This window comes from Gymnodraco acuticeps, unplaced genomic scaffold (assembly GCF_902827175.1).
Source record: "Gymnodraco acuticeps unplaced genomic scaffold, fGymAcu1.1, whole genome shotgun sequence".
NCBI lineage: Eukaryota > Metazoa > Chordata > Actinopteri > Perciformes > Bathydraconidae > Gymnodraco > Gymnodraco acuticeps.
The window spans coordinates 2,518,545-2,662,723 of NW_022991632.1; the positions used below are offsets into that span (position 1 = coordinate 2,518,545).

The following is a 144,179-nucleotide window of genomic DNA, read 5'->3' on the forward strand; positions in this document are numbered from 1 at the left end:
TACACTTCGGTGTCGTAGCGGAAGGCTACCGTACACTTCGGTGTCAGTTACAAAACAAAGAGTAAAGAAAAAAAAAAGATACATATATATATATATATATATATATATATATATATATATATATATATATATATATATATATATATAACCTGCGAAGTCAGGCGTGGCGGAAGGCCACCGTACACTTCGGTGTCAGTTACAAAACAAAGGAAAAAGAAATAAATAAAAAAAAAATATATATATATATATAGCCTGCGAAGTCAGGCGTGGCGGAAGGCCACCGTACACTTCGGTGTCGTAGCGGAAGGCTACCGTACACTTCGGTGTCAGTTACAAAACAAAGGAAAAAGAATAAAGAGAAATATATATATATATATATATAGCCTGCGAAGTCAGGCGTGGCGGAAGGCCACCGTACACTTCGGTGTCGTAGCGGAAGGCTACCGTACACTTCGGTGTCGTGGACGTTGGGCCACCGTTACAAAACGAAACCGCTCGCTCCTCGGCGTAGTCAAGCCCTGCTGGCCAGGCATGCGACCCGCAGGTCGTTTTCAGATAAGACCGGCACTGATTTCGGCAGTCAGAGTCTCAGCATGACCAGTAAGCTCCGGCAGTGATTCCGGCACAGTGTCGCTCATATACGTGTTAATCTATTATCTCTCCTCCCCAGATCACCAGTCACCCCACAAGGTAAGCAACTCAGTTCATCTCAGTATTCATACTTCACTGGTTTTGGGGATTTCATCGGAGCGGTGCTTTCCCTCCTGAATGATTATCCTGCAAACCGGGGGCCTAATCGCCAAACACCATTACATTCTCCTGTTGTACTATCATGGCAATCATTTCATTCATATGACGTGTAAACAATAAATATGTAATTCTTACATCACGTCTCTCCGGGTTGAAATGAAAGCTTTAGCGCAAGTTCAATAAGGAAGACCTAACTCGAGTCACTCACACGTCACTCTATGGCTCCCTTCCCCCCTCATTAAATACGAGGGCGTCATGCCTCAGCAGCCAATCGCTGCACATGCTAAATGCCTTAAATACCTGCTCTTCCTCCCTGTCAGTTGTCATTGCAGATGATCACACGCAACCCGCCTCCACCCCTCTCGCCTCCCGTCTCCTTCAGGACAAAGCTAAACCTTCCTCCTTCAGACTGGTCTCACCTACTCATCACCACCACCAGTGTCTAGACCCCGGGGATTTCATCGGAGCGGTGCTTTCCCTCCTGAATGATTATCCTGCAAACCGGGGGCCTAATCGCCAAACACCATTACATTCTCCTGTTGTACTATCATGGCAATCATTTCATTCATATGACGTGTAAACAATAAATATGTAATTCTTACATCACGTCTCTCCGGGTTGAACTGTCGTTTCTTCAGTAAACTTGTTTGACTGCACAACTGATGAGGTTCACAATTCTCTAATTTGTTCTCACTCGTTGTCTCGTGTTGTGAATCATTTAGTCAATCAATCCATCAATGTTTATTTATATAGCCCAATATCACAAATGTTACATTTGCCTCAGTGGACTTCACAGTTTGTACAGAATATCAGTATGACAATATGACACCCTCTGTCCTTGCACCCTCACATCGTACAAGGAAAAACTTCCAGAGAAAACCCACAGTTTAAAGGGAAACATGGGAGAAACCTCAGGGAGAGCAACAGAGGAGGGATCCCTCTCCCAGGACGGACAGACGTGCAATAGATGCCATGTGTACATTGAAAAGATAATACATTTACAACATAGGTATTCCAAATGTTTAGAAATGCATGTGTCTATAATAAGAAGATGAATCCACGCGGATGTCAACAATTCTGTGGGAGCCATCAGGGAAGTAGTATGATGAGAGTCAGGCAGGACCACAGAGACCGGTTCAGCCACGACTCAGGATGCAGGACTCAGGATCCAGGACCACAGCAACAGGCACAGCCACGACTCAGGATGCAGGACTCAGGACCGCAGCAACAGGATCAGCCACGACTCCGGATCCCGGCGTAGATAGACACCAAAAAGAAATTTGGGGGAAGCTGGGTTATTCGGAACATGAGAGTACACAGGTACAGGCAGAGAGAAGGAAGAAGTAAGGTCCCCCCCGACAGTCTAAGCCTATAGCAACAAAACTAGGGGCTGAATCTAATCAGTCCTAACTATAAGCTTTATCAAAAAGGAAGGTCTTAAGCGCACTCTTAAAAACGGATAGGTTGTCTGCCGCCCGAACACAAACTGGAAGCTGAGCTTGATAAGAAAAGGCTCTGGCTCCCATTGTACTTTTAGAGACTCTAGGAACAACCAACAACCCTGCATTCTTGGAACGCAATGCCATAGTACAGTGTTTCTCAAACTTGTTCAAACCAAGGATCACTTAACCAATACAAAAACACTCGCGGACCACCTAACTCCACAAATATCCAAAATCACATCGTTTTTCTAGAACAGATGACAAATCGCCTGAAAATGGTCAAAACAAGTGGCAACATGTGTGATGAAGGTGTTGCGCTGGGCTATATCATGAAATCGAAACTTAAGCTCGCTCCATTGCGGAGATATTCCCGCGAGAGTGGTATGTATGTAGTATGACAGATTCAGTGAATCGTGATGAAATATGCAAGAGGCATCTTTGAATTCAGCTATGCAATAATAAGAAAGCTCTCCTAGCAATTTAATTATTCTGAAGATGAAAATGCAGTCATTCATAATATATGTTTTCCACCTCCGAAAGTAATTAATATTCAAGTCAGTTCATACTGAAGTTCTATATTAAAATGATCTGTGTCATGACAGTCATTGTGTTTTGCATTAAATCAGATAAATATTAGAGGTTTTTTTTTACAACACATGACACAATTAGCCAAATAGTTAATTACGTTCATTTAATATTAACATTTTCAGCTATCATAACAAAGCAAACCTGACACAATATAAAATATTTCTTTTAAAACACTAGCACATACACTATTTATATCCAACGGGAACATACTGTATAGTCAACCGTAGCACATAGTTTACAAAACACAATAGGTTTTCTTTTCTGCTAAACTGCTGCTAAACATGTATGAACAAAAACAAGAGATCCATCGTTTTGATATTGGTTAAGCTTGTATGTAAAGACATTTTAAGCACAGTATGTTAATTGACTGCATTATTCTGTATTACTTCATGTTTTACTTTACACAGAAGGATGTTGTGCAAATTGTGAGAAGAGTTGTAACTGCAAATGTGAAAATAAATGATCAAATCTAATCCAAACAGAGGCCAATAGGCAGAAGAAATGTGTAATATTGTGTGTAAACACGAGGTGGCAGTATAAGCTTTTCTTTGAGAAGTGAAGTGTCATTGCTTTAGTAGAAGTTAAGGGACTTGTGGCGAAGGCCTGTGATGAAAAACGGAAAGGACTTTGAAACAATTTACAAATGCCGATCTATGAAATTATACAGTATAACTCAAGTACAAATTCCTCAAATGATACCAAGTACAACTCTATGTTTTTGATAACACTCCACCGTTTCTGGTAAAGGCATAGTTTGTAGTTGCTGATAATAGGCTACATTTTTAATGAAAGCAGCTTATCTTCAAGATCATGATTTTAAAGAGTAATTACTGATAATTAGTTGATCTAAAAATGCAACATGACTCATCTGTTGTTAGAGGTAATTGCGTAAGCATGTGTGCCAAAATAGTGTTGTTGTGTATTTCGGTGCCTGTCTAGTAGGCCTACACTGAAACAAAGGGGAAAGTGGGGTTGTTCAATTTGCAAATATGCAGTTAATATATGAGACATAATTTATTCATGTTTCTCGTCGAAACATGAATCAATCATGTAGAACCATTTTAATCTTGAGGGCTGTACGTTCTATAAATCTCAATCATGTTAAGAAATAAGAAAAAAGTTATGTTTATCTCTGTAACTCCGCCCACTGAGCTATACGTCAGCAGCTTGCTCTGCAGCCGATTACTCAGCTTCTAATTATTTACAAATATTTTATTCACAAATTAATATGGTCGGACTCAAACCCGTACTTTATAGGTTTCGTAATTGAACCTGAACAATATGGAACTTTAATGGACAAGATGTAAATCAGAAAAAAATTGCAAAATATATTTATTTTTAAAAATGTGAAGCTTTTTCTTTTTTAAACAAAGGAGGGGGGAGGGGTTCTACCATATTTTCTTCCCGCATCGGAGGAGTAAGCTGGTTCTGTCCCGAGAACATCTCTACAAGGTCCAAGTTATTTAAAGTTATTTAATGTCATCAAATGTTCGTCATAGTTACAAGTTATCACAAGACGCATTGTTTGCAAAAAAGCAGAGTTCACATTTGCCGTTACAACGAGCAACGTAAATACAGCTGTCAATTTGTAAACATTGTCATTCACTGGTGTTAGCTAGGATCAGGGCCGCCCCTCCCTACATGCCAATCACGCAGGCTGCATGGGGCCCCGCCCAGAGGGCCTCAGCTGCTGTGCGCAGTTCTCCGCACCCCCCCGCAAGAGTGAGAGTGAGAGGTGACAAGGGGAGCACGTCTGTAACCCGACACCGTTGCAATGAATCAACATCTGACCAATCACGGCTTTGATACTGCCACTAGTGCAGATGAAGAGATGTCGGTGAAAAGACAGTTTCAGTCCAGCGCAAACTAGAGCATCACTCGAAGGTGGGTTATTGTATGAGTCAAATGTACAACTTGCAAATGTTGTATAAGTCAAATAGCCAATTGCCATATTAAAACATCAGCTGCAATTCACGACATGAAGAAGGCAGTCTCTGCATAGCATATAGGCTAATGGAGATGCAGTTATTTCCAGCATTATTTATTTACCATTCATTCAAGTATGTTATGCCTTTGATCTGCTGATGTACAGGAGGAAGAGAGATACACTGTCTGTCTAGTTGGCTTACATAACAGTTAAAGTTTACAGCCTAAAAAACATGGAGCATTTTTTCCCCTTTTATTCATTTTTATGTCAATTTGCACATTTCATGGTTATGCTCAGCCTCTCCCCTTAACTCCTAACAATCATCATCATATCAACCACAACACAGAGAAATACTGATAGAAATGTGTGTAGTTGTTGATACATTGCTGACAGAGGGAACTACATTTGAATACAGATTTAAGAAATATCAGTTTTTTATCATAAGCATGTTTTGTCTTGACTATTACAACAATATTACAATACAATAATATAGTATTTATATTATTGAATTGATTATGATTATTAGTAGAAGTAGTTTATTTGCATTAATTATATTGTAATCTTTTTGAGGCTAGTATTTGGCAGGAAATGCAGACGTATTCACCTGTAAACGCATACTGAACGACATACATGCACATTTACCATTTACCTCACTGTATAAAAAAGTAACTGTGTTGATAATAATAATAAACAGGAATTATATTTGCAAAGTAGCCTACTTTGTTTCCAAAAACATTTGTTTTACTCCTGTCGGTAGGGGGGGGGGCTCATCTCACATTGTCGCTTGGGGCCCCAAGTTGGCTAGGATAAAGCCATGAAAATCATAAGGTAAGTTTATATTGATTGACTTGTGTTTAGCGTGTTTTTATACTGTGAGTATTTGTAGAGCGTAAGTCTGGCAGTTGCTTGATTTACAATATTTAAAACTATGAACCTTGCCCAAAGTTATGCACATTAAACCCAAGCGGCAAACTCTGGGGAAGAGCCGGGACGCCAATACGGAAGTGCCACACACTGCAGTTAATCTAGTGGCCAGTAGGAGCAGGCTGCAGAAGGGAGCAATTTCCATAGACCCCCGTGTTAAAATGCCCAACTTTACAGCAGAAATAAACATGTTTACATCGTGGTTCAAAAAACCATATTCTCTGTATAGTTAGATTCCCCCTTCATGACTACTGTGTGGGGGGTGCATTTTTTCTCAACTCATCTGTTTAATTAATATTAAGCCTTAAAACTTTTGCATAAATTAGGGCGTGGTCACTTTGATGGACATGCACATGCCTCACTGTTAGCTAACAGCAACTTGTCCACTCTGCTCTGCTGCTAGGCTACAACCATAGAGGCTACAACGTTAGTTAGTTGTAGTTACTGTACTTGACCCCTTAGCCGTGTTCGTGGTGATTGTGCCTTTTAGGGAATATTGTTACAAATACCAGACAATTAAAATGTCGTGCTGTACGCTTGAATGTACTAACAGAACTTCCAAGAAGTCTAAAATTATAATGTTATACATGTTAACCCCGTTCGCAGGTGTTTGTGTGCTTGGTAGCTTAGCCTGCTACTTATTAGCCAGCTAAGGACGTAACCCTTTATACATACATATACATTTTAGTTTATGATTCAGCCTTGGGTAAGACTTTTATAGTCTATGGATATGACGCCCATAATGCTAAACGGGAGCAAATGTTAATAGGGGACCCAATTATCCCAGTGGCTAGCTCCAGCCGGCGTCCCGGAGCTAGCCCACTGCGGCTCCGTTAGGTCCGGGCGGTGGAGTCCGTCTTTTCTCAACGTGTGAATGACAAGCATTAAGAATAACAAAATATAGCTAATTCTCTTGCAGATTGTCTAATTTGATTATGAATGTAACGTTTATATAGGGGAACTACACTGTTAGCAGTAACTTGGTATGCATGTATTTCATGTTAGCTTAGCTTCTTAGCCTGAGCTAGCTCTGTTTACTTCCAGTTCGGAGGCAGCAGAACCCGCCTCGGCTCCGCCTCTTTGCCCTTATTTGGAGCAGGCGGGATTAGACTCTGACGTCACAGTCGAGCCGTTAGTGGCCGACTCCGCCTACTAAGGGCTTCACGGCAACTCTGCAGAATCCTATGGGTGACGTCACGGACACTACGTCCATTTATATATACAGTCTATGATTAAACCGAGCTCAGTGGGGAGGGGGGAGCCATAGCCGATGGATGAGCTTGCGGCATGTTTGCATGTCTATACGTCTTGTTTTAAATTATTGTTTCATGTCTGCTGTCAGGCGATGTATAACTTTACTGCGTCGGTCCGGCTCTGCATGTCTACTCTTGTGCCGACTTTTAAGGGCGCTGATGCAGGTTGTAGGCCTACTACCTTATGTTAAGCGACCATTGAAGAAACACACTCCTCAATGTCAGTTTCGGTAGTTTAATGACAAGGATGACGACACCCTGAAACGGAGCAATGCAGCAAGATAAGCTGATAAAGTACTACATCCATGCATGTCATGACCAGTGCTGGAATTGGGCCGGTACTCACCGGTACGCAGTACCGGCACTTCTGGTTCTGACCCATGGAGTACCGGCACTTCTTGCTCAGTACCGGCATGCTGGCGGTACTCCGGTACTCATGCACCGTGCCAGTACTCAACACTCTCCCGCCGTTCTTATTATACATCCATACAGTGCTTGAATTGGAATGAAAAAGGTGCCAGTACTCTAAAATCAGCAACTTTTTCAAGTCAATTTTATATATACAGCCCACAAACAAGAATTTGGCAACTATAATGCTGGTGGGTTTGTCTCTTTACTACTGTATATTTTAGAAAGGTTCACTGTACTTAACATTTTTTATGATAGGCAGCGGATATGGCTAAAGCTCAGTAAGGTCAATATTAACTGAAAATATAGCAATCAAAGTCTAGATCTTCTGCTGAAGACACATGAAGCAGAGACCTTTCAGGTGAGAGCCCCTCTGGTGGTGTTCAACATTAATGACAAGGAAACAAAGCTCTGGTCAGAAGCATTTTTTATAAAAAGCTTTAACAAAATTAAGTATTTCTGTACATTTTGAATGCAATCTAACTTTCCAACTCAGAAAACGAAAAACGAAAAAGTGCCAAAAGTCTTCTCACATGGCTGAGCTGCTTTGCAATATACTTCACCACTGAAGAATACAAATATGTATAAAGTAAACTATGATGCAATCTAACTTTCCAACTCAGAAAAATGATAAAGAGCATGAACAAAGAACATGTAAAAACAAATGCAAAATTTGCACAATCTAAAATGAGAAACTGTAACTGCAAGTAACAAAGTCTGAGCCATGGTAAAGAGTTACATTGAACACCAAGCTGATCAGATAACTCCCTGGTTGGTCTGAAGTCCTTCTATCTCCAGGATCTGTACAAATCGGCACATTATGCCAAAAGTCTTCTCACTGGGTGAGCTGCTTTGCAATATACTTCACATTGTTAGAAAAGGCTCCAGAAGGCCTTGGGGACATCAGTATCAGGGGCTGGAGCTGGACAGGCTCTTTCATCAGCACTTCTCCTTCCCTTTGCCAGCCAGGACCTCACATACTGTTCCGGATTGAACTGTCCTAGTGATGGTCCATTGCATTTAATGAAAACCAGGCTGGACAGTCGGCTGACAGAGAGAGCATTCCTTTTTGCAGTAAGGATATCGTTCATGCAGCTGAATGCCCGCTCACACTCACTAGTGGAGACAGCGATGGTTCGGACTGCTTTCAGTAGAGGCTCCATGGCAGCAGGTGTACGGGATGCCCTGGTTTCCTTGTATTCGCGAAAGCCCTGAACAGTCTCTCTTCTGTCCACTTTCAGCACTTCGCACAAACGTAGCACCTCTACGTCCCCATACTGTACGTCTAACTCCTCTTCAGGCCAACTTCCAGGATGGATAACTTTCATGTCCTGGATTAGCTGATTGTCCCGGGCCTCCCGGCCATGTAATGGGATTTCTCTTGTGCTGACATGAGAGGAGGTTGTGGAAGTCATTCTGTGTCTCAGATTCTCTACCATACTGCGGAAAAACTGACCTGCATGAATCTGTACAAGCCTGCCATTCTCACGCAGGGCAACACCCTTGAAGGACTTCTCAGCTAGAGCTGTATGAACTGTAGTCATGTGTGGGCCAGGCATGGTGACCATGGATTCAAAAACTCGTATTTCTCGAGTTAAGAGCCTATCTGCTGTAGGCAGTGTCATCTCTCTTTTTTGGAGTTGCCGAGAGAGGTCGCTGAGCTCTGTGAGCGCATCGTACATCAGTCCCAGATTTCTGACAAACGTTGCAGATGTGAGCACATCATCCAGGCCCTTGTACTTTGCTCTGTCTCTGGAATCCCTGCTCGTGTCGTTTGCAGCATTTGTGAAGTGATCATGAAGCACTCGGTAGTTTTCCCAGACTGCTCTGACGCTCCTTTCACTTGAAGCCACCCAGCGGATGGACAAAACACGCCCTATCACCAGGAGACGCTGTCCGACTGCTTGCGCACACTGCGCTAACTGCCTCTGATTTTTGGGGGAGGCATGGAACAAGGAATAGAGTTTGTCAAAAAAGATCTGGAAATGATTGAGCCCTGAGACCTCCTTGACCACATCCCCAACTGCCAGCTCTAGACGATGATTGGAGCAGTGCCACACAAACAGGCTTGGGAATTTACTACACAACTGGGTAGCAACGCCTGTTCTCTTCCCTAGCATGACTGAAGCCCCATCACATGCAAAAGAAACGAAACACTGACCTAAAAAGTCCTCGTTAAAATCTCTTCCAAGACACTCCATTAACGCCTTTGTGATGTCATCAGCCGTTGTTCCATCCAACTCGATCAGCTCCCAAAAAAACGTTTCGGGCTCAGCATCAGCTAATGCTGAGCGTAGACACACAACAAGCACCGTTTTACCACTAATAGTGGTAGATTCATCGACCAAAACACAGAGTTTTCTTTGGTTTTCTGTAATGTCTTTTGCCATTTTTTTCTTCAGCTCATGAGCTATGTGATCGATGATTTCGCCACAGGTTTTATTGGAGTGCAAAACCCTGCCCACGTTCAGCCCATTCAGTTTCTGTACATTCAAATCAATTGGCATGTCTGTGAATGGCCGGCTATGTTTGCCAATTGTATATGCCGTTCGAAAAACTCTGGTAGTGGTGTCTAATTCAGATGTATGCATAGACTGCACTTGATGTTGAATAGTTTCATGTGAAAAAGATGTAAGGATGTCAGCAGCTTTTACATGGGCTTGTGATTCTTTATGTTCTTTGATTTTTTTTCTCAGGCTAGCTTGTTGTTTGCCCTTGTCAACACCGAAATGAGACACTGCACACTCACCCCATTCAGTTGACAGTTTCAGTCCTTGTCCAGTGTGTATTCCCAAAGATTTGACATCTCTGCATATCCGACATCCTAGCTTCTTATCTTTAAGAAGGAGCCATGCATTGGTCTTGCAAAAATATTGCACCTGGTCCGTTGTCCAGCAGTCAGGTGCATCGCTTTGCCCGGTGTTGGTGGTGGCAGGTGCGCCAGCAGCAGCTAACGTTAGAGGCTCTGGAGGAGGCGGCGGAGCTAGTGCTAATGCTAATGCACTAGAACTTGGAGCAGGAGGATCAACCAAAGAAAGCTCCCCATCAGACACAATTTCCAACACAGGCACAGCATTCTCTGTATTTGAAGTTTCTTCCGGCGACAACCGCTGTCTTTTTGCACTTTTATTAATCCACGCTAACATTTTAGAAATGCTAATTTGTGACGTGACTTGCTTTCCTTCTCTCGGGGGCGTGCCTGCTCTGTTCTATCACTCTACATAGCCACCCACTGGGTGGGAGTTGCACTGCATAAACACAACACACGTGCATCTAGGTATGTAAATTGTAAAGCATTAAAACATGGTTTTACTAACAGTTTTCAGTATGTTGTTACTTCGGCATTATTATTATTATTATTATTATTATTATTATTATTTTGAAACGTGTATTACTATTAAATCACGGTCAAATAGGTTAATTTTGACATAGTCGTTTCCACCACAGTATTTACATGGAGAAGATAAGCCCCGCCCCCTCTCCAGCACGTTCTGTTTGAATGACAGGAGTAAACAGCTGACAGCCGCTGTGAAACTCCAGCGGTTAGAGCGATGAGAATGTCCGTTCGGCACCTCATGACGCATCTACTGAGTACCGGGCGGCTGTATATATATATATGGATGTATAATAAGAACGGCGGGAGAGTGTTGAGTACTGGCACGGTGCATGAGTACCGGAGTACCGCCAGCATGCCGGTACTGAGCAAGAAGTGCCGGTACTCCATGGGTCAGAACCAGAAGTGCCGGTACTGCGTACCGGTGAGTACCGGCCCAATTCCAGCACTGATTCAGACTGAATAGACCGTTATATGACAAAGCAAAATCTGGATTTTTTTTGCCAATGTATTCAAAAGAAAAAACTGTTCTAGTCTACTAAGTATTTAGACCCTTGAGTTGAATGACGTCAAAAGCTTTGCACACCATGATGTGGAGATTTCACTGCAGATCCTCTTAATCTTTGTCAGATTGGGTAAGGGCCGTTAAATCACTCCTTCATTGTCTTGGCTGTGTGTTTTGGATTATTTCCTTTGGCACAGTCCGTGGTGGTGAGTGCTCTAGACCAGGGTTTTAATAGAGATATTTCTGTACTTTGCTCTATTCAGCTTTGTCTCCCCCTTACATGTCACTGATGCCCTTTGCTATATCACCCCCTTTAAACAGTGGCGAACCGTCAGGGTCTTCAAGGTATTCAGAAAATACCCTGGAACACTCAGATAAAACAAACAAAAAATCGATTTAATTATATAAATAAAATGTAATAAAATGTATATAAAATGAATAAATGAGAATCGTATCTGTGTTGTTGATCTATAATATTACAGTGTTACGTTGATTTGTTTGTCCTTCTCGGACCATGCACTACGCATTTCAGTGGTTTTGTGTTAGAAAAGAAAGCAACCAATCAGATATTGTCCTTCAACCAAGGTATTCTACATCCTTGATAGAATGCCCTGGCCGTTGCACTGAATGAGAGCATACGTTTGGACTGACAGTTTGATCAACCAATCATATATTGATTTGTAGCCAATGGGCGAGTTCTTCCAGAGTTTCCCTCGGTTCCAGGGTAATCTAGAAGGCCCGCTAGTTAACTGGCTCGAGACAGAGGATCTAGATGCGACGAAGCAATTCATGCCGTTTTATTGTTTGTAACGTTGAAATGACAAGTGCAACAGGTGAAGATGAAGTTGTTGCGGAATTGTTGTGAGTAGGGGGGGGTTGTCTACAGAAGGTCCAGTTGTGATAGACACGGTTCGCCACTGCCTTTAAATGATACTGACACCACCATTCTTCACAATTAGGAAAGTATGGTATCGCAGGTGATGACTGACGAGTGGTGTCTGGTTTCCTCCAGATGGATGCTTAGAATGGAAGCCACTTTAATCTTGGCTCTATCAGACCAGAGAATCTTGTTTCTCACAGTCAGAGATCATTTTCTCATAGCCCTCCCCATAACTGTGCTTCTACCACATGACTGTCCTTCAACTTCATGGCTTGGTTTTTAAAAAAGACAGCCATTACACATAGACCGGTGGGTACTACTGGCATGTGCCTTTCATGTCCATATAATTGAATCGAAGTCTTGAGTCCTGAAGAAGTCTTTCATGTTTAAAGGTTGGGAAATAAGGTATTTTAATTTGGTGGACTCCTGGGAAGAGCCATACTTTAGGTGTACAGTGAGGATTTTTGTGGAGGATGTCATAACTTATTGAATGCATTGCAAACATACAGGCCTGTAGTATTGAGAACTTCCTGTCTTTATGTTTGGAGTAGTTTAATTTGTTATCGAATTTCATGAGCTTGTAGCCGTTGAGGGAGTACTCCCCTGTGGTGAGGTACTTCTGCTTGCTACTTCTCAATATAGTGTACATTTTTTGAAGAGCTACTGGCCTAATTGTCTGCATAGTTCCTGTCCCAAGGTCTTGCTGGAGGCATAGGTAATGGACGTTCCTTTAAATTCTGTCCTTGTTTTTAAAGCTCCTGACATGATGCCTTAAAAACAACCTACAGTATGCAAATCTGTCATATAGACACAATATGTATCTCCTACATTCACGGCCTACCCTTTCGCTTTTATCACTCTGTTCTAGCTTCTGTAGTTTCTTAGATCATTCACTTTGATAACAACCCCCAGGGAATGAATTGTCCCTGTCACAAAGACTCAAAATTATAAAGTCCTCGACGTTCTAATAACCAGCTTTTCATGCTAATCAGTGTGGTTTCAAAGATATTTAATGATTTATTTTATGAATCAGTCTTGCACATAAAGAAATGGCTGAAATCCAACAATTTCTATAATGTCACAGAAATAAAAGTACCAAGAACCTTTGGAAAGTTAATAACTCTTTACTCTAACTTCAACTTGTTCTGTAGAAATGTTGAACTCCTTTTTATACTTGGAACTACCTGGTCCCTACTTGAATCTTGCATGAAGAAACGTATGATTATTTTATGGGGCCTTTAATAGATATCATCTATGTACAGTGCATGTGTTCTTGGGTCCTACAGCCTTAAGTGAAGATTGATGAACTCACTATTGGCTCTTGATCATATGTTAACCAATTGTTCTAAAGTAATCTAAATAACCGTATCAGAAAACAGAAATTGTTGTAAAATCTTAATAAGATACAGTAGTGATAAGTAGGTTGCAGTAGTAGATCAATGGGAACTGGAATACTTGCAGAGTTATAATGGTAGCTGCAGTATGAGTACCCAGTGGATTACTTGTTAATAATACATTTAATGTAAGCCTATACTGTAAAGCAGTATCCCTTAACGTTGAGTTATCGAAGGGCTTTAAAGAAAAGGCACAGAACAAAGAAAATCTTGTGCAACATTAGGTGATAATATGAGAAATGCAGACGTTAGAAACATTATGTTTCTAGCTCAATGCTAACTTTAAAATGCCATCTTGCATGTCATAACTAAAATGTTAAGCAGGTATAACGTTGACCACATTCACCATCTCAGTTAAGTGTTAGCATGCTAACATAATTCAACACAGTTTCCATAGTCCTCAGATGTAGCCTACATTACTACAATTGAAAAAAAAGTCCTAAAATGATGTTAAACCATAAAACCAATCAAATATATTGCTATCCATCTAGCTTTGCTGAAAGTTAGGGTAAAACATTGCCAAAAATCGCAAAACATTGTAAAAAAACAACGTTAAAGTACAAAATACAGTAAGACAAATTCATTTCTGTCAGAGTTGTACCTTGAGCTATTCTGGAAGTGCACAAACATATGCAACAAATGGCCGCACACAGCAGGTATTGACATTACTGTTTTCAAAATGTTGTAGCAGAATAAGAGGTTTTAAGTTAGAGTGAATTTTCATATTTTTAACTATAAGGTCAAATCAAATCTATTGATGCCATCTATGTCTCGATATCTTGTCGGGAAGTGCCCTATAAGATGTTTCAAAGCTGGGATTTCTCTGATCATCAGAGATCATCCATCTAGCTGTTTCAGATATGCCTTAAAACGTCTTAATGTTAGGCTTTATTCTGATAAACTATAAATTCAGAAAAGTCCATTTACACCAAGCATGTCTCGATAGCTGATCACGAACTGCCTTAAAAGACGATTCAAATTTAGGCCAAAAATTATAAATAAATTGCCTTCAAAGTTGTCCCTCTAGCTGGAAGTGTAGAGAAGATGCTAGAAAGTTGGGAATTGTTTTGTCATTGCTGAGTTGCACACATCCACATGACTGTTTTCAAAATGAAGTCCTGAGGGTGAAATTGTACACAATTGTCAAAAAGCCAACAGTGTCACCCTCATTTTGGGGCAACTATAAAACTGTAATTGAGATGATCTGAAATGACAAAACCCTGTAGTCCAAAACAAAGGATTACGTCAACGCCATCACAGAACTCCAATGATGAGAGTGCAGCAAAATATATATTTCATAATATTACCCTCTAAAATACACACGATTCTACAGAACCCAGTTCGCAAACTGAGTAAAGAGCGGGACGAACAATGTGTCTGTCACCTCTTCTCAGCATGCTGCTTAAATTACATGATGGTGTTGAAGGTTCTGCCACAGTACATCATTACAGAGAGATGATAAATCTCTTCGAACCCATCTATTTTCTTCACATCTGTCCTTACATACATTTATCTTCCTTTCCCGTCCCTCTTCCGTGTCTGCACTGTAAAATGTGCAAGTGTTTTTGACACAACGCTATGATGAAGACTTAATGTTCTTCAAGGCCAGGAGTGGCACAGTAATTGATTTTGAGACACTCTTTTGTCGTTGCTAATGTGCTTGACCTTTGTTGAAACACTGCATAAAATGTGGCTCTTGGATATTCTTCATAACACAGCACTTACAGGTCAGTTAGACATCATTACAGAAACATCAGCACAAAAAAAATAGCTGTACCCTTTTTGGATTATAAAAACACAAATCGGGGAAAATGCATTTTACAGTTTATGGCAAAACACAAGTCGGTGTGATGAGTCTGTAAATCAACAAGGATGAGTGATTCAGTCTTTCAGAGCGGGCGCCCTCTGAACCTGTTACCTCCCACACCATTGAGAATTCAGAAAGGAAGACAGTGAGACATGAAACAGGATGACAGCTGTTGCTTAGTCACCTTTGGCCCGCAGTTTTTGCATTTCTGTGATGATAAGTTGCACGTCAGACATGCAAAAATAATGAATCATCTGTATCTGTCTCCAATTTAACTCATGTATTCATTTGTTAGTTCCTGTTCTTTGACCTGATAAATGTATACAACTATGTATGAAAGACCAGACTTTAAAAGGTCCCATCATACTCTTTTTCAACAATATATTATAGGTCTCAGATATATAAACAAACATGTCTCTGAAGTGTTTGGTTGGAAACACCAAACAGACCCATAAACCCCTCTGTTTCAAAAGTGCTGATTCTGTGTCGCTTTAAATGCAAATGAACTGTAACTCCTGCTCTAGGAGAAGATGCAGGTGAGACGTGGGGGGGGGGGGGGTTACCTTTGTTGGTTATTGGCTAATGGTTGCACAGCCCAAAAAACGTTGTGACATCACAAAGTGTCCAAAATCAAATCAGCTGATTTTCAGACAGTTATTTCTGTTAGGGTGAGTGAAGTAGGCAGGACCCAAATGTGGAATAAACAGGAAAAAATACCTTTATTTCAAGGTCTTAAGGAACAAAACAGAACACTACCTCGTGAACACAGTCAACGACAAATAATGAACCAACAAAGTCAGACAGGAAAACCAGAACTTAAATACACACAAGACTAATCACACAAACAAGACACAGGTGAGGAGGGAGGAAAAAACACAGGGGCACCAGGTGAACACAATCGGGTAATCAGGTAGGAGGGAAAACAGACAGAAAGCAACAGGCAAGACAGGGGGTGAACACTCTTCAAAATAAAACATGAAACCAAAGACAGAAAAAGACAAGACAAAACACAACACAGACAGATCGTGACAATTTCAATAGATGGATCATGACAAAAAGAGAGATAATCTTTTGTCCTGAAACGTTCAGTATCTCTGGGGACACATATGTATGTATAAAAGGATTTTGCATATGTCTTTTGTATTGACATTCTTCAAGGTTACTGAAATCATCTACATTCACAACTTTTATTCTTCCAACACCAACACAGAGAGGTGACTTTGGGCGCCTTCTGCACAATAAAGTAACCATGGCAGAGGAAAAATCTAAATGGGGGGAATGATACAGGACAACAGATGGCCCTTATTCACCTTTGCTCTGGCCTTTGGCTCTTTGGAGGGATGAGATGTGTTTGCACACATCAGAGCCAAGGGCATCTGCCTGAACAAAAAAAGGACAGCTGAAGGACAGTGCTCAAAGAACTGCATGATTTAAAATAACTTGACTATTAATCAGTGTAGCACATCCCTTTCACTACATGTGTTTCAACACCAGGAAATTATTTTAATAAAACAAATAGAGTACGGAGATTTGACAATAACTTTTCATTTATTTTCAAAGGAAATTCAAATAGCTCACAAAGAAGCTAATTGCTTGTGTTGCTTTCGCATCTTGTTGGAATAACTGTAAATAAATCTCCTGAGGCTCCTGGGTTGTATTTTGAGAAAACAATAGATTCCATGTTGGTTTTATTGTACACATTTCTCTTCCAGCAGCAGCACCTGAATCCCTATATCGTCTAAAAATAGAACAGAAGCTGGGGCGAGTTAATCCCTGCTCTATCTCCAAGATATACAATAAATCAGACAGAACATTGTATTCACAATGTTTGCCTGGAGCACACAAGAAGAATGTGTATCTTATATCTATCAGGGGGTTACTGAGGAGCTGGATACCTTTTGTAGGAGACTTTTAAGTAGAGCTTATGTTTCAAAACAAAATTCTGATCTCTCTAAAGTTGTAATCCTTAAAATGTTCACAAAATCAACCCAATTATTTTATAGTTTTTCATTGCTAGAGGCACCACTCCTGCACATATTTAAATGAACTACCTACGCACAGAGGATTCAAAGAGATCTTCGCAGGGTTTTAATCGTCTCATCAAGAAGAGTATTACCCAAATGTAATCCTTTAAAATCATATGTACAGGGTTGATAGATCTTTAAACACTGGTGAGTCAATATTTTTTCTAGCAGCTGCAATAATACTGAGGCTACATTGGCTACAGTTTAAAAGACAAAAAGATGATAATGTTGTATACAATTATTGGTTTAATAATGATCCATTTGCTCTTATCTTACATTCTAATGTATTTGATACTTCCCTGTATGTAAAAATCTTCCTTAGCAATAGATTGAAATATTTTCCTGAAATCAAGATATGATATTCTGTCTCTGATTGACGTTTAATGAAAATTCCTCTTCAACTGGAACAGGCTTCATTATTTTTGTTATATATTTTACTGACACCAGCGTTTTTAATGGATGTAATGGTGACACTTTGTCCCTTAGTGTTAAGATGACCAGATGAGGAACAGGAGGTGTGGTTACTCATCCTCCCAGCCTCATCTAAATGGCCATCCAGATCTCCACTTCTGTGTATGTCCTCAGCAGACAGCTTGCCTGACAGGAGGCTGCAGAAGAGAGGGTCAGTAATCAAATCGTACAGCCACAGAAACCAGCCTGTGTGTGTGTTTGCAAATATGGCACAAACAATTTGAGCAATCTCAGCAATTTAACATTTATATTAATACAAAAATACTTGCTGCAAGTATGAATCTGGACCTTTCATTATTATTCAGAGCTCGTAAAACATTTGCTTCAAACTTTCTGATTGCAAAGGAAAATGGATAAGTGCACAAGGACTTCTGTCGAGCTCTCGCCATGAATTTGGTTTGAAATACTCCGAATGCATGCAGCATCTCAAATCTCTAATCCTATACCGCAGTGCACTGTTGCTATGTGTGTGCCTTCTGTTGCACCATTGCAAGAGACCAGTCTGAATTATGTGTGTGGAATGTAGTGTCTCCCAGTCCTGATTTTAAAACAACATGTGGTTATTAGCATGAGGACAATTCTGCTTCATAAATATATATATGTTCACACCCCTTAAACACAATATTTGATTGATCTTCTCACAACTCATAGATATGCAAGCTGTTGCCAGAAGCACGCATGGTCTGGAACCTGATGGTGGATCCTGCAGGACTCAATCATTCTCACAGCTGGACAGACTTGACCAGGGAGGCGTCTGGTGCGATCCACAGAAACCTTAAAAAGATTCAAGCTCTTTCCTTATTTCAAAGTATTTGGGAGAATTCACAGCTCACTGATGAAACCACTATAGACAGAAATGTAGTTTCTGCGATTTGGGAGCATGACTTCACCCTCATTATGTCCCTTGTATTTTAGATTGCTTGTTGGATTTATGGGATTTCTACACCTTACACCAATTCAATACAGGCTTATCTGCATCCGCTTGTATACAGAAGTGAATCAACAGCATCAGTGGATTCCCTTTAAGCCGCATTAATGCATATTGTTGTATGAATTGAATCAAACACACATGTGTAATGTGAAAGCAGTTGCTTGTGTTGTACCCTCAGCTTCTTCAGAACGTTTGGAATCATCAAACGTTATTAATGAAGTTGAATTTGTTTCTTTGGGAAGGAATCTCGGAAAGGGAGACATTTGACATTCAAATCCAATTCAATTAAAAGTGGCAAAGCACATATCTCTCAGAAAATAAGATTTAGAGGAATGTTCACTTGTCAAAACAATACGTTGCTTTAATGATTTTATTAAAGTTGCTTGTCCGTTTGTTTACAAGGTGGGGTACATTACTAAATTATAACACAACATACATATTAATATAAGCAAGTTCCATATGTACAGATGCAATTATCTTAACCATGTTTGAAATCAACATAATACATTTAATACATGTCTCTTAATAACGTCATGATCCAGGGAAAATCCACACAAAGACTTACTTCCCCACATTTAGAGATGTTATACATTTGAAACAAAGCCTGCATCTCAGAGGAGATATTACTAACCTAGCAATAGTGTATCTAGCAATAGATAGACGTCAGGGAAGGGATAGCTTTTTAGAATAGCTAAACAAAGGGTGCTACAGTATCATACAGCATATACAGCCAAGATTTAAAGGAACTATTACTGAAAGCTTTTTGCCACAATCATCAGCATGCATGTTCAGGCTGCAGGAACCCTTCAGCCCGCATCCCCTCTGCCTTTTCTACTTAATTGTATTCAACAGTAAACAACTCATCAAAAGCACAATAACACTACTGGCATGGTCATTTCCATTTCAATCAGTAGCCTACACTAGCGTCTTTTTTGATTGTTCTCCACTTGCATAATACAAGACAAACATTGCAAAAGCGACACGGCCGAGAGGGAGACAGGGTTGTGAGAATAAAAGGATTTTGCATTGCAGAGAATCAGTCACTTTCAAGTCAGTGTATTGGCTATAGGCGGTGTTGATATAAGCGGCACAATAATGAGCAGTGGCAGACAGAGGAACATTAAAGATGCTGCTGGAGAATACTGTATGACGCCCAATGTCTCCGTCTCCTGTTGCTTTCAAACACATGGAGGCCTATTGAATTCTTCTGTGTGTGTGTGTGAGTGTTTTTGTATGTGTGTGTGTGGGTGGCTGTGTTTATGCGCCAGTGTGTCTTCGTCCGTGTGACAGTGTAGGCAGGAGATGTGACATTCTGGATCCAGTTTCTAGTTGTTAGTCATTATCCACCAGGAAGCTGAGGAAACATACAAAAAGAGAGTTAAGGTCACGACACACTGTATGACTCAATGCGTGACTCCAAGGACACATGTCAGGGTTTATTCAGTAGTCATTCATCTGAATAACATTTAGTCAAGCACTACGTTTTATTATTTATCATCCAAACTTTTTTTATAGATAATATATGTGAAAAAGATTTATGTCATGTGGCAATGGCGGCAATTTAACCAATTAATTGCGGCGAAATGTAGTTCAGCGTCACAGGGAAGATACAAAGCTAATTATTTGACTTTTTTAAAATGTAATTAATTTGTCATTCTTTTAATTCAACATAGTTACAAGACACAACATACCTGAGGCAAAGACATCATTTTTAAAAGAAAGAAGAAATATATAATAAAAAAAGACATTAAATTAAATAAATTAAAAACTAAACAAAAACAAACTATTGGCAGTAGCAGCATTATCCTAAAAAGTGTACATAGTCCTTTCAACCAGATTCCTCAAAGGATTCCCACTGTTCTTATTTCTTAGCATGTTTGACACATTACATTATTATACATATAAAACATATCCTTTTTTAGTCAAACAGTGGCACTCTCAAAAGCTTTGCACAGATTCTTTGCGGTAGTGAAACAATGTTTGACAGAACAACCGAGTTCTTCAGACACTGGGCTTTAGTGCAAAGCTTCTCCTGGAAGATAAACATGAAGGAATGAGTGTCGAGTGACAGATAATAATAGCCGCTGCTGCAGAATGTTGTGTTTTATTTATTTTTCTATCATTGGTTCCAGAGTCGACTCCTTCCTGTGCTTCTGACATGCACCTCCTAAACCCTCTTTCTCCCAATCAGTGCATCGTGGCATCACTTGTTCCTCAGCAGCCAAACTGGCCAGTAACTCACTAATGATGTCTGTCTTTAAAATAACACAGCTCAAAATAAACACACACATTTTCCTTTAACAAGCAGCTATGAGTACAATCTCTCCCAGAGTTGTCCATAAACGTATGAAACATATAAACTTTCATAACGTAAAAGTATATATATTATATCATTTATATTTACATTTTCAGATTATCTTTTTACTACCTGTAAAAGTGACCTATATGTAGCATATTTTGTGTTTTCGCCACAAATGTTAAGTCGTCATGTTTGTCAGCATGCATAGTCACAGATGTGGAGGTAAACAACCCCATTTGGTAACTTAGCAACGAGGGCGACTCGAGCAGCCCACACAGCCATCTGCAATGGCGATATAATAATGAACCTTATTGCTTTCCGAAGCACATCAAGAAGCATGCGATCGATTAATCAGTAGTAATTAAGAAGTCATGGTGGAGTGTGAGTGATTCGTGTCGTGTGTTGAAGTGTTGATGATGAAAAATTAAGATATGCACGTCAGATGGGAGTCACAATGCCAAACATAGTGCAGCACCATAGATCTTATTTTCAACAAGCATCCAAAATAAGGCAAAAAGATATGTGATAATCTATGTTTTGCTCTGTAAACACCTTTACCCTACACATCTTACCCGTGCCATGTCAGCAAACATCAGAACCTTTCAACGGGCAGTGAAAACAGAGTACTGTTTGGCGAGAATATCGCAAAAACATCCGCTGTTCTCCCAGTAAATGCTTGATTTAAAAACATTTTCTACCTTTAGGCTAAATAACCAAATTCTCAAAGTGATTTATTGTCGTCAGGCCCAGAAATTCTGGCCGCTCCCCCGACATTCACAGATGGGAGGTTTTAGTACATCTTAACGTATCATAACACGTCCAAACCTAATGTACTAATGCACGAAACAGCAGAATGTACCACCAAGAGCAGTGACCATAACCAAAAGAGAAATAAAATCAATTTGAAAAAGGCTATTATAGGTCAATCCGTGTCCACTTAATAACAGTTTTGAGTTTAAACAGCTTTAGAAACATGTTGGCAAACACAACAGTATTACATGTTCGAATGTAACCATTTCCTGTTAGTACATCCCTTTTAAGTACTTTCAATGATTGTACATTACCAGTACAAACAGTACGACATTACATTTTGACGTCAACATGTAATTAGGTTACACTAGATGATTGGTTACAGATAGAGCAGATAAAAACTTGTTGCAGCTTTGGCTAAAGACCAACCATTTTCAAAGCCATGCATTGTGAAGTGAATGTGAGCACTGAGCAGATCCCCTGACTTTTTCAGAAAGACGTGGAATTGCTGTTGACACTGTGGAGCAGCAAGGCTCTGTTTGAGACCCGGCACAGTATGATCAGAACCGACTCTCAGACTGCAGAGAAATGACAGATCACAGAGGCCGCTGAGCAGAAACTCTGCCATCTCTCAACACCCGAGGAGTTTGGGTAATAACTGGGTGTCATAACTGGGCCAAAACTGTACGGGTCATATATGAACACAACAATGGCAAACTCATGAAGTCAGGATATTTGTCCTCATTGCTTAAAACAAATATCAGGATATTTTTCTAAGCAGATATTTACACATGTAGAAGCTAAGGAACGTCTTTCATTAAAACAAAAATGAACAAAACAATCAAGTGAAATGATATGTAACATTTAGGGCATAATATAACTAGATCTCACCAAAATCAGAATATATAAATCATTTGGGTTGATTTAACACTAATCAGAGGTTACAAGACTTGCTTTCTAAAATATTGTGAATGATGACGTTTAGTGTTGGATATTGACACACATGGAAGCAGATATACACACCTGGGAGCAACATGGTGGAAACTGCTTCAGCCTCCTCCAACATGTCAATGACGCAGCGCTGGAAATCTTTACTGCTGTTGGACTGCAGGTAGCTATAGAGTTAGACAATCAAGAAGCAAAATAGGGTTGAAAAGATTCACCTTTAGCAAAATGAAGTGTTATAATAGAGAGTTTGTGAGTATAGAGCACAATTAGACTTTTGATCAGATTTAAAAAGCCACATTTCTTAGACCTTCTTTTATTTTATTTTACGTTGACATTGGATCGAAAAAAAAAGTGGCATTGAAACGATTTCTATGTGTATTTATCAGAATCAGAATCAAGTTGATTGCCAGGTTTGTTTACACATAAGCAATTTGCTTTAGTGTCTAAAGAAATCTAAGAAAATAATGGTAGGTCAAAAATATATAAAGATAATAATAATAAGTATTTTTAAGAAACTTTTTCCACCAAATGTTAATGTTTTATGTGTGTTTCAACGAGACTGCGTGTGTGTGTGTGTGTGTGTGTGTGTGTGTGTGTGTGTGTGTGTGTGTGTGTGTGTGTGTGTGTGTGTGTGTGTGTGTGGTGTGTGGGTGTGTGTGTGTGTGTGTGTGGTGTGTGTGTGTGTGTGTGTGTGCAACAGAGATGGGCCATCTGCTCAACTTCACTGGTGGCGAACATTTCCATACTAAAAGGTAAGAGAGCCAAACAGTCTGTCAATATCGCACACACACACACACACACACACACACACACACACACCACACACACACACACACACACACACACACACACACACACACACACACACCACACACACCACACAACACACACACACAAACACACACACACACACACACACACACACACACACACACACACACACACACACACACACACACTGACCTCATCCAGGAGATACGGTCCTGCCAGAACTCATACATTATGTAACACAGCTTTCCCGGGAGCTTCTGAACGGACACGCTGACGGCAGGATGGAGAAGAAAGTAGAGCGGGGCAAGTGGAAAACACAAAGAGAAAAAGAGTTTACACTCAGCAAAACATAAAGTGTTTAAACCTTCAGGAGGTATCAGTAAGTCAGAACAAGGCAAGGGGCAAAGCTTTTTGCAACACAGCAGATGGCATTAAAGAGAAAATGTACTCTATTTCCGTAATTAGGTTAGTGACGGTGGGAAAATATTAAGTGGTTATTAAAACAATTTCATTAATTTTTTATCAAGCTGCTCACAGTCTGGGGTCTGCCAAAAGCTGCTATTATAGTAGAGGAGCATAAATGATACAATGCTAATGGAAACGTTTCAGTAACAGCAGCTTTCAATCCATTTTCCTCAGTTTACTCACAGTTGTCAAGTCCAACTGATTCAACCTTTCCTCAATTTTCTAAAGGCTACCTCGGCAGCAGAGCCTGGCACAATTTGTAAAATATATATTGCCTTGTCTGAGAACAACCACTCACTGCAGGTTGTCAGAGTGGGCTGCGGTGGCCTCCATGTAGCTATTCAGAACTTTCCGGAAGTTGTCAAGCTCTTCATCTGGCACCGACATTTGCCTCTGAACAAGCAGGATGTTCTGTTGGAAACGAGACAGGATAGAGAGATGGGAAAATCATGAGATGACGCATCGGCTGTCAAAAAGAACATGTTTCTATGTGTGTGTGTGTGTGTGTGTGTGTGTGTGTGTGTGTGTGTGTGTGTGTGTGTGTGTGTGTGTGTGTGTGTGTGTGTGTGTGTGTGTGTGTGTGTGTGTGTGTGTGTGTGTGTGTGTGTGACATTAGGCTCACATTACCCCCTGAGGTAAAGGTGTGTTGATATAATGTCAAGATGGATAATTTTGAATCATTTGATAAGAAACTGATTACACTTTCCTAAGGGTAAATACTGTATCTCTCTCAAATTAACAGCAGATGAGATATAAATAACTAAACATTACATCACTTGGTATTGCTCTCATTTAAAAGCACTTTGGTAGTACATTCAGTTTTGTTAGCCAATGTATCTGTGTGAGTAAAACGTAACCACTAACATAAAGTAGGTACATTCAAAGACTTCTCAACGCTATGAAAAACGTAACGGTTGCCTAACAGATGGCTGAGGATACTTGCACTATATTAAACGCGTTGCCATGACCCCTGATCAGTGTTGTCAGATCAGTTTTTGAACAGTAAGTCAGTAAGTCGTTTTTTTCACACTGTTTCTTGACGTTTACCAGCAAACCTAACTTATCATCTAAAATGAATGTACCATGAAAATGTGTCATAAAACACCTGCTTTCCATATCAATCCACAGACCTCCTGACAGAGGAAAAGTGCTTTGAAATAGTTTTTCTTCCTTTATTGATTCATGTGCCCAACTAACGAGCCACATCTCCCCGACTGGCAGTGATTCAGCATCCTCGCATCAACCTGCTGCCCTCTCTTCTTCTTTTCTCAACAATTCCATACAAGAGTGAGTCACCCCTGCAACCAGTAGGAAGTAGAACGCGTCTTGTGGCTTATCCTTTATTGGCACCGTTTCCACAGACTTGGATCTGCCCTAAAAAGGTTAGTTATCTTCATTACAAGGAGGCACTTTTTTGGTTGTATGTGCCTTGTAGGTTAAGTTTTGATAAATCAATCTCTAAAGATCTCTTGAGATTTGCAACTTTCTACCAAAACATGTTGTTTGTAAAAAGTGGATGTTAGGGTCAATCGCTTCGTGGCAGAAACTTTGTTGGCATATATTTCCCAACTTTATCAAACAAAAATCGGCTGGAGCTTTTTGTAACAAGGAGAGTCTCTTTTCTCTTTAATATTTGTTTGCATTGGACACTATATACTTACTATAAAATCTTAAAAGACAGAGACAAAAAAGCAATGCCTTTTCTATGATTTTCCTTCTTTTCAACCAGTTTAATAACGTAAAACCGACAATCACTTTACTATTCCTGTTGTATAACTGTCACACCTAACAATAGGTCACTGGCACTCTCACCTCTCTGTGGGGGATTTCACTCTATTTCCACCACTCAAGTGTATCATGAGTCAGCATGTTCTTTAGTCTGTGTGCGTCCACTCAAACCAAATTTGATTTACTCTCTTCGTTTCTCAAGGTGAGCCTGTTGAACACAAACCGGCCCTTTTGCTTTGAGGCTTGTCAGATATTGATTTTAATAGACGCGATGAGTATAAATGTGCCCAAAAACATAAAACGTTGGTATAATTTATTTTTGAGAAAAAAACAAACATGATGCTTGAGATTTAAAATGGGGAAGTAAACAAACTGGATGATAAAATGCCCTTTTTTCAGAGAGAATACATTGCTAAGTACAGATGCAAATAGTTTTAAAATGATATGCTGTCAGTTTTTTGGAACATACTGTCAATACTGGAGGTGTACACAATCAGAATGATTATATACGGGGTGTTAATGGAGTAGAACCACATGTTAAATATGTAATTAAGGGGGGGTTATATATGGGGATATGCTTTGAATACAATTGTACTTTTATCTTATCAGTGTCAAAGTGGCATCGTCTCAACTATGTCTTTCCACTCTTTGTAATTTATAAAGACACATGCACCGATTATGTTGAAAAAAGGAGAAAGGGCGAAGTATGATGGCTTTAAAAAAAAAGCAAAATTATCATTAACATAACATTATTATGTGAGTTCTTTCTATGTTTGTACTCTCCTTGATTTGCAGTCAGACACAATCATTGCAATGAAACCACAATACATGCAGACAAAGATAGGGTTGTTCTTTATAATAACTCAGACAGAGAAGTGTTTGATTGCTATGAAATGCTGTCTGTTAAATGTTAATGTGGCTTATAAGGACACAAAAAAACTCCATCAGCAACAGTCGCTGTTTTCAGTGTGTGTGTGGCTATGCAACATTTATGAACCTGTAAAATGTCAACTTAACATTTAGTGTTGTAATGACTGGCATTTACATTTAATTATACCTGTGAGTGTGAGCCTTTAGTAAGTTATTCTTTATCTCAATATTTACCGTTCAGGGTTATACTGTGAATGTCTGCACATTCAGTTCTTCATTTTAAATCAGATATAATGTCAAAATGTTTTACTTTATAATTATAGCAAATATATAGTTTATAAATTATTAATAAGGCTTTTTTGGCAGTACTTGCTTTTATCTTTTATTTTCTCTTACTTTATCCAACACCAAGGCAAATTCCCTGTGTGTGAAAACCCTCTGGCCATTAAATCTGTAATCTGATTGTCATGACAACAAATGATACTACTGGACCATGACATCTGCTCAATAATACCTGCTACATTTAGTCACTGCTTCTTTACTCCGGTCACTATCCCAGGAGATATTCTTATATGAGTTTGGACTTACAGATTTGTATGTGCTGGCCAGCGTATCCTCTTTGAGTGGCTCCAACTTTGGACCCTGAAACAAGAAGGTATTACATATGAATGATGCAGGAGAAGTTCTTGGCTCTGTTAAATTCAGGAAAGAAAGGTCAGTGGTGCCATGAGTATAAGCATATTTCTTTATAAAACATTTGATTCTATCTGATTTTAAGGTTGCCATGGAGTTCAGAGCACTGAGGGATTGCCTCCACACGGCTCTCAACATGAATATGGCTGAGCCGGCAGCTAACAGCTAACCAGGCTAACAGTATGAACAGTGCAAGGGCATGAGAGCAGACAGAGCTAACAGTGGTAAACAAAAGGAGTAACTGGAGGGTGGCAGTTTTGTTATCAACAACGCCATCGGTCGGGAAAACGTTATCAGCCATTGGCTAGCCAGAGGGGCACACAGAGTCAAATCCCAATATTGACTCTGAGGCCTTCAGCACTGAACTCTGAGGAATTAACTATTGCACCTGCTAATTGCTTGAGTGCATAAGGGTTCAAGGACTCAACATGGTATGAATACAAATTGGACAGCACTGGTGGTATTATCCTTTTAACTTTACAATGGCAATTTTAGGTTTCAAACTCCTTTGTTATGCTTTGACTGCCTGATTTGATCAAGATGGACATACGGAAATTGTCAAATAATCAATTTACTAAGCAGACAAATGCAAATTAAATTAAATGATGAATACATTAGATGTGTAATGAATCCTATGGTTGTTTTTCTCTCTTTATGTGCCATCTTATAACAAACCCAATTAGTTTGTTTGTTCATTTAACATACAAAGCAGAACACCCACGTCCCTCTTTGTGTACCATTTTTGTTAATGCCTCCAGGCTCCCCCTGTATTATGATGTCAAATCTATTGATTGTGAGTAATTCCCTCAGGCAAAATCTGCAGAGCTGCAATAAGGGCTCAACATGTCTATGAGAGAGCCCTCAGGCAATTGACGATTTGACACAGCCCTAAACATTTACAGACTGACAGGAACCCGCCTCAAAGTCTGCGAGTCTGCCAGTGTGGACATTGAAATTGGGCCAGGGACTCACATGCAGGCAAGGCTAGACCAGCGACGTTAACAAAGCACGGAGGAACTTGGTCACACACACACACACACACACACACACACACACACACACACACACACACACACACACACACACACACACACACACACACACACACACACACACACACACACACACACACACACACACACACACACACACACACACACACACACACACACACACACACACACACACACACACACACACACACACACACACACACACACACAGAAGGTGCATGTATTCTCTGCTTAAGTAGACAGTACTCATTACAATTCATTACAATATCTTAACAAAGGAAATATTTGTTTTTCTCAATTAACATGTTGTTCTGACAACTATTTGGTAACGACTACAAGTTTAATTTAAGCATATTTCTTTTGTATTGCATTGAATAATGACCTGAAACAAGGAGGCTATGTTTGTCAGCGGGATTGCAGAAAAAGTACTGGCCTGATGTTGATGAAACTTAATTGAAGGATGCAACATGGGCCACGAAAGAACCTATTACATTTTTTTCTCTTGCTCTTTTATAAAATATCTGATGAGTTAATTTGTGTGAATTGACATTTTTCAAAGGCCGTTGTGCAAGACAGTCAGATTCCCTAAGGGGCTATAAAGGTTATATCCATTCATTCAATCATGCCATTGTATTTCTTATAGCTATAAATAAAAGGAGGGTAATGGAATGATGGTATAATGTCAGCCAGAGCCACACTAAAGAAAGAAGATTAAAGATGTACTTTATAAGAAAAACAAGAGAAAAAAATATTATTCACCACACGTGATTTATTTATTTCAAAAATCCTTAGGCACGAGCAGTCTTCAAACGTATGATTTAATGAAAAATGAAATACAGGGAATACAATAAAACAGAATGAGTTTTGCATCCTGAAGGTTAGGTTCTTGTGTATCTATGTTTGTACACAGAGAACATAACCTTTAAGGCAAAAAAACGAATAATGTTGCATTTTAGAGAGAAGAGAAGGAAGCGAGATGGACATAAGGTGTGTGTGATGGTGGTGACGTTGAAGTGTGGGGATGGATATTGCACCCCGCACATCCTGCAGATTATGAATTGCTTTGAAATTGCACTCTGAGTCCCTGTTGGTTGGCAGAAGCCAGGGCTGGAGAGAGAAACAATGCTTTGTGAGAGATTCAAAGGGGAGGAAGAATGAACATCAAAAGATGGGAATAACGGGAGTTAATAAAGAACAGAACAGACAGAGAGAAATGAGATTGAGCAGAAGAGGTTGCAGGAGAGTGTGATAGAGGATTTGAGACCTGGTAGCAAGAATGGAATGAGAAAAAATGCTCTTTTGTTTGCTACAAACCAATATGAATTATGCTGGCAGTGCAAAGTTGAGTAGGGATGTACAATATTGGATCTAGTTGATGTATCTAAAGTTTCTAAACAACTGAAAATGCATAAAAAGGTCTGTGCAAAGAGGCTGTGGTTTCTATCACAGCTGAAAGCATTCAAGCACTAAGCTGACACCTTTTCACAAGTAAACATTGAACCATTGAAGTGAAACCCATGTGTCCATCCATGTGTTTGTAGCTGTGTAGTCAACACATTAATAAATATGTGCTCAACAATGTTCAAAATGCTAATGCATTACTATTTACTCTGCATCATTTATACTGCAAAATTGTCTTATACATTTTTCAATTAACTGGCATGGCTATGAACTTGCTATGAACACATAGCCTGTGGAAAATCCCTGTCCCACTCCCACCTCCCTCTACCTGCTCCCAGTGCCGATTCTAGAGTCTGTGGGGCCCCTAGGCAAACATTCACTGGGGGCCCCTCGAACCAGCTTTTCATCGCCACGCGCAGCCGACAGCACACCCCCCCCCCCCCCTCCACCACCCGCCGAGCGGAGCAAGGCAACGAAACTTAAGATAAGAAGCAGCATTTTAGGGCGCGCTATGCATGGGGCCGCCTTGAGGGGGTTTCCCGACATGTCGTTGCAGTAAATTAAAGGGTGTTTCATGTTGTCGTTGCTGTGGACCTTCTTAATCTCCCTTCTTTGGGGGCCCCCTTCTGGTCCGGGGCCTAACCTGTCAGATTTCATTTGTATCCTTCTTCCATATAAATGATTTAGAAAAAAAGAGTTTCCCACCTGACACTCCAGCTTATCCAGCAGCAGCTGCAGCCTGTTGACTTGAGAGCACCAGTTCTCTCCATCTTCCAGGCACACACCTGGAGACAAAACAGTACTAAATCATCAGAATTACCAACAGCAATGTAAATGTGTTAATATTCCATTGATGTCAAGAGACCAGCCATTTCCAAACAGATGGACATCAGCTGACAAGGGCAGAGAAAAGAGAGCAATACTAACTTGTAGAAATGTATCTTACACATCAACTCTCATATAGAGAAATCAAAAGCCTTTCAGAATTCAGAACAAAATATATTGTGAAAAAATATATATATATACTGTATAATAATTTGTTATTTGACAGTCAGGGTTCACTCTTGTTTCCCTTCAGGCTCAATATCTGATGCTATGTCTATCAACAAAAGTAAGAAGAAGAAGAAATTAAGCTTAACATTAAAGAATTGTCTTTAGAAAAAAACACCATCTCATTTCGAGTTGGCGTTTTAAAAGAAACGGTGATTTCTTCATGATAAAAATGTACACTGAAGTTTACTTTGAGTCAATCCCACATAAACCATCCTGCTGCCATACATTCTTGCTATAAAGTAGTTGGCAGCACATGCCCTATTGGAGGAATGTGTTAAAAAAAAACTACAATCTCCAAGGAAATTATTATATTTTCAGTAAAAAAAGTAGTTGAAGACAGACAAATGAGAAATTATGGACAATGTCTCAAATAATTTCTCAAATAAAATGTTAAGGAGATAAGTAAGCTTTAGGTTTTGAGGGATTTGTTGAGGTTGATTATTAAAGAAAAGTTGTAATATTATGTAATATTCCTCTTACCGGTGGTCAGGATGTTGGAGCAGGGATCTGAGGGGGACATGGAGAGGTTATTTTGGATCCTGCGACCACACCGCCTGCCATTCCTTTGAACTGCTGTCAGCTCTGGGGCCTTTACCTCTCTCCTGCCATGACACAGTGGAGACCCAGGCAGACAAACATCAGAGAGAGAGACAGCATCTGTCAGCGGGGTACGTGGAAAAAATAAACCAAGAAGAAGATTTGGCAGACCCAGGTAGTCACACGGGAATGGAAATGGAATTATTGATAAAAGATATATGGAAGGTAAGGAGCAAGGTATGGAAGGATGCATTTATTCATCAATAATTGATAAAAGTCAACACTGAGGTTAATGTCTCAGAGAAAGAGATTTAAGAAAGTGGGATAGGCCCCTGCACTTACACAATCAAATATTCACACACACACATTAGTTTGTTCTTGTTAGTGTGCATCTTTCTACCTCCTTTTGTGTGTGTGTGTGTGTGTGTGTGTGTGTGTGTGTGTGTGTGTGTGTGTGTGTGTGTGTGTGTGTGTGTGTGTGTGTGTGTGTGTGTGTGTGTGTGTGTGTGTGTGTGTGTGTGTGTGTGTGTGTCTGCGCACAGCGTCATGTTGACAGCGCAGAGGGAGCACACTGCTAGGAGGTTCTCATGCTGAGAACAGCCTGGAGCCCAAAGGCCACTGCAACAGCCTTACATCCACTGCAGGGAGGCAGAGGAGAGAAATAAGCTGTTTGTCGCCATCTCAATACACCATGTCTCTTATTCAGCCCCACCTAACACACTCTTTCCATAGTCTATACCCAGTTGCACAATCTTAATATTTGTGGCCAAAAAAGATCCTCATCATGCCTTTCATTACGCCCCCTCTGTCCTTTTTTTCCTATTCATCTTAGACATTCTGCGCCATTCATTTCATTTTTGTATTCATCTTTATTGGCCATCCCTTTCCCCATGACTCACTTGTTCTGTATTTCAATGCCACCAATATCATCTTTTCTCATGCTGCTTCCCTTCTGCCTGCCCCAGTCCATTCTCAATAATTCACCTTGGCTATAATCACTACATTATTTCCAATAATACCAGAGTGCTACCCAGAGGGGAGAGAGGGGAGCTGACACAGTGGAACAGACAAACTCAGCTGCAAGCTGTCAAATAAGGTAGCCAGAGAAAGTATCCTTGTTATTTCAAATGTAAGCAGTCAGTTGAAAGTGTTTGAAAGCCATTTGTTATGACATTGACCTGTGGAAAGATAGCTTTTACTCATTAAATGTCGTTGATGGATTGTTTCTCTTTGAGCATCCTCTGCATTGAATTGATTGAAGTATTGCAGGGGTGGCCAACCCGCGGCTCTCGAGCCGCATGCGGCTCTTTGCCTAGTTTCATGCGGCTCTTCAGTTCATATCGAATTGTATAGCCTATGTGTGAGTTTGGGGGAGAGACACTGACACCTGACTAGTGTTGCACGGTGTACCGATACTTGAAAGGTACCGCGATACCCTGCCGTTAAAAACGTTACGATTCCTCCGTTTCATTAGTATCGGTACTTGACGGGGGGAAAGTCCTCCGGTGAGAAAGCGCCGTTTTAATAAGAGCCGTGTGTGTTCAGCGCTCTGCTTCCACTCCCTGCACTGCAGCCGTGCCTGCAGTCCCGCCCCCTCTCAAGCGAGACCGCAGCAAGGAGGCGGATCGTATAGGGGCGGATCGTATAGGGGCGGATCGTATAGGGGCGGATCGTATAGGGGCGTTTCCTAACTTTTTTGATCCAATAGAATAATGACACTCAGCAGAAATACATACTGTAGGTGGCAGTAATGCAATTTAAGGGATTCCAGCTGCTTTTATAAATCCTCGCAAGAATAAGTCATTCGTTCTTTCACGATGGCCGAACAACAAGTTAAAACAGCGGTAATAGCAGTGGCGAGCCGTCAGGGCCCTCTAGGCCCTCTGTGAGGGCCTAAGATATTCTAAAAAATAATATTTGAAAACATAAACAAAAAAACATTTTTTTAAATATATTTTTTTAAATATTTTGTTGTTGTTACATTTTTCATTAGTTTTACCAAAATAACTTGATTTAATTGTATTTAAAATAATATTTCCAAAGAAATAAATCCTTCGAATCTGCCTGTTCAGTTTCTGTTGGAATGTGAAGGGTTAAATGCCGTCTCTGCGAGTTATGTGAAGACGGGAGAGCTTGTTGGTCCCTCTCTACATTCACAGAGGGCCCGCTATAGTAACTCAATGAGAGAGTAATGTCAAATGACAGTACAATTGACCAATCATATCTTCCCTCTAAATGGGCGGGCTTTATTTTCGCGGACTTTATGACAAGTTCCGCCCGCTGTGAGGTCTATGCAAGTGGTGCAGTGACCAGTGGCGAGCCGTGACTTTTATACCTAGGCCCGCTGACCCCCCTTCCCTCGGAATATCAAAACAGCGGTCCGGGGTGCAAAACGCATCAATGACAGCGACCCTCTACCACACAAAACAACACCATTTATATAAACACCTATCATGACAGGGCTCCCACAGCCAAGTAACAATTGCAAATGAATTAAGACGGCACCGCGGCCCACATTGAAAATGACTTGATGATCAAATCACTTAAACACAAAGTCCATCCTCCTGTCCTTTTGGATGAAGCACTTGATGGCGGGGTCATGCAGCTGATCCTTTGCCACTACAGTTTATCATTGTAACTCAATCTTGAAAATGACTCGGTTAATAATTTCGGAACGATGTCATCACTATCACTGAAGTGAGCCATCATGAACGAATTTATGCTAATCATAAATCTATCGATCATAAATCTATCGTTTAGATTTATGATTCGAAAATAATAAAAGTAGGGTAGACATGTGGATATTATCCGGCTGAACAAAACGTGCATTTATCTAACAGGTTCGTTTTCCACAGACCTTATTTCGAGCTATCTTCCAAAATCCTATGGAGAAATCCCACTGCTTTCTGTCGAGGGAATCCGAGCGCAGCTTACTTCCGGGTTTTAGGACGCGTCACTGCACCACTTGCATAGACCTCACAGCGGGCGGAACTTGTCATAAAGTCCGCGAAAATAAAGCCCGCCCATTTAGAGGGAAGATATGATTGGTCAATTGTACTGTCATTTGACATTACTCTCTCATTGAGTTACTATAGCGGGCCCTCTGTGAATGTAGAGAGGGACCAACAAGCTCTCCCGTCTTCACATAACTCGCAGAGACGGCATTTAACCCTTCACATTCCAACAGAAACTGAACAGGCAGATTTGAAGGATTTATTTCTTTGGAAATATTATTTTAAATACAATTAAATCAAGTTATTTTGGTAAAACTAATGAAAAATGTAACAACAACAAAATATTTTAAAAAATATATTTAAAAAAATGTTTTTTTGTTTATGTTTTCAAATATTATTTTTTAGAATATCTTAGGCCCTCACAGAGGGCCTAGAGGGCCCTGACGGCTCGCCACTGGCAGTGACGCGTCCTAAAACCCGGAAGTAAGCTGCGCTCGGATTCCCTCGACAGAAAGCAGTGGGATTTCTCCATAGGATTTTGGAAGATAGCTCGAAATAAGGTCTGTGGAAAACGAACCTGTTAGATAAATGCACGTTTTGTTCAGCCGGATAATATCCACATGTCTACCCTACTTTTATTATTTTCGAATCATAAATCTAAACGATAGATTTATGATCGATAGATTTATGATTAGCATAAATTCGTTCATGATGGCTCACTTCAGTGATAGTGATGACATCGTTCCGAAATTATTAACCGAGTCATTTTCAAGATTGAGTTACAATGATAAACTGTAGTGGCAAAGGATCAGCTGCATGACCCCGCCATCAAGTGCTTCATCCAAAAGGACAGGAGGATGGACTTTGTGTTTAAGTGATTTGATCATCAAGTCATTTTCAATGTGGGCCGCGGTGCCGTCTTAATTCATTTGCAATTGTTACTTGGCTGTGGGAGCCCTGTCATGATAGGTGTTTATATAAATGGTGTTGTTTTGTGTGGTAGAGGGTCGCTGTCATTGATGCGTTTTGCACCCCGGACCGCTGTTTTGATATTCCGCTGAAGTATAAACTGTGACGTAATATCTCTTCTTTTTTTTCGAGGGAAGGGGGGTCAGCGGGCCTAGGTATAAAAGTCACGGCTCGCCACTGGGTAATAGTATTTTCCAGAGATGCATGTTTATATTTATTGTAATGTCATTTTTCTTAACACACAATTGTCTCGTTATCAAAGTACAACATCGACTGTCCAACCTCGTTAAGCGTTAATAAAGTAAATAATAGTTGTATGTGGTAAAAATGTTTGTGGTATTAAATTAGCTAACTTAGCATGATGGTATAAACACGTTGGCCTATAGTCCCGTTTGCAACCAGGCCTACTCTACTGTTGTAATAACGTTAAATTTAGATAGGTCAATAGATTATCAGGCTCGGTAACAATACTGATTTGTGTTACCAAAGCTGATCATCTAATTGACCTAAGGTTAGCGTATATGCTGTGATGCTAACCAGCACTTAGCATGATGCTAGTGTACTGTTGTATTATCTTGGAAATATAAGTAGGCCTGCCCTACATACTGTAACTTAATCAAATCATATGGTATGGATTCGGATAGACAACATGGCTAGCTTGGTTGGTTGAATTGAGTAATAAGATGTGCGGTACTGATTAAGGTTGTAACTGTAATGAACCAGACGAGAGACGGACGCATCCTTTCAGTAAATGTCGGCTGCTAATCAATATGTAAAAATAACACTTCGGATGTGTCTTCTATAATTATGTAACATTAGTTATGGCATCATCAGAAATGTGGTAAAGTAATATGATTAGAGAAGAGTCACTGGTCATCTAACACATGCTTAATAGCTCACCTAACACTATTAAAGACAGGTTAAAGAATGTAACATAATAAAAACTTCCTAATATCGATAAGCAAAAACACTAGTTATATTATACAAATGATGTGACCCCTTGAGCTGCATAAACTAACAAGCAATCCAATTAAAATATAAATATCAAAGCTCATTCAAAAACTCGGAAGGCTACAGGGGACATGGGCGCAGAGGACAACTCTCTGGGATGTACTCGGAAGATGAGCTGGCAGGATTCTGCAGCATTGACTGTTTCTATGATGCTGGAGGCACCTTCCAAGAATAAAATGTTTGTTTAATAAAGACTTTCCTCTTTGTATGTACTATATATATTTTTTTTAATTTATTAATCTTACCACCAGACACAACATGAACAAATGAATGATACACATCAGGACAGTAACTTAAACTTCAGTATTTTACGTGTACAGAAACCTCTACTCATGTTGTTAAATGATATACAGCAATATCTTCCATAAAACGTAGTTGATTGATTTGAATAATAATTACTACCACTGCACAAACAGTGAAAATTATATGCCTACAATTTATGAATGTGTCTTCTCTGTGGGTTGTATACTCTTCATTCTTTATGCAAATTAATTATAATTATTATTTTTCAAAGTTCGTTTATGATTCATTCAAAGCATTAAAATAAATGAGAAACAGAGAGCGTCATATACCTTTAAGAAATACGTGGGGGCGGGGTTCATAACCCTTTAGGAAACGCCCCTATACGATCCGCCTCCTTGCTGCGGTCTGCAGCCAGACTCTATTGTCTCAAGCACGCTCAAGTGCCTCCCCTCTCTCGTGCACGCGCTAGCTGCCAGAGCATGTGAGAAAACGAGAAGCATGGCAGCAAGCGTATGGAAGCAAACAAGAGACAGAAGTATTCGAATTGTATTAGACACCGAATTTATAGCATTGAAAATAATTACTTTGAAAATCATGTCTCTGAATGTTTTTGCTCCGAATTTACCTATGTGAAATAAAAATGTAAAAATTCAAGTGAAAAAAATTCGAATGTTCAAATTCAGATCCCAAAAATTCGACGTCAAAAAATTCGATGTCAAAAAATTCGATGTCAAAAATTGCGATGCAGCATCATCCGGGCTACTCAGACAGGATAAGCAATCGAGCCCTAATGCAATCAAACTGACTTGGCCTATCAGAGCACGGCTTTGTCAGTCATGTGATCACAACAACCCGGGAGAAAAATGACGGAGAACAGCGGGGCTCGCCGCTCGGGTAAGTAGTCAGTTTGTGCTCTTTATCTTACAAGCAGTGAGGGCTCGACAGCATTTGTATCTTACATTAGCTAAATGAGTGAAGTAGCCTTGTGCCTTGCTGTTAGCAAGCTCCGTAGTTATCATTAATTGAAGTGAATCACAACGTTACCGTGTCCTTTTGTGTGTGTGTGTGTGGGGGGGGGGGGTGACGGTTTGCAAAGTAACGTAACGATCACTTCGGTTAGATAAGTCAAGTAGACCATGCTACACTATACGAAATACTCTCTTACAAAAGCCCTGCATTTAAACATGTTAATGTTACTTTAGTAAAAGTATGCTAGTATAATTAGCAACAAGTGTTGTTAGAGTATTTAAAGTAGACACAAGTTATTCTATTATATTATATCATTTGATTTATTGTTATTACCGATGCACGAGTTGACTTAACTGTTGTAGTTGGAGCTCATTTGAACAATGAGCTAACTAATTATTACTTTCATAATGGTGTAATGTGCCGACTATTTTCTACATTAATAGATGAAGGTCTGGTTTGTTCAAAGTCTCAAACTAGTAGGACCAGAGCCCGAGAGACTCTAGGGCTCTGAGTAGGACATGCTGTCATAATTACCCAGAGTCCGAAGTGACACCGTTACAATGTTAAAGCTGTTGGATAAATGTAGTGACGTACAAACTAAAGTATTCAAGATAGTGTAGTGGAAAAGAGATAATGTTTTTTTTTTTTTAAATGTTACCAAAACAAAATCTCTTGTTTTGGACTGACAGTAATGATTCAAGAAATAGTAGATAAATAAATACACACACATCAATGTGTTGTGGATGGAACACAACAAATGGTGCTCTTACCTGTGATGCCTCCTCCACACATTATAACCAGACTGTATCATTCAAACTATAAGTAACAGTTCTAGCTACTTGACTTCAGACAAACAATTCAAAAGACAAAATCAACACAATGTATTGAAAGACCAATCTTTATTTCTCTCCTTTTGTTTGTGTTATTAAACCCTGTCAATCTAAAAAACTGAGCAACTCAACAGTTAACTTTATATTTCTTATTGTCCAAAGCATCTATTACACTATTTGTTCCCCTCTCATATTCACAGGATGGATGATTAGAGACTTTGGGGGAGACCTCAGCTTTATGAACGTCCTGTCTGTTGCTTTGGCCGGAGAGGGCTGAGGGTCTTTCCCTGCGAGGAGTCCTCCTCGCAGGGAAAGACCCTGCAGACCTGATGGAGGAGGACTTACACCAGCTGCACCTACAGAACTTAGCCCATGCTGGGCATAGCTGTTACCACCTGCACAGGCCTAGCCTGTCAATTAACAGATTAACATTGAGTGTAACTTATGTATATTATTTCGTTTTTATTTTTTTTAAAAATGGTGATGGTTCATGCTTGATAACTTTTAGTTCACATTTCAATAAATTGTATTTGCTGTCCGTTATTCTTACTGAAAATGTTAAATTACACATTCACATCTGACTGAAGATTGGTACCATTTATTTATGACGTTCCAAACTCGGCGGCACAAGGCACAAGTGATGTGAAGCTCAAAGTGCAAATGCATTTGATCAGCTGACTTTTTTTTTGCCAAACTTTATAGGCCTGACAATCACACTGTCTCTGTGCAACGTAAAACACAAAACAACACAAATGAAGTTCCTGTTAGACTACAAAACTAGTCAGTGTGCAGGTCTTTGTGTTACAATACAAGTGTCTCTTAGTGAATGTCCTGTACTGCTCTTAAATCTCATCACATCAGCTTTTCCTTTCCCTCTTGGATGTTCTTCTGGACCCTCAGAGAAAGAGAACATGGTGAAGCAGTCCTGTCTCTCAGGCGTGTCCTTTCCTAACAGAAATATCAAAAAACATATTATTGCAGAGCAAGTGTGTTATTTAAGAAAGAGGTGTGTTTGTTTGTTCATAAATATAATGATTTTTTATTTGAATGTGTTTTTTAAATCCAACAGTGTACTACAAAGATAATCAGATTATGAATAAACCATTCTAAATTCATCAACATTGAAATAAATGTATTATTAAAATAATATTTAACTGTTATCAAAACTTAGTGCAACTGTAGAAGCTTGCTATGTTCGGTTGTCTCACTGAAAGACAAAGGGTCGCAGCTCTCACTATGTGATGTTGCTTGGTAAAATGTAAATGTAACCTTTTGCTAAGAAAGTACACTCAACATCACTGATGTGTAGGTGATCTAGTATTCAGTCATGTTTAATGGCATGTCTATCAGTGTATTGGAGTCATTACTTTATGCATTCTTTGTAAAGCATGAAAAAGGTGTACCTTGGAATCCGTGCTGAAGTTCTCTGCTGCTAGGACTCCAGATCTGTCTCTCCTCCTCTGGTCCAGGTCTGTCTCTCCTCCTCTGGTCCAGATCTGTCTCTCCTCCTCTGGTCCAGCCTGTCTGGATCACCTTAAGGAGACTTTGAACAAACAGATGTAAAGTTACATGCATGGGTTACAGACTTCTTTCCATGCAAACAACTTTTTATCTTCTTTTAAAAACAGGTCATAATCTTATTGTTATACTTAAGAAATGGCTGGATATCACAGTCCTTATACTGTATCAGTTTGATTGAGTATTATTGTGTAGGTCCTTTTTATTTTACTGTTACTTTGGATGAGGTTTTCATGAGTCAGTCAAATTAATTTGTTTTCATATGCCATATTCATATGTAATCACACACGTAAGGGTAAGACACAAACCTATTGAACAAATGCAATGCAATGGATAAGCTTCATTTCCACTGAAGTCACAGATAACGTCATATATAATATTTAAACAAATCATTTCCTTGTCACTAAAGCATTGACTACGCTATTCATCGTCCTTAAATGCAGGAATTAAGTTACATGTTCTGTTCTACAGCCACGATAAGGCTGTTTCTCAAGTGTGAGGATAATACAATTAAAAGAGGCATTGGTAATAATATTAAAAACAACAATGTTTGGGTCGTTCGTCGGATAGGCGGTTAGCTGCAATAAATAACTCCAGTTCAACAAACCATATTACAATATCTAAGGGAGCGTTATTATCTTGAAATGTGACGTTCATATTTTAAAGATACACACATTTCATTGTGAGGTTGATTTAATATACACTAAGCCTCTCTTCAACAATACGTTGACGTTAGCTAGTCTATTTTATGCTATAGTAGAGCATAGCGAATTTAAATGAACCTTAACAATGCATACAGTAACCTAAATAGCAAACTAACTATCTAACGTACAAGGATGACCTTATTTTAGCAACCTCGCACAGAAGCCTTTTGATATACAGTAGCATCCCACTTAATGTTTTACACTCTTGGATGCTACGCATAGCATCGTTAGCACAGATGGAGCTACGATTGCTCAAATGCTAACCCAACTCTAAACATTCATTAACGTTAGCTTAATAAAAACACCAGTAACATAACATAAAGTACGCAGGGTTGACTTACCGAAGAAACTGCATTCATGGACGGTCTGTTTCAACGGCAGATAAATCCTATATTTGCAGGACGAATAGTCCACCAGGAACCAACACAACAAACATGGCCGAGTTCAAGTAGTGTTCTCCTCATGAGCTGAGCCGCTGTAGCATCACGGAGCTAACGGAGCTAGCAGAGAGGAGCTAGGAGCAGCAGCCCCGTTGTCATGAAGGGGGAATCTAACTATATACAGAATATGTTTTTGTAGATCCAGGCTAGAAACATGTTCATTTTCTGATGTTAAGTTGGACATTTTAACAAAGGGTCTACGGGAATTGCTCCCATCTGCATCCATCGCCTACAGTTTGCAGCATTGGGCTTCACCGCACTGTCCCGGGGTTTGCCGCTTGGCTCTGATAGGCCAGAAGTCGGTTTGATTGCATTAGGGCTCGATTGCTTATCCTGTCTGAGTAGCCCGGATGAGGCTGCATCGCAATTTTTGACGTCGAATTTTACACACCGAATTTTTTTACATCGAATTTTAAACACCGAAATATTTGACGTCGAATTTTTTTCACTTGAATTTTTGGGATCTGAATTTGAACATTCGAATTTTTTTAACTTGAATTTTTACATTTTTATTTCACATAGATAAATTCGGAGCAAAAAAAATTCAGATTCATGATTTTCAAAGTAATTATTTTCAATGCTATAAATTCGGTGTCTAATAAAATTCAAATACTTCTGTCTCTTGTTTGCTTCCATACAGGTGGGAGTGCAACTGCCGCTGCGCCTCGGCTTGTTGACAAAAAATACGCCAGAAGCGACATTTTGAAGTATTTTAGCTATATCTCTGACAGTGAGGGCAAGCCTACGGACACCACGAGGCCTGTCTATAAGACATGTATTGATTTGATTTAATACGAATTATTGTCATTTATTTTATTTATTGTTCTCATTGTTTAAAAATGTGTGTTATGGTTATGGTTCTGGTGTGAAATAAAGCACAATAATTACATTTAAGACTGTTTCCCTTTTTTTAAGAAAAGTATCGAAAAAGAATCGGAATCGCAATTCTTGACTTGGTATCGAAACCAAAATGTTGGTACCGTGACAACACTAGCTACTCCTGACAGTTAAACCTGATATTTAGTAGGTCTGTTAAGTATTGAATGCTAATAATTCTGACGTAATTTGGCCGGTCAAAGTTGTTTGGGCTCGGATAAAATCGCTCCGTTACTTTCGTCCCGTGTTACTTTCGTCCCGGCTCTCCCTACGTGTGTATGTGTGGTGTCAGGTGTCAGTATGAGAGGATGACAGCGCGTCTAATTTTGATGTTGTCCAAGAGCCAATCACAATAATACCTGCGATGCAGTGAACCAATCACCTTTGAGGGGGGGGAAACCTATCGTTGATTAAACACTATCCAGTGTTTCCCCTACCATTGTCTTGGAGGGGCGCTGCGCCCCGCCAACGGAGCCCGTGCCCCCCCCCTGGAATTCAAGGTGTTTAAAAAATATTTATAATTTTTTTTTTTTTAAATATAGCACCAAATTGCAAATAATCTATAACTACTGTCACTTTTCACATTGAACATGTGCTCTTTTATTAAATAAACTAAACGCTTTCATTTTAAGTTGTGAGTTTAGTGTTTTTGACCCTAAGAAACACTGATGCATTAATCAATAACAATAATCGAACAGCTGCTCCAGAGGATTTAAAAAATATATATCCCAATGCCACAAAAATGCATCAGTGACGTGGTTGAAATCTTGTCTCCAGAAAACAAAAAACTGTTTGATGTGGCTCTTTGCAGTAACATAGAAAAAATGTGGCTCTTAACCTCTGACTGGTTGGCCACCCCTGAAGTATTGCATCAAAGAATCGCTCAGGTCTCTGATGAACCACAATGCTCAGAAAAAAACAGTGTTTCCATTGCAACAATAAGCAGAATTGGTGAGCTCTTTTTACATTTAAATGAAAGCACTAGGCTTTTTGACAGTACTATTGAATTTCAAGCAGTATGCCTATTAGTGAAGCAACTGTTTGATTTACTGTTAGAAAGTAGCAGATAATAAGTGCTGTGTTAAAAATGAGGGGGGGGGGGGGCTTTCGATGTGGCACTGATTAGTGGAATTTCCTTTCCAGTGCTGACTTCACTGACAACATTTTTATTTTGAATGGCATAGAGGTTGTGCAGCTGTCACAACTGAGTGACAAATACATCCGATTGACAGAGAGCTGTGACACTGGAAGTCGGTCAACTTTTCAAGTAAAGGGCTGCTAAAATAGGTGGTAGAAGAAGAATATATTTAGTGTAGCATTTTTCTTGACTGTTTGTGGTTTTGCAAAGCTATAGATGAATTGCCTCCAATGTATTGACACATCTCTCCACCAGGCCTCAGCAACATCATGCACCCTTCCAAAACTTGATAAACAACAGCAACTCGCTGAAGCATCTTTGCTTCCAAATGTTAACCTGCAGGCTGATGCTTCCCAGTGTAGAACATCATTGTTTAAGTCCTGGCAGAGAAAATATCAATCCATTGTGTGTATTATCATACTTTCATGATTGTCTCTAGATTGTAACTCTAGATCTGCAAAACTCTCTCAAGATGGTTCCTAAGAGAATCACTAAATGTAATCCTCACCATAATCAGTTGTGGATAGCACATTTTACAAGAGTTTTGCTTTGAGTGTCACCATCTTTACATGACGATTCTTCACATACATCGTTTTACTGTATATGGACTTACTTCTTATAGAGTTACATGTAGTATAAGGACTAGCACTCATCTACCAAACTGTGCAAAATAAGAAAAGAAAAAGTCATTGTTTGATTGTGTATTTTACTGTAGGCAGCTTCCATGCTCTAACTTGCACCTGTGCTGTAACGAAGGTGCTGTTAAGAGGCCTTGATAAACTTAAGGTTAACCCCTACAAATGTTCAATTAAATAAAGTTACAATGCAAAACATAAAAGGACGAAAATGCTGAAGAGACTTCATGCCAACAGGAAGTTTCTCTTTTTTTTTTAGGTTTAAGTCGAAGCACCTTGTTACAGACACCATGATGGCTGCAGTTATGGAAAGATGGGCATGGTCAAAGAAAACCAATGTGTTTTTGTTGCACAATTCCGTCATACTAATTCAATGTGCTTTTGCACTGGAAGTAAGCTCAACTTTTATGCCACCCTGATACATAATTGTAACCTTTAGCCAATCAAGAATCCTCTTTAGTTGCATTTAATGCGTTTCAGTGAAGTGCCTTCGTCAGGGTGAGGAAGTATAGTTTGAGGCTATGTTATAGTAGAGAGAATATATTGAAATATGTATAGTATATTAACAAATGATACAGTGTAATTGTTCAGTACTAACGGTGCAGGGCTGCTCTGCTCTTCAACAGCCTCCATGGCACACTGCAGGGACCTCTGTAGAGACAGAAGCTGACTGGATGTCTCTCTTAGCATGAACCTGGTGACAAACTGGCCCAACACACTGGAACCCAGGTACTCCTGAGAGACAGAGTGACGCACAGAAGGACAGGTTTATTCCTATATTGCACAACTAGAAGCAACACAAAATTAAAAGCAATTCAGAGACAAGACACAATTCTCCAAAACAGTACCAGGTAGACCTTTGAGACAGCTACAATTAAATGGGCTAATTAATTATTTGAACACGTGCATTATTCAGTACCTCATATCCAAATTCCAAGGTGGAAGGATTTTAATAGGTGCCATAATTGTTGCTTGCATCCCTAAACTCAAATATGATTATGCACTCTCAAAGGAGTCTTTGCATGCAATGTGCTACTAAAGTAACAGCGCAGCTCTCTGTGTCCAAACTTAAATTGACAAGTAGCCCCCAGTGGAAATTCATCATGGAATTAGCAGTCCAGAGCACACACTGACGGACCACAGCTGCCAACTAGCTATTGCAAAATGCTCTATAGAATTGTCCCATTCCAATACCTTCAGAAAAGATCCAGATCAGAGGAACAACGGATCTAATTAGGACAGGATGCATAATCATTCAGCAGACATCTCTCTCTCTCTCTCTCTCTCTCTCTCTCTCTCTCTAGGTCGTCCTCAGACGAGCCCTCCATCGTCGCTTCCAGTCATCCCGGTTCTCCATACATCTGGCCAGTTCATTGGTACTTTGTGCTCCTGCGTCGTTCTTGAGTACGTCCACGTATGTTTGTGCGGGACGTCCTCGTGACCGATGCCCGTGTGTTGGTTCCCACAGCACCAATTTGCCGGCTGGCAGCTCTTGATGCCTTTGGCAATGTCCTGCTAGTTTCATTCTCCTGGCTGCAATTTTCTCGCTCACCCTTGGTATTCCCTCGTACAGGATGTTGTTGGTTAAATGTACACTCTTGCTGATGTTAAATACTGCTCGCAACATTCTGGTGTAGCATCCGTCTAGAGACTTTTGCAGGGTTGGCTTCAGGGTCCAGCATTCACTGCCATAGAGGAGAACAGACTCTACCGTTGCATAGAAGAAGCTGAGTTTGATTTGACGGGAGAGGTTGGAGTTCCATACACTGGTCATGCCGTTCAGGGCCCTCCATGCAAGTGCCTTCCTCACCTTAAGATCTTGCTCGGTTGAGTTGACCCATGAGCCCAGGTACTTGAAGTCCTTGACTACTTTAAGCACAGTGCCTTCTGTTGTTGTCAGAGGTGGATGTTCTGGTAAGATGTTATAGGTAATAACCTCAGTTTTCTTGGCATTTAGCCTCAGGCCAACCTTGGCACACTCTGACTCCACTCTGTTCAGGAGTTCCTGCGCTTGCTCCATGCTGTCGGAGAGCAGGCTGATGTCGTCCGCATAGTCCAGGTCTGTCAGGACTACTGTGGGGTGTCGTCTCGACCTCCTTGGTGTTAGAGTGAAGCCGAGATCCTGCTCTCGTCCACTGATGGCCTTCCTGAGCGCGTAATCCAGGACCATGATGAAGAGGAAGGGGGCCAGGGTGTCCCCTTGCATTACATCTCCTCTCCTATTGTTGTTTAACAAGCATTGCTGTTTGCGGTTGTATTACAAGTCAAATCCTTGATTCAAGGTTGTTACCTACAAATAATTGAGGCAATTTCACAATATCATTTTAACTGCAATTAAATAATGCATGCCCTGGGGAGGTTAATGTTAGGTTTATTTGGGCTTTTTGTTTCGAAAATAGTGTCAAATTGTTTCAAAATAAAGAGTTGATACGTTTCTCCAAATTTAGGCTACATTAGAAACAATCTGAGATAACACATTTTAATGATTATCTCAAACTCTGGACCAACTGTGAGAAACAGTTCTACATTTTGAAAAATATGCTTATTAGCCATCACTCCGATATAACTCTCATATCTCTGCAGTAACTATATACAGTCTTTGTAAATATGAGGCCACCTCTACCAGCATGTTAACTTATCTTAGCAAGACATTTGAAAACAAGGGGAGACCGCTAAAATCTGCCTACTTATTTAGCAAATGAACATGTTATGTCTTTGTATGTAGTTAACTCAACTAATGAAAATGATAATAAGTTAGCTTTAGTGGGTCGATTAGCAGATTGCCTTACCACTGGAAAGAGAGCAGATAGCTGCTAGCTGGTCTCATTCTTGTTGCGAAGTTTGTGTGTGTGTGTTTGTTTGTGTCAGTTTCATAACATAGCCTACTTATATTCACTCAGCATGTGTTTTTATACTGAACAAACTTGATTTAAATCAAATTTACATAATGCAAAACTTACCTCTTTAGTTTTATCCATAGCCTTTAGAATGGAAATATTCAGACTCTCAAGAGATGAAAGTACATTCAGATACTCCCCCAGGTGCTGAGAGAAATAATCTAATAGGAAACAGTAAACAAGCTGTAAATGTCATTGTAATATCAGGACAGTCAAAAGTTTATATGTTGCCATGACAGATAACTCTTAAAAGAAAACCATGCAAAGGTCTATTTGGATATTTTAAAGATGGGAAATAAAAATATCCATAGTTTTCTAAACAGGTTGTGTTAATATGTATTCAAAGTTGACATGCCAGTGCACCAATAACACTCAATGCTCTCCATGAAAAGAAATGGATACTGTGTACAGTTGGAGACAGGAGCCATAACAAATTATTGGATAGCAGATATAACCAAATGATGAATAAAGTCCTACACATGTTCAATATACTGTCATGACTAATTGAGTTCAGAGAACTTAGAAAAAAATAAAATTGATAAAAGTAAAGATGTGCGGGGAAAGTGCTTCAAAGCAGATTAGTGAAGCAGAGAAATGCTTTAATATAAATGAGTTCTTTGCTCTTAATTAAAAACAGACTTCCATTTAACCAAAGAGTACGGAGAGACCCGAGGTTAACGGATCAGTAGCACCTTGCACACTCTTCTTACTTAGATTCAATTAGGTTATATCCCTGAATTGAAGCCTGTCTGAAACTCACACTTAAAAAAAACTGTAGAAGGAAGACTTTGTCATGGAAAACATTCAACTTCTATTGACGTCAGATGGACAAAAAGCTATTTCCACTAAATAAATGATGCAGACGTTTTATTCTGGGTGCTAATGTTATTTACAGGTCCATGCCCTATTTCATCACTTTATTGAGGCCATTTGACACACATGCATTTTTAAGATGATTAAAAAATAGGGCAATAGATCTGTGCCATGTTTTTTTCTTCATACTGACAGATTATATCAGTGTCTCAGATGAATGTTGGTTGTGTTGTTGGTTCTAGCACATTATAATATGTCTTTCACTAAGCAAAATCTAAAGAACAGAGAGGACTTAAGGAATAGTAAGACATTTTGGAAAATCCCCATATTGTCTTTCTTATGGAGAGTTGGAGGAGAATAGTGAAACCAAAATGTCAAACTATTGCTGCAAAGATTTTCCGTGCTACTAAATCCTTAAGAATATGGATACACAAATAAGACGATCTCTGATGTTGGTTTATCTTAAAGTGGACCTATCATGCTATATTTGAAAAATATATTGTAGGGCCATACCTATACAAAACATGTCTGTGAAGTTTTTTTTTCAAAATACCAAACAGATCACCCATTGTAGCCATGCCTCATATTGCTCAAACCCCTCTTTTGAAGCCTTGCTAGAGAAAAGGCAGATTGTGGGTCCTTAGCTTGAAAAAAATAAATAAGAGGAGGCGGAGCTAATGCCTGATCAGAATTATACCGGAGATAAAGTTAAATTCAAACCACGTCAAGGATTATTTCTGAAATAGTATGGAGCTCAAATGCTTTTTCTCTTGCAGGTTTATCACAAGGAGAGTTCCTTTTTTTATTTCCTGCTTTTTAAACACATGTGCTCTTCAGTACAGGTTAGCTCTGAGGCTTGCTAATGTAAACAAAGACGAGATTATGTCCAAAACACGTCAGGCATTGTTTCTGATAGCAACTTTCTGTGGGTCCACCGACGTCACAGCGGATGGAAATCTGTATCCGCTCGTTGTACACCCGTTTTTAAAAGATTTGGGTACAGATGAAAAGATTGAGGGTTTTATTTTCTGACGTTGCGTGAGTTCCCCGACGCACCGGGGACACATATTTATGTATAAAAGACATCACAAAGTGCATTTTGCATGATAGGTCCCCTTTAAATACAGCAGTTCTACTCAAATGAAAGTAATGCTGCTTATTAAATCAGACAATGCACCAACCTGATAGCTTGTCCGTTTCCAGATTGCTGCAGGGCATAACATAAGAGGAGATAAATGGCAAATGTATTGAGAAAGTTAATTAGGGAAAGTCAAAGTCACGCTGCTCTCTAATTCTGCAAGATAAGACAGCACAGATAAGATGTGTTAAACATATTTGTAAAACGTAGGCGTATAATAAGCACAACACAAGCATTCATATTAGTTCTGCTTGGATAGTGCTTTGCAATCTACGTGAACAATACAGTATAGCTTTTTCAAGATAGAAAAACAAGTTAAAACAGTTATGTGTTTCTTTCCTTACTCCACCGTTGTAAACACATTTGAATCAATATTCCTTTGTTTAACTGTCCCGGCACAAATTATTACATTGGGTGTTAAATTGTTCTCAGCTTGGTAAAGGCGGCATCATTATTAAGTATATGAAAAGTTCCCTTGTTGCTTTAATGACATATTTCAGGTCATTTTCACTGCCAGCTGCACACCACAACTGAAGTTGCGTAATGGCTGGTGTTATTAGAAAGCTCAAACAGCGTGTGTGGGAAAAACAGTAGAGACAATAGGTCCCACAGGCTATCATTACAATGACAAAAACATTATTTATTTATATTTTTCTTTGTTTTAAGCTGAGAGGGAATACTATCTGTGCTTTGTGAATTTGATCATCATCAACATAAGAACATGGGTTTTGTTTCAAAAGCGATATTTCTGACAGCACCGTTATTCAGAACAAGCAAGCCCTTTAATGAGACATCAGAGATACATTCATGCCAACTCAAAGCTTGGAGCGTAGTGGGACAGGTCTGAGGGCTGGTGTCACATCAGTGACAATCCCTGCGTTACAGCATGTCCAGGAGCAATTTATCACACAGTGATGGAAGAACTGAGTAGTTGTTGTAGCCAGTTACCACGCGAACTCTAATTTGTTAGGTTCACAACAGAAAAACATCTTATGAAGTAAATTAATCAATTCTTCTCAATGTAAAGAAGTGTGTAGTCAGAAAGAGGTTGCCAATGTCTCCTTAATACAAATCCCTTATCCGCCAAAGACAATAAGGAAAAATGGAAGGATCAAACTTAAAACCATTACCATATGGGATCCAAAACACATTTACCACAACAGGGGAGAAATGGTCTTTACCACTGTGGCTGCAGTGATTTAAACATTCTCTGCAGACCAGTGATTTCAGCAGCGACCCTCAGGCTGATTGCTCTGATTGCAATTTTGGGGGAGTAGGTTTTGAAGTGGCTGCTATATTCCAGAGTGTTTTATGTCCAAAGGAAGGGGGTAAACATTCATTCAGCCTGCTTGAGTTTGGCTGCAAGGCTTGTGAGACATTTAGCCTGTGACTGATTACTTGAAAGGAACACATTAGCTGTGCCTTTAAGCTTCAAACACTTGCTGTTTAGTTTTTTTAAGGCTTATTTCTAACTGTGAAAGGCACTAGTTAATACATCACTACATTTTCACCATTAGGGATTGCAATTTAAAACTCACTTTGTTTTTCGGCCATCTATGGAATAGAAAAGCTCCTGCAGTTCCTCAGTAGTCAGGATCCCATCCGCAAAATAAGCATTGAACTCTTCAAATGACAGCTTACCATCATCTGAAAAAAGAAGCATAGGCCTATATTATTACAGAACTTGCAACACTAATGGTGTAAAATAAGCCTGAATTGATATACAATATATAATAACCCCCTTTCTTTTTTATTTCTTGTCAAAAACTGTGAAAAAAGAAACAAAACATTCATCAAACTATTGTAAGAACGACATTTTGTCAGCAGATTGAATTGTTCTATCTATCTTTATTTTCTGCTATTGATTCTTCTGTGCATTGTCTGTCAAAATGTGCAGAAAAATCCATAGAGGAAAATAAAAAGCTTGTCATCTGTGAAGAAGAGGTCCTTTGTGAGCCTACTTTCAATCTGTCTACTGGCGGAGGTAACACTTCACAATTTGTCACACCCCTCCCTTTTGCATGACCGAATCAGAAAGTGACCGTGTCACTCGTGTTGAGACCGTGTCACTGTTGGTCCTGTCCTGTTGTCTGCGGAGGCCCACTCCCACCTGTTGAGTGCGGCTGTGCTTGGGTGGTTTCCCCCCGACGAAGACGTTGCGAGGAGACGGAGCGGCTCCACCGGCTGCTGTCTGCTTCCACCTGTCTGGTGTCTGTGGTCTGCAGAGGCCTGCTCCCACCTGTGGAGTGCGGCTGTGCGGAGAAGGATTTTGCCCCGAGGACGTCGCGGAGAGACTGAGTGGCTCCACGCTTCGGGCTGGGGCCTGCTCCCGTCGGGCATGTGCTGCTGTGCGGAGGAGGATTCGCCACAGCTGGGGCTTGCTTTCCACCTTTCCTGGCTGCGGTGTGGCTGAGGAGGAGGGTTCTTGCCCGGGGAACATCGGAGAATGGCACATGTCATGTTTCTGCTGTGCCTGTTTGCTGTTTTGGACTGTGGGAAGATCTCTAGTAATCCTGAGAGGTCTACTGGATTCGGGTATGTTCTGCTACCCGCGGTGGGCTTTTTTGTTTGCCTGCTATCTATGATGGTTCTTCAGGACTGCTTCTTAAGCTCTAATCACACTTTCACAGACTTTGCTGGTGATTCTAGAGAAGATGACGGTGTATGTGTGTCGTTTAAGAGGAAAAGATGCCTGTTTTTGTTGTTGTTATTACTGTCAGGAAATGTACAACCTAACCCTGGTCCGCCCAGTAGTAGTAGTCAGATTGCTACTCCTGCTGATTTTAAAGCTAGGTCTGGGTTGGGTTTCATCCACTTGAATGTGCGCAGTCTGTTAGGTAAACTAGATTTTGTCCGCATCTGGGCGAGCTCGACTGACGCTGACGTCTTTGTTTTATCAGAAACATGGCTAAACAAATCTATTTTGGCCTCTGACATTGCCTTAAATGGTTATAATCAGGGGTGCACATCACTTTTTTGCCCTGGTTCTCAAAGGAGCACCTGGAGATGTTGCTTGGTGCTCATCTTTAAAATGAAATAAACCGTAACTTTTGAGGGGGTCTTGACTTTATTTGCCAGACACACGGCACTGAACACACAGAGGTGAACACAGAACACACATGCAGAGGTGAACACAAGACAACATTAGCACGACCAGTAATCCTACAAGCTGTCATCACTACCCTCCTGACTGTTCTCCTCACTGTCTTCCTCTCTGTCAGACATGGTAGCTGATGATGTAGGCCTACTTCTTTCTCTCTGGTTGAGTCTGCGATTAGCTGCTTGCATCCACAAGTCAACAGCTGGGTTTGGGTCGAAAGTCTCTGTTGTGATCATCTTAGACAAGTGGATGTAATCAAATAAGTATGTGAACATAACCAATAACCTACCATAGCCAATAACAAATTAATGTAACTTATTTTATTTGTGTTGTTCATTCATATCTTATTTTACCGTAACATTTATTTATGCATTTTTTTTTTATCTCTCCAGTTTTAAAGGATCTTTTTGGTTACTGTCCTATAGTATATACACTGTAAAAACCAACCTATAAGATCTACTCAATAAAATGGGGGTAACAATTTGCACACACTTCTTTTGAGTAGATTTTACCCAATGTTTTTGGGTAAAGGTTACTAATATTTAATATATAAGATTTACTTTAAGAAATTAAGTCAAATCTAACTCAATTACTTAATAAAACATATTATATATAAATGAGTAATATTTACTCTCAATCATAGGCAGCTGGGTAAAGGTTACTAATATTTAATATATAAGACTTACTTTAAGAAATTAAGTAAAATCTAACTCAATTACTTAAAACGTATTACTTATAAATGAGTAATATTTACTCCTAATCGTAGGCAGCTATTTACTTAATAATTGATCCATATTACACATTAATTACTTTATTAGTAAGGTTACCAGTAAACAATATATTGCCACACAAGATTTTATTGATCATGTTTTTTTTATTAATAATAATAATAATAATAATTTCAATTTATATAGCGCCTTTCACGAAACCCAAGGACGCTTTACAATGGGAAGTAACAAAACAAAAAGTAATAATAAAGATACATAGGCTGAAGAAAACAAAAACAGGAACAGGTTGCTGAGTACTGTATATTAGTTGAGGCCAAAGGCCTGAGTGAACAGATGGTGTTTGAGGTGTTTTTTGAAGGTGTCCAGAGTGTCTGCATTCCTGATTGCACAGGGGAGAGAATTCCAGAGGGTGGGGGCTGCGACACTGAAGGCTCTGTTGCCAAATGTTTTCAGCTTGGAGCGCTGGATGGAGAGCAGCCCTTTGTCAGAGGACCGCAGGTGACGAGAGGGGGTGTAGGGCTGAAGGAGGTCAGAGATGTATGGAGGGGCTAGGGAGTGGAGAGATTTGTAAGTTAGCAGGAGGAGTTTGTACTGGATGCGTGACTTGACCGGGAGCCAGTGAAGGTGGATGAGGGTAGGGGTGATGTGTTGCCAGGGCTTAGTGTGGGTGAGGAGCCTGGCTGCAAATTGACCAAATGTATAAGTGCAATATGGCCATACATTGAGATTATTTAAACAGTTAAGTGCATTTCAATTGTTAACACTGAGCAGAATCTTCAAAATAGTCACAATCACATTGTGGGAAAAGATTGTCCCACTCTTGACCTAACAATCAACATCGGCACCTCAGTTGTTTCCCCGACTCAGACTGCAAGGAATCTGGGTGTGACCCTAGATAACAACCTGTCCTTCACTGCAAACATCGCTGCTACAACCCGTTGCTGCAGATACACGCTTTACAACATCAGGAAGATACGTCCCCAGCTGACTCAGAAAGCGACTCAGGTTCTGGTCCAGGCTCTCGTCATCTCACGCCTAGACTACTGCAACTCCCTCCTGGCTGGTCTACCTGCATGTGCCATCCGACCTCTGCAGCTCATCCAGAATGCAGCGGCTCGTCTGGTCTTCAACCTTCCTAAATGTTCCCACACCACTCCGCTCCTCCGCTCCCTTCACTGGCTTCCGGTAACTGCTAGAATCCACTTCAAGACACTGGTACTTGCTTACCATGCTGCGAATGGATCTGGCCCTTCCTACATCCAGGACATGGTTAAACCGTACACCCCAGCGCGTGCACTGCGCTCTCGACTCGTTGCGCCCTCGCTGCGAGGGGGACCCAAGTTCCCATCGGCGAAAACACGTGGGTTTGCTGTCCTGGCTCCAAGATGGTGGAATGAGCTCCCCATTGACATCAGGACGGCAGATAGCTTGCACATCTTCCGGCGCAAACTGAAAACTCATCTCTTTCGACTCCACTTCGAGCGTTAGAACTAGTAACGAAGCACTTTTATACGAATAAAGGACTGGCTTACCTAAAGCCAGTTGAGTAGCACTTGAAATGTTTGGCTCTATGAAACCTGATGTACTTATATGATTCTGTTTTCTTCAAGGTTGTGTCTTCCTGGTCGAATGTACTTATTGTAAGTCGCTTTGGATAAAAGCGTCAGCCAAATGCAATGTAATGTAATGTAATGTAATGTAATAGTGTACATTGGAATGATTTAAAACCTGTTTATCCCAATAATTATAAAGGAGTGCCTTGGAAATATGTGTTTACATAAATTGTGACCAAACCGTTTGAACTTAGACAAAGAGTCCTTTACCTCACTGAGCTGTAGTTAACTTATCAGCCTCTCAGTCTGACTGGAGAGGACTCTCCCTCCACATTATTGTAGAAACATCTTCTTCTTATATCCGCTAGCACGGCACCAGATTCTAATAACAACAGCGCTGGTACCGGTGCACCCTCCCTCTCTCACTCGCACTTTGGCTGTGAGCTGCGGGCGCCAGATAAGCCAACATCCCCCATTTTCATCACTTACAGCGCCCATCGTACAAGGCAAATGGAACGTGTATCCGGGATGAACAGGGTGTTACATTTACTTAATTATGAATATTGTTACATCAAGGCCGAAAATTAGGATGAGCCCCAACATCTCTCTCTCTCTCTCTCTCTCTCTCTCTCTCTCTCTCTCTCTCTCTCTCTCTCTCTCTCTCTCTCTCTCTCTCTCTCTCTATCTCGATCTGTCTCTCTATATATATATATATATATAATGATATAATATATATATATATATATATATATATATATATATATATATATATATATAGTATATATATATATATATAATGTAATGTAATGTAATGTATATATATATATATATATATATATATATATATATATATGCCTATATATAGGCCTATATATAGGCCTACGCAAATGCGCTTTGTTTCAAATGACCCGGTGCTCTTTCATTTGGCGGAGGTGCGCATGCACACTTGCGCACCAGTTATGTGCAGCCCTGGTTATAATGTGTATCGTACCGACCGGCCTAATAAAGGTGGTGGCGTTGCCATTTATGTTATGAATAAGTTCAGTGTAACCACATTAGTTTCCAAATCTATCAGTAAGCAATTTGAATTTTTAGCCATAAATATAGAAGTGGCAAAGGGTCAACAGGTACTGGTAGTGAGTTGTTACAGACCCCCCTCAGCTGTCAAAGACTCCTTGTCTTCGCTAGCAAATCTTTTATCACAACGAGACTACAAGGAAATAGTGCTACTTGGAGATTTTAACTGGGACTGGTTAACTGCAGTGTCAGAGGATTTTAAAAACCTTTGTATCTCTTTAAATGTTACTCAGATTATAGACAGTCCTACTCGCCCTAACATTAAGTCCCCTAATAAATCCTCCCTAATTGATCTAATTTTAACTAATGTTCCCCATAAATATTCATCTGTGGGAGTATTTGCAAATGATCTGAGTGATCACTGTGTTGTAGCCACAATTAGGGACACTAAGGTCCAAAAGGTTAAACCTCGCATTATCATTAAGAGAGACAAAAAACATTTTGTGGAGCAGGGTTTTGTGCATGATCTGTTTGATTTTGATTGGGGTAAAATCGATCTGTGTGCTGATGTAGAAACCGCATGGTCTTATTTTTATCTTGGTTTTATGGAGATCATTGATAGACATGCACCTCTGCGTACATTTAGAGTAAAGGGATGAGACAATCCTTGGTTTTCTGCTAATCTGTCCAGTCTCCTTTATGAGAGAAACAAGGCCTGGGCAAAGGCTAGGAAATCAGGCTCAGAGGAAGAATGGCTGCATTTTAGGCAGCTAAGAAATAGCTTCACTTCACATGTCAAAAGTGCTAAATCAAAGTACTATCTGTCAGTAACTACAAAGAATCTGAATAATCCTGGAAAATTTTGGAAAGCCATTAAATCTTTATCCACCGGCGATATCCGTAATGAGCTACCTCCGTACATTACCACAGCATCTGGCTCTATATCGGACAGGGCCACCAAGTTAAATTGCTTTAATGAGCATTTTGTGTCCTGTGGTTCTCTATTTGATTCTGTCACTAACTCTGCTTCTGTGAACACTACAGTATGTGACTCTGAAAAACATGTGTTGGAAAACCCTTTTAGTTTTACCCCTTTTACTGTTGATGTTATTCGTGAAGCTTTAACCAAGTTAGATCCTAAGAAACCGGCCGGCCCGGACAACGTAGAACCTTTCTTTTTAAAGATAGCTGCAGATTTTATTGCTCCACCTCTCACTACTCTTTTTAACCTCTCCCTCAGCACTAACACAATTCCAAAATTGTGGAAGTCAGCGTATGTCCTGCCTTTGCTAAAAGGAGGGGAGGCCACCTTATTAAATAACTATAGGCCAATCTCTAAGTTGTCAGTTCTGGCTAAGGTTCTTGAACGCCTAGTGAGTGAACAGGTAAAGGTGTTTTTATGTACAAATGACATCCTGTCTAAACATCAGTCAGGCTTCAGAAAGCAACATAGCACCATCACTGCGACAATGAAAGTGGTGAATGATGTGGCGAGTATTTTAGATAATAAGCAGAGTTGTGCAGCTCTATTTATTGACCTTTCAAAAGCGTTTGACACCGTCGATCATCACATTTTAAAGCAGAGGCTAGCCAGTATAGGCATGTCCAGTCATGCAGTGGGGTGGTTTGTGAACTACCTCTCTGAAAGGTCCCAATGTGTTCACTTTGATGGGCTGTCTTCTGAGTGGTTGAACATTGCAAATGGTGTTCCCCAAGGTTCTGTTTTAGGTCCACTTTTATTCTCCATCTACATCAACAGTTTAGGTGAAAATGTGGATGAAGCTACTTTACATTTTTATGCGGATGATACCGTGATGTACTGTGCAGGTCCCTCCATTAAGGAGGCTGGTGTTAAATTACAGGCTGTTTTTAACATTATTCAGACTCAGCTCTCTGAACTAAAGCTTCTTTTAAATGTTGAGAAAACCAAGGTAATGCTCTTTTCTAAAGCTAAAAATACACCAGAGCCTGTTTTAGATATTGTTACTACGCAAGGAATAAAACTTGAAGTGGTTACCTGTTACAAATACCTTGGTATCTGGCTTGATGATTGTCTCACTTTTAAACTTCATGTCAATAACCTGCTTAAAAAGCTGAGGGTTAGACTAGGTTTCTTCTACAGGAACAAGTCCTGTTTCTCGCTTGAGGCCAGGAAAAGGCTAGTCACTGTGACCTTTATACCTGTGCTGGACTATGGTGATTTGATGTATATGAATGCACCTGCCAATTGCCTGGTCAAGTTAGATGCTGCGTATCACAGCGCACTAAGATTTGTGACAAACTGTAAAGCATTAACCCATCACTGTACCCTGTATGCAAGGGCTGGTTTGCTTTCACTAACTGTACGGAGGATCAGTCACTGGTACATTTTTATATACAAAGCCATGTTAGGGAAACTTCCATCTTATATCTGCTCCCTGATCTCACGGAAAATTGTAAGCGGCTACTGCCTGAGATCGAATGCTGTGGTTTTATTAAATGTGCCAACTGCTAGGACTGTCTTAGGGAAGATAGCTTTTAGATGCGCAGCTCCTGTCTTGGAATAGTCTGCAAATTAAATGGAAACTGAACAATCTGGTGCCACTAAATGTTTTTAAAGCTCGGTTGGATGCCAGTCAATCGGAAGCTATTGGTACCTGTTTATGTGGATAATTATGTAAATGATGCTGTAAGATGTCCTTTTGTTGTTCTATTTATGTTTTTATGTTTCATGTGGAACTACTTGAGCAGGTCTCCCTTGAAAAAGAGATCAATGATCTCAATGGGATTTATCTGTATAAATAAAGGTTTGAAATTAAATGAAATGAACACTGATCAGTCAGCAGTTAGCCTGCCAGAGGAGCAACAAACTGCTATGTTTTAATCCTCAAAAAAGAATCTGCAGCAACAGATTGATTGTTGGCTGTGCAGAGTGACAGAAAGGCAATCAAAAGAGAGTTGGACACTCAGTCATTCAATTTGAAAAAAAGACACAAAGGAGTGACCAGAGTGATAAAATGCAGCCAGGATGGCATCCAGACAAAATTAGAATGCCTGTAACGTTGACTTTAATTAAATGTATTATGTCAACAGATTTCACATAACTGTATTGGCTGGTCACAGAGGTTCAGACAGCTTCTGAAACAAACACAATCCCTCCAGCCATGTCAAAATTGCACCCATAAAATAATTATCACAACTCTTTTTTTAACCTTTAAAGTGTAGGATGGCTGTTGGCTTCTAAACTGAGTAATCCCCCCAAATAATGACCCTGTCTTACCAAAGACAAGATAAAATGAGAACAGTTTAATATGCCATAGAGTTCCAGTTGGCTGAATCAGCAGTGCTAAAAAAACTCAAGGGCGAGCTTGGAGACCATCTGTTCAGCCGGAGCCTCGGCTCCTCATTACCTTTGAGCAGAATGTGTGATGTGCTGGCCAAGACATGGTCGCTCACCACTTACTTCCAGTCTTTTTCATCTTTAATTCTCTAAATGCTTTTTTCCTCCTCAATTAAAGAGCCTGATCAAACTAACAACTTGACTTCTGTGATTTTAAGAACAAAAGGTTTCTGATTTGGCTCTGTGCCTCTCTTTCCCTTTTAGAGTTACAATGTTAAACATTACATCTTGCCTGCATCTTGCAGCACACATGCTAGTACGTATCAGAGTTTAAACAAATACACATTTGGATCAACGCAATTGCATTGCATTGGATAACCTTGTACTTAAGTGCCATCAAGGGCAGTTTTAGTTTCTATTGTGCATGCATGCATGATGGTAAACATGTGACCATTATATTTGAAAAAGAAAGCTACTTGATTAGTGTAGGACAACACACCTTGGTTAGGTTGAGGAACAAAATCCTGGTTGGGGTTAAATAAGTATGTGACGTGATTACTACGATAAGGATACAACACATGAATGTCACACAGCATTTAGAATAACGTGATGATGTAGACTACATTTTCTCTCAGCACTACCAACTCTATGTGACTTCCAGCATCCTGTAGGCAGCAGTTATGCTAAAAAGTGACACTCCTGAAAATCACTTTGATGGACTTCTGATGAATGCTGGCAGTCTCCTCTATTCACTTTGACAGTTCTGGGTTAAATATCTTCCTCGTGAGAGACGATAGCCGCAAAAAATACACAAGCCTCTGTTTGCTACTAAAATCTTAATGATAATCAGAAACTATTGTGAGCTTTTTGTTTGATGGCTTATGACTCAATGTATGTTACTTTTACAATTGACTGACTAATAGGCTACTCCCACCTTTGTATTTCCATTTTTTTAATTTCCATTTTTTTATAAAAATGTAAAAATAATTTTGTAAAAAGTAAGACAAAAAGCAGTGGACCACCTACATGTATTTATTTTTCTCACATACTGTACATTAGGTGTCAAACAGATAATGTATACTTAATTTCACCCAGATCCCTGAGGGACGATGGTGGCAGGTGGATTCGAAAGATGGCATTTAGAGCATCAGGGAAACGAAGATCCACAGTCAGATGAGGGGATTACGTGTTTGCTATCTCGAGACTCATACCTGCTGGTCTCCTCTCAACTCCAATTTACGCACCCTCACTTCAATCGCACACATTTGCCTAATTTCAGTGATTTGAGGATGATGGGAAGAAATTGATGCTACATTTATTTGCCAAATACGACAACCTTGTTCAGTCAAGCATCTAAAGGCCCTGACACACCAAACTTACACCAAAGAACACGTCCCGACGGACCCGACTGTTGTGTCGCCTCATGTCTCCTGCGTCTTGGTCAAAAAGTCGCACTGGAACCGAGCCCCCAGGGAGTGTGCCGGACTCTGAGGAAAATATTCGTTGTGGCCAAACGGCGGTACTACACTAACATATCAGTCGCTGGGCCGGAAATACTTTTTGCCATTGACTAACAATGGGAAAGAGACGTCTGTAAATCGTTGGATACTTTTTTTTTAACTAAATAAACTACCCAGTATGATCATTTGTATAGCCCTTATTAAAAACATTCGGTCCTCAAGTTGTAAAATGTGCTAATAACGTTATTCTGAGAGTTATTTTCCTCGGCATTATGAACGCGGATCTAACCCACGGGGCCGCTGTTACGACCCTGGGTCGTTAGGTCATTTGTGTGTGTGTGTGTGTGTGTGTGTGTGTGTGTGTGTGTGTGTGTGTGTGTGTGTGTGTGTGTGTGTGTGTGTGTGTGTGTGTGTGTGTGTGTGTGTGTGTGTGTGTGTGTGTGTGTGTGTGTGTGTGTGTGTGTGTGTGTGTGTGTGTGTGTGTGTGTGTGTGTGTGGTGCCCGTTAGCTGATTAGCTACCTTCTGCATGCTGATTGGTCCACCTGGGGAGACGGGAGGATATTAAGCTGCAGCCGTGCAGTTCCTCGGCCGCTCTCTCTGACTTGACTTCTCCTACTCCCAACACAAATGTGCGTACGAGATCTGTCCTATTGTGCTAAATACTTATTTATACCGGTTCTTCTCTTGTGTCGTGAGACTGTTGTATGAAAAGCTACTGAACCTGTCTTTGTAGACACGCTTTACTTTTTTCTTAGGAGTGCAAAACCCTTTTCTTTTGAATATTAATTTTCTCCTGTTTTTACAGTAGAGTAGGTAAGAAGCCTGTATGTTTATTTTCTCTTTCGTTAGGTAAGATTTTTGTGTTTAAAGGTTTGTTTGTTTTATGGTTTTGGTAATAATTTTTTGTTAATTACATTTACCAAACGGCATTCTCTGACTCAGTGTCCGTGTTCTTGGGAGTGGGAAGAGTGGGGAGAGTGCACATTTTGTGCTGCGCCTAAGTTCCCCTAGACCTGGGCGTAACACTGCGCCGGCACGTTCATGTGACGTGTTCAGTACTACATGAGTTCTACCTTTACCCATGGATGCACAATAAGAACAGATTATATGAATACTTTCGTGAAGTTTCGCTCTCTCAAAAGTTGGGCCATTTTGTCTTCATGCGCCAATGAGAAACTCTCATAGGATTGAGCGAGGCACCGCCTCCCACGCTGTATCCAGTTCTTATTATACATCCATGACTGGAACACACCGCAAAGACTTCAGCCGACGGCCAAGTAGCACGTAAGAACTGCGCATGCGTGAGTGGCAATAACTCTCCTTACCAGCAGGCGGCGGTAGTGTGTAGTTGTCATTCAAAAGAGGCAACCGGAAGACAGACTGTGTGATACAAACAACAAATAGCGTGTGCGTTCAATTTTCACTCTCGTCCATCACAGACTGTTTCACATAGCGACTTATCGTATAATTCTTGCATCCAGGTGAGAAGAAAATGAAAAATAGCCGTCTTTGTGTGCCGAATCGTCTGTTTGCGTACCTCACTTCCGTTTCGCTTCTCATGCACTGATTCGCTAAGCTGAACAGCCAATCAGAGTGATTTCTTTTGCCGACAGCCTCCGCTGCCGATTGTCGGCATGGCCGAAAAGACACAACGGTGCGGGACACACCAATCTGAGTAGGGCGACAGGACGCTCATCGACGGTCCGACATCTATCGACGGCCGAAATCGGCTTGGTGTGTCAGGGCTTTTAATGAAGTGATGTTAGTCATTTATGACGATTTACATTGCTGTATTATTCATCACTGGGCTTGTACTGGTTGTACTGCTAGGCAATTGTTGTTCAGCAGATTTTGGGGTCAGGATCCCATAAAAGTTAAATTAATAAGCAGAAATTGTCGAGGGAGATCTCTGGAATTGATATACTGGAACACAAACCTATATGACTCAAACCTGCTATGGGTCATAACTACAGCTCATAAACTCTCCCTCTCTTACAGTTCAAACATATAATGTGATATACTGTTGCATTTAAAACTGCATTTGTCTAAAATGTTTCTTCATTCATCCATTCTCTTACAATCCTGACAGAGTAGCCACAGCATTCGGCTACGAAACAGATTCCCTCCCAAACACCAGCTGATGCCTCTAAATGAATAAATCATTCATGAATGCAAAGCCCAACACACATGGGTTCCCTAAGTAGATCACAGTTTCCAAAAACTCTCATAAAATACACATTAAGTATATTAAGAACTTATGAAGCATGGCTCCCGTCATGTTCCCAGTTAATGTGAAGCTATTCCTGGACCCGTTTCAGAGAAAAATCAAGTTTTAACTTTTAACTTAATCACAGTCTGCCAATGAATAATATTTTTGCATCAGCACATTTTGTTGACCTTGTTTCACAGTAAACAGGAGCTCTTTTAACTTAATGTTTTTCATGAAGCCATTGCTGTTTTTCAAAATATAATTATTCTGTGCTACAAGGCTTGTTAGGACCCACATGCATCCACCCATGCATACACTCTCACGCAAGCAAAAAACACACACATGATGCCTCTAAACAAAGAGTTCACAATTCTGTCCATGGTTTAGAAGCTATGTGCCTCTTTGTATCATCACCACTCCCCGTTTTGCCAATTTCCAAGAAGACATACAGACACGCTCACACAAACACTAACACATGTGTTGCAGCCAAAGTGTGAGACCTACTGACTAACCAACTAGCAATTTGTCTGAGCAGCTGTTTCATCAAAAACAATAAATCACCAGTGAAAGCAGAAATGATAAAGAATATTCAAAGCCCACCTAGGAAAGAAAGGCAACATTCAACTGTGTAATATGATCCTTTAAATGGAACCAAAATCTAAGCGGTTAGCCTTCAGCAGATTTCCTGCACAGGAAAAAACATTATTATGCAAAATAATAGTAGCAATAAATCATACTGTAGGTTGAGTCAAAAGCAGTACACATGAATTGCTTTTTAATACTCAGCCTAAAAAGTCACTTAGGAAAGTCAAGGTGAAAAAAAAGGTTTCCTAAGAAAAAGCAAGGCAGCTCAAATGTGCTGATTCTGCAACACAGAAGGACAGAGGCATGATGTATGTGGCTGTTTCTACTTATGAAAAAAGCCAGAATACCTGAAAAAAAGTGCTCACAAGACCAGAGTAATCATAAACCAAATGAGCATGGAGGAAGTCCGTTAAAGTAGGGCACAAAGTAGGCCGCGCTCTTATCTCTCAAAAGGTCAGTCCCGTTGCTGCAGCCTCACCAAACTGGTTTATAGATAACCATCACAGCTTCAAAAACATTGCTAAAAGAGTTGGTCTCGTTTCTTTATGGCAAACTCGTATGCACGACTGAACCAAAATCCTTCTACATTCTGGTATTCTGTTCCACCAGGCCATCTGTGAGGAAAGCTGTGATATAAACTGCCTTCAGCTCCATATCCTAATTTAAGCTTGTATGCTGCTTTTAGATCGCATATCCTACTGCCTCCCAATTATCCACCTTACTAATGGTCTAAAGCTTGCTGGTCTTATCCAGCAGAAGTCATGCGAGAAGTGAGGTTCATTAAAAGCTAGTGGGAAAAGAGGACTCTTCAGCTATCCCACTTGAAATCATCTTTAATTCATGAGAAATATGAATATCTGGATTAGGAGACAACATTACCCAGATACATTTGAAGTTTAGGTTTGTATTAATTGACTCGTTTTTTTTTTTAAATTAAATGTTAAGCTTCTAAACATAAAACATTCAAACAAAATTGCTGTTCTGTGACCATTTTGCCATTTAGGATGTGACAGTTATGGCTAATTATCCTCAAGAGTTTATGCATATGGGTTATATTCAGTCTGAAACATATGCTTGGTGTACCATTTGGCCCCATAGCGGAAGATGGAGACATTTTCTCCAAAATCCTTATCTGGAGCTGTGTTTTATTGCTGTCACTGGTGGCAAGTGCAAAGTGCAGAGGTAAAAATGGGCATTATAGAAAAAAAACATTTGTATCACAAGTAACCTGTGTCAGCAAATGCACAAGACTTGACCTCTGACTATGAGATGCACAATGTTTGTACATAGACAACTCATCACTTAATCTATCCTGTCACATAAATATTTGGCCTTGTTACTCCCTACATGTAGTTCCCTAATATGTCTTACACGATACATTCTGGGTTCCCCACTTATTGCTTATAACGTATGACTTTGGAGTCCCAACTCCTGATAGTTGGACCAGTCAACGTGTTTAGGGGATAACAGATGGAACAGATAAAAGACTTGGTAACTTTATATATTGACGTTTTTTTACAAAAGATTTTAAAATTAAACTGTGCTTGATGAGGACAGTTTTTACAATTGGTTGTGATAACTGGTAAAATGCATAGCATATTAAGCTACGATGAGTTCCTTGTTAGCTAATGCTAGCTTAGTATGCTAATGATAATGCAAGTGCCAAAGCTAGTTAGTGCTACAATGATTTTAGCCTCGCACAACCTAAGTAACAAATATCCTGTCAACCAGCAGGATGGAATTAAAGTATTGTATTGTGTGTCTCTTGGATGTGTTTAAGAGCTGGGTGCAGCTTATTTATTAGAAGGCATGGAACAACCCCATGATGCTTTGGCTTCGATCAAATAGCCTTTTTTGCTTAGGAATGATCCTAACAATTAAGTACAGTAGCTGCCATGATAAGAGATGTTATAATTCTTTAAATGCTATATGGAAAGGTACTACAAAGCTTTTTTCTTATCTCCTTAGGCATAGGGAACACTGGGTCATCTTTTACAAAATGAAAGGTGCTAATGACTTCCCATAAGTCTTTGCGGCAGCTCAATTAATGCAACACGCCATGTGGCTGTCATCCACAGGCGCTGTCTGATTATGGAAAAACAAAACATTATTTTAAGATGTGATTGTCGATTGATCAGGAAAACATATTTGGTTTGTACAGCATTGAGTTAGTCACTTTAGCCTTCTCAACAAATACAACTTTCTCACAAGTTTCCGTTAAATACAAAATGAGACCTTTCTAACATTGTGCTGCTCTACAAACATATTTTACTGCTATGAATCTCATCTGTATTTTCCTGATAATACAATCTAATCCTAGTGGAATCCTAAAGATAAAGAGCATTGACTGGTTCAGTGATGGCAGTCATCTCGGCAGTACAACAGTGAATATGTTTTTAGCCGGAAGCCAGAAAAAGACTCGTGATATCAAAGGTTAAGAGCTGTTGAGAAGTAATTGCTGTTTGGAGGCATGCTGATTACAGCCGTTGTGAGCGAAACAAAGTCTCACTGATGTCCACTCTACTGTAAATTGATTAAAACACTCCACCATTGTTCCTGTCCCCAAAAAGACAAAAATCACCAGCCTCAACGACTACCACCCACTCAGTAGCACTCACCTCCATCATAATGAAGTGCTTTGAGCGGTTAGTCAAAACATTCATCACCGCCTCCCTCCCTGACTCTCTGGACCCCCTGCAGTTTGCCTACAGAGCAAACAGGTCCACAGACAACGCCATAGCCCACACCATCCATACTGCCCTCTCACACCTGGACCAGAGGAACACATATGTGAGAATGCTGTTCATTGACTACAGTTCAGCCTTCAATACCATTGTGCCCTCCAAGCTGGTCATCAAGCTCAGAGACCTTAGGCTCAACAGCGCCCTCTGTGACTGGATCCTGAACTTCCTGACGGGCAGACCCCAGGCAGTGCGGGTGGGAAACATCACATCCTCCACCCTGATCCTCAACACCGGAGCCCCACAAGGCTGCATGCTCAGCCCTCTCCTCTACTCTCTGTTCACTCACGACTGCGTGGCCATACACAGCTCCAACACCCTCGTGAAGTTTGCTGACGATGCGCCCGTCATGGGCCAGATCACAGACAGCGACGAGACGGCGTACAGAGAGGAGGTCGAAAACCTGACATCTTGGTGCCAGGATAGCAACCTCCATCTCAACGTCAGCAAAACAAAGGAGCGGATTGTGGATTACAGGAAGCAGCAGAGAGAGGGACACGCCCCCATCGCCATCAATGGGACTACGGTGGAGAGAGTCAGCAGCTTGAGGTTCCTCTGTGTCCACATCACTGAGGACCTGACATGGACTCTTCACACCACCACCATCACCAAAAAAGCTCGACAGCGGCTCTTCTTCCTCCGCAGGCTGAGGAGGTTCAACATGGACTCCAGGATACTCTGCAAATTCTACAGGTGCACCATAGAGAGTATCCTGACTGGCTGCATCACGGCCTGGTACGGCAGCTGCACCGCCCTCAATCGTAAGGCTTTACAGAGGGTGGTGAAAACTGCACAGAACATCACCAGGACGGAGCTGCCATCCATGGAGGACCTTTACTCCCAGCGGCTCAGGAAGAAATCCCTCCGGATTATAAAAGACCCCCATCACCCCAGCCACAAACTGTTCTGTCTGCTGCCGTCTGGCAGGCATTACCGCAGAAACCGGACAAAAACCACTAGACTCAGAGACAGTTTCATCCCACAGGCAATAAGACTGTTAAACAACTGAACTGTTGAAATAACATCCACAATATTAATCTGGCTGCTCCTTAAAAAATATTTCTCTATTTACCTAATATATCATATTTAAATGACTTGCATATAGACTCTTATTGCACTATTTCACTTTTTCAAACTATTTGTCTTCTTGTATTTACTATTTACTATTTACTTGCACTATATTTTTCTGTTTATCTGTGTTTTGTGTTGCACTGTTGGAGAAGCCTGTGACACGAGATTTTCATCGACATAAGTACACTGTAGCTATGTTCGTTTGACAAATAAAGAACCTTGAACCTTGAATCTGCTTATTGTTTCATCTTTTGTTAGACAGAGAAATATATTCATATTTTAAGAAGAGCGTTCTTAGCCATATCACAAGCAGAGGCAAGGAGCACAGATTTATAACAGAGATGATATTTGACCTTTGATTCAGTAAAGCACATATTCCCTCTAACTGTATAAATGTAAGTGAACTATCAGGACGTTTTTTAACATGGAACATTCAAGTTAGTCTGGCTTTTATTTCTATGGTACAGTTAACAATATGGCGATTGAACAGGTCTTCTTGCAGCATTATTTTTCCATCAGCAGAATTCACATTACATAATCTCGACATTTTAAATAAGTGCAGTACTGATTAAATGTGTTATTTTAAATTCAAATATTTTCTTTTATTTTGGTTGGAAAAAGCCAGCAACACAGTCTAACATGAGTTTAACATGGACCAATTGGGACATCATGACAAAATATATTTGAATACAGAAATAGTCTAAAACTATTACAAACTTTAGGTAATGAACTCAGTATCAGATCTGTTTTGTCTGTGCAGTTACAGCTTTAGTCTATGATGCAATTCACCTCAAACACAACGAACATGGTTCTTTTTGTCATGAACATTTTTTACGAGAGTAAAACGAGTTATATTTCCTGGGGCTTGTTAAAATATGCAAGGGCATGAACATCTTTAAAGATGTCAAGGCTCAAAAAAGCAATATAATCAAAATGTGTCGCCCAGAATTAATTTGACATCACAGATTCAGGATAACAGTATTTGAGAGGTTTTGAGACATATTAACTTTAACAAACCCTCTTTGATCCCCTCTGATGCCTCCATGGTTTGATTGCAATCATTTACATTCCTAAAGTACCCTTACTTTACACTACACTGTGCAATACCATTAATTTTACTGGGTCACTGCATGTTACAGTGTGTGGATATCAATTTCGTGTGATCTTAGATTTTTAAACTAATGTATGTAATGCCTGGATAGTGTATCGTATTTGAATATTCATACCATATACGTGTGTTCTTTTATAATGTTGCTATTGGCCAGAGTTTTCTGTGTCTATTAATGTCATATTCAGATATTTTAGTTTGGAGACATTAGTTTTGAGTCCTAAATGTTTGACATTGTCTTTTGTCGTCAAAAGTGTAATTTGGCCATAAGTGGATCACAGTTTTTATTTGGCTGGATTTTAACAGTGGTCACTCATACAATTAATGAAAATATGTGACATTGCTGAAATACATACCTATCAGCATTTGTGCATGTATATGTATACATGTTTGAGTATGAGGAGTTACCTTGTTCATACTTGCTAATAATGCCATTGTATCAGTGATTCACTGCTAGAAGAAGCAAGTTGGTTCAGCCCTCGTCAAGATGTCTCACATTCATTTGTAAACAGCACCCAGTCATCTGTGTCGACAGACACTGACAGAGAGGTGCTTTATTTTGTGTGACAAGTTCTTCCATCCGTGGCTAAAATCCAGCATTTTAGAATCATTTGAATTGGGTGGAGAAACTTGTTGGTGCATAAGGAGGAAATCAGCTTCACTCGAAGAGTCATTCATGCAAATACTTAATATCTCTACCAGATCATCTGAGGCATAATAACAAGTGGAACAATGTGGGGAAAGGACAAGCAGGCAGAGGAGAAATTCATTACGAAACATTTTCTGTTTACTCACCATTTTTGTCTGCTCGGCGGAAAATCTGAAAAAGAAAGAGGGAGGAGATGGTTATTACCTCTAACCCATCACCCCTGAAGTGTTTCTTCAATAGGCAACTACAGATTATCAAGAACGATGGCAATTTGTCAAAAACACATTATGGATGTTTGACGTCTGCTGTAGAAAGATCCTTTGTTCTGCTGCACCGAACAGAAACACATGAGCAATGGCATTCACAAAGGCTATTATTCGCTGTATGAGTGATTCATGTTATGCTAATTCATAGTATATGTGAGTTTTAAAATAGATTTAATAATTATCACTTCTGAAGTCAATCGTAATCAGAAGAAGCATTGAGGCCATCAAGTAGCAAAGAGACAATCAACAGTCATTATCTTGCAGGTTCAGTTATAAATAGTGACACATTGTATTATTATTAGGGCCGGGACTTTAACGCGTTAATTAAGATTAATTAATTACACAAAAATTAACGCGTTAAAAAAATTAACGCATTTTAATCGCACTTATTTTTGCACCGCGGAACGTTTCTCACTGGATGAGTTTCAGACGTACCGATTATACTGGAGCACCAACTAACGTTCATGACTTCAGACAACAACAAACCACAGTGAACAACAGTGGGAAATGTTATTTTAAAAAACGGACGGATGGAAGCGTCGATAAGAGCACGGTTGTGTGCAAATTATGCAAAAAGGAATTCGCATATCACCGCAGCACATCAAGCCTCAAGTATCACCTCAATGCAAAACATATAGCAGCTAGCGTGGACGTTAGCCTCTTTTATCGCGTTCACACCAAAAAGAGCCGGTACTAAAATTAGTTCATGAGAACCTTTTTACCCCCACGAAAGTCCCTGCTAGAGAGCAGAGAGCTGCTAGAGAGCAGGGACTTTCGTAAGGCTCTCTTGTGAGAAAATAGCTATATTTCTGATTGGCTGGGCGGATTGCAAACCACGCCCCGTAAAACTCCCAAAAAGTTTTGTGAAGCCGACATTTTATTATCCTCGCATTAGCATTATTAGCATTAGCCCAGCGCAGAAACGCAGAGAGACTAATTTATGGCAACACAAAATAAAACATGGGAGCGGTGGAGATGAGGAGGTGTCGGCGTTCTGGCGATTTACTCGGAAGGCTGCTGGGACTCCCAGCAGCTTCTACTGAAGCCAGTCCCCAACTCCGGGGACTTTGGGCGGCAGTATACGCCGTGAAGTGGTTTGCGGCCTGCCAGTAAACCCAAAGCAGAAGAAGAAGAAGTGACGTCAGCGGCTTCATTTGCCTAATCCTCCCCCAGGTTCAAAGAGTTCTCATGAACTAAGTTCTCATGAACCTTTGTGGGAAAAGTACTGCGGTGTGAATGCGCCTAATGGTATACTAAAATCCATGTGAAAAAAATTGCTTCTCACTGTTCTTAGGTCAAATATTTATATGTGATTAAAAATGCGATTAATTTCGATTAATTAATTACAAAGCATCTAATTAATTAGATTAATTTTTTTAATCGAGTCCCGGCCCTAATTATTATTATTATTATTATTATTATTGTGTGTTTTAAGGTCTATTTATTTTTTAAGTAATATCTTTTTTTGTTATTGTATTTGGTTGGATGCAATGGTGATACTGTTTAAATTGTATTATATGTTTTATGTACTGAATAAAGTGTTGGAATTTGCTAAGCACACTTTATATTTTAAGATAAAAGAGTAATCGTTGCCAGGATAAAAGGGGATCAAAATGAACAGTTAACAACGGAGCAATGAGCTCTAGCTGAGTCATCAATAATACCAATAGCATAGGTTCAGACGGGAACATGTTGTCCGTGCTCTAAAAGTCACTGAGCAGAGTACACTATTAAGAAGATTGACTCCCAGCATCAATCACTACTACTGTTGCAGCATGTGGCTACAGTTGCAGCCAACTGCAAGTGTTTACAATGGAATTATTAACCTCTAATAGTCCAGGATTCAACAGAGCATTTCACTGCAGACATTTGAACATGTCATAGGTGCAATTAGTAACACTAACGAGGGCTACTGTAAATGTGCCATACTGCATGCAGGATCCTTTACTGGAACAATTAAACAGAACCTTGCTAGTGTTATTATTTACACCTGTGCTTTTCCTGCTATGACAATTCTCCAAAAGAAATCTCTCAAAACTCACTTATTCACTCTAGCTTTCAAACTCTAATCAACTACGCACTTGGATAAGGACTATTGTTTATGTTTTTTGTTTTATTCGATTTGTTCCTGTTCTGATTGTATATAAAGCGTCTTTGAGCATTAGGAATAGCACTATACAAATCCCATGTATTATTATTATTATTATTATGAATAATAATAAATGACTGCTAAAGGTGAACAAGGCTTTTTGAGCTATTGCTGCAGGCCAACTGTATTGATGCGATTGAGGCTTATCCCTGACCTATTGGTTGAACTTGTAATGATACCTACGATCTGGTTACTTTGTACCCCAAGATGTAGGCTGCAACATTAAAGTCTATAACTATGTGATGATGTTTCTGAAGGAATGAAGGAGATGAAGGGATAAATGCAGACTTAACATAAAACGACCAACTCAAAAACTAAGTTTAAGTTGCAATAAACGTAAAACACCTCTTATGAGCCTCACGAAGCTCTTTTTATATGGCACGTACTGTTCAAACTTATTAAATAGTCCGTTGTGACAGCCTTGAAAAACGGATCCCTCTTGGTCAACAATGGAAAATTGTAGTTTCCAATTCCAGTTGGGACATCAACACTCAACATGATTTTAGGCAGGATTTGAGGAACGCGGATTGGGCAACTGCACAAAAAGATGAGACAGGTTTTAAATAAGTCCCCAGTGTAACCATCATCACTAAAGTACTTATCTAGAATGAAATGAAGGTTAGTGCGCCCAAAATGCCTTTTATGATCATCCATTTTGAAGTAGCTCTTCAAATCAAATAGATGCTTCCAATTGACTGTTTGGGTGACAATTATGACGATCTGCTTTGTTTTTATGTCCAATAAGTTGACTTGATAATTGGACTTACCTAGGGAAATCCTGCTCCAATATACATCTCTGTAAACTCGAGTCCCTGTGACCCATAGCAACAATAAAGCTGCTAAATAAAATGTTATAGCTAGCCGAAGCTTTGATAATAAACAACAGTCTACTGTGCGCCAAAAGGAAGATTTCAATTACAAGAAACTAAGTTGGCATGGAGGAAACATCATCTGAAAGTAGCATTTTAAACTACTACATTAAGTTATATATACAATGTTGATGTCATGTTTTTAATTAGCACAGCAAACAAAGTGTTTCTTAAATCAGCAGTTTAATAAGACAGTGACACATGTTAATTTATGCAATTCAAATACTAACACATGTTGGCTCTATAATTGGTTTACAAATGAATTTCCATAATCAGAACAGTTATCAAACAGAACCCCAACATACTGTAGATGTTGCAGGAAGCCAATTCAAATAAAAAAAATGGTGTCCTACTATCTCAATCCCTCTCCACTCCATCAGTTTGTTGTTTCCATTGTCAGGTAGCGGCCACTGACATGCTTGTTAGCTTTGACCTTTGGGGTATTAATAACAGCAGAACCTGCCCTTCAATTTCAATTTCCATAGGTCAACAAGCTCAAGGTCTGTGGGTCTGCCCTCTGTCTCTCAACGTCTGTCTCTCCACAGCTTCAGTCCTGACTAATAACAAGAGCCACAACGTTTGGAACCACCTCACCACACACTCATTGTTCTGTGTTTGACTTCATCTGTCTAGACTTGAAGGCTGTAAAGCTGCACATTTTCTGTGTTATTTGATAAAGTGAAATAGTTATTTTAATAACATAATGGCAGGACATTCTGACCCACCAACCCTCCTTGTTCTTGACATGTACAATCCTGCTGGTTATAAGACATTATTGCTTTAGCCCTCTGTACTGAACATTGAATCCAATGTTCCCACCACAGTCAGCAGTATTTTCTTTTACCCCTCGGCATTGTACTGCATCTAAGCCACATTACCCCCTCCTGCTTGATTCAATGGAAAACGGTTACAGTACAGTTAACTTGTGTTGTTGTTATGCTGGGATTTTGGTCTCTGGTGACAATAGACCATAATGCTTCATTTACAGCAAACCCAGAACATGTCAGCCCTGTTTCCCAGAGTGCTGCAGTTCTGATGCCTTGGTGGCAGGTGTAAAGACAGAGAGTTCTCTCAGGCTCTGCTGACACAATTGTTTTGTGTGGGGCTTTAGAAATGAGGAAACTAGAGGTCTTCATCATATTTTATTGAATATGTTCTATGTGACATATTCTCCTCTCGCCTTTTTGCCTTGGAGATTCTTAGTGATTCCCCGAGCTGTATATATATATATATATATATATATATATTATATATATATATCTTTCTGTTTCTTGACATGCTATGTTTTTTAGTTGGTAGAGCAAGAGCAGAGGGAGAACATGAGGAGATGGAGGACAGCGATGCAAAAGAGAGAAAATCAGAGAGAGTGCTGGTGATAGAGCAAAACAAAGACATAAGGAAGCGGCAACAATATGGATGATAAAACCACTTTCAACATCCACTATCAGCATCCTTAATAGTCCCTGGTCTTTGAACAAGATTACATTTTTGGAGGAATTGCTTTGTCTCTCACTCCAGAAATCGTATACAAATACAGTAAATCTCTGAATCTCTAGCATAACAGCATCGGCCCACTATTGACGCATTGATCTCTCTGTTGCATACAACCGGGCACAATGCTATAACAATCTAAATTGGGTTTAGTATTACAGATAATAAAAGAAAAATGTTCACATGAATAACTATCCGCATCTAATAATTGTTTGTTCTGATCTAAACTACTGAAAACCAATTTGTGCTACTTCAATGATAAAGTTCATCCATCGATATTATCTAGAAAATCAATCACCATTTATCTGCTTAACGACTTTTACTCCTGGCACACAACATATTTATGTTTTTTTAAAGGCTCATTAGCTGGCGAGATGACTTAATTGAGCCTACTTGACTTTGTGGAGACTGACGTGTACCAAATAAATGCCATTTTATCAAGTCAAAATCTGGAATAATTGGAGAGCCGACAGGAAAAAGCTCAAATCAACAGTATTCCTCCTTCACCAAACAAGAGCAGAAATACAGAAAAAATAAGGTGAATAAAGACAATAAACAAACATAGCTATCAAAGCCAAGACAGAATGTCAGTCATGATTTAAAATATGTAGTATTTCTAATCTTGTTTTTGAACCAGAAACCATCACGGAGTGTGCCTGTTACTGTTGTGCTCTTTCATCAGAAGAACAAAGTCAAAGTTGAAGACTATGTGTGAAAGCACTCCCAACCCATTCAGGGACAGTTTGCACAGATACAGTGAATAAACTGCCATGGGTCCTTATTTAACCAAGGCTGCCAGAGTCTGTGTGCTGCATTAGTGACAGATACAGCACACTATTGACAGAAAGATGCAGTTAGTTCAGATTTGGACACACCATTGGCCTACTAACCCAGAACATGACAGAATGTGATGGATAGATAATAACTGTGTTGATGGATAGTTTCTGCTGCAGTGCTGCAGGTCTACCCAGTGGTGGGTGTTATTGGTTTAAACAAAGAGCATAGTTATTCATGGTGTTTATGTCTTGGAATGTGTGTGAAATGTTTTCACTTATATGTATATTTGTTTAAGTATAAACAGATTGTCTGTGCCGTTTTTGAATAACCAGAGGTTTATGTACTGTGTGTGTGTGTGTGTGTGTGTGTGTGTGTGTGTGTGTGTGTGTGTGTGTGTGTGTGTGTGTGTGTGTGTGTGTTGTGTGTGTGTGTGTGTGGTGTGTGTGTGTGTGTGTGTGGTGTGTGTGTGTGTGTGTGTGTGTGTGGTGTGTGTGTGTGTGGTGTGTGTGTGTGTGTGTGTGTGTGTGTGTGTGTGTGTGTGTGTGTGTGTGTGTGTGTGTGTGTGTGTGTGTGTGTGTGTGTGTGTGTGTGTGTGTGTGTGTGTGTGTGTGTGTGTGCGTGTGTGCGTGCGTGTGTGTCTATTACACAAAGAGAACCCCCGGCTGTCCCTAGATCTGACTGTGAGAGCTTAAATCATCATGCAGAGGCAGCAGCTGCTTAACTCACTTTCAAAAACTCACTCTCTCTCTCACACACACACACACACACACACACACACACATATGATGTTGGTATACCAAATTAAGTACATACAAATGTTTTATGTTTTCACTTCAATAGATTTTTTCTATAATAAAAAAAGTCAAAATTAGGGTTCAACACTATGATTGATTGTACAGTTTGAATGTATCTATTGACTTTAACAGTTTAACATTAGATGAATAATAACATGGATTGCCAATAGCTGTAATAATTTGATGAACCAACGCTACTTTTCACGGTGTATAGAAGAGTAGAATATGCACTCACATCATGAAAGATAGTAAGTCCTTGGCCGGCGCTGTGCAGCGGCTGCTGCTGCTGAGCCCGGAGGTGCTTCTGTTTGGCGGACTGCAGGCACATAGTGATCATCTCCGTACAGGCCAGCATCTTTGAAAAGCTTCGAGACACACCTTGGTCAGGGGGACCGCTGTAATGGTTGACGGGGTAAAGGTAAGAGTAAAGTAACGCTAGTAGTCTGGAGGAGAGGCAGGCTACAGGTGCGACAGAAAGCAAGTGAAGGCAAAGCAGGAGGAGACTCAGAGATGCTCTGCAACTTTGTGTTGTGCTGCCGAGCAGAGCTGCCAGCCCTTCCTGCTCCACGCTCTGTGATTGGCTGCTTTTTATGCGCGTGCATCTGGATCATGATCTGGATCCGAGGAGCGTAACTTCACCACATACCCTTTTCCAGCCTCTGGTCATTCTTTCTGTAGCAACAAAGCTATACGTCAATGCATAAACAAAACTAGTAATCCTTACATTTGAATGCTAAACATATTTTAGATTCAGAACCTAGGCTACTATCCAGATATTAATGTGAGATGATGTAATGCTGTAAGAGTTATTGACACTAATTCAAATGTAATGTATTCTCTAATGTCGTGTGTTTTATAGTTCAGAGTTCAAGTTATTCGAGAGTTTAACGTTGAGTAATATTGACGCATTGATGTCGAACAGTACAATTCCACTAGATAAACCGGACACTGCCATCTGCTGGACGCTGAGAGTCATTGTTTTGAACTCTAAAAATATATATTATGATTGTAATCCAGAACATTTCATTGCATGCAGGGTTATTTATATTATGGTAATATTTTAGTCGTGACTTGATACTTGAGCTGGAGGCATAGCTGACCAGGGTAGCCCAGTGTAAAAAGTATAGCCATAAGTGTGTGTGTGGGGGGGCGTTAACTAAAGACAACATTCAGATAGGAAATGTTCGTTACATTTTTACAACATTTATATTATAAATCTTTTTGTAATTGTACAAAATACATAGATAAACTAAAAGCTTTTTAGTAAATCGAGGGGCGGAGCACAGCGATTTGAGCGACCCTTTTAAAATGTCTCTTCCTGAACTGAATGAGTTTCACTTTCCATTCTACCTGCTGAGAGCTAGGCAGAGCGACAGAAGAAAAAAACAAGTAGTTTAGCCTTCACTTTGCTGTGGTTTAACTTCCCATTTTACTCAAAAACGGCTTTTCCTACATTGAAGTCGACTATAGGAAGTGTGTGTTGAATGCGGACAGGACTGCAGCCAGCGACACGTCCCGAGAAGGTTGGATTTAAACTTGTGTTACACAGCTCTGTTTTGTCTTTACTGCCATGTTTGTGCGATACATCTTGTGTCACCTGTCGTTTCAGGTGTGATCCTTTACAGTCTATGGTGTGATCATGGCCTCTCCAGTTTCACCGAGAGGGCATTTGAAAGAGGGTTAGTGGCTCAATGTGGTTTCGATTTTGTTATCGGCTATCTAACCCATTTGTCAGATCATGCTACTGCTGCTAATGACATTTAACTACCCCATGTCCCAGTTAAAATAGCGTGTGTATCTTACTGTGCGAATTATTTCAGGAGTTTTTTAAAGGATAGTGAACATGTCATTGTCATTGTTTTTGATTAGCCATACCGTACACGTCTCTAATGTCTCTCTGATTGAAGTACAGTCAAATGTAATGTATTGTGACAGATAAACACAGGAGTTGGTAGGAGCCTTATCTAAAGCAAGGCCAACGTATAGCACATTTCAACAAATGTAATGCCTTTTTTTTTTTTTAAATAGACATAAAAGAAATAGGGCAAAAGAAACACATTATAAATCTGCATTTAAATACAATTAGACATTAAAGGTCAAAAGAAATGTAATGAGACAGGTATATGAAAGTGATTTATGTTTTCCCACATGAGGTTAAGACCTCTTCCTTTGCTTCCTGTGCAGCGGAGGAACTGGCCCTCTCTCTAAGTGAAGCCCTCAGCCGTGGAGACGGACAGGAAGCAGGAAAACTGTGTGAAATACTGTCACAACTCTCTGTTCCAGTGTCTGTCAGCGTCAACACTCAGGCCTACCCTCAGGGCTCCATAAGGTGGGACACTACTGTGTGTCTGAGTGGGACTTCCTTATTCTGTTCAAATGTTTCCAAAACAAGTTTTAATTTTTAGAGCGCTGGCTGTTTTTAATTGGGATTGTATTTTATAAGGAATACGAAAATAAAAGTAAAATGTGCCAACAAGAAAAGTGTGTGCATGCAAGTGCTGCATATTTCTGGGTGTGGTTACTACTGTCTGAAAACAAGTTGAGGTTGGATGCAAATTTATATATAAAAATAGACGGACAAGGCTGTTCTATTGTTTCAATAGGTTGAAGGTTGGAGTGGAGGACGCGCAGTCAGATAACTGCATCCAAGTGACTGTTCTGGTTTCATCTGACATGACAATTGCACAACTTAAAGACAAGGTATGGATGTAACGGCAAACACTTGCAGCTTTTTTCTTTTATCACTATCATCTATACTATAGTAGGCCTACAAACCTGAGAAATCAGTAATATATAAAGAGCCCATCCTTTGTTGAATCTGAAATGTTACCTTACTTGTTTAGCTGTTTTCTTTGTATTGCCTCTGTTACTGTGTTTGAAGCTTTATATTTTTTATTGCAATTCTTCAAAGCATGAAATGTAATTAATGCTACAGATTGGCTTGTGTTGCTGTCTGTAGCAAATGTTGAAATTACATCACATTACACTCAATACTGTGGGCAATCCCCACAGGAGCAATTTGGGGTGAAGTGTCTTGCCCAGGGACACAACGACATGCTGACTGCAGTGGGGTTTGAACCTGTGACCCCCTGATCCCAACACCAAGGCTCTATCCACTGCGCCACACACCTCCCAAATCACAGTTGAATGATCTGTCTATGTCTAATTTTTTGTTCACAGTTCAGCCGTGACTATGGGTTCGTCCCCACTGTGCAGCGGTGGGTGATCGGGAAGCGGTTGGCTCAAGACCACGAGACGCTGTTCAGCCACGGGGTCCGAAGTGACGGAGACCAGGTGTTCCTGTTTATCCTCTCCGCCCAGGCTGCTCATCTCACCCGGCAGCAGCACCTACTGGATCAGGAGCAAGAACGCATGGATGGTCAGTGACACACACGCACGCACGCACGCACGCACGCACACACACACGCACACACGCACACACGCACACACACACACACAACATTGATTTACAAAGGGGGGGTATGTGGTACATTTTATTTGCTTTATTAATAACATTGGAATGGAAATCTGTTTTGCTTTATCATTATAGAACAGATCTGAATTATTTTAGTTAAATACATAGCTTTAATGGGATCAAAGAGTACCAATACTAGTAAGGATATGCTTCATTTGGGTTACAATTATGAGGGGATCCTTAGAAAATGTTCTCCCCTGTAAAGGATCCCTGGACCTAAACGTTTTAGGAACCTCTGACTTTAGCCATACTTTATTTATAGTTTGATCAGACTTTGCCTGGTTGAAAAGTAACCACGCAAACAAACTGTCCAATCGAACAATGCACATTTCTGAAAATATACTGAGGGTCAACTCAGGCTTGATTACAGGTTTATGAAAAAGTCCACTTACTGGGTACATTTAAGTTTTATGGAATAATCATCTATGTTCAGGCATCGTGGTGCAACTTTTTCCCAGAGGGACGGGAGGAGGTGGTGTTGAAAAGACAGCTCCAGACAATAAACAAGTTCCTCCTCCTCTTCCTGCTAAACCCAACGTGTTTCCTAAACCTCAGGTCAGAATACAACTCCTGTTGGACACCATGTCTTTAGTGTGGTTGAGCTTGTTTCAACATATACTTACAAACTTACTGTGTTTGTGAGTAGTTGGGCTGGACCTGCTCTATGTGTACGTTGTTGAACAAACCTACACGTCCTGGCTGCGAGGCGTGTGGAGGGGACCGGCCCGAGGATTACCAGGTGCCTGACATCTACAAACCAGACCAGCAGGAGGTTCTTCGGATTCAACAGGAACAGTTGGCCACATTGCAGTATGAACAGGTAACAGTGCTCATTAAAAGATTTAAAATATGTATTCCTGAAAAGTTTTTGAAATTTGACGCAACCCTGATGTCGGATATTGGATAACATACAGTGGAGTTGTCTTTGTGTTGTTCAAAATTTCAAATGTATATTATTGAGGTCATAGTTGTCCTTCCTATTTACATACACATACACAAAATATTATAATACAATTCATTTCATTTGACATTGTCATCAGCTATGGCCACAATGCTGGAACATATCATTGATTAAATAGCCCTATCACCTTGTCAAACAAAACTTCACCTCAAAGGCGTCACAAAAGTAAACTTCAGGACAGGACGGGTGTATTTTGTGCACTAGATTGTACAAAAAAAGGCCACTGACCGTATGGTCAAAATAAGGTTTTACATTTATGCTATAAGAAAATGTCTTTGGAGCGCATTAGCTCTTCTTCTTAACATTTAAATGTTGTTCTTTGGCAATGTTGTCAATATTCCAGTTATGGAACTATCCAATCTCATTATGTTTTACATTTGTTTTATTTTTAACACATTTTAGTTTCAAATGGGTGCATAGATAATTTTGTGATTCATCAAAAATTAACTGATGTTGGAGAGTACAAACTGAAACTGAATGTGTGGTGATCTTATTTTCTTTATGTTTTAAGAGCACACCAGCTATATGTATGGAAAGGATAATACAAAGTTGTAACTAACATTCTTTATGGTATGTGAAAAGCAGAACCAGTTAATTACGCTACATAGCTAAATGTAGTGTTGTAATATAACACCACCATAAACTATGGCGATGCTGATGAAAACTAGTTGAATTGAGTTTGTTTTCATGAGTCTAGTGGTTTTCCAGCATCACGTCATCATGTCAATGTGTGGTACATCTCTGTATTGTGATTGACTCTCTCTCTTCCTGGTGACGAAGGCTCAGCAGGAGGAACGTGAGAGGAACTACCTGAACTTGTTGGCAACAGATGACCAAAGCCTTTTCCCCAACGCCTTAGAGGAAGAGTGTCCCATCTGCTTCTCTCCCCTGCAGCCACAAGAGGGCATCGTGCTCAGAGAGTGTCTCCACGTCTTCTGCAGGTCTGACACTCTTAATTATTGTGTAGCTTTGATATTCAGTGTAAAAGTAAGATTTGTATCTGCTTTCCAAATGTACAACAATTACATTGACAATAATGTACGAAAATGTGTATTTACTGTAAAGCATTTATTTATTGGTATTTTTCGTATGTGTGTGTCTTTGTTTAGGGAGTGTCTCAAAGGGACTATAGTGAACAATCGAGATGCGGAGGTGTCCTGTCCTGAGAACTGTGACAGCAAGCTGCTGGACAGAGAGATACAAGCGGTGAGTGGGAGACTGGAGATAAAACAAAAATCTAAAACATCAGTCTCATCCAAAAGTAAACAGGAAATAATAGCATGCATCAAATAATAATAATTATTCAAACAGTTAGTTGTTAAAGATGTGAACAGATTTATATTTCAATTGTATTTCAATTATCTATCACAATGTAACCTGATTTAAATATGAAATGTTAATCTGTGTGTCTGTCTGCACTGATTGGTCAGACTGATTAAAAGAGGAAAGAAAAACATATCTTCTTCTAATGATTTCATCTCAAGAGCTTCTAACTGGCGGCAGATAACAAGTTCTATATTTCCTTTCCATGCAGATAACAGCCTTACATTATGCACACTCTTACTCTCCGTCTTTCTCTCGCTGTAACATTATACAGCTGCTCACAGAAGAGGAGCACCAGCGGTTTCTGGAGATGCGTCTGAGCATCGCAGAGAGCCGCTCCGAGCACAGCTTCCACTGTCAGACTCCCAACTGTCGGGGGTGGTGCATCTACGAGGACGAAGTCAACGAGTTCCTCTGTGAGCTCTGCAAAGAAACCAACTGCATCCTCTGCAGGGTAATTGTCGGATATTTACTATAGTACTTTGACACGTGTTTCACTCTGTAGTTATAGTATAACTAGGATGTGGCGCAGTGTACTAGTACGTTGGTGTTGGGATCAGGGGAGCACAGGTTCAAACCCCACTGCAGTCAGCATGTCGTTGTGTCCCTGAGACACTTCACCCCAAATTGCTCCTATGGGGATTGTCCACAGTATTGAGTATGTAAGTCGCTTTGGATAAAAGCGTCTAACAAGGACATGTAATGTAATGTATAAGCACTGCACATTAACGATGGTGAGTGTATGTTTGCAGGCCATCCATGAAGGCATGAATTGCAAGGACTACCAGGATGACCTGCGTATACGAGCGGAGAACGACGAGGCGGCTATGAAAACTAAGCAGATGCTAGATGTAGGTCAATGTTTTTAAAGTTGTAAGACGCCTCAAATGTAGATTTTTTTACATGTAGGGATCAACTAAAACAATGGTTACCAAACAATGTAAACATCTTACTGCTAAATGATTTATTCTTCACTAATGTACATATTTTATGATAAATTATGAATATAGGAATGTTGTACTGTCTGCACTTATATAAAGTCAAATTGTCCATTCCTGCCAAATTAGAGGTATTGTTATTTTGTATAACGTCTGGCACTCATCTGGACTTTAAACCTATATTTAAATATCCATTTTGTAATTTGTTTGGCTCTGTTGATATATGGTTATTATAGCCACAGTTTAATCTAAGATCAGCGTATTTATTTATGTTTTGAGTTATGAGTTTGACCTGTAATATGTAGATCAGGGCTATTCAATTAGTTTGTAACGGGGGCCGGTTGATGAAAATGATCCAAAGCAAGGTGCCGGGAAAAAGATGACTTGAAATATGAGCAATCATATTAAGAGCTTCAGATACAGTAAATACTACAACAGCATAGTGGAGTGCATATATTGTGTTTATTAAATCAAACAACATAGCCCCAAGGCCTTTATAGATCTAAATGGCAAGTTCAGAACTCAGTAGGCCTACATGTGAAGCTAATTTAACCATCAACATAATTTCATTTGATTTAATTTAGGTGAAATTATCTAATCATTCACACAAAGATGCAATAAATGACAGTTTGTCACTACAGTAGCTAGTAGTTGGGTTCGAAACCCGAGCCTGCCGAAGTTTTCAGGCAATGTCTTCCCCTCTATCTCTCAATGTAACACCCTCTCTGGAATAAAGGCACTCTGGCCCAACATTTTTTTTTTAAAAGTAGATTACTTTTTAACATTATACTCAAAGGGCCAGTAAATATCACCCCGGGGCCGGATTTGGCCCGCGGGCCGCCAATTGAATAGCCCTGATGTAGATGTTTAATGTTGCTGTTTTTTGTACATTTGAATAATTACCTTCAATCATCTTGAGTAGCTTTTTGTACTTGTTGTATTTGCACATTTCTCCCTGCGACTGCTTTAATATTTACATAACACTATTGTATTTCAATATAGAGCCTTCTACAGAATGGGGAGGCCATGAAATGTCCACGGTGTGACATCATCGTCCAGAAGAAAGATGGCTGTGACTGGATCTGCTGTTTGATGTGCAAGACAGAACTCTGCTGGGTCACCAAACAAGCTCGCTGGGGACCAAATGTAAAATAAAATTCCCTTACATGCAAAACTCTTTTTCACAGTATTGGTTCAGTTTTCAGGAAAGTGTTTAAGCTATACACATGATTTCTTATTTGGTTGTATTTTACAGGGAAATGGCGACATATCTGGGGGCTGTGGATGCCGAGTCAATCAGCAGCCGTGCCATCCCAACTGCCAAAACTGCCACTGAGGGAAGGAGACTAACAAAAAGAAAGACACAAACACTCTTAAAATACATCTTGCCACATAGACACAAGCTATACAAACGATATCTCCACAATAAGCTTTAAAGGGATCTTCTGCTATATTCAGAATATTTTGTCATGATGAATGAATCCGCTATTTACATTTTGACCTATGGCTACTAGTTTCTTTACAATTCATATTGATGAGTCAGCAATCATTGTGCATTTACTCTAGTTGAATTAAGAACTCTGATTGGATTATACTAAAATGTATAAACAGAAGTCACCAAAAAGCTAATAACTCCATAAATAATAAGATCCCATTGTTTTGTTCCTGTGTGAACTATGGTTACATCTAACAATAGCATTAATTCATGAATCATTCATTAATCATGATCAACTCTTATCCAGGACAAAAGAACGATTGCTGGATACCAAACTTATATCTTCCTATGTGAATGAATGTTGTGATGTTAATGTGTGTTTGCTGCTTTTGCTTAATATGTGACAACGTGTATTTGTTTTCAGTTCTGTAAAAGAAAAGGATTTTCTTTCAGTTGCCTAATTAGACTGTGGTGAAGGATGTTGTTTACGTTGAATGAAAGGACTTGAATTAAGTATCAGTTTGAAATACGGGGAGCTGGACACATAATGATGCTGTGTTGCTTTCAGGACTTTAACTGAAAGTGTTCATCCCTCAATAAGTACAATACCAAATGGGCTATTACATATACAATATATTTTGGTAATGTCTTGTATCCATGGAGTGTGTTGATTGTCTCTCCATTAAACTGCCAACAAAAGTGGTTAGCATTATTGTAACAATGAAATGTGCAGACACAGCTGAAGAAGGTAAGTGACTAAGTAACTCATTCCAATGTAGTGATGAGCCTTTAGCGAGTATGAAATGTCACAAAATGGCCACTATTAAAAACAGGTTTTGAGGAAAATGTAAAATAAAGTAATGTCTGGTTACAAATCCAATTAACGGTTGTCGTGACTTATTTAAAGGCTCAATAATGGTGTTTGGCTGTAATCTCTTTAGTGCAAATGTTAATACCAGTCACAATATGTATGTTATCATGTGAGTCCAAGCAAGTGAACATTTTCAATATAGTTTATTAGCATTTTCTTGTACAACTATACATTAGTATTTATTATAACAAAATAAACATAAAAGGCAGATCAATCAATGAGTGCAATGACAGTAAATAAAAACCAGAGTGCAGATACATGGTGTATTACAATTCTGCTGAATAACTACACTCTCAGGCACCTCAGGAACATGTTCCAGGTCACCTTCATTTTAGATCCCCTGCTCGCTGAATCACTGATGCACCCACGTGCAGTAGACCACAACACAGGAATGGGATGCTTGGGAATTCAGTGCCTAATAAAGCAGATGCAACTTTCCTCAACATGTTACTTTAATGAGATTAGACACTTTTAGATGACAGGTTGTTGTGCCATATAATATAGGTGACCTAGAACCAAGTCAATAACTAGCCCCAATTCTCTATTTTAAATTGAAATGCTCTGACTAAAAATGTGCAATGTATTTTTCTGATATTCTTAACTATTGAGTGCCACTACTGAAACCTAAACAACCCACCTATTACTTCATTATGTGATCGGATGAAATGATTGGAGCATTGGAATGAGCTGGACTGCCTCTGAAATGTGAATGCTACACTCAAGCAATCCAACTTACTAAATGGCATGTGTTAAAGCTAAATTCACGTTAAAAAACAAAAGGAACCTGGACAGCGTTCATTCGAAGGCTGAGGTGCTTTTCCCCCCTGACTTGACCCTTAACGTTGTAGTAAGAAAAGCACCTAAGAAAGCTTCTAAAGTGATTTTGTAAAAATAATGCAGTCCTTGTTAACTTGTTACTTTTCTCATTGTACTTGCTGTTTATTCCAGATCTGATGCCAATATTTGAACGAGTGTATTGCTGAACTATAAGGAGAGATCTAAGTGAAGCAAGCATATAACGGTATACAACCAAACAATGAAGTGAGTCAATAATGGGAAAGCTCGACCATAACAATTTCTATATGGTTGATTTCTTTCTTCATGGACTGTGAAGCGGAAATCCATTTTGGGGCATAATCATCTGCATTTTAAGATTCAAATGTGCATCTAAAGTAGGCTGCAATACATCTACTTTGATAACACTGATAATGGGTATTGCTGACATGTTTTGTTGAGTACAAATTATTATTTGGACAACTTTGAAGGGAACAAACATGCCTGAAACATAATAAAAAGGTGAACTTAAAAAGTGCCTGTTTGTCATGATTTTATATTTATACAACTGCTATAGATTAAGAAACAGTACATTATAAGGATTCTATCAATCCTCTATTTGGTCTCAGTCCAGTGCACACACACACACACACACACACACACAGACACACACACTCATACATTCACTCCAGCTCTATTAATTGGCAGCAGTTTCAAGTGTAGCGAGTCCAACAATATTTCAGCATATATCTGTGACTATAACTCAATAGCAGATTATCCTATTACCAAATATAAATATACTTTAATAATGACACTATCAGTAATAGTTCTTAGAAAAAGAGTCTCTTCATTATAGCAGGATGAATGCTTCATTTGATAACACCAGCAGTAATACTGGTGCGTGATCTTCAGGAGTCATAAAAAGGACCTTCAGATGGAGCCTTAGAAGTTCTGCTAGGATGTGAAGACACATCCTAGCAGATAACAGTAGCGTAAGACACTCCAGACAGTGTTATTGACTGTATTGTTCCTGCTTTCATTCATTCAAGTTTATTGGGAACAGACCCACCAGCTGGATTCAGTCAAGGACCGGTATGTTGGAGCATAGGAGGCGAAAGAGGAGCAGCTCAAGGAAACAAGTCCAGTTTGGGGGCCCACTGCAAGGCACTGTTGACCACGGCGAGGGCTGCAGCCCCTAAAGCCACCGTCAGACCCATGACAGCCAGGCGAACAAAGCGGCGTGCAGCTGAAGGTTGTGCCACCGTCACTACAGCGTTCGCAGCTGATCTCTCCAGGGCAGCCTGTTTCTGTTTGCGCCGGCGCCGGAGAACAGAGTCTGGCCGCTGCTGAGTTGACGCAAGGTCAAAGTCCTTAAAGGTAGAGGCTGCCATGCTTAGGAGGAAAAGAGACGGCACAAAGAGGGAGCAAGAGAGAGATCAAATCAAAGCGTTAATCAGGTAACAGTGAGAAACCAAGTGAAGAAGTGGAAGAAAGTGATTGTTATTATAAATAGTAACATTCATGTTTCAAAGTGTGAATGTAGTAGCAGAGAAATGAAAGCTAGCATCTGAAAACGCAAGCTGGAATCCCTAAGGAGTTTAGTACCTGTCATGCGAGGCGGCCTCTCTGGCCATTTCAGAGGGAGGGAACTGGACAAAGAGGTCTCCTGCCCGGCTGATGAGGGTCTCATATGGCAGATCCTGGGGAATCTGAGACAGCAGGTGATGAACCATGGCCATATCGCATTCACACTCAAAAACCTCCTCTTCCCTGTACAGTACGATCTGCAACCAATATCACAGTGAACAGGCAATTATCCACGATGAAGAAAACATGTACATTTTTACAGACAAATATAAGAATGAACACAATGAGGTTAGCTGTCTTTACCTGAATAATTACATTTATTCTACAAATATGTAATGTCAGAGATGGCCATGATATAGCTTATGTGAATTACCAAGTATTAATACATTCTTTTTAATTGATAAGTTACCCAAAGTCTTAAAACCACACCATACAATGTGTCCATATCTTCCCGGCCATGGCCAGTTCCCATTCTTGGGATCCAATAACTATATCATGCTCAAGCCGTTATCTGTGTTCCCCGGATACCCAGAGCCTCCACACACAAAAGGTTAATCTCAATGTCCCTCCTCGACTCCTCCCCCTCCTCCGGGACTTGACCCGGAAATCGATCAAGACACGCCATGTTGAAGGACGTCCAAATCGCTGAAATGCACACGGAGGAGTCGAGGAGGGGTGAGGGAGGAGGCTTCCAGAGGAGACGAAAGGGAGGATACACGAGAGCAGACTACGCGGAAGTGTTTTCACTACTCGCGCATCAGAGCTCCGCCCCCAGCTGCCTCTGCTCACTGCAGCTGATCTCACCGTTAGGAGGATCAGTCATTAAATGTTTAAAGTGCTTCAGTAAAATATATTAAATCTCTTAAACGAATGAGGAGATCATACTCTATAAAAACATTAAAGTGTGTGAAATAAACTTACAAATAATAATGTTTTGATTATAAAATAATAACTTAGCCTACAGTTCTAACTTGTGGTTTTTGATGCATGTGTGGTAGACCCACAGAACGTCAGACATTTAGGATGTATACAAATACAGGTAGCATAAATAATACATATTTTAGTGATTTGTGTCTCTCTTCTTTAGGACAAATTAAATAACAACATCCAATACAAAAGTTGATCTGAAACAAGCTCAACTACCATAATGAAATTAATCCATCAATTATTATTATTGTTATTATAACTTAAATGAAATGTTATACCTGGAAAAACAAATACAGGACCGAAAATAATACATATAATAAAAGAGATGAATGGAAGAGATGGACGAAATCATTTCGAAACTAAATCCCAGGCTTGAAGGGATTTATGTGGAGTGTCCAGTGACAGGTGATAAAACTGCACGCACCAGAAGTAAAGGGCGTTGTTTATGGTGACGCTGGAGTGAACGAGGACATCCCAATTAATACGTGAGGACTCCTCTGTCACCTCCTCCTTTCCCTCACTCGCGTCCCTTCCTTGCGTCTTAGCTCCGCCTCCGTAAGACGCGAGTGAGGGAAAGGAGGAGGTGGAATATTCAATTGAGATGAGCCTAAGGTGTTTAATGTGTGAAGGTCACAGAGGACCCTCCTTGGGAGGAATGCGAAGTTGCAGATAAAAGAAAACCTCCCCAAAGTCTAAGTTTTGGTCTTGGACTCACACACAACATATGTAGCTCATATGAATGTTCTTACCAATAGTTGTATTAGCTTGTATTGCACTGTAAATTATAGAGCTTATACTTGTGTAAAGGGGCGGATTTAACTCACCACAGCAGCAAAGTATATGGGCATCAATGGGTGGCAGGCCAGGAAGAAGTCATACAACCGGACAACATGGCGGAAGTCTGAAAGCACGTGGCCGAACCAGGTGATGAGCCAACTGAGAGCGAAGACTGTCCCCACCTCAGCCCTGAGAATCAATCAATACGTGCCAGCGATCAACACGCAATCAGGCAATACAACTTTAAGGTGTTATTGTGTGTTATAATTGTTTTTAAAATGGTGCTTTCTGGAAGTGGCGGACACAGAAAGCTACAGTCATGTTAGCCCTCTAAGTGCCCCCCACTTAACCTGTGTTTCTAAGTCTTTACAGACGTAACTGGAGCTGTCATAATAAGATCAGTATGTGTTAAATGCACCGTCATACTTCTCCTTCTCTTACATCACCACCATATGATTTGAGATTAAACATGAATCATTGTGGTTTGGAAGAAGATATCTCTAAAAAGGTGTGTCACAAAGGTGCATGCACAATTCACATTAACTACCAGCCTAGATACTGTGACCCACTTGTCATGGCAGGATAAATATAGAACAAACTGCCTTGACAACTAAATGAACAAGCTTTTGAAACTAAATATATTCAATCAGGACAGCAGACACTGGTGGGAAAAATGTAGAGCAGATATAAATGTATCCCATTACACAATCACAGGGAAAGATGTGTAGGGTATGAAACGTTCACATATTCTTATCATTCTGCCTAGATTATAACTGAGGTTGTCATGGAATAATTTGTTTAGGTATTCAACCTTCGACACAGTTCATCATTTTCTCCTCTCACTGTCTCCTTTCCCACGGCATAGGTCTACGGCCTTGGGTATTGCTGCTATCTCTTAAGGGGGGGCAGCTTGGGCGCATTGTTGTTGCCAGTCTATGACAGAGCACAAGCCGCCATGAGGTAGTTTACTGTTCAGGGACGAAGGTTCCCTGGCGCGCATTCTTTTCTATGGACGAGAGCTCTAGTTAGATTCAGGGTCCATGATGTTTAGTCTCACTGATGAAGAATGTTGATTATTACACTCCGAACTAGTTAAAACCTCGAGCTGCAGAAGAGTTCTTCAGAATTGGTTTGGCAACCGCTGTGTTAACTCGTGACACACCACCTGTTTTGTCAACTCTCCGGCCGTAACTCCAAATAAACCATCAGTGTTTGACATCAAAGCTCCAGCTCGCCTCGTGTCTCTCTGAGTCCTGACTCTCCATTGCTACAGAAGTTTCCCCCACAGAGGTAACTTGTGATTTGTGTTTATATGGCACAAACAGTATCAGAATCAAATGTAATGCCAGGTACGTTTACACATACAAGGAATTCACCAGATGACTTGTAAATGTACCTGGCAATAAACTTGATTCTGTTTCTGAAATGAAGTGGGTATCGATTTCTTATTTTGCAAAGTTTCATGCCCTCGAAGTAACCTCTTATGAGAGAATAATTTGCTTTGGTCTGTTATCACTAAAACAGCAGAGAGACTTACTGTTGCATGAAGTCATGCACCTCAGGGTTGACTCTTTCAATGATGGGCATCAAATAGTTAAGAATGTGTTTTGTGTTGTCCATGGTAGGATCCATGAAGTCCCTGGAAAAAGAGCATACAACAAAGAGCCTTTTTAGAGAACACAATTGGACTATTGTTGTAAAAGGAGGAATAAGAGAAAACATAACAGAGAAAGCTAAACTGAGAAAATAGGTAGTAGAGTACAAAGATGCTGAAGATGACGTATTTGGTATGCACCTGAGGTGATGGGTGGAGAGCTTTTCCACAAGAGCAGTTGCAAGGCGCTCTCCAAGGACCAATAGGAAGGTGACAACGATGTCATGGTATCCTTGGTAGTAGTGCAGCTGGGGATTGCGCTTCAGAACTACGAGGATGATGTCTATTAGTTCTTCTTGGAGGCCCTCTCTCTGTTCGTCTGGCATACCTGTACAAGGCCATCCAAAATAGGTTAAAGTTGTTAATGCTAACATATACTGGGTGCAGAGGTCGCGTTAACCGAATATATTCCGTTTATGACGGATTTTTTTTAACAATGATGGAAAAATCTGAAAGCAGTCCGTCATTTTGACGGATTAGAACAAACTCAGAACAACTGCCCGTCAAAATGACGGGCAGCAAAAAAGTCTAGCGCAACCTCTGACTGGGTGTGTATTTAACCAATGTAGAAAAGGTGCTTATTTTATTCTACCCTGCTTTAAAATAGGAGATAATGCAATCTAAAGAGCATGAATCGCAAGATGAATTATTATTTTACCTACTAGTCCAACCTGCCAGAAACATGAAGAATAAACAAACAAACAAATCCTCAACTTCCATCAATTAAAAATAAAACCTAATTGGTTCAAGTGCTTTAAGTATTATGGAACATTGTTATATTTATAGGACACTATTGAAAATAACAGTACACTATATCAACGGCTTAACGCTGAGGTTTTTTCCTCCAAAACTATAAATGACTGATTCTTCAATGTTTAAAGTCTGAACTCTTTGACTTCCACCTGGGGCCTGTACTACGAAGCTGGTTCAACCTAACCTGGATATGTTTGAGTTAGCCGGTTGGCCTAATCCAAAACATACGCGCTCTCGCTAAACGGTCCTACGACGCGGGTTATCAAGTGGATCGCTCAAGCCAGCCGTGCCCTATCTAGTTAGCATGTTCACATGAAAGGGGTGGTATCTGGAGCATTCGACCAATCACAAACATGGAGAAGCGTACTGACAGCGCAGCGTCATACTTCCACAATGAAAAGTGAACTATAATATTAGACATATGAAGAAGTTAAACTTTAAACAGCTGGTAAAAGAAAAAGTGTTTGAATGCGTAGATTAACAGGTTTATGATATCACTGCCCCTAAGACATGAGTGGATCTGACTTTAATTACATTTGACTCGAGTGTTTCGTCAACTTAATGTGTTGCTTAAAATAATACTTCTGCATACAGTATGTGACACTGTGAGTGTTGCACGGCCAGATACGGCTCAGCTGACTCAGATAAGGAAATATATGATACATTACGATGTGATGTGATATGAATGATAATGGGACACATCGACGTCTGCACTCACAGTGCCGCGGACTGTACGTAATGTTACTTTGATCTGGTTACTTATGTTGTGGCAGATATTTAAGTAAGCTTTCTTAACGCTAATGTTATAATAGTCACATTGCTCTGAAGATGGGAGGTGATATTCTATTCATTTTCACGTTCACACAGTCTGTGATTTTTGCCGGCCGTCTTTCCTGCAACGGCAGTTTAAACTGTATTTCCTTTCTCCTGTAATATGACTTGATCGCTTTAAACTCCGCACACGGAGCTCTGATTGGTCAGCAGGCGGTGCTTTCACTGAGTTGAGCTCTTAGCCTGCAACCTAACCTGCTCCGGAACAGGTTAGCCGCACAGCATAAGTTACCATGGAGATCTAGCCCGCTAAGCGAAAATCCGGCTTCGTAGTACAGGCCTCAGATCACTGGCAGGTCAAAATGTACTGAAATCAGAGCTTTCTTTTGGACCAACAATAGCATTTGGGTGGAGATCCTTGAAGCTGAGTGTTAAATTGATAAATCTTGATTTGATTAGTTGAAATATTTATATGTCTATGTTTGAGATACTTGTGAGATGGACAAGCAGAAATTCCAGTAGCGCTGAGTTTAAAAAAAATGTCTGCACCCTCTTTTGGAATTATGTCTTTTTGCCAAGATAAGAACAAGTAAAAGTCAAACTAACGGCAAGTACTTGCAAAGCTTTGACATGGAATTGAACTGTACTGAAGGATAGTACACTTAGATTTGCAAAGGCAAGTGGATGGTATGATGATTATACCAATCATCATACCATCCACTTGCCTTTGCAAATCTAAGTGTAAAGTAAATGTAACACTAATTATCAACAAGTTCCAAATGAAAACAAGCCCCTGAGCAAATATGTATTTTTCTGTCTGGTTCAAATCGTAAAGGAATTAACAGTATATGTAACACCTTCACTTGAATGGTTAGATTTGTTGAACAGTACTGTTGAACAGCCTGATCGTGTTTGATGATCTATTTCAGTTTCTGTAGGAATACACTAATAGCAGGGCTTTATGAACCACTTTTATGAAAAGGTAGCCTATGTGTTCTACTGACCAGGTGGGAACCTCCGCAGAGATCGCTGGACATCCAACAGCACCTGGTTGTAGTCCTTGTTATCCTCCCGGTCTACCTTTTCTGGACAAGACATATTCAGGTTCAGGTTATTTATTTGTACTCGTCGGTATATTTGGTTTGCAGTAAAAGACAATGTATCAATCGTGACACACGTTTTAAACAATAGACATGTCACCATCAGCATTACCATACAGTATGAAGGAGACTTTGCACCTAGGATGTATTTTGCATGCATAGTGAGAAAGGGAAGGTATTTGGGATGGCATAGCCGATATTGCTCTGTTTGTTGATATGCTGCTAACATGATACCTGGCTCTTGTTCCAAGACATGAGGAGGGACGTTGAGAAGCCGAGGCCAGACTTGACAGCGGATCTCATCGGTCAGCAGTCCTCCTTCACTGATAGCCATCCTTCTTAAAGCAGCAACATCCACTGGACTCACACTGAGGGCCTGTGTGATGTCCGCAATTTTCCTTTTCCGTCTGGTATCCCAGTCTGACACACGGAAAAAAGAGAGTTAGCCTTTGCTTAACGTCACTGTAATCTTGAAACCGTTAAAGCTACTTGTACATGCAGCTAACGTAAGGTTAAGAGGGACATTTAACCAACTCTAGCATGGGACACATGTGATCACGTTTTTTTTTAAATTAATAGGTATCTAGAGTCTAGTTTCGACATGAATTCCCACAACATATGGTTTCCCTGAATGAAGAAAGCTAACGTTAACTTAGCGACTTACCATTGCCCTGTCTTCCATTCGCAGGTGACGAAGCCCCGTCCCTTCTGGATTTATTCATTTTTCTTCACTTCTTGATAAGTCCTTGTTAGATTACATGACTTGCCATCCTTCTATCTTTGCCTCTCTAACCTGAATTTAGCCCTTCATGGCTACCAATGGGAAGCTAGCTATCTAATTAGCAAGGCCAGCCTCATACAAACACAACCAGATAGTTAGCAAGCTATTCAGTGCTAGCTAGTTATCAAGCTAACACTACTGTGCCCTGGTTCCGAGACTGCTATTTTCAGCCACACTGCCATTATTATTCAGACTTCAGATAAAGCTGTAAACAATAAGGAAACGCCGCTTAAGCAATACAGTTTACACCGCTGACACTGCTGCATGTTTACATTGACGGAAACGACCAATAGGATACATCAGCTTTAGCTAGCCTCCCTACTCAGCCTGAATGATGACGTAGCGTCAAGACGATGGGACGTGTCGAGGAGGAGATGCTACCTCAAAAATAAAGTTAAGGAGGTTTATTTTAAAATTGTACACACAATATATCCCGCAAAAAAGACACTTCAACGATTTAGACTTGATATTGAATATTCCTGTACATTTTGTAATCTACAAGAAGAGACTATTGGCCATTTATTTTATGAATGTTTGTATTGTAGAATATTGTGGTATGATAATATTGTATTAGGAAAATGACGGGACAAAAGGTTCAACTGCAGGACAAACACCTTGTACTTCAGGGATGATGGTATGGATGCAGATTTTGTCTTTTTTGTGCAGTTAATTGTATTTGTACCATATTTTTGTACCATACCAAACCATATTTTGAAAATGTGCATCAAGAATGAAAAAAATATATTAGCACTATTAAAAACATTAGGAACAAGAAGGCAATCAAAACTAATTTATTTAAATAAATATTTAATCTGAAGTATCAACATGTATTTGTCTTTCCTTTTTTCTTTATTTACTGTATAATGTCTTGTTGCTTTGTATGTCTGCCCCTGGACTTTGTCTGTTGTATGTAAAATGTATGATGTTTGAACAGATGAATACAATACAACAATACAAAAGGAGGAGATGCTACCTTCTGTATAATAATAATAATAATAACAACAATAATAATAGCAATAATAATAACAATTTACAAAATTAAATGATTACACATCAACAATTATATTAAAAACTATAACTACAATTATAACGAATGATTCGGACTTAGGAAATCATTTGATTTGTTGATAGACACATAAGAACGTTTTTGATTTATCTTTCAATGACTGATTGCATGGTTTACCTTAATTGAGTATTTTATTTGTCTCATACCTAATTGGACCTACTGGACTTCATTCCAGTGGCATAAATTGCACTGTTTTCTGACCTGAGGTTGTACCAGTCTATGGGTTGTACCAAGGAACTGTCCTTGTGAACCAACCATATATACAGTCTACGGAACCAACACTTTGACCTTCGACGTGTGCTCAACAGGTGATGTCAGTTTCAGGTGGGTTTTGAGAAACACTCAAATAAACAAAGCTCACTAATAGTTGGTTGGTATAGCAGATTAGTCCTCTAGATATGTGGTTAATTTTAGCACCAATGTTTCTTTATTGTTCCAGTGTCCATTTAAAGCCAGACAGGTGATTCTGATGTTGAATTTGATTGAGCCGCCATTAATGCTATGTTCAAGTGCTCCTCGAATATGTGTTTCTTCTTTTTAGCTCTGCTGTAAAAAAATATGGGTTTTAATGCCACAGAAAGTGAAATCAAAGCAATAATTCCTGAAAGGAGTGGGTGGATGGGATTTGGGTCCTAGTATTATGAAGTGTTTTGTTCTTGTACTTTTTACATAAAACATAAGGCTAACACCCGTAATTGTGTCTTTTGTTTAAGAGTATTGGGCTATGTATTCATAATATAATCCAACATAGGCTATCCCTACATTTGGTGTTAAGCATCACATTATATTTGTTCAGTAACGCTGCTATAAGTCAAGTTTCAGTGGTGCATACTGCAAGGTAACCTACAGTATGCTCTCACAATACTCTACCGGCCGCCAAAATGACAGAAACAGTCAGGCCCTGAACTACACTCGATAACACGTTTAATTAACGACGAAATGTTTCTGGGAAATATCCTGCCCCACGTGGCACTGTCGACTGATGTTGATATACAAAAGATAGCGGACAGTATTGCATGTTGCCGTGTTAACATAGTGTGTGCACTGTGCAGAGTTAAGTTTCATGATGCAAACGAACCTCTAGGTGCGTAGTTCTGATGAAACGAAAGCACAAGTGTGACAACGCATATAAATAGAGCAGTGAGCGGAAGGCACAGTTGATAGACGACGACTGACTGAGAAGGCTAGGTGCAGTGATGCTAGCAAATGGACCTGCTTCCTTTGTAAAGCTCAGTGGCAAGTGGATTTCAGTCTAGGTAAGTGTTTTCTCTCTGCAAGGGGTGAAAGGAAGCAAAAATGATCAGAAATGTCTCATTCAGTAGCATATATAAAATGTAAAGGAAGGTAGGCCTATAACAAATTAGATACAACAAATTGAAGGCGTTGCCCATTTGCTATTGTTGTAACTTGTAAAGGCATTTCCTCACCATGTACTTTTGTAAAATCTCACTTTTGTATGTACATTTAGTGTCAACGAATTGTATGTAGGCTATGTATGTATGAATGAATGTGTACGTGTTTGTGTGTATGTTTAAAAAGTGGATATGATTAATAACATGTGTAGTATGTTTTTTGGAAAGTATTGTATTTTAATATTATTTAGTTGTTGCCATTGTCATGTTTTTTTCTGTAGAAAGAGTAGCTGGTGTTGTGCATGAGCTAATGGGGATCTTAATGAAATCCTAAAACTGCTTTCGATATCAGAACAATGACAGGATACAGGTTATGTTTTACAAGCTCTCATCTGATTCCTGGTAAATAGAAACTTACACACCTTTGTGCAGGTCCTTACTGTATCCAGCAGAGGGCACTCTCTTTCTTTGAGTTAGGTCAATGCAATAGCAAGCAAATTCCCCTCAAAATTATTATGATAAAGGGTTCTTTTCAAATAAACATATTGCAATCCCATGACCTTGTAAATCATAATGATACTAATTGTGAACAGTAATAGAACACAGTGCTTAAGGTGAAGTCTAAGCACTTTTAAGGAGTGAATCATCATTCAGTGCTATTTTATACATGCACATTGGAGCTGTTTTTATTGATACACAAAGTTCACAATTACACAAAGTGCAATGCTGATGTTATTGTACTTTATTAGGGAATTTCTGTTTTACATGTATTTTGACTTCACCATATGTTGGATGCAAGTATTTGACCTTTTATCAAGCTACATTTATTGAACACTTTTAGTTACTGATTTGGATCATAGATACAAAATATAATCCATAAATTAATAAATTATAAACTAATTGCGAATAATAAAGTATTATTGTTATAGCTTAAGCTAATACTTAACGTATGTACCTTAATTTAAGCAAAACAAATGTAACAGAATATGTTACCAGACCTGAATACTTCGTTCAAAATGATTTTACATAAATTACACATCCTTTATTAAAATGTGTGATCATCCTAAAATGTGTCTCTAATTTCTTACGACTTGTAAATTGTTGCCCACATATTTCAGCTACTATCGTATGCAAGGCCATGGAAGGACCGACCTTAATAACAGAGACAACAGGACTAAACAATGGTAAATATACAGTAGCATAGGCAATCAGGTAAAACCCATTCAGCAATCTAGGTGTTCATCTTTAAGGTCTCATTATATGAGTGACTTTTCTTCCCCCAGATGCTGATACTGGCCCAAACGAAAGTGCACATGGAGTCAGAAATAGAAGAAGACGTGGAAGATCGCTAAACCATGGTAGTGGTCAACCTGTAAGGGAGGACACGGATGATGAAGGAGGAGGAGGAGGTGTAGGGATGCGCTGGAGAGGAAGAGCAGCAGGCAGAGAAAGAGGAGACGCAGGCAGAGAAAGAGGAGACGCAGGCAGAGGGAGAGGAGACGCAGGCAGAGAAAGAGGAGACGCAGGCAGAGGAAGAGGAGACGCAGGCAGAGGAAGAGGAGACGCAGGCAGAGGAAGAGGAGACGCAGGCAGAGGAAGAGGAGACGCAGGCAGAGGAAGAGGAGCAACACATGCATCGAGATGGGAGAACAAATATTTGGGTGCAAGACCAAAAGTAGGAGGGAGGGGGAGAGGAGGAGACAAAGGAGAAGGGCCAGAGGTAGTGAGTGGGGTGATAAGAAATGGAGAGCTAGATGCCGCTGAAAGAGAAGGACCTTCAGGGTGGGAGTCAGAAGTTGGTGTAAGGAGAGAAGGCCATAGTGTGGATGGTAGAAGGGATGAGAGAAGAGATGGTGCGAGAGGCCGACAAGAACATAATGGAGGGAGATCGAAATCCACAGGTAGAGTTGGGGCACACCATGGTCATGGACTGGGCTATAAAACACTGGAAGAGCTCTCCGAAAAAGATCCCTCTGTAGTAGCGATCACCCTGTCTTCTAAACCTGTCCTGCGAGAACTCCTGGGTGGGACAGCAATGAGAAATGACCTTGTTGGACTCCTCTGCCTGGTGCTGAGTAAAGCCTTCGAATCCCGAGCGGAGAGAGGCACTCTGCAGCACCTGGCTGGCATCATCAAAGAGTCCGATTTCTTCTCCACCGTCCTGCCACGCTATCTGGTGGGCATGAGCTCAGAGTGCAACCCCACCCGCAGGGCACAATACCCACGAGACCTGAAAAACATCCTGGCTATTCTGTCAGAGGTAAATAGAGAAAGGAATGAATGAAAGAACAAATACGTTATTATTTTCAGCTGAAAGATGAATAATACATGAAAAATGCCCAGTGAGTGTAAGTCTGCACTTAAATAATCATTGGTTGGCTCAAGCTTAGTGCATTTACTCAAGGATTGTACTTAGGTTCTTGTATGCCATTTTAATATATTCCACTAAAATACAAAGAGAATTATGTACTTTGACCTCCCTAGGTTTACCTTCGAACTTTACATTCTAGTTACTTTAATTTAAGGGTTTTGCATTAAAAAAACACAATTTATTTGTTGAAATTCAACTAGCCATCAATTTATACAAAAACAGCTCAAATTGATGAATCAACAAGCTGATTGACAGAAAGTTCATTTTTATGCTGGACTTTTATTCGTTGGGGTGTATTTTTACAGTATGCTATGCCTAATTTGACTTTTATAAAGAATCTGAATACTTCTTCAACCACTGAAAATACTGAGGTAGACACAGAAGAGCTGCCTCTGATGAAGGATACAAACAGAACTCCGACCATTGTTTAAACTTTCACAACAACATTTGTCTGATTGTTAACACCTTATTATTTTAGCCTGATTTTGCTTTTTTCTGTTAACAATTTCAAAAAATTTGGTTGAGCTCTCTGTCGTTGAATAAACTAACTATGCTCAATATGTTCCCATTACTGTAGGTCATCAACACCTTTCCTGCTAGCTCGGTAAATTCTGTGACTTTGCTACTGACGCTTATCCCAGCATCCGTCTGCAGCCTGAGGACAACAGGAGTAGATATCCAGCCTGAAATTGAGGAGAGAGTGAAAAGTATTCAGGGCCTCATCAAGCACTTACAAGAGAAATCGAGGGATGGGACCCTGCGCTCAGACAGGGACCATTACGCCCTCCTACCCATTGCAGGTGAGAACCCTGTAATGGCCTCTTGTATATATATTTACTGAATTGCTGTTATTTAGATGCACAATGTGAAATGTTCTCCCACTAGGGGTTTCTCAATCAAAACTATAACAATCAATGAAGATGGTGATATTGTGAAGTAGCAGGGGATCATTGGAGTTGTTGCCTTCACCACCATTGCCTTCATAGCAGTCGGCCTCTCCTAGTTAAGATTCCTTTAGTGTTTGTTTTTATCGGTATCCAAATTATCCACAGAGGTCTCATCTTCTCCAAAACATAACAACCGTGTGAATAAAACCAATAAAAAACTCAATAAAGGTTTCTTACCATTTGAAGATTTCACTTTTCACATAAGTCAGTGTTTCTCCATCGCTGTTTTTTGGGTCTGCCAGCTGAGTTAACGTTTGTTCAGCTTTTTGTCGAACACATATAACGTATATCAAAATGTAGATACACAGCTCTCAAGCCAACACTGCAGAACATATTTTGGGATGTTCTGAAAGTTGCCAGACAGTTGAACTGAACTTAAACTATTTCTAACCCAGGTGAAGAAGACCAGCAAGACTTCAGGACCATATCCATCTACCCAACTCCTGAGGAGTTCCATCAGGAAGAAAGGCCCTTCCTCAGACCCAACCTCACCTCTCAGCGCTACGCAAACACTCACCTCTACCTCGACACACATTTCCGCCTGCTGAGAGAGGACTTTGTGAGGCCACTCCGTGAGGGGGTCCAGCACTTCCTTCGGAGCAAAATGGAGAAGGGTGATAAACCACTGAAGACAAAACGCTTTGATGACATCAGAATATATTTTGACACAAAACTGGTGGTGCCCAAATGCACAAATAATGGCATTGCCTACATTGTCCAGTTTGACATTCAGCCACTTAAGGTTAGTTTCTGGAGGGATTCAGATATTTATAACATTAAGTATGATATTTGACTTATAAAATCAGATACAATGTATTGTACTAATTGAATGCCAAATGGAAAGACATAACGCATGCATTTTCAAATCTATCCTACAGTTTGTGCGCTGGGAGAACTCAAAGAGGCTGATCTTTGGCTCCCTGGTCTGCCTGTCGTGTGATGATTTTGAGAGCTTCTTGTTAGCCACTGTGTCAGATCGGGATCCCAAAGAACTGGCAAAGGGGCAGGTCCAGATTGCCTTTACTGCAGAGAGCAGGTTCAAGTTGGCGGAAATGGAGGTGAGTCGGTACATTGCATGCAACTGTTGTTGATAAGGGAGCAAAATGCATGCAGTTACAGATATGTGATGTTAGAGTCTTGTTCCAGCCACTTAATCTACACAAACTATTTCTAAAAATGTACAGTTTATAAGGTACGTTTACTATCTGAGAGGTGTTTCTGATATTAAGTCACTTCACTCATACATGGAATGGACAAAATGTAAAAAAACAAGACCCGAAAATGAACACCAAACCAAGACTATTTTGTTCCTAACATGCACGATAGGGGCAGGGAGGACAATGTATCAATGTATGTCATTTTATATGAAACGTACATTTTATTTCACAGAAAGACCAGTTGTTCCTGATGATTGAGACCACTGCCTACTTTGAGGCCTATCGATATGTTCTAGAGGGCCTACAGGAGCAGGATGAGGACAAGCTGCCCTTTCAGAGGTGTGTGTTTGGAGGAGTTCCACATATTACAGTCAAGGTCACAGTTTTTATACTATCCCACAGCACTTTCATAACAAGTTCAAATGGAGATTTTTCAAAGAGCAGCGGGGGGAGAAACGGTACAAAGCAAGTTCTGCTATCACGCTTTTGATTGGCATGAGTTAATTATATCGCCACAGTATTCACAAACAGCTATCACGCATGGATGAGTTCAGAAGTTGGGTTATTATCTCCCAGTGCCCTTCATAGATACAACAAAGTCATTTATTATGTGAGACACTTTGTTGCTCATCTGTCTCCTAGACCTGAATACCTGAAACAACTTAAAACAGTTTTTCCTTCAGAAGTGCACAGTGGGAGGTATCCGTAACAAATAATTGTCTTTACTTCAAAAACAGTTTAGCTTCTTTAGTCGTCTTTTTTTGTTACTAATTTGTCTCAATGTTGTTGTGCAAAAAGGGCATCCTAGTGGGCTTTTGCTAGTAAATCCTAAATAATCCCCTCTTCAGCTGTGGGAATTCTGAGATCAGTTCCCCAGCCCCCCCCACTGTTTTCCTTTACATATCATGACTAAACACATGAGCTTTTGTATTTCATTACCAAGTGCACCCTTACTTTATTCAGTACTCTCAGGGGTTTTACTACTAAAGCATGACTCACTCTGGTATGATGGGTAGCTTATGAGGGCTAACTAATATTAGCCAGCTTTAGATAAATATTACTGAGTATGGACATTATTGAGTCAGTCCAACTGCTATGACTCTTCTCTATTTGTTATCTCTGTTCAGCAGAAGTTGCTCACTTGAAAGATTAAAAACTCATTAAGATCATTGCAGGTTTATTGCAGTGGACTTTACTGTGCATTCGTAGGACTCATATTTAAACATCTTTACATCCTTCTTTTACACAAATAGTACATAGTTGTCTTTCCAGTTTCCAAGAGTATTTCCATGTTTTTTCTTGTACTCCACGACATTTCAGAGGAAAATATTGTACAAATAAGTAATCTAAACTTTGTTAATACCTTTTAGTAGTCACAAGACTTTATTTGGTGAAATTCACAAGTTAACAAGCAGTGATGAATATATATTAAAACTGCCACATACATTTTACTGCAGTAATGATTATGATGTATTAATATAACAAATTATTGTACACCATTCTGCATGTGTACCTTTTGTACTAAAAGTGTAGTTTTATTCGAGAACATATTTTTTCACTTGAGTAATTAAGTACGAGTATTTCTCTGCACTGGACATTCAATTTGTGTAAAGAATCTGAGTACTTCCTCAACCTTTTTATAATCGATGTATTCCTTTCCATAATCCATCTAGGTACATCGTGGAGTGTAACAAAGATGTGTTCCCCCCAGCTTACCTGCAATTAGAGGATGTTTACGACCTGTCAGACGTTGTTCTGCCTCAACACAAGAAGAGTATAAAGCCATTTGTCAGCCGGAATCCACAGGCCTGGCCTCAAATGACGAAGCTGGGGCTGGATGATTCTCAAATGAAAGCCTTCCAGCTGGCCCTCACAAAGGAGCTCACCATCATACAGGGACCTCCTGGCACTGGTGAGACACTGTTAAGCCATGTCAAAAGGATGACTTGGAAAACAAATAACATAACATCATTTCACACATTTGAAAAATGACAACATCTGTTCATCAATCATCTTCCTTATTTTCAGGAAAAACCTATGTTGGACTCAAGATAGCTCGAGCTCTGTTGGCCAATAGGAAACTGTGGAGTGATCGATTGGACAGGGCTCCGATGCTGGTGGTGTGTTACACTAACCATGCCCTGGATCAGTTCCTCGAAGGTAGGCTGTGATGCCAATAATGTCAGATCCATTTTATGTTTTCTTAATGGTTTGGGATTTAAAAGCTCTGCCTCTTATATCCCAAAGACATGTGCAAAGGTTTATTTGATTATTTGTGAGGCAAACTGTGTCCCCACAAAGGCAATGTTAGACAAATAAGCTTTTTGTTTTTGCCTCTGTGTATTAGGCATTCATACATTTCTGCCAAGGGGGATAGTGAGAGTGGGAGGCCGCAGCAACAGTGAGATCCTGAAGCAATTCAATCTAAGGGAGCTGACCCGCTCACCTGACTTCAGACGTTCGCTTCCGTCTCACCTGCGTTATGGATATAATGCGGTAAGTTCCTCATGCTGCCTGACCTACAGTGTGAACTTAGCTTTATGTTTCAAGAAGCTCCACACTTAACTTATCTCCTGCCTAAAGCAATGTGTACAATACATCAAATTATACAATAGATTTAAATACTTCATAATATATTACATTTATCAAAAAAAATTTCACTCATTTCAAACTAACCGCTATACTCATCTCTTCATGTTGTTTATGATTTGGCCACTTTTACTTGATTGACAAATGTTCAACAGGTTTACAAGGAGCTGTGTCAGGAGGAGAGGGATATCCAGAGTGAGAGTATGAAGCTGGAGTGTTCCCTGAAAGGCGTCCTGCGTGAAGACTTCTTACAGGAGTTCATTTCAGACATTCACTGGGACAGTCTGCGCCAGCAACCTGTGAGGAAATACAAATGTGTACATATCTGTGAGCAAGACAAACAGATGAAAAGAGTGCAAACTCATCAGTTCCTGTTTCTGAATTGATTTTTAGACACCGGATGGTTTCTTGATCTGGGGCGAGAAGAAGAAGTCCAGTCAGATGATGGAGTGGTTGGGGTTGGGTTCCACTGTCTTCCTGCAGAGGGAGACAGAGAATGCAAATGAAAATGAAGGTAGGTCTTTTAATGGTCTTGGTGCTTCTCTGAAGGTGTAAGAGTATCGAATAATTGGCTTCTTCTCACTTGTTAGTGTGAATGTATCGATTTAATAACGCAGGATGCCCTGCACAATAAGTTTGGCACTGTAGTCACTTACACTATAACCACAATTGTTGTGACACATTTGTGCTGAAATGGAAATATAACCTTAGTAAGACAGATCTTTTTTCATTTGAATTCCTTGCTGTGTTTAGAAGTCTTAACATAACTGTTTTGGGATACTGTCATTATATAAATACATGGCCATTTGTAAACATTTCAGAAGTCTCTAAATGTGCTGAAACAGTGAAGCGCTAAACAAATGCATACAATTCTAAACCCGAAATAGTATAGTATAATAGTAGTTTAGTTGCCAGCATAGTGAACCCGAAAATATTAAGTACTCCAAAGTTTTATGATAGAAATGTATTGTACGCGTCCCGACCACATAGAAACTGCCGGATGCTTACTTGCATATATTCGGACATAACATTTGCACAATTAGCCTAAGTAGTCTTAATTAGCATTATTAGCATTAAAGCCTATGTGGACAATAGTTTAAAAAAAGGCTTTGCCGATTTGGAGTGGTTTTGAGGGTTATTGAGGATACTGAATCAATTTTCTGATGTTTTCAGAATAATAAAAAAAAGGCAGTTTTTACCAGAAAGTGGCCACATTTGTACTCTCATACCACACTATTGTTCTGTATTCTAGGAACTTTGCCTTTCTTGTCACTTATTACATGCAAGTTGCCAAAGAAAACTACAACTGTGCAAATGTATTGTACTGGTGAACTAAAGGATTTTGATAATGATTATTCCTGAAATGTGTTACATGTAGCAGCAGATAAAGAGATGGAGCTGGATGACGGAGACGATTTCCTTTATATACCAGAGGAAGCAGATCTGATCCAGGCGGAGCGGATTGTTGAAGACAACATTGGTCCCAGAGGTGGAAGAGATGGCAAACAGAAAGACGACATGGCAGAGGCTTTAAGAGCATTAGAGGATCTGATGCTGGCTATGAACCTGGAGGAAACTGAAATACAGCCTGAGCAGAGCCAGGCAGGATGGGAGGTAAAATTAAGATTTTTGACATTGTATTGAGTTTAACATATCAATCCCTATTCAATCAAAAACAGTGATTGACGTTATTGTTATTATACATAGCAATAGTAGGAAAGGAATACATGTATTCCATGATAAAAACACAAGTATATATTTATAGTCCCATATTGCATACCTACCAATTAAAACTCATACTACATCAAAAAAATAATAAGCCAGAAAAAAGTTTTTGGTGGTGGAGTTTGGATGAAGGGTTCAGGAGTCTCACAGCCTGAGGAAAAAGCTACTCTGCAGTCTGTTGGTACGACAGCCGATACTTCTGTATTTCCTGCCAGACGGAAGCAAGGAGGACAGGCTGTGGCTGTCGTGGGTTTTGTCCTTTGATATTTTTTGGGCTCTTTGTAGGCACATCTTGCCAATCCCATGCCAGTTTGTAATTTTTCCATCAAGGATACTTTCTATTGCTCGTCTGTAAAAGTTAGAAAGTACTTGGCTTGGGAAGTTTGCTTGCTTAAGTTTCTTAGAGATATGCAGCCATTTAAAGCTTTTTCACCAAGATTGAGACATGTGATGTCCGGTTATATGTGTTGCTGTTTCCCAGGAACTTTAAACTGTTCACTTGCTCTACAACAGCTTCATTGATGTAGACAGAATAGTTTGTCTTTTCCTCCTTTTTCTTTTCATGAAGAGCTGTACTATTAACTATCTCAGCCAATTATTGTAGTGTTTATTTTGATTCAAAACAAACCAAGGGAAGTCAACATTCTAATGTAAATAAAGATCAACAAAAATGTTACCAGATTAGCTTGCCTTTAAAACAGTTCTCAAACTCAGGGTCTGAAGGTTAAAGGTTCTGATCTGTACAGATGCAACGGGCCCAGAAGAAAAAGCTGAAGCACAAAATCATGAGAGAGCTGGGGAAGAGCTCGGCCATGACTGCGGAAGAGGAAAACGCTGTCTTGGATATTTGGACCCTTCGCCGGCCAGACAGATGGAGACTCTATCGGTAGGTCTGCTGCTGTTTCACTAACAAGGTGCCACTTTTTCAACTCTTACGTTCCATCTCCTCCCCTAGTACTTTTCTTACATTTCTGTCCTCCTTCCCACCTTCATTGTTCCTCCTTCTCTCCCTCACTTCTGTTAATACCCAAAGCAACATCAGCCTGGTAGAAGTCCTGCAGTCTATTCCCAGTGTGTATAATTAAGTCAACTAACTACAAGGAACGTGTCTCTAAGAGGTTTCTCTCACCTCAGAGAGCCAAGACATAACCATGTAGCAGGAAGTAAGGACACTTTTTAAACATGTGTAAAGACTGTTTTAACTAACAATATGGCAAGTTGCTTCTAGGACACATATATGTCTAGCCATAATTGTTAAACTACAATTACACTATTATCAAGTACAAAAGCATCATAGTTTCTGACCCATTGAGAGTTTTACAGTTGTATAATTGAGTTGTTTGTGACATTGTTTAAATTATGATTACTTTTCCCTATGTCTGCAGGTTGTGGATGGCTCGCTACAGGGTAGAACTTTCCACCAGAGCACTTCGGTCCGAACAGGCCTATCAGAACGCAGTGGACAGATTGGCTGATATAAAACGTGAAGAGAACGTCCATCTCCTCAAGGGAGCCATGGTACAGTGGAGTTGCAGTATTGAACAGCATGCATATATATTGTCCCACCTGTAGATCCTTGTTAAGGCAAAACCTCCACACAGTTTCACACTGCACTGCCAATTACTCTCTATAATGAAAAGAACTGGGGATACAATTTACTGACAAGCAAACTAGCAGGGAAACAATCTTTACATAGCAACTGTGATCACTGTGAGAGATTAAACTAAGTACAGAATGGCAGGCTTTAATGCGCCCAGCCAAGAGAAAGTTCGGCACAGAATCCCCATAAAACTGCAAGCTGCCACTTTTACATTTGACGCTGATTAAACAAACAGAATATAATATGTACAACGGTCAGATTTTGTTACGAGCCAGGCAAGCTTTTCTTCCCATTTCCAGCTGGATCTAGCCCTACATAATTGTACAGACATGAGAGTCTGTAGAATCTCATTTAACTCTCAGCAAGAAAGTGAATGAGAGGATTTTACATTTATCAAATGGACTGTGAAATACATTTATTGTGGACTGAGCTTTTGAAAAATACATGTTGTGTCAAATTTAGGGGCTCAGAAACATCAACATGTAAGGAAACATTTAGTCTATGACAAAGGCCCACCCAAAGAACACCAATAATTGTCCTGGCAGAAAACTAGTTTGCAAGGGCAGGCAGCATTGAAACCAGTTGCTGTAATATAATAAAAACAAAAAGATCTAAAGTTAGCCATGTAACTTCCATCAGGTCATTGGCATGACAACAACAGGAGCAGCCAAGTTCCGCACAGTTCTGCAGAAAGTGCGTCCCCGTCTGGTGATCGTAGAGGAGGCTGCAGAGGTGTTGGAGGCCCACACCATCACCACCCTGAGCGAAGCATGCCAACACCTCATCCTCATCGGTGACCACCAGCAGGTACGACCCCTCAACTCTTGGTGGTGTCATCTCCTTAGACTGCATAACAGTTTGTTTTTTAGTAAGCCGTCGTCCTCTGACTGAAATAACCCCATTTGCGTGACTTGTTGAACATTTAAAGGACAAGCTGTCATGAGGGATTTTGTGTATTTGTGTGGTTGTCAGTATGTTTGTGCATGTTGCCCTGAGGGAAATGGCAAAGAAATGCCCATTAAAAAAAGATTGCGAAGATTGATGATTTATATGCTGGACATCAGTAGACTATTATAACAACTTGTCAGGGCTTGCCAAGGACATATACGGCCAGGCAGCCTGTCTCACAATCTGCACGATGCGATCACAACTACTCACAGTTCCATCACACAACTCAATATTCTGTTCTGCTCTCTTCTTGCTGCATAACTTCTGTCGGCTCTTTTCCTAATATTTGCTTGTTGTGTTGTTTATTCATGAATGTATGCCTGCGTTTGAATATACAAGCAAACCTGTCTTCATTACAATTCCACTGAAAGTATATGAATGGAATTCTAAATAGAGATGAACTTGAAAATGGCTTTTGATGTCACTTTTTTATATATATAACAGGTACATCAGATTAATATAAAAGTAATTTACCATTATGCCCAAGGCTCCTTTCACTGTTTTATACAAGTGGGTGCAAGTTAATGTGCAAAAATGAATAAATGAATAATAAGGTATATCAGATGTTTCACTTTAAACCACTGTGCTATTCAATTAGTGCAGGTGGTGGCGAACAACCAGATTAGATATTATATACTTTGATTTAATCAGGAGGTAACATTGAATACCTGAGAACTAGTCAATTATTTTATTTGGCCCTACATTTATTTGATCATTAATTATGGGTTTTTATTTGATTGTTCTATTTGAAGCATTTTAACAAAATATTATTATTATTATTAATAAAGAAAAACAAATTAAAATGTAAAAAGTTGATATTCTGATGACACAACTTGATATTTAATAGCACAACTATTGCTAGCTTGTGTTATGGGTTTAAAGCCATTTGATTGTATTTTTATTTAATTTTTCGAAAACAAGTGTAAAGCTTTGTTTTTATGGAGGCCAAACTTGAATCTGCATGTAATGAAGGTAAATGGATCACACTTTCTGACTGAAATAGGCTTTGGCATTGTTACACTGTTCATTAATCACAGGTTTGGTGTTGAATCAAGCAGAACACAATGCTTCACATTTATACCTCCCCCACACCCCTCCCACATACATGCGCAATGACACTCTGTCCTCAACCCCAAGTTAGGTTTACACACAGACACCAACACACAACAACTATACACACACAAATGCGCAAAAAACTTACTAACATACATTCTATATTCCTATCCAGAAACAATACAAAACTGAAAGCAGGCCATATTTATCGCTTCTAGCCTTACTTTTATATAGATGGTTGATTTCACCTGGGTCGAGGAACGTTGTATTAAGTATTCTCTAGGATTTACATAACTGCAAAATGGTCTTATCACATTAGGCATGTAGCCATGAAAGTCATCCCTCTATTCTTCACTTGCGTGTTTATGATCTAGAGCTCTTTAAATATGCTAATACAGGGCAGTAAACCTGCCAAATGAACTTAATCACAGCTGGCTGGAAAAAGCCAAAAGCTGGAAAGGTTTAGAGCGATGACAAATCTTACATTAAAATGCTATATTGATAATAAAAGCGTATATCTAGCCGAACAAATCTCTCCGTTATGCAACAAGCGACCACAGTTTCTCAGCTTGCACAGAAAATAAAAAATGAGCCATTATTTTCAACTTTTCTATAAAAATAAGTCATGTAAACTGAAGTGTTTCAAGCATATGATTTTGATGATGATTATTCTTTTCCTTAGCTGCGCCCCAGTGCCACAGTATACGAACTTGCAAGGATCCACAACCTGGAGATGTCCATGTTTGAAAGGCTGGTGAAAATGGGACTTCCTTATGTCAGACTTGACTATCAGGTCTGTGTTTCTCTGTTTATTAATGTTTTATTACATTACAGGATCCATTCATTAATACAATATAGACATGTTTAGACAAGTCGGTTAAAAACAAGATGCAAGCATTACACTTGAATTATTATGTTTGTACCTGGATGTATTCTTCCATATCTAAATGTGATTGCCTGTGTTTATCTGTGTTTATGTTTTGGTTTGTTCTCCAGCACCGTATGAGGCCAGAAATTGCCCGTCTTCTGACCCCACATATCTACGATGAGCTGGAAAACCATCCCTCTGTGTTTGACTACGAAAACATCAAGGTGCATATTTTTTTCTTCTTGAAACATAAAGCTATTTGTATTTGATCTCCTGCTGAGTCTCCATTCTGCTTGTTTGTCTTTGCATCTGTTTACCTGCTAGCAATGAGAAAAAAGTATCTGCCAGTCTCTTTGACTCATAAATATATTTTCTTTATAAGTCCTTGCACGATTAGGACAGAATATTTTCTGTATACAAGATAAAAAAAAAATATGATACATAAAGAGTACGTTTTTCATAAATTCTGTCTTACAGGGCCTGAGTACCAATCTGTTCTTTGTGGAGCACAACTACAAAGAACAGGAGATCCAAGATGGGAAAAGCCATCAGAACCAACATGAGGCTAATTTTGTAGTCGCTCTTTGCCGCTATCTTATTCTTCAGGACTACGAACCAGAAAAGATTACTATCCTCACAACTTACACCGGACAGCTGCACTGCCTGCGCAACCTCATGCCTGCAAAAGAGTTCACAGGGGTCAAAGTGCACGTCGTTGACAAGTACCAAGGAGAAGAGAATGACATTGTCTTGTTGTCTCTGGTTCGCAGCAACCTGCAGGGCAAGGTTGGCTTTTTGAACATTCCCAATCGCGTCTGTGTAGCCCTGTCTCGTGCCAAGAAAGGGCTCTACTGTATTGGCAACAGTGAAATGCTGGGCAGAGTCCAACTCTGGAGCAACATCTTCCACACATTGAGGCAGAAAGACCAGATTGGGAATGCCTTGACTCTGTACTGTCAGAATCATCCAGACCGACAGGTCACTGCGTCTTGTGCTGATGATTTCAAACAAGCCCCTGAGGGAGGCTGCAAAAAGCCTTGCGAGTTCCGTTTGGTTTGTGGCCATGTTTGCACAAGGGTTTGCCATCCATACGACCCGGAGCACAAGAAGTACGAGTGTCATAAGAAGTGCCAGAAAACGATGTGTGATCTGGGACACAGGTGCCCACTTGACTGCTATAAAGGATGTCCAGAGAAATGTATAGTGAAGGTGGAGAAGATCATACCCCGGTGTCAACACACACAGATGGTTCCTTGCCACCAGGACCCAGAGACATTTGTATGCCAGGAGCCTTGCAATAAGCTGCTCGACTGTGAACATCCATGTGTTTCGGTCTGTGGAAAACCATGCACAAGTTATTGCAAACAGGAGGTCACCTTAACACTGAAGTGCGGCCACAGCCAGCAAGGTGAATGCTTTTACAATGACCGCACAGACAAGCCTGAATGTAGGACCCCTTGTGTGGAGCAGCTAAAATGCGGCCATGCCTGTAAGGGTAACTGTGGCAAGTGTTATCAGGGACGGTTCCATTACCCATGTTCTCAAAAGTGTGATCGGCTCCTGATTTGCTCTCACAAGTGCATGGAGCCTTGCACAAGTGATTGCCCCCCCTGTCTGAAACCATGTGAGAATTGCTGCGTGCACAGCAAGTGTATGAAGCCATGTGGACAGCCCTGTGCTCCGTGCATTGAGCCCTGTGCCTGGCAGTGCCCTCACCTAAGCTGCAGTAAGCTTTGCCATGAGCCATGCGACCGTCTGCCATGCAACCAACCATGTGCCAAGACCCTGGATTGCGGCCACCCTTGCATAGGTCTGTGTGGAGACAAATGTCCAAGCAAATGTCGCATCTGTCATCAAGATGTGGTCACAGAGATTTTCTTTGGCACTGAGGATGAGCCTGACGCTTACTTCATTCAGCTAGAAGACTGTGGACACATTGTTGAATACACAGCCATGGACCAGTACATGGAGATGGATGACAAACAGCAGGCAAATGAAGCTGAGCAGGAGGCCATAAAACTGAAGGAATGTCCCAGGTGTCGAACACCGATTCGCAAGAATCTACGCTATGGATCTCACATCAACCGCTGTCTCGCTGAAATAGAGATGGTCAAAGTAAAGATAAATGGATGTCAGGTGGACATTGAAGAGCACAAACGGGCCCTTCAAAATCAGTGGGAAGGCAACCTTCTTCAATATAAAATGCATGACCAAGTGGAATACATGGCAGTTCAATTCAAACTGGTACAACCTTATCTCACAGCAAAGGATCTGTGGGTGCTGGAAAACAAGATGGATTTCCTAATCAGAATTGCAAAGCTGAAGAAGATCCAAAAGGAAAATATGTCGGAATTGAACAGCGAGACATTAGGAGAGTATTTTGTGGAGTTTGTGCGCTGGCTCAATAACCGGCGCCAAAAATTCTCAGACCAGCAGGCCTTTGATTTGCAGAGAGAGCTACAGAGACTCACCTTCCTGACTGAACTCAACGCCCGTTGCCACAAGGCAGAGATAAGAAAACTAACTGACAAAATAAATTCCGAGATACAAACAATAAGACTGGTTTTGGAAAGGATTGGTCCATTCACTGAGCAAGATCAAGACAGAGTGAAAGAAGCCATGGAGGAGCTAGACAGCAAACTTCCTCCCTCAGGCTTGGGGATCAGTGAGGAAGAGAGAAAGATGATCGTCTCTGCTATGAAAATAGCGCCTGGACACTGGTACAAATGTCCTAATGGCCATGTCTATGTCATAACTGAGTGTGGAGGGGCTATGGAGACGCGACGCTGCCCGGATTGTGCAGCCACTATTGGTGGGGAAAATCACGCACTGGCACGTGGCAACCAAGTCGCCTCAGAGATGGATGGGGCACAGCACCCTGCTTGGTCTGAAGCAAACAACCTTTTCAACTTTGATCAACTTGACTTCTGAGAGCCATCTTAGTGAAGTCTGTCCTTGCCTAAACAGTGCAGACGTTTTGATGGTTGAAAAAGGACATGATTTGACTGTCATGACTCCTTTATTCATGCTGGACTGCATGGGAGGGATTCCTTCAACATGACTATAAGCACCATGACCTTTTTGAATGACATTTACTTTGAAAACCCATAGTAGACTTGATTTGTTCTACCAATATTATGTTAATAGTTTGTTTTACACCAACCATGGTCCTTCATGGAAGTTCGAACAATTCCTGTTTTAGACATAATGTGTTGTGATATTGTTTTAAAAAATTGCTTTGCTTTAGAACGTGCATACAAAGGATCTGTAACAATTAAGAAAGCAATGCATTGTCGATAGCTTGAATCATTTATTTTAATAAGGTTTTGTTTGTTTTAAACATGTACTAACTCCTTTTTCGTTTTTAAGTTCAAGATTCCTTATGTAAGTGACAGTTGTCCTGTTCCTTAACAATAGGTGGCAGTAAAAGACCGTCAAAGAACATGCAGATAAATGTTATCAATAGTTAACATGCTTGTTACATGTTCAAATGGAATAAATGTGTTCTAAATCTGAGCCCTTGCTCGTCTTAATTTTGCACACATGCCGTGATGAGATGAAATACCAGCAGGGAACACATTCAAATTGCAGGTTTCTGAAATATAATTGGGGAATAACTGATCCGGTATCTAATTTGTTTTACCTTCATAGGTTGGGGGAATTAAGCCCTACAGACATTATTAAATGTGAACTTGCTACAAGGTGTCCATATGTAGAAAAGCTTATGTAGACACATGCACATAAACACAGCACGAAGAATCAACCAATATCTTTAAATCATTGTAAGACTTGCTGTTCTGTAGAAATAAAATATCATTAAAAAAATAAATCCTCCTCACAATAGCAACAAACTTGAACTGTCCTCTATCTGTCTCTCTCTCTCTCTCTCTCACACACACACACACACACACACACATACACACATACAAAGACACAGTTGTACCAGCAAGAGTTAATCATATGTGCCTCTAAAAAAACATTATTGGCATTGAAGCCATAGAAACGATGCTGAAATGGCAACACTTCCTCTTCACTGCTGTGCAGGTCGCTGAGTTTCATTGTGGCATGTTGTAACAGCTTGCATCACTTTATTACATGATGAATGTGTCCCTGTCACAAAACCAGCTCCAATGCAAACTGTATTGTCTGCAGCCATAAAAAAAAAAGAACAACAAAAATGACAGGTGTTAAAATTAAGCACACTTTAAAAGGGTGCCAACCTTTCAGTATTTAGAGGATTGGAGCACCAGGTTGAGACGGAAAGAGATGGAAGAATGGAGGCACCGAAGAAAAGTAGTAATATCCTACAGGGATCTGACTCATCTATCATGTCAGGTCGCCTTAACATATATTATTGTCACAGTTTCAACTAGTCTGGCCCTGCAATTAAAGTTGCCCACCCCCAAACACACACAGACACTGTTCAAATTGTGGTTTGATCAATGTCTCCAGCAGTACTGATAATACTGTGTGGGTGTATCGAAACAAGGAGAGTCTGACGCACGAGCAGTGATCTGTGAAGACAAATAACTGCGGGGAATGTGAAAGGTGCCATCCGCAAGTTTCAAAACCACCACAAAGATGACAGATCAACTATGTCTGTGAAGTTCTTTCACCTTGTTCAAAGCAGAATGCAGTAAACATGTCATTAAAGACAAAGTACAGTTACATGAACAAGGATCAAGTGATACTGAAACTGTCAAACAGACAGGTAAATCAAGACTAAAGCAATCAACATCTCTTTGCAGGAGAATAATGTGTGCCGATTTTAGAACAAAGAAATGGCAACTTACACTACGAACTATCTTTGCTTGAATTAGTATATGCAACTAATTTGAATTCCTGGTGGGCTTTATATTAGATCTGTATGAAAGGTTAGTCACACTAGTTATGTAAATTGTATGCGATTGAATGCTTGAAATATGAATACTTGATAAGGCAGACACTGGAACATGACTGACACATCAGTATAATATCACCTGTCATCTTTGGCAAGCTCATTGTTGGAGGTCTGGTTGAAAGAGTAAATGCCGTGTTTTAACCAAATAAATAGTATTGAGAAGGTCTTAAGCATAAGTGCTCCGATAATAATGTTGAAATGTTGACATATGAAGTATGTTGGAGCTATGTCACTTATATATTATTTAATAGTTTAACATTTATTTTCCTGCTGTTTATAGTAAATGTATTCCTAGTTATTGTCGTAAGTGAAAGTAGTTTCTATGCTTTTATTTTGAAGGCATGTTTGGGCACTGGGTGATTAGAACACCTGCTGTAATTGTTTGGAGACACTGGGTGTTTCTCAATCGTGAGGATGCTGGCTTAGTAGTCGCGTACTTCCAAGTCACTTCCTTCAGAAACGAAGCAAGTATGCTTCTAAGCCACGGCTTCGGAAAACGAAGAAGAATGGAACAGGCTAACAAGTGTGCCACTCTCTCTAACGGTTTCAACATAAACTGTACCGAAAATAAATACCTCACGATGTCTATCTAATTATGAACTTGCTTTACTTTCACGGAACACATTTTTGGTGATAACAAACAAATGTAACAAAGTAACATATTTACCAACACATGTTCTAGCCACTACATACTTACATTTAAATGTGTGCTGCGTCGTTTTCAGCCATTCTCCGCAAGCGTTTTTGAAATTGGTCTGTGCGCAAAGCATTGTGGGGATTTTAAGGACGCGAAGTCTACCCATGTGCAGCATCGAAATTTCCCCCAAACCAAGGACGCGGCCTCGGTGGAATTTCAAGTATACTGGAGATTGGAACAGTCCTTCGGCAGCACTCGATGACGTAGCATCCTTGAAATATTGGCTTGGAAGCCAGTATCCTCGAGATTGAGAAACGGCCTGTGGGTGTTTCTCAATCGCGAGGTAAAGCTGCTCCAGAGCCACTATTTCAAGCATACTACGTCATCGAGTGCCGCCGAAGGACTGTTCCAATCTCCAGCATACTGAAATTCTACCGACGCCCGGCGTACTTCGTAGCGAGAAATTATTAAAATCCCAAATCTTTGACGGAAATCGCGCGTCCATTTAAGGCGGGGCCTCGCATATGACGCACACCTGTTAGCCTGTTCCACAATTCTTTGTTGTCCGAGGCTAGGAAGGATTCTTGCCTCGCTTCTGAAGCAACTCGGAAGACATGTGCTACCAAGCAAGCGTCCTCGACATTGAGAAACACCCAGGTGGTGGTGGGAGCAGAGCACTAGTAGGCAAACTGCCACAAGACAGGAAAGCCATAGGAAAGCCATAAGGAACAAAACATAGGAAACCTGTTCATTGTCAATGATATTGGATCATAATCAAATGCACAACGGAGATTCTTGTCTGGACCTGGATCATTGCCCTGCGTAAGATTTGCTAACGGCCCGTCCACACGGCAGCGTGCGTTGCTTCAACGGAGACACTTCCCATTCACTTTGAATGGGGTGATGTCAGGCTTTGCCGAACTGCATTGTCGTTCCGTCGAGTCGCTTTGCCTCCGTTGCTCGCTTGAAAAGTTGAGAAAAGTTCAACTTTTCAAGCTTCGACAGAAGCGTCAGCCAATCAAATCATATGCCAGTACAAGCGCTAGCCAATCAAACCACGTGCTTGTGTGTCCGGGGCGGGATATTAATGTAATTGGTTGTTGGTCTGTGAACTGCCACTTACATCATTGCCTTCATCCATCTTTTGGCACCAAGTTGAAGTACAAAAAGTCGCTTTTTTGTATGAAAACTTAAATAACAGATGGATTATTTTAAACTTTGATTGGCAAAGGATCTCCACGGTCCCTTCTAAAGAAAGATTGTTTAAACAACATTTTAATACATAAAACTGAAAAAGTAATTGCAAAGAGAGGCCCTTGGGATATAACTTTACTTTAGTTTACTTTTACCATGCGCTGTGGTTTTGAAACTGAATCTGAAGTGTTATTTTGAATTGTTATTATTTGTTAGCTTGTTTCTATGATATAATTTCCAACTCATTGCAATTTTAATTCATCCAATGAAAGGGTCAGTAGCCAATTATTCTGCCCCTGAGGAAATGCAACACAGAATGAACAGTTGGTATCATGCTGGCCTTTGGGTTATGGGTTCCTAATACCAGAAAATTGCTTATTAATGTTCCCTTGGTGGCTTATCATCAGCAAAGCTGCTTGAGGACGCTCCACCAAACAGAAACTGTGTGATGCTGTGTCATTGATGGAATAAAACAGCTTTGCTCTGTTAGCTAAATGTTTAAAGCACAGTTACCAAAAGATTAGATGTCTCTATCAAATGTTACCTCCCAGCCTTTTCATGTGAAAACCCACATCTCTAGGCTAAATAATAAATGAGTGGTTGTTTACTTAGTTGAGATCCAGATAAGTTGTTTTTCTAACTTTTTTACTGCACTCCATAAATTGCGGTGGCTACTTTTTCAAAAGTATCTGCTAATTCATTTCCTTTGATTTCAATATGTGCTGGTATCCATGGAGATAGCACACTCCCAATACCATCATTAAAATCATGTTTTATGACGGTTTCAACTTCATCAACATCTCTGATCTGCTTGGTATCTCAAACTGACTTGAATACAAACCAACATTGTTCTCAACGGCCTCTTCAATCCATTGTAACGCTTACATAATTGCCTTTTATTGATTGATTTAAAGCATCTGTATATACATTTCTTATGTATAGGTATTTACTCTATTCAAATGATGATAACACTCCTTTTTTGTTTTTCCTTTGTGATTATTGTCAAATCTACGGTAGGTTGTATGGCTCCTAACACCATAAGGTTGGACTGCTGTTTATTTGATATATTTCGAGTTCTGTTTCTTGGTACATTAAAAGCTTTTTGCTACCCTTTCCTTTCCCCAGGTTTAATGATACAAGCTGTATCCTTCATATTTCTAGCAGCATTTCAACTTGTAATGCTGATGTTGCAGTTGTTCCAAAGGGACCTGCTGCAACACCACAAAGCCATAATGTAATGTAATAACAAATTAATTAATTGGATATGTCCTCAACACTTTCTTACTTCGGTCAATTATTTTCCCTAATGGGAACAGTCTATTTTGTCTTTTTGGCAAAACATAGCACTTTATGAAAGTTTTAGTTGGAAACGTCTCTATTGTAAATACTTTTTTTGTCATTTCACTCATTTCTCTTTGACTAACTATTTACACGAACAGTAATTCAGTTTATCTACACTCTTTGTTATGTTCCTGATTGTGAGATTTTATTGATTTTCTTTATACTCTCCTTTTGTCTTTGCACTCCCTTCCCTGTTTCTGCCTCCTTTGTTACTGTTCTAAAACTTAAATCTCTACATGTCTTTCCTGACTTCACATCCTCCATATGTTACATTGTGCTGACCTCTACAGTCACAAAGTATAGCCTGCACATCAAATTCACAATCTTAAAAGATGGGATCTTCTCAACACTCGCCGCATCACAATCTTCTCTCACTTCCTGTGCCGTCAACTCACTTTAGGTTTAAACTAGTTAAAGCCAACTGTTCTCTATTGAGATGTCATGTCTGGTTGTAGGAGAACCAGTCACAGAAAGACTTGCATTGAGACCATTGAAAGCAGATTCAAAGTTCATCAATGAGCCATTCAACAAGCAGACCAGACATTTTGATAGAATGGAACTGACATCATACAGAATCCACAAAGATGGGACAGAGTGTGCTATGTTTATAGATAACAGCCGTACTGGAATTGAAGGACATGAATTAGCAAATATTCCTCCCTCTATAGTTTCCTCCCTCTAGTCGTCAGTGGCAGGCTCACTCAGCCTCAACTGGCCTTCTATCCAGTCACATATGCTCTGTGCTCGGTTAACAGGCGGCTCACTTCATACTGGATTTGAATGATACCCATCTTCTGGACCGTAGAGACAGAGAAAGCCACACAAAGACACAGATAAAAGACGGTCTCACACACACACAAACACAAGAAGTCCCATGGACAAAACAAGACAAAGATAACGTCAACAGAGAAATAGTCAGGTTGGATATGAAAGGGATGTTTTGATCTGACCTGCTTTCAGTCGCCCAGAGACTCTGCCGATATAGAGAAGGCGATACAGAAAGAGATGATATGGAGGAGGAATACACCCAATCTTTAAAAACTGAATTGGGTGGTTTGACTTATCCTCCTCTCCACTGGACCATTGAGATATACAGTCAGACAGGAAGATAATAAACAAGAAGAATAGTGAAAACAAAGGTATGTGGCAAAAGGGAGAGAAAATGTGAACAGAAGTAAACAATTGAGGAAGAGCTTAAAACCATCAAACTTGCTACATTGTCAGTCTTGGGCTGTGATGACAGAGGAAGAACCTTTTTAGAATAGAAATTAATTTAATTGTATGGTAGTAAACATCTGTTAATTGGATCTATAGAATGAAATGTACTTTGTCTGATTTGTGTTGTTTCTAATGAAAGTCATAGATGATAACTTCAGCAACACATCTGTTAGGTAGGGAACTATGGGCTCAGAACAGTCTCATAATACACACATGCACACAGAAGGATTCAAACTTGTATTTCCGGATCCATACTTGTGTTTTTCAATGCACACACAAATGTATTCCGTTTCATATACATGTAAATAAAATCCAAATACAGAAACAAGTTTTACATATGTATTTTTGATCCTCACTTATTAGTTTCCCGTTTAAATCTCCTGAACCTGCAAACACAAACAGCTTTCTGTGCACGGATCGCTTTGCATTCGTGTGTGGGTTTTTTGCATCGACTGTATATATAAGGTTTTTTGAGACTCCCCTGACGGTCAGCCGATTCGTACTTGTAATTGTTTCTATCTATAGCCAATCAGATGTCTCCTTCATTCTAAGCCAATCACATGAGCGCGCCCCCACGAGATTACTTCATATACGCATTTTGCGCAGTCCGGTCAGCTCGCTAAACAGAGGGCGGAGCATCAAGGTGATCATGCAGAGCAGCGTGTCTCTGTCAGACTCAGCAGCTGATCTGATCTCTCTCTCTTGTCCGGTTATACTTCACTCACGTTTATGTCCATATCGATCAGATCCAGCTCTCCTGATCGGCCTTTATAGAGAGCACCGATCAAACTATTAAGAGTGAATATCGGCCGATAATGACCGGCGGGGCTCCCCCCGTTAACAGGTCACTGTCTAGCACTGGCTTCGTAGTGCACTGATCGATTAGGCTAAGCTAACCTGTAGCTGCTCCCTCCACATTCACAACAACTTCATACAGACATAAATAAAGCAGCTGTATTCGCCATACAGCAGGAAACACACATTTAAAACGGGTTTGCCTGCCGTTTTTGTGTACACAAGCATTCATCAATGGTTCGGAAAGTGGCGCTGTACCTTAATAATATAAAGGCTTGTATTTGCGTGCATTTCCTGTTTGGAAAGTGGCGCTGTACTGAGAGTGGAGGGTGTCCTGAGATTAGCGCATGGATCAGTCAGCTCCGGACTGCGCAAAATGCGTACACGAAGCGCTACGTCATGAACGCAAGAAATCTACCCTCGTGGGGGCGCGCTCATGTGATTGGCTTAGAATTGAGGAGACATCTGATTGGCTATAGATAGAAACAATTACAAGTACGAATCGGCTGACCGTCAGGGGAGTCTCAAAAAACCCACACACGAATGCAAAGCGATCCGTGCACAGAAAGCTGTTTGTGTTTGCAGGTTCAGAGGTTTTAAACGGAAAACAAATATGTGAGGATAAAAAATACACATGTAAAACTTTTTTCTGTATTTGGATTTTATTTACATGTATATGAAACGGAATACATTTGTGTGTGCATTGAAAAACACAAGTGTGGATCTGGAAATACAAGTGTGAATCATTTTGCGGATCATGAAATACAAGTGTGAATCCTTCTGTGTGCATGTGTGTATTATGAGACTGTTCTGAGCCCATAGGGAACATCTGGAATCAACTTTGTGTGATTAATCCAGCCAGCACACGACTTAATGGTTCATTTTTCTTAATTTTGAGAGAAATATATGAATCCAATGCAATTTAGGTTCTCAAAGCAGCTGCAGGGGTTTAAGATGCAGAGGCTTACTCAGCATTGTGCAGTGTCAACAACAGAGGAAGACTGATGATTCTCTCTCCAGGAATAAATAATCATACCAGTAATGAAGAAATTGCTTCCAATTTTAAATAATTCCATTCAAGAAAAGTGACAGTTTATATACAATAATAATAATAATAATTTACTGATAGCCCCAATACAAAACAACTTTTGCATATGGTCATTTAGCCTAATACAACTGTATTCATTGCCACCCACATCAACAGATACACACACAGCATATAATATATATCGTATCAATGCTACATTAAACAGAAGCAATGAATAATTATCTTTGTTAGTGAACCTTAAATGTTCAAAATAAATCTGGTTCGTTGTAGCCTGACATCTTTTCATTAAAAGCTCAATATTTTCCATAAAATGCAAAGTTTATGACTCTTTTCTAATAGTTTTTCTCTCAGTCCTCCACACAGCTTACTTTTAATGTTCTGCACTATAACCACTAAATTAAATGCAATTTATGAGAGGTAGAAGTGAGCTATAATCCGGGAAGAGTCTGGTAAAATGTCCGACACACAACCGGTGGTTTTAATTGGTGCTTAATTGCAGCGTGGGCAGTACATTAACAACTGGTTACCTTGGCCCTCTCTTGAGATACTATCCAGGCAACTTCTCACGATGTGTGTGTCATCGCATCAAAAACTTTGATTAAGGCCCTGGGAAAAGCACAGACCCTGATCACATTTTTGTTCATCTTCCAGGCTGATTTAAATGCAAATTCATTTTTATTTCAGCTCCTCCCATCTCTTCAGTGTCTTGGTGTGGTAGCAGGGAGGGAGGGTTTGGAAAGAAAGAGAGAAATTCTGCCCAGGTAAGCAGATTAAGTTGGTGAGCGTTTGATTCTAAAGTAATTTGAATAGCTGTGTGATAGCCAATTTGGTTTAATTAGCTCTGCTCTTCTGAACACCCGCAACTAGATTAGCGAGTGATATTAAGTTGTTTTGCTGCATTGGGCCCCCAAGTGCTGCTCCTGCAGCTTCATAACTCTGGATTTACCTCCAAATGTTAATACAACACCATATGTGGTTTGCGAAATATGCAACGAGTTTGGCTTGGTGTTTCACAAAGCAGGCACGAAATATGGCCAAGAAAGTGGAAAATATTACCCAGGCTAACCCATCCTGTTCCTCTACGCGTGAGTGCTGTGACAAAGATAGTTTATTAGCAACGCTATAAGTGTATGATTATCAATATGTATAAGGGCATTTTGCCATAGAGCAAAGCCCCAACAGGCTATGACAGTCCGAAACAAACTATGCTTCTGCTTCATTGGGGGACAGCATTAAGCAAATATGCCCTTTCCCTTGGTGCTGCCCTGCAAAGCTGAATCTGCCAGAGAAGTTGAATGTGTATTTGTGTTAGCTCAGAGCAGCACACACTCTGTCCTGGCCTCTGCAAGCTTTTGTAAGTCTGTGCGGCTTATGATTTGTGCCCCAGCAAACGTATTGATTCTACGCCATTTCAGGACTACTACTGCTGTATTGCACACTTTAACATTCTCACCTATAATACACTTGACAAATGGCTTTTTATTTTGAAGTGCTACTTGTCAATACTATCATCACAAATGCACTGCGCAGTCGGTCTTACATTCTCAACATCCTCATTATTACCTTAACGTCTTTCCTGCTTATTTGTCAATGTTATCTTATGTTTCAGCTAGCATTTCTCTGATGCAATGTTAATGAAACAAGCACAGGATGAGGCATCAAATGTTGATTGCGGATGTTATTCAGAGGGATTTTACACTGCTCCATGATCCAATAAAAATTAGGGAGGTCTGTTAGTGGAAATATAATCAGGCTTTTTATCCTATACCACATTTAAGACATGCTTGAAACAATCAGGCTAATATTTCAAACCCTATTTTCAGAGAGGGCATCAGTGAAGTTGAAGTGAAGAAACACCACTTAAGAGTCAAGAGATCCAGATACGATTACTGTCAGTGTCAGTTAGCTTACCCTTGCCTGACTGCTCCTTTCCCAGCAGGGTGAACACACTATTGTCTTGTTCACCGGTTTAGGCTTCGCCGGGTTCATTGAAATGTTTGTACTGTTGTGTCTTCTTCATTCCTTCTGCTTACTTTGACAAATGCTTGGCTTTAGATAACACCAAATTAGAGGTTATGTTTCCCTGCTTAAACAAGTTATTTATGGGTATCACTGCAGTACAAAAGTTAATGCTGCGTTTGTTATTAATTCAAAGTGGCAATAGCATCGTTCCCTCCCTCTGTGCATTCAAGCTACTGAGGTGGGGAAAACAATGAATGCCTGCACTTAAATATCTCTTTAGTTGCTAATGAGCACGGGAAACCTTTATGCGAGCAGCTTAAACCAACAATTGGTAATCTACTAGTGTGCCGATGATTTAAAAACAGGCCATGCTGAAAATCATCAAGCAACTTTAATATGTTTCTTGTAACAGTAGTATCTGTTAACCGTGGGAGCCATGTTCATTAGGCGTCCAGGCACCATGGTTGGAAAAAAAAAATCATATGCTCGACTTAATAACAGCACTCTGCAAAGGCTCAGGGAAGAAGATGATTGTACATAGTTTAAAGGCTTCTAACAAAGCCCCTTGTTTTCTTTGACCTTTAATTTATTTTAGAGCTTTGTACTGTTAGTGATTTGACCATTTGTCCTTGTTTTTATTATTGTTATTTTCTCTTCCATCACTTTTCCATTCCCTTTTTCTCTTTTATTTAATCAGTAACCTAAGATGAGTCTGCATACAAGGATATTTGATAAATCTGCACTCAACATTTTGCCATTTTAGACAGATACAGGACATTATAAACAGCATACCAGCCCCTCAGTTCAGGTGTAGAAGTTGGAGGTGATGCATGGTGAAATAAGATGAATTCTGCAAGCCTGTAATATAGAAGACATTAAAGGTGGGTGGGGTATAGATAAGATAAGTTTGTGCACAGATGGAAGGCTGACATGCAGGTAGGCCATCCAGTTATTTTAGCCGGGCCGGCTAAAATGATTGGTCATGCTTTTTACAGCTCCACGGCTTCCACAGATGACATCTTTTTATGGATATTTTTGTCAAAGCACTTAAGATATTCATTGCTATCGGGATGAACCCTCTGGAGTCGGTGGTAATATTTTCGATTATAAGGATTATAACGACTGTTGTGATGGCAAATGCTGCGGCTGCAATGCATTGTGGGGCAGCATTTTCTCCTCTCCTTTTGGTTAGGGAGGTCCAGTGGTTCCTAAGCTAAAGGAGGTTATAAAGGAAGTTTGAAACCTCCTTTCCTTTCATTTGGAGAATTGGAACGGCACTTATCATGGCTGCCAGTGACGTACTTCCGGGTCATTTCACTCCGTTAGGAAGGTTCCTAAACTAAATGGACTATTGGAATGCAACCCTGGGCACAGCAGTCAATATGGCCGCTCAAAGCAGCTTGACTTTATACTGTGTGGGATTGGTGGATTCGTGTGTCCGTCAAGGAAATCTCGGCCGGCAGACTTCATGGTCTGAAATGACCAATGGACATCGAGAAATCACTAAGGACCTACCCACCAAGTAAACAAAACATAAACCACGTGTCTCCCATCAGTTTACGTCTGTGAGGAGAAAGAGAGAGACAGAAAATGGCTTTAAAAAAAACGTTACAGTCGCCGACTTCGCTAGAGATTTTTTGCTAGGTGCAGTGAAGATAGAGCCTCAGAACCTGAAGTCTTCGACTCTTCTGAAGAAGAAGAATACAAAGACAACAACAAGGATCCATTTGGACATGGGTAAGTGTAAATATTACAGTAATAGTGTACTGGCAATGTGTGGGGAATACCGCGAAAAGTAACAATAGGTTTATTGATATATATTTTTTATCGATAGTCATGAACTTTTTCTTGGGACAAAATAGACTCTCCATTAGCAAACGTTTACTCTGTGTTAACGTTATTTTGGTGTGTAAAAGTGAGATTACATGTGTAGATGATTAAATTAATCATTTATTCGTCCCACAACGGAGACATTTACAGTGACATGTTTTTGCCATCGTTTATTTTATCATACTGTTCTGTACAGATGAGACTTTGTCATAGATGTATTTATATGTGTGCCTGTTATTATTTTACCGTCCTGTATAGATGAGACTTTGTAATCAGATGTAGCCTATGTATATGTGTGTCTGTGATTTTATACTGAATATAAGGTAACTGGAAATACCTGTGTGTGTGTGTGAGAGAGATCGAGAGAGACTCCTCAGGGCATGACATTAAGGATTTTGGGAGATGGCCCTGTGGGCCATCTAAGCTAATTTACAGATGGCCCTGAGTCCAATAGAGATGGCCCTGAAAAATGCGCACGGACGAAATGACACACGAAAGGTTTGGGGGACCTGCAGGTCTTAGATGCTGTCTGGTGCATTCTCTAGAATTATAAGATGAACCACCACAATATTATATTGTTCAATTGTATTCTTAATTTCACTTCTTCTTGTGTGTGTTTGCTGATTCAACGACTAATAGTCTTTCAAGAAAGTGTCAATGTCTGACTCGTCTATGTCTGACTCATCTGAGTCGTCAAGAGCTTCAGCCAAGCGCTTCTCGCCAGCAGCCACATTCTCTGCCTCAAGTCCGAGCTCGTCAGATATGGCCTCCTGGCGCACATTCTCCTCCTGCTCGGCTTCCTGATCCATAAGAACCAGGTCTTCATAGAGGTCGTCCCGTATCTCCTGCTCCTGCTCCTTCTGCCACGGGTTGAAGCCAGGGCGACGAGCCCTATTTCCTGAGGTCCACCACTTCTCCACGGCTCCGGCAGCATCAAAGTTGTCCATTGAGGGGCCCTCAATGGAGGAAAACATCAGGCGGCTGAGCTGCTCAGTACCCAGACAGGAACGCCAGTCGTTCTTCACCCTCTTCATGCAGCTGAACCCCCGCTCACACACTGTAGTGTTGACTGCCAGAACAAGGTATATTTCAAACAGTATTGACAGCCCCTTATACTGTTTGCATCTCTCAGTGTCACACAGGATGCCAGAGAAGATCTGTGGCATTCGAAGTGTGCGGGCTGCTGCATAACTCTTGTAGAGGATGAACTCAGACTTCAGCATTTTAGTTGTAACACTGTGCTCGTCCATCAGGGGCTGATAATGCTCACAGATATCAGCCAGCTCCTGTCTGTCAGAGGGCCACTGACTGGGGTTGAAGATGGACAATTTTGAAGGGACACTCCCTTTCTGGAGATCTTGGAATCTTTTCTCCAGGTGCTTGATGAGCACATCTGCAAACACATACACAATGTCAAATTATAATCCCTGTCTCTGGACCACCATAAAAAATCATTTATATCATAACAAATGTGAAATTATATTCCTGTCTTTGGACCACCATAACAAAATTATCTATTAAAACATGTTATGCCCATATTTACTTATGAAGAAAATATTTACTTTTGAAGAAAAAATATTGAATATTTACTTTGAAGAAAATATTATTGGGCACATACCTATGACTTTCTTCCGGAGAAAGAGAATCTGCCCTTCGTTGACATACTTGAGTTTAGTCCCTCGGAAGAGGCCGGTTTTTGAGACTGCATCAATGACCTCCTGCATCCCCTCAGTTGGTTGGAACTGCAGGTCCACTAACTTCAGTGAGCATGTCTCCAGGGCTTCCACAGCATCACATACAGTCAGGCTGTCCTTCTGGAAGTTCAGTGACAACTCAGAGAGGGCTTCAAAAGTGTCACGCATGAAATAACTGAAAAGTACATTGTCATAGTCCATGAGGAAGGTGAGGATCCTGTACGCCCTTCCTCGCACCTTTGGGCTTGGCTTCGGTCTTCTCTCAGTGCTTATGAGATCCTGGAAGTAGGTCACGAATACCGCGTAGCTTTCGCACACAATCTGCAATAAAGATAGCAATTTTATATTTTATATCCTGATGAGATTTAATTATCTATTAAATATTTGTTTAGACCTACCTTGTTGGCTTTGTGTATGTATGGGAGAAATCTCGCCCCAGCAAGGTTGGTTGGCTTCAGCACTTTCTCCTCCAAGGCCTCCGCTACCAAACGCAGCTCATGTAAGGCTTTTGGGCTGAACTTATAGTGCTTGTAAAGCCACTTAAGGTTCTGATGAAGTGCCTTGAGCTTGTCAAGCTCCTTGAGGCTGTCAACGAGCCCCCTCTCAGCACGGTGGGCCACACAGTGAAGGGCAATGAGATATGCGATATCTCGTTTGAGGAGGGCCTGGACACCATTGTCTTTCCCGAAGTTAACAGCAGCCCCATCTGCCCCGAACCCCACCAACCTCTTCTTCCAGTCGTCCACTCTACCCCGTGCAAATGCTGTTTTTTAAATTTAAAATAGCACATGTCATCAGCAAACAATTATTATTTTTTTAAATAGATAATCACATGTCATCAGAAAAGAATATCTTACCTCCCATAATGAGTGCATATAAGCCTTTAGCATTGGCTCGCTTGACGTGTTCAATGCTAAAAAACACATTTTTTGGCCTCTTGGTGGAGTCTAGGTACCGTACGTACACGATTTCTTGTTCCAGGATCGCCTTGTCCGTTGCCCCATCTATCATGACTGAGAAGAATCGGGCACTCTTCACCTCAGCCAGAATAGGGTCATAAATGAACTGGTAGATGTCCACAAAAAATCTAAAAGTAAAAATATCAATTAATTTAATACATTTGCATGTGGCAGTTGTAACATTTTAAGGTGAAATAAATGCAAGAAGTACCGGTACCAGTAATTCTAAAAATTAGTTATAAAGATATTTACTTTTGAAGAAAATATTTACCGTGCGCAGGCTTTGTCGTGGTGGTAACACAGGGGCATCTTGGCACCGGTCCTCCTGTTCAGGTCCACCAAGACAGGAACATCTGTAAAGGGCCTCTCACTCTTGACCACAAAGTAGGCCACATGGAAAAGGTTGCTCATGCCAGCACGAAGTTCATCCTGCATCTTAGAGAGGCCACGCAGTATAGGGGCCACCACAGAATTCTCACCATCAATCTTTGCTTGGGAAGCTGCAGCACACAGCTCATGCTTCTTGCTTGGATCATGACAATCCAGTAATGTTTTGCGGAACGTACTGTTGCCCTTGTACAGACTGCATGTCCTGAAATTAGGGAAACATTTAAATAAGCAATGTGATTTTTTGGGGTTTGGGGCAACATTTTTTCTAAGTCGAGACATGGACAAAAATTGGCCAGAACTCCCCCTGTACATAGTGGAATTTGGGGCCAGAATATAGGATTTTTTCTAAGTCAAGTACATATACAAAATTGCATAATTATATAATAATAAGTTCATACATACTTATCACTGATGGAAGGGAAATGTCTGCAAGGCTCACAGAACATTTCATTCTTCTCTTTGTCAAATCTCAGCCATGGAAACTGGTCCAGCCAAGCTGGGATGAATGCCCTTGCCCTCTCCTTCCCCTCATAGTCTCTGGCCTTCTGAATTCTCTCTTCTTCTGACTGGGATTCTCTTTTTGATTCTCTTTTTTGGGGGGGGGGGGCTGCAGCTCAGTCTTTCTCTTCTTCTTTCCAGGTTGTTCACCTTGCTTTGGTGGACTAAGAAACATTGTAATACACTCTCACTTTAAATTATTTGATCATTATGTATTCAGCATCAGAATCCGTAACAAACTGAAATTCCCGCGAAAATGTGGTTGCATTCGATTCATTGTCCGGGTAGTATTCAGTTGCGCCACTTATGTGACAGACAAGAATAGTCAATTCTAATGTCTAACACTTAATGTGGAGAAAGAGATGTCCTGGATGGGTTGATTGTGCGTTGATCTGTTGGTAATGCCTCGGGGTTCCGGTGGGCATGTAAACAAATGCATAATGCTGCGCTATACTTTGTGGCCTCACCCAGTTGCATAGCGACACTCATTGTTTAGGTGTCTTTTAATAAGCAGGTAGTCATATCATTAGCTAGAACTAGCTGGATCTGATCGATATGGACATAAACGTGAGTGAAGTCTAATCTGACGGGAGAGAGAGAGATCAGCTGCTGCTGACGAGTCGACACGCAGCTCTGCATGATCACATGCAGCGGTGAGCGGACAAAACACACACTTCAGGTTAGAATATCACACGTAGCTATTTTAATTACCTCTCAAACTACCTAAACTAGTTATAGTAGATGTGTTTTAATTTTACTGTCGGGTCAGTCATTACTGGATCCGCGAGCTGCATGATACTGACATAATAGATTGCCCGATCGGGCAACCAGCAGGTGAGGCTTCATTGCCCGAGCTAAATGCTAGATGGCCCCGGGCCATCGGGCCATCCTTAATGTCGAGCCCTGCTCCTTCTCCAACCTCCCAAACTTTATTTTTATGTGTGCATTGTTATTTGTGCTTGAGCAACATTTTACTTGAACTTTATTTCAATGAAATTAGTTGTAATTATTGTCCTACATTTTAATTTGTTTTACAGAGAGGTTTCACAGCTGCCTGGGCCTAGTGACCCACAGGCGGCGTTTATCCAGCAGCCAGAACATCCATCTGTGCCGGCCCCCAGGTCAAGATCTACCGTGGCTCAAGGGCCTTCACCAGAGCCATCACCACCAAGGACCAGCAGACCAGCATCACTACAGCTGCCTCCATCTCCATCTGCGGCTGCCACCAGGTCAAGATACACCTCAGCACAAAGGCTCCACCACAGCCATCACCTTCAACCCAGCCAGCAAGGAGGTCTCGTATAGCACTTGTACCCCCCACCTACACAGCAGCCCATGCACCATCATCCCCATCTTCACAGCAGCCAGACCCACTGTCTTGGAAGACAGACAAAGACCTTGACACTGTCTTGACATTTATAATGAATAGTTGGTTGAAAGTTCTGATGTTCAATATTGTAAATAGTTAGATTGTCCAGTTTCTTATATTTATATTAGGGCTGTCAAGTTAACGCGTTGTTAACGCGTTAATAACGCAAACAAAAATGAACGCCACTAATTATTTCAACGCGATTAACGCATGTGTATTTTTTTTCCTCGGCCGCCCCGTAGTTTCAGAGCGCATCGAGTTTAAAATAGCCTACCATCTACAACAGGGGTGGCCAACCCGCGGCTCTCGAGCCGCATGCGGCTCTTTGCCTAGTTTCATGCGGCTCTTCAGTTCATATCGAATTTTATATGTGTGAATTTGGGAGAGAGACACTGACTCCTGACTAGTGTTGCACGGTGTACCGATACTTGAAAGGTACCGCGATACCCTGCCGTTAAAAACGTTACGATTCCTCCGTTTCATTAGTATCGGTACTTTAAGAATGACGGGGGAAAGTACTCCGGTGAGAAAGCGCCGTTTTAATAAGAGCCGTGTGTGTTCAGCGCTCTGCTTCCACTCCCTGCACTGCAGCCGTGCCTGCAGTCCCGCCCCTCTCAAGCACGCTCTAAGTCCCTCCCCTCTCAAGCACGCTCTAAGTGCCTCCCCTCTCTCGTGCATGCGCTAGGTGCCAGAGCATGTGAGAAAACGAGAAGCATGGTTGCAAGTGGGAGTGCAACTGCCGCTGCGCCTCGGCTTGTTGACAAAAAAGACGCCAGAAGCGAAATTTGGAAGTATTTGAGCGATATCTCTGACAGTGAGGGCAAGCCTACGGACACCACGAGGCCTGTCTGTAAGACATTTATTAATTTGATTTAATACGAATTCTTGTCATTTATTTTATTTATTGTTCTCATTGTTTAAAAGGTTGTGTTATGGTTATGGTTCTGGTGTGAAATAAAGCACAATAATTACATTTAAGACTGTTTCCCTTTTTTTAAGAAAAGTATCGAAAAAGAATCGGAATCGCAATTCTTGACTTGGTATCGAAACCAAAATGTTGGGATCGTGACAACACTACTCCTGACCGTTAAACCTGATATTTAGTAGGTCTGTTAAGTATTGAATGCTGATAATTCTGACGTAATTTGGCCGGTCAAAGTTGTTTAGGCTCGGATAAAATCGCTCCGTTACTTTCGTCCCGTGTTATGTATGTTGTGTATGTGTGGTGTCAGTATGAGAGGATGACAGCGCGTATAATTTTGATGTGGCCCAAGAGCCAATCACAATAATACCTGCGATGCAGTGAACCAATCACCTTTGAGGGGGGGGGAAACCTATCGTTGATTAAACATTATCCAGTGTTTCCCCTACCATTGTCTTGGAGGGGCGCTGCTTCCCGCCAACGGAGCCCCGCCTCCCCCCCTGATATTCAAGGTGTTTTAAAAAAAAAATATATATAATTTTATTTTTAAATATATATATAGCACCAAATTGCAAATAATCTATAACTACTGTCACTTTTCACATTGAACATGTGCTCTTTTATTAAATAAACTAAACGCTTTCATCTTAAGTTGTGGGTTTAGTGTTTTTGACCCTAAGAAACACTGATGCATTAATCAATAACAATAATCCACAGCTCCTCTCTCTGCTCCAGAGGATTTAAAAAATATATATCCCAATGCCACAAAAACGCATCAGTGACGTGGTTGAAATCTTGTCTCCAGAAAACAAAAAACGGAAACAAGCGGTATCAGTGACTGTGTGTTTGATGTGGCTCTTTGCAGTAACATAGAAAAAAATGTGGCTCTTAACCTCTGACTGGTTGGCCACCCCTGATCTACAAGCTGATGCTGACAGCCCCGCTCCTGCCGCCCGCTTGTGGCAGACCACATTTCCACGCTCACCGGCAGGCACCGACTGGCTATTGGGAGGACCGGGAGGGTGTGTGTATGTGTGGCTCGAGCGAGCGAGAGAGAGACCTTACGTGCATTGTTGTTGTTAGCATCTGGTGCTAGCTAGCTGCGCTAACGGATATAAGGAGCGACATTTCGCCGACAACTGCGCCGAGCACTTGACTTTATGCAGGAAGCCAGACAGTGGGACATTGTACGAGAAGTCAGCACACTCAGCACGGATAGTGCAACATGATTGCAGCGTCCAGGCAGCTCCCGTTCGAGCATATGCCTTGAGTTGCACATAGTTCCAACGATCCATCACACACACACACACACACACACACACACACACACACACACACACACACACACACACACACACACACACACACACACACACACACACACACACACACACACACACACACACACACACACACACACACACACACACACACCATTTTTATTGTATTAGGTTCCAGGTTGAATTGAGGCGAATATTTGTAATGTTCAGAAGTTGTTGTGTTTAATATTCATGAGAATATTTTTCATTGTTCAAATGATAATAAACATTAGCATAAAGCATATTTGTCCACTCATATGTTGATACGAGTATTACAAATTTGAAAAATATTCCTCTAAAGTACATTTAAAACAGATCAAAAATGTGCGATTAATTTGCGATTAATCGCGATTAACTATGGACATTGGACAATCATGCCATTAATCGCGATTAAATATTTTAATCGATTGACAGCCCTAATTTATATAAATAGTTGGTTGAAAAAAACATATTTATAATAAATTATTGGTTGAAAAAAAGGTTGAATGCTCAATTTGTATTTGTACACATCACATGAACCTTGGTATGTAATATGAAGTCATTATTCAGTCCTAATGTATCTCAGTCCCTGCTGTGGTGAAAGTAGAGTGATAAACACCTGTTTTACTCAAAATTCGAATTGAATTTTTTTCATTTTAGACATGAATAACACATTTATATACAGTGTAATTCAAATATTTCACTGGTTTTGTGATCCTAAGACTTTGGTAACCAAATCTAAAACACCAAAACAATTCGATCACATGAGTAAATTTGTGTTTTCACAAGAGTTTTGAAGATTTTTCGAAAATCGGATGTCAAATTTTAAGCTTTTGAGCTACTTATCTCATCACACAGTGCTCTAAGGTGAGTAATTTGCATATATAGCAATACCAGATATTGTCCTGAACATTTTGATATGTAACACATGGGGTGCCATGTAAGAAGAAATACATTTAAAAGGTGATTTGAGAAAACATCTAAAAATCGAGAAAATACCCTTAGACTCCAGAGACAAAAAGTGTATCTCGAGCCGGTTTCTCAAACTTACCCCACCTTTAAGTGGGGTTAAATAGTTGTAAAAAGGTACATGGTTGTTTCAATTTGAACACACAGAAGCAAATAATCAAATGGAGCCTAACATTTGTTCAAGCCTCCCTTTACTTTCATACCTTTAAGTGGCTGAATGGTGAGGCTAATATTAAAGTCCATGGTTCTCCAGCTCTCACATGAGCCAACCAAATACTTTGATTTGAAATGATTGCCATGATCTCTTTCTTTCTGTGTCCTAAAAAAACCCGAGTGGAAATGTTCTGCACTTTGAGCACTGTGTGAGTAGTTAGAATGAATTTGGACAGCTGCAAAAGGCACAGATACTTAGGGTGCGTTCACACCAGCCTTATATAGTCCGGTTGAATCGAACCCTGGTGCGTTTAGCCGCTTGGTACGGTTCATTTGGGTCGGTGTGAACACAATCCGAGACCTCTGAAGTGAACTAAACAACCGGACTCTGGTCCGCTAAAATAGGTGGTCTCGGAGCGCTTGCTTGCAAACTCTGGAGCGGTTCTTGCTGATGTGAACGCAATCCGCCCCAAAACATAGGAAGCGCAGTATTTACGTGCCACAAGAATGCAGATGTCTTCAAAAATCTTTAGCGAAAGAGTCTTTCAAGACATCCGCGGTTGTTCAGTTAAAGAGTGAAGCAGAATTAAGTGTTAAACAGTGTCGTGTAAAGTAAAAACGCTCCGTCAACTACATAAACTTAAGAACATCTGTCTTCGGTGAACCGCCCCTCCTTAATGCAGAACGTCTCTCATGTGTTATAAGTAGGGTTGGGTACCAACATTTCGATTCCAACGGCATCATTTAGAAATGTGAATTTCAGTTCCGCTTTTCGATGCCTGAGGAAATGTTTCTCGCTGCTCTCCGTAGCCTACTGTATGACTGCGGCGGGGCGGGAAATGTAGCGTTGTACCCTGTACCCATAGATATATATATATAAACACGTGTTTATATCATAGGTTTATACAGTGCCGGCCCTAGACATTTTGGTGCCCTAGGCGAGATTATGATTTGGTGCCCCCCCCCCTCCAAGCAATACACAATAGAATATATAAAGAATAAATTAAAGATCTCTACAAAAGACCAACTACAAACACAGAAACGTATTGACATAGGTAATATACATAAAGGTTTCAAATGTATCCATTATTGTATGAACATGTTTTAATTGGGGGGTGGATGTCACATCCTCTAGGGGGGTCCGGGGGTACTTTTTAAAGTAAAATGCTTCAATCTGGTGCACTTTGAGCACACAATTACTAGAGACCTGATAGGAGGTACAACTCTAAAGCACCCATATGAAAAAGATCGGTTTACATTTTAATAACCAAATAAGTATGTGAACATAACCAATAACCCACAGCCAATAACAAATAAATGTAACATATTTATTTATTTTATCCTTATTAATATTGTAGTTATTAAATGAAAATCACTCATCAAACAAAAGTAGCTTCTCTTAAAACTTTAAGAAAATAAAGTGCAAACGTGGACACAAATATAGCCAACGGAGCTCTTACAACTGAGGTTAATGCAAATAAATTAAGATAATCAACAACATTACACACACTATGAATCAAATGAAACAGGCAATCAGAACAACAAGTCTCTGCTATGTTATTGTGTCCTTTAATTAGTCCACATCCTTAAAGTCAGACACGCCTGGACTTCCTTGCTGCAAATTCATTTATTGTATCGTCAAATGATATTTGCCCCGAAACCTCGCGATGCTTATTAAAGCTAATCCATTGAGGCGTTCTTGAGCCATTGACGACCTCAGGTATGTTTTAATGAGATTCAATTTGGAGAAGCTCCTCTCCCCAGCAGCAACTGTCACTGGAATAGTGACAGCGATCCTGAGGGCCACCCACATATTTGGATACACTTCGTTCATTTTCTTCTCCTGTAGGAAAGTCAGAAGTTCCAGGGTGGTCATGTTGGCTTTTGGCAAAGCTGGGAAATTCTGCATCTCCAATGCAAGTTCCCTCTTATCCAGGTCTGACTGTCCACCCCAGCTCAGGGTGTTGCTGAGTGTTTCACACTGCTGTGTCAGATCTTCCTTTGGCAGGTCAGGGAAGTTGAGTAGCACCCCAAACTTTTCCTCTACTTCACCTAAGGCCTTGAATCTCTCCTGCAGTGATGCAATGGAAACATCCACCACCATATTGAAAAAAGAAACTTCGAGTTTCTTTAGTGCATCACTCACTTGCTCCTCCGGGGACTCATAGGAGAACTGTCTCTTGGTTGTTCTCAGCCTCTTCTGCTTGAGAACAGCTTCCACATTCATTTGGCCACAGATGTCTTTTGGCAGATGCTTGGGCAGAAGCAAATCCATTGCTTCTGTAAATGACCAAAGAAACTTCTGTTTTTCTCAGGAGGTCAACAGCAATATCCAGCTGCATTGACACTGATTGCAACGTTTTGCTAACATGTTTGATGTTGGTCAGGATGTCATACTAGGGCTGTGCGATTATGGCAAAAATCATAATCACGATTATTTGGTCAATAATCGATATCACGATTATTTTGACGATTATTCATTGACCATTTATTGAACTTTAAAACAAATAATATTTTACCAATAAACAAGATCAATAAATGTGTTGGAGCGCACTTCCAAAACCATACTAAACATATATTAATATGATAAATACAAATAAATTAGACCAAAATAAATGAAATGAAATATGTTGCAGTGCACTGTCACAACCTACTGAAAACTCCTTAACATATAGCCAACATTTTGGTAAAACATATTCAACATATTCCACTCAGTTAAACGTTGAAGGCTGGCCAACCGTCATGGTCCAGAAGTAACAGGAAATAAATGTTGAACTACAATTTAAGACCAAATAAAAATGTTTTGGCCACCATGGCAAATGCTGGTAGGGCTGCTCATGTCATCTCTTAAAGATGTTTTGCAAGAAACACCAGCCTGTTTACATGGTCTGGTTTCAGAGATGAGCGCAGGCAGGTGACAATATTGCCACCTGTACTGAAGACCCTCTCTGAAGAGGAACTTGTGGCAGTGCTGCCACATATGACACAGGAAAAAAAGAAAAGACTCTGAAGAACCCTTTCTTTGCCATTATATAAAAATAGTGTTGCTACAAAAGTATAAATTAGGCTTACTAATAAGACAACTCAGATCTGAAGCTACACAGTAATCTGCTGCAGCAACAGTGCAATAAAAAAGACAACATTAATAGAATCAAACCCATTTTTTGTTGCATTTTATTAGAGTATAAAAAGAAATGCCTTTAAAATAGGATGCAAGCAACACTAGTTTCTGAACTGATAGACTATAATCAATTTAAACAGAACAGATCTTAATGTTTGCATTCTTATACCATTTTGTACAATAATTATTAGGGGTGCACCGAATGGGAAATTCTTGGCCGAAACCGAGACCGAAAATAGGAAACAGTTGGCCGAAAACTGAATGCCGAAAGGCCGAAAATGATTAATAGAAATATATATATATATAATGTATACATTTTTTACCAATGTTGTTCAGCTACCTGATTATGGAAATAGACATGATTATGGTAAAACTTAACTTAAATAATAATCACTATTATGGGTCCATAAAACATTTATTCAGCACTTTTGAATGCATACAGTACATTTATATGTCATGTATTATTGCTAAAAAACATTATATCGCAGTCTTAGTGTCGCCAACTCGTTTCTAATATGCAAAGACAACAAATGCGTCTATGATGTATTTTCGATCAGACGAGATCTCTCTCCCCCGTCTGTGTGCGAGGGGGCGGGGCAGTTTACACACACGCAGCTGCTCCATGCAGCGGAGCACACTGCGGAGATGGCGGAGAGAACGCGCTCCGAGGTGTGGTTAAACTTTACCCGTCTCGATGTGGAGAATACTTGTTACCATAAGTGCAATAAGAGTTTAGCATGTAAGCACGAGCAATTTGTCTAAACATTTAGCAAAAGTGCACCGCATGCAGACGGAGGAATGTACCGGGTTCGACCGTCTTTCTAGCAGCTCTGTAGCCCCATCCACGAGTAACGTTTCCACGTCAGGTGTTATGTATGCTAGCAGCAACACACGGAGTTAACTACATGATACAAACATGGGTTAATGATTAGAGGAAACTGAGTTATTTAGTTTGTTAAAATTTCAGCTATTCTGTTTACAGTCTGTCATCAGATTATTTAATACGATTTGTTAAAGGCTCAGAGCAATCTCGATGACAAAGGTCAATGTTCCCCCCCCCCCCCCCCCCCCCCCCCCCCTGTGAGCCAGCCGCGAGCATGGTCGACGCGTCTTTATTACGTCATCACAACAACACGTTAGGTTACCAACGTAAGCCTGTTCTGACATTCGGTGATATTTTTTCGGTGCTAAAACCCGAAAGCCGAAAGGGCCTTTTTAACCATTTTCGGCCCATAATTTTCGGTGGCCGAATATTCGGTGCATCCCTAATAATTATCATGAATAAATTCAAACAAACTAAAACTTACAGCAGATGAATAACGGTATCTAAATTGAGTTTTTATTATATCAAAAACCTGTTGAAATGCTGCTGTTATTTTTACTGTCCCACAAAAGCGCGTCGCAGCCTCCAGGAAAGCTTCTTTCATAACTTCGCCGTCTTCGAAAGACTTCATGTGTTTCGCAAGAACGTGACTGACACGATAAGATGCTCTGGTAGCAGCCTTGCTCTTGTTGTTGGGCCTGGTGAAAATGGACTGCTGTGCATTTAGCTGTGCTCTCAGGCCCCTCCCCTTTTGGGAGCGTAGGGCAGAATTAGGAGGGAATTCCGTCTCGTAGCGTTTGTGCACTGTTTTGAAATGCCGCTCCTAAATTACCCTTCTTCGATAAAGCCACGCTCGCATTGCAGATGAGACAGATGGACTTTGAATTGGAATAGATACAAAAATAATGATCCTCCCACTCGGAGTGAAAATTATATATTTTGGGCTTTTTTGCTTCTGCCATAATTGCGGTCTTGTGTGTGTGCGGACTGTCACTCCTGTTGACCATCCATGCTGTTGACACGGACAACGTCAGCGAACTAGTGCACTGCTCACCAGCCACGCCCGGACACATGGGGTGAGGCCGGCTAATCACAAAGCTTTGATGCGTTCAAGTGCATTATTCTGGCACGGGAACATTATGTTACAGGACATTAACGATAAAACAGAATATTGTTGTTCTATTTTTAGACACATCTCGCGATCGACTGGGAATCTCCCCGCGACCCTTCTTTTTAACTAGTTGCTGCTCTTGTTCTGACATCTTCGCTTGCGCTGAACACTCACAACACATGTCACTCCCACGTGGCCGAGTGGGCTTTTAGGGAGGGGCGAAAGCGCACCCAGCAAAATAATCGTATTTTGTCAATTATGCTGTTTTCCTAATCGTCGCAAACCATAATCGTAATCGCGATTAAAATACGATTAATTGCACAGCCCTATGTCATACCATACCACAGTGCATATTGCAAAGCGGTATGATCCAACCTCTTCAGCCAAAGATTGTGCCTCAATTTTTACAACTCCATCTGTGGCTTTATCCCTCACCTCTAGAAGTGCATCTCTGACTTCTGCAGCCTGATACCTTACAGCCTCTATGCTGTTGATCCGACTCTCCCATCTGGTATCAGACGATGATTTCAATGTGATGTTCACATGGCTTTTTAGGATTGACCATTTCGGAGTGGAGGCAGAAAAGAGTGTGAAAAGCTTCTGCAGGTAGCCAAAGTAGCTAGTTGCTTCTGCAGAGCTTTTTGCTGCATCAGCTACCACCAGGTTCAATGTATGTGCTCCGCATGGCACAAATAAAGCCCTTGGATTGATTTGAAGAAGTCTGGCTTGGACTCCTTTCCTTTTTCCTTTCATATTTGCACCATTATCATAAGACTGCCTTCTACAGTCTTCAAAAGGGATATCAAGCTGTTCTAATCTCTTTAGAATCAGGGTTGAAAGGCTTTCTCCAGTGGACTGTTCTACCTCAAGGAACCTCATAAAATGTTCTTTTATTTGGGGCGTGTCCTGGGTTGTAACTAGTCGAATAATGACTGATAGTTGCTCTGTATGGCTCAAATCTGGGGTGCAATCCAAAATAATTGAAAAGTATTTGGATTGTTTGATTTCATTGACCATATGGTCCCCAATCTTCCCACTGATGCAATCTATCAGTTCATTTAGAATTCTTTTTCCTAAATAGGAAATATTGGTGGTTCCTCTTTGGACCTCAGCAACATGCTGTTTGAGGACTGGGTCGAACTTCGCCATGAGCTCTACCTCCTTCAGGAAGTTGCCATTATTTGGCTGGTGTTTCTGTGGTCCCTCTAAAGGCAATGTTTCGCTCTGCCAACGACTGAATTATTGCCACCAACCTGGTCAGGACTTCACGCCACTTCCTCTTTTCAGCCTCCATAAGTGCCATTTCTACCTTGTCTATAGTTAGGCCCTTTTGAAGTTGAGTCTCCAGTTCCTTCCACGACGTCATGTGCCTAGAGTGTTCTGGGCTGTTCTCATGTGTTTTTAGTTTGTCAGTGCAATTTTTCCAGTCATTTAGTCCACTGCTGATTAGTTGGTACTATTTTTGGGAGAACAGCTTGCAGCAAAAGCAGTAAATACTTTTGTTTTTCTTGGAATACACAACCCAGCTCCTCTTGATTGTCTCTCCATTCACTAATCTTCTATACAAGTAGTGATGATGGCAACTTCTCCCGTCCTCCTTTTTAGGAAAAGTGAAGTCGGATTTTAAATGATATGGCCCTCGTCTGACTAACTCCATCCTCACTGTATCACTCAGTGCTGGCCAGTCAGCAGGATCTGAGGGGACTGCAATGTTGGACTCAGATGGGCCTGGGCAGTCAGCAGGATCTGAGGGGGCTGCAATGGTGGACTCAGATGGGCCTGGGCAGTCAGCAGGATCTGAGGGGGCTGCAATGGTGGACTCAGATGGGCCTGGGCAGTCAGCAGGATCTGAGGGGACTGCAATGTTGGACTCAGATGGGCCTGGGCAGTCAGCAGGATCTGAGGGGGCTGCAATGGTGGACTCAGATGGGCCTGGGCAGTCAGCAGGATCTGAGGGGACTGCAATGGTGGACTCAGATGGGCCTGGGCAGTCAGCAGGATCTGAGGGGGCTGCAATGGTGGACTCAGATGGGCCTGGGCAGTCAGCAGGATCTGAGGGGGCTGCAATGGTGGACTCAGATGGGCCTGGGCAGTCAGCCGGATCTGAGGGGACTGCAATGGTGGACTCAGATGGGCCTGGGCAGTCAGCAGGATCTGAGGGGACTGCAATGGTGGACTCAGATGGGCCTGGGCAGTCAGCAGGATCTGAGGGGGCTGCAATGGTGGACTCAGATGGGCCTGGGTAGTCAGCAGGATCTGAGGTGGCTGCAATGGTGGACTCAGATGGGCCTGGGCAGTCAGCCGGATCTGAGGGGACTGCAATGGTGGACTCAGATGGGCCTGGGCAGTCAGCAGGATCTGAGGGGACTGCAATGTTGGACTCAGATGGGCCTGGGCAGTCAGCAGGATCTGAGGGGGCTGCAATGTTAGACTCAGATGGGCCAGGGCAGTCAGCAGGATCTGAGGGGACTGCAATGTTGGACTCAGATGGGCCTGGGCAGTCAGCAGGATCTGAGGGGGCTGCAATGTTAGACTCAGATGGGCCAGGGCAGTCAGCCAGATCTGAGGGGGTTGCAATGGTGGACTCACATACTGTGCTCGTTATTCCTTCACCTGCAGGCAGGCAATGCAAACATGCAAATAAGTTATTCATGCTTCAGTTTTCAGTATTTATCATAATAATGACAAAAAATTAGTGTATTAACGATTACACAGAGACCATAAATGTTTGGCAAAACTTACATTCTTCAGAGTGTGATGTACATGGGAGATCAGATGTTCCTTCTCCAGCAACTGGGGGCTTTTTGAGGTATTTCTCAAGTGCAGCTGGAAAATTATAGGGTAGATATTAGCACATTACAAGCAAAAACATGTATATACAGTCAGGCAAAAATAACTGCTGCAATCTGCCTCAGCTGTATGCAAGTTCACAACTGGCCAATATAAAAGTTAGGTCTGGACTTTGAATCAGGGGGGTAGCAAGTTCGAGTCCCACTGCAGTCAGCATGTCGTTGTGTCCCTGAGACACTTCACCCCAAATTGCTCCTGTGGGGATTGTCCACAGTACTGAATGTATGTAAGTCGCTTTGGATAAAAGCGTCTAACAAATTACATGTAATGTAAATAATAACACATGCCCACATTGGTTGGTCAGCCTCACTTTATACAAAGGAGCAGTTATCCAGATAGCTTTCTTCTGGCTAACATTCACATTATTTCGTTACAGAAGCATATAAAACAAAGCATTGCACAATAATTAGACATTAAAAAGAGCAGAAAATAAACAAATTCTAAAATATAAAAGAAAATAAACAGAAATATATATTGTTATGGAAATCTAAAAACCCCAATACTGTAGAGTACAAGTCAGAAAACAAATAAATGGTGAATCAGACAGAGTTGTCTTTCTGGTGATGTTTATTCGAGGCCTCAAACAAACATCAGATACAATAAAATATAGACACAGGTCTCACAGAGTATAGGATAGTCTGCGCGAGTGTGCGCAGTTTAATATAATAGCAAAGCAATATAAAGGGAGATTAAAAAGGTGGGGAGGAGAAGAAATCTTCACACGGTCACATTGTTATTAGACACCTGGCCTTGAGCTGTAGAAGTTCTCGTGTGACTTTGTGTGAGTCAACTCAGTAGCCAAAACAGCTCTGTGGCCTTGAAGTAGGATAGATAGAGCAAACAGCACATCTAAGCAAATGAGAAGCATTTGGTTTTAACATATCAGGATATAATAAAATGTCCACTACATTCCCCCCTTTTGATCATACTTGATCAATAAAAAACAAATGACAGGATAGACTGATATAACACATCAATGAATACACTCCATCGCTGGTTTAAGTAAACACATCACAAATATATCATAGAAAACTGGCTGTTTTTGTGGAGGACAGACTCCAATATAATGTAAGCATAAGAGGAGAGTACACTCGATTCACATGATTATATTGATTATATTGTAGTGTCGGAATCAGACTCTTCTGATAAGAGCTGGTCTATCTCACTGTGGCGCAAAGGATTGTCTTGTAATGGAATAGCAGTATACTGAACGAAAGCTAAAGATACCATGCTGGAAACGCACTTCTTCAGTATTGGGATAATCAAACAGACATATAATATGACACAGGTCAAGAGAAAATTGGTGCTGCATGAGCATGTTCCTAGAGGCTATTATGAATGGGGCATGACCTGGAAGCCTTGCGTCGTCTCGTAAGGGAGGTTCTCTAGCCGAACGTGTAAGGTATCTATGTTATGGGCATTGTTTACTGTACCCCACCATGGAAACAAGCCACCAAAGAATTTAGCTCCAGTGGACGTCAGCTCTCTTTTTACCTTGTGGTGGTCGGGGTGTTGGAACTCTGGGTAATGATGTGTCGTGTACATTAAGGACATGAGGACAGTGACTGCTGAATTCAAATCCACTAGAGTGCATGTACCTATCCAGAGGGGAGCCAGAACTTGATAGAGCTTGTCGCCGCACAACCAAACGTAATCTTGTGGCGAGCTAAACCCAGCATCACTGGGCCAGGCCAGTTGGAGGGAAATATGGTTAACATCAGGGAATGCTACGTTAGAAAGGATTCTTCCAGGGACACTGAATATGCAATACGAGATATTGTAAACACCGTAACTGCACTGTGCTATCTTCCCCATCCCTTAGAGTAATGTTACCAATCCCTGTCTTGACCAGCCCCTCTGCCCATGTGGTTCGCCCTGCTCTCCCCATGTACCTCTTAGATATCTCGATTTTGGCTGACCTGCTGTGTGCTGACCATGGATACATAAAATATAGGACTAGTCCTAACACAACTATCATGGCAAATATGCAGAGGAACCATTTTATGATTGTCCAGGCTCTCCGGTAGTATTGCTCACTGTTGCGTCGTCGTTTTCCCAGGCGAGCCGTCATCACGAGGTGGGAATGCTTCATGGGGTGTGTGTGTGTATTCCCTCGGTCGATGTTGTGACACGGCCAGTCAGACTCCGCACACCGGTAACACAAACGAGGAACCAGAGGGCATATGGAACCGCTCAGCTGGCACTCGCTCGTGACACCTTGTGTGTAGTGTGTTTTGGTGTATGTAGTGCAAGTGTGGTGCAAGTTGGTGATTAGGACACATCACTTGTTGTCATCTACTTCTGTTGGTGATTAGGACACATCACTTGTTGTCATCTACTTTTGTTGGTGACTAGGACACATCACTTGTTGTCATCTACTTTTGTTGGTGACTAGGACACATCACTTGTTGTCATCTACTTTTGTTGGTGACTAGGACACGTCACTTGTTGTCTTCTGCTTCTACCGTTTCTCCTTTCCTGTGACTACGACCTTGCGGTGGCTGGCGTAGACCCACGTAGCTCTCTCTCGGCGACCTTGACCGCTGTCTGGTTGACCAGACGCAGGTAGGGGCCAACGATTGGATTTCCAGCTCTTTCTCCGGAAATCCTTGACCAGCACGAAGTCGCCGGGTTGGAGATGGTGAAGTGGACCAGTGGCAGTCGCTAAAGTGGATGACAGGTTAACATACAACATAGCAACATAGCATCCTCACACAAAGTTGTGGAGGGAAGAGGACATCCTGGAACCTTGAGTCCAATCTGTGGAGGAGCCCCAAAAAGGATTTCAAATGGCTGAGTTGGCTCCGTGTTCGTTCCCACATCCGCATGTACATCAGCACAATGGGCAGAGCTTGTGTCCATAACAGACCTGTGTCTGCACAGCATTTTGCCAGTTTGTTTTTGATTGTGCCGTTCCCTCTTTAGCAAAATGTGAACCGTTGTTCTAATTTAAGATGTTCTCTGATGGGCTAAGCTCAATGAAATCCAGCATTAGGTGCTAAATGAATTTTGCTTAATGCAAATTACCCCCCTTCACCCCCCTTCAGAACCACTCCTGATGTATAGCCTCTAACATCCCCCCTTTTTACACATTGTCCAACCCATGTGTCAAAAACAGCCCCAACAGCCTTCCACCGAGCCTTCTCAACTGGTGTAGCTAGCTGCTGAAGTGACGACATGTTGTCAGTGAAGGAGGAGACAGGCATTCTAACAAATGAGTGTAAGGTGCGTGAGGTGCGAGAGGAATCAGACTCTTCCTTTGCGGCTGAGTCAGCAGGTAAATTAGCAGACCCAATTTCTTAGGGAAACTGGGTCTGTACTGCTTGCAGAAATTGTCTACACTTCCAAATAGCCACAAAATCGTGCACTACCCCAAAAGCATAGCGTGAGTCAGTGTAAATAGTCACGGTTTTGCCTTCTGCAAACGTGCAGGCTTCAGTTAGTGCGATGAGCTCTGCTGCTTGTGCTGAGACATGGGATTGGTCCGGAACGGAATACAGCAGAATCTGAAACAATAGAAAAACACCTCACCCGATTAGTGCCCCCTTGGTCGCGAGAGGCAGACCCATCAACATACAAAATGAGGTCAGCGTTGGTCAGAGGAACGTCTTTTAAGTCCGGTCTAGGTGTGCACACAGTCGTGTTCGTCACCTTCAGGCAAAGGTCAATAAGAGGGTTCTTACACCTTTTCCAAAGTCAAATTCAAGCACTTTTCAAGCTTTTTCAAGGTGCACTTTTCAAGCTTTTCAAGCATCTTACAGCTGTTGTAAATTACATATTTATATGCACATACTCAAATGATTATTTCCCTACCTCACATTAACTCAGATGTTCTTTATGCTATAAACAACCACATGTGTGTTTCGTGATAGCATTTTACACAAGGATGAAAAATTAAAGAAAAGAAAACTAAGTTTAATATTAATATCAAAATGAGTGATCTGTACGTCTAAAAACCCAATTCAAGCGACCTTTCACCTCCACTTAATTAAATGCACTGGTTGCAAGATAAAAAATGTGAGTTAATTGATTTAGATAAACAGTTTAAGTTGCAACATTAATTTATAAGTTGTGTTGATGTAATAATGTTGGTAATTACATCGTGTCATTTGAACTCTGATTTCTGCATTAATTGACTTCACCCTAAATTCAAGTCGAGGTATTGTAATGCAATTGGCTTGATAACTTCATTGTTCTACACCTTGAGTTAAGGATTTCAAGTCCACTCCCACTTAAGATGCCTGGACAAGTTCCCACAGTTGAGACAAATAGAAATATACAAAGGACATTTTAAGGTGAGTGTCATCTTCTGTCATTCAAATACAACTTGAAATTCAAACTCTCCTGATTGAAACATCATGTGTTGAAATAAACAACTGCAGTTCAAAAATAAAAAGCGAATTGCCTAATATTTTTGTTATGAAATCAATTAATTTCTTTCTTTAAAGGCAAAACCTGAATAAGCTAAGAGGAAAACCCTATTGAATACAATATTTTGGAGAAACTTAATTTACAAATGGCTGTCAACTTAAAAACATCTGTCCATGTTCAACATGTGGTAATTAAGTATACATAACTTAAGATTACATTTAAATCATACGGTAAAACAAGTTGGAACGTTTGGAGTAATCAACTTAAAACCTTGTGTTTATGCTACCAATTATTAAGTAAGTGGTAATTGAAAACACCTCTGATTGTAGAGGAAAAGCCTTTTCCCCTAACTCAAATAATTTTGTTCCTTTAACAAAATTTCATTAGAAGTTGTCTTAACTCAATAACCATCGATGCAACCTATTGCCTTGATTCTCTTTGTTAAGCCAAGCATTTGTTTTTAGAGTGTACGTAGACTGGGCCTCAACATACAACCTGGCTGAGCCGATATAAAAACAATCAGCCAAATAACTTTTCAAAACATCATTGATTACTATTTTTTTTGAGGTACTTTTAGGTTGGCAGTAAACATAAGTCAGAGGTACCTGGTGTACTTTTCCTTCACTTAATTATTTAATACCTTTAGTTACTTCACAGATCTGGATGAACGATGTGAAATATAATCAAGTGATATAATCAGACTTTAGTTCCACCTGGAGTAAATCCACAAGCTAC

The 144,179-nt window shown here is 40.4% G+C and overlaps 5 protein-coding genes across 7 annotated transcripts; 2 read left to right on the forward strand and 3 right to left on the reverse strand.

Moving 5' to 3' along the window:
* Positions 1 to 18,976: 18,976 nt before the first annotated feature.
* On the reverse strand, positions 18,977 to 74,759 carry necab3 (N-terminal EF-hand calcium binding protein 3). Its single transcript, XM_034198450.1, has 13 exons — positions 74,424 to 74,759; positions 67,989 to 68,013; positions 49,840 to 49,948; positions 48,345 to 48,370; positions 46,414 to 46,511; positions 44,052 to 44,188; positions 31,110 to 31,231; positions 30,282 to 30,361; positions 27,058 to 27,111; positions 24,170 to 24,282; positions 23,599 to 23,676; positions 22,711 to 22,802; positions 18,977 to 19,992 (listed from the first exon to the last, which is right to left on the reverse strand). Exons 1-13 carry the CDS (start codon positions 74,541 to 74,543, stop codon positions 19,964 to 19,966), a joined length of 1,083 nt encoding a protein of 360 aa, XP_034054341.1. The 5' UTR covers positions 74,544 to 74,759; the 3' UTR covers positions 18,977 to 19,963.
* Positions 74,760 to 75,459: 700 nt separating this feature from the next.
* rbck1 (RanBP-type and C3HC4-type zinc finger containing 1) lies at positions 75,460 to 83,200 on the forward strand. 2 transcript variants are annotated; one of them, XM_034198448.1, is made up of 13 exons: positions 75,460 to 75,711; positions 75,814 to 75,867; positions 76,373 to 76,517; positions 76,792 to 76,888; positions 77,369 to 77,567; positions 78,097 to 78,218; positions 78,310 to 78,483; positions 79,405 to 79,565; positions 79,734 to 79,830; positions 80,222 to 80,401; positions 80,700 to 80,798; positions 81,888 to 82,031; positions 82,141 to 83,200. In XM_034198448.1, exons 2-13 carry the CDS (start codon positions 75,828 to 75,830, stop codon positions 82,219 to 82,221), a joined length of 1,539 nt encoding a protein of 512 aa, XP_034054339.1. In that variant the 5' UTR covers positions 75,460 to 75,711; positions 75,814 to 75,827; the 3' UTR covers positions 82,222 to 83,200. The 2 variants fall into 2 exon arrangements, with proteins under 2 accessions (XP_034054339.1, XP_034054338.1); XM_034198447.1 differs by having other exon boundaries at positions 75,481 to 75,711; positions 75,798 to 75,867.
* Positions 83,201 to 83,317: 117 nt separating this feature from the next.
* Positions 83,318 to 92,670, reverse strand: tbc1d20 (TBC1 domain family, member 20). The gene is made up of 8 exons (XM_034198449.1): positions 92,199 to 92,670; positions 91,769 to 91,954; positions 91,439 to 91,519; positions 89,052 to 89,238; positions 88,794 to 88,895; positions 87,304 to 87,445; positions 85,571 to 85,749; positions 83,318 to 85,357 (listed from the first exon to the last, which is right to left on the reverse strand). Exons 1-8 carry the CDS (start codon positions 92,254 to 92,256, stop codon positions 85,093 to 85,095), a joined length of 1,200 nt encoding a protein of 399 aa, XP_034054340.1. The 5' UTR covers positions 92,257 to 92,670; the 3' UTR covers positions 83,318 to 85,092.
* A 1,684-nt stretch (positions 92,671 to 94,354) lies between these two features.
* Positions 94,355 to 111,507, forward strand: znfx1 (zinc finger, NFX1-type containing 1). Of its 2 annotated transcripts, none has more exons than XM_034198359.1 (19): positions 94,355 to 94,637; positions 95,852 to 95,917; positions 96,017 to 96,993; positions 97,682 to 97,904; positions 98,447 to 98,793; positions 98,930 to 99,109; positions 99,441 to 99,547; positions 100,882 to 101,120; positions 101,237 to 101,368; positions 101,556 to 101,704; positions 101,953 to 102,096; positions 102,191 to 102,311; positions 103,176 to 103,411; positions 104,269 to 104,408; positions 104,908 to 105,040; positions 105,762 to 105,929; positions 107,806 to 107,916; positions 108,120 to 108,215; positions 108,469 to 111,507. In XM_034198359.1, the coding sequence occupies exons 2-19, from the start codon at positions 95,872 to 95,874 to the stop codon at positions 110,920 to 110,922; spliced, it is 6,003 nt and encodes a 2,000-aa protein (XP_034054250.1). In that variant the 5' UTR covers positions 94,355 to 94,637; positions 95,852 to 95,871; the 3' UTR covers positions 110,923 to 111,507. The 2 variants fall into 2 exon arrangements, with proteins under 2 accessions (XP_034054250.1, XP_034054251.1); XM_034198360.1 differs by having other exon boundaries at positions 103,179 to 103,411.
* A 12,041-nt stretch (positions 111,508 to 123,548) lies between these two features.
* Positions 123,549 to 125,449, reverse strand: LOC117534179 (E3 SUMO-protein ligase KIAA1586-like). The gene is made up of 4 exons (XM_034198304.1): positions 125,443 to 125,449; positions 125,009 to 125,373; positions 124,535 to 124,931; positions 123,549 to 124,309 (listed from the first exon to the last, which is right to left on the reverse strand). The coding sequence occupies exons 1-4, from the start codon at positions 125,447 to 125,449 to the stop codon at positions 123,549 to 123,551; spliced, it is 1,530 nt and encodes a 509-aa protein (XP_034054195.1).
* Between the last annotated feature and the right edge of the window lie 18,730 nt (positions 125,450 to 144,179).

Coding starts and splice junctions, on each gene's coding strand:
- necab3 (XM_034198450.1), bottom strand. CDS start 74,543: ATGCTGGCCTGTACGGAGATGATCACTATGTGCCTGCAGTCCGCCAAA. Junction 24,283..27,057: donor TGGCCAGCACATACAAATCT/GTAAGTCCAAAC, acceptor CGTTTCCAACAG/AACATCCTGCTTGTTCAGAG. Junction 19,993..22,710: donor TTCCACCATGTTGCTCCCAG/GTGTGTATATCT, acceptor ATGTTTCCTCAG/CTTCCTGGTGGATAATGACT.
- rbck1 (XM_034198448.1), top strand. CDS start 75,828: ATGGCCTCTCCAGTTTCACCGAGAGGGCATTTGAAAGAGG. Junction 76,518..76,791: donor TACCCTCAGGGCTCCATAAG/GTGGGACACTAC, acceptor TTGTTTCAATAG/GTTGAAGGTTGGAGTGGAGG. Junction 82,032..82,140: donor AAGCTCGCTGGGGACCAAAT/GTAAAATAAAAT, acceptor TGTATTTTACAG/GGAAATGGCGACATATCTGG.
- tbc1d20 (XM_034198449.1), bottom strand. CDS start 92,256: ATGAATAAATCCAGAAGGGACGGGGCTTCGTCACCTGCGAATGGAAGA. Junction 91,520..91,768: donor TGTCTTGGAACAAGAGCCAG/GTATCATGTTAG, acceptor TGTCTTGTCCAG/AAAAGGTAGACCGGGAGGAT. Junction 85,750..87,303: donor CCATATACTTTGCTGCTGTG/GTGAGTTAAATC, acceptor TATTGGTTGCAG/ATCGTACTGTACAGGGAAGA.
- znfx1 (XM_034198359.1), top strand. CDS start 95,872: ATGGAAGGACCGACCTTAATAACAGAGACAACAGGACTAAACAATG. Junction 101,369..101,555: donor CCTGGATCAGTTCCTCGAAG/GTAGGCTGTGAT, acceptor TCTGTGTATTAG/GCATTCATACATTTCTGCCA. Junction 107,917..108,119: donor ATGTCAGACTTGACTATCAG/GTCTGTGTTTCT, acceptor TTTGTTCTCCAG/CACCGTATGAGGCCAGAAAT.
- LOC117534179 (XM_034198304.1), bottom strand. Junction 124,932..125,008: donor ACATACACAAAGCCAACAAG/GTAGGTCTAAAC, acceptor TCTTTATTGCAG/ATTGTGTGCGAAAGCTACGC. Junction 124,310..124,534: donor TCTCCGGAAGAAAGTCATAG/GTATGTGCCCAA, acceptor ATGTGTTTGCAG/ATGTGCTCATCAAGCACCTG.